The sequence below is a fragment of the Pantherophis guttatus genome, chromosome 4, assembly GCF_059756535.1.
Source record: "Pantherophis guttatus breed Tessera chromosome 4, ASM5975653v1, whole genome shotgun sequence".
In the NCBI taxonomy this organism is placed as follows: Eukaryota; Metazoa; Chordata; class Lepidosauria; order Squamata; family Colubridae; genus Pantherophis; species Pantherophis guttatus.
Window position 1 is genome coordinate 45,371,909 of NC_142066.1, and position 115,077 is coordinate 45,486,985.

The window sequence follows — 115,077 nt, forward strand, 5'->3', positions numbered from 1 at the left end:
CCCTGAGTTATTTGTAAAAATAAAAAGGTGGGATACAAATAAATAAAACAATTTAAAAATTAATCTTTTGAACTGCAGCTATCCAAAATGAAAATTACATGGAGAAGCTCAGAAAATTACATTCCAGTTTGTTCAGTGCTTCACCTACTAGATTAATAGCAATACGAGTATTATCTACCAACAAAAACAAAAACCTGATAGCACATTGAAATTTTAAAAATCCAGTTTGTGGATTTGTTCCTTGAGTTTTCACGCTGAACGAGGTCTCAAGTCAAATCTGCTGCATAGTGCACAAATTGAAATTAAAAGTTCCCTGCAGGTGACTAGGTACCCTCTGCTGGAATACATCCAGTAAAGGGAATCTACCACATTTCTAGATAATTTAGTTCATTAGTGAGTTCGTTAATTCTGAAGGCTTTTTAAAAACAGTACTCATTGAAATCAGCCTTACAATCAATATAAAACCATTAATTCATATTTTCCATTCTGGAGTAGCAGAGAATACCCTGCTAGAGTTGAACACTGCTATCATACTCTTCCTTCCATTTGTCTAAGGCTAAACATAGCAAGTTCATTAAACCCTGCTTCCAAAGACTCAACGTCACAACTCATTCTTGAATTATTTTTAATTTCTCTGATTGTTTCTTAAAACGTAGTATTTAACACTGAATAGAACAGCTTTACATTTGTCTCCCATTATTTTTTTTCTATGTTAGCTTGTTTCTCTATCTTGTCATTATTTTGGAATATATTTCTGTCATCTGAGGTTTCAGATATAATCCCACCTGCTTAATGACATCTGCAAGTGTGGAAAGTATTCCATCCACCTCAAGTAATTTATAAATCAAATCCTTTGTTACAGTTGATGACCAAGATACAGGTTCAACTCAGTAGAAGTATTGTAGAGGGAAGGAGATAAAGGTAGCCAATTTACATAAGAAAAAGGCAGAAAAGAGGAGAAAAGAAAGGCAAAAGCAGCAGGAAAGAACAGGTGTACCAGATCATATTTAAAATATGTAAGGCAAAAAAATGGGAGGAAATGTTTAACAAGTATTTACAAACCCATATTGTTGTGTGATAATCTAGTAGAGTAGTAATATAAATGTTTGAACATAGAGAACAAAGGATTGAACTAGTGGCCCCTTGCTCAATACCTCAGTTTAGTTTGATCAGAAAACAATAAAACCAGCTGTGTTTTCACTTAAGTATATGCACCAGCCCTCATTTAAATAGGTTCCTAATAAAATACCAAATGCTTTAATGAAATCAGAGGGAAAATCAGAGTTCACAAACGTGATTACAACTCACTGCAAAGTCATAATCACGAACTAGCCACCAAATACTCATATTGTGAAAATGTGACCATTGTGACAGCAGGAACTCCCAGGAGCCATGATAAATTCCTTTCATTCAGTATTGTAGTAATTTTGAGTGATTGTAGAATAAATGATTGCAACATGGGGACTGACTATATTAAAATGAGATAAAGTTAATCTAGCAAAATTTATTCCTGACAAATTCATGTTGAGTTCTAAAATTCACCACATCCTTTTCTGCATATCTACTTTTCCTAGATATTTAAAAAAGTCAGATCAGTGTTTTCATGACAGATTATTCTTTCAGAAAGTAGTTTTGCTGTATAATTGCAGATGGAATTTGCACCTCACACCAAAGTAAAATGTCTTCCTTGTTTTTACGGTGCCAAATACACCTGCAGAGAAACTGAATATTGTACGTATTAGAATACACTTTAAAAATTGGATTCAGTTTATCCAGAGATGGGCTTATCTCTAATTGTATTAGCAATGCTTTTTAAAAAATACACATATATCTAATTAATATCTGTCTGAATAATCTGACTTTATTAATTAAGTCAATTGATCATATCAAATAAAAAACTAATACAAAGAAATACGAAGAAAATAATAGGACATGTTTATAATATGTCGTCATTATTATGAGCGCGCAATAATTTGCTCATTATTGTGAGCAAATGTGAGTGTGCAGTCACATTTGCAAACCGGTAGCAAAGGTAAGTGAATACCATCCCTTTTATATATATATATATATAAGTATAGATAGGGCTTGACTTGATCTATGTTTCCAAATACAGGCTATGATAATAACTGGTACACTTTCTCCCAAAAACAGCTACCTTAATTTTGGATTTATTCATAAGAGAAATAAAGAGTTAGGAAAGACTTTAGAGGTCTTCTAATCCAACCTGCTACTCAGGCAGTATACCAAATGGTTGTTGGGTCTTCTCTTAAAAACCTCCAGTGTTCTGGAGCCAAGTTGTTCCACTGGTTAACTGTTCTCACTGTCAGGAAATTTCGCCTTAGTTCTAGGTTGGTTCTTTCCTTGATTAGTTTCCATCCATTGCTTCTTGTCCTCCCTTCAGGTGCTTTGGAGAATAGGTTGATCCCCTCTTCTTTGTGACAGCCCTTTAGATATTAGAACACTGCAGCCATGACATCCCTTGTCCTTTTTTTCGTTAAACAAGACATACCCAATTCCTGCAACCATTCATATGTTTTAGCCTCCAATCTCCTAATCATTTTCATTGCTCTTCTCTGAATCTGGGTTCAGTATTCCAAGTGTGGTCTTACCAAGGCATTATAAACAGTGGTGGGATTCAAGTAATTTAACAACCGGTTCTCTGCCCTAATGATTTCTTCCAACAACAAGTTTGCCAAACTGCTCAGAAAGTTAACAACCGGTTCTTCCGAAGTGGTGCGAACTGGCTGAATCCCACTACTGATTATAAAGTAGTTTAAAGATCACTTCAGGTAGTTGAGCACACAATATGTACTAAAGCAGCATAGCAGTCTCCTCATGCCTACTTGGTTGTATATCATCAATGCCAGGTTGTCTGGATAAAGCAGAATATTTACATTTTTATTCTTAACTTTAGGCATATACATTTCAGCAGAGTGAAGGAACTTTGTGATGTTAATATACAGGCTAAACAAAATGGGAGCCATTATACATCCTTGTCTGACTCCTTTATTGGTACTAATTTTTCCTGTTACGGAACTTTGTGCTGCTGCCAGTATCCTTAGGCATAAATTTAATATTTTGATTAAGAAGATTCTGGAATCCCATTTTCAAGTCCAGAGCAGGTCCCTGCTTATTGAATCAAATGCTGCACTGAGGCCTATAAAAGTTCTAGTCCTTTAACTATATTTTTCTGTTAGATGGCATAAAATGAAGTTATCAGTAGTAGAACCACCCGATGCAAAATTTTCACTTTTTCAGTTATCCTGAATCTTATATAAAAGATATTTGGTCTTCAGTTTTGCTATTATGTCAATTAGGCTAATTGTCTATAATTTGAAGAATCAGCCTTATCACCCTTTTTTTGTCAATGGGGACCACAATAGAGAGCTCCCAACCAGTTGGCAGGAATTATATTTGGCAGGAATTTATGTAGATAAAGAAACCTGCAGGTAACAGAGCCTACTAGTCAATGTGACATTTAAATAATTAAGGATAGAAGATCATATACAGGAGCCTTACTGGACTTCAGTGTCTGGATGAGTCCTCTAGTCTCCCATACTGATCCCCAGCCGATGGTTTGGGGACTCCTGCTGTAGTCCACTGTAACTTGAGACAGTGAATTATTAACTGTAATATTCCCCCCTTGTGGTGGCAGTTATAGGGGTGTCCAAGGAGAACCCACATTCCTGCAATAGTCCTGCAACTGAATGCCAGAAAAAGACTGGGTTTTTGGCTGCTAACTAACCAGAGAGAGGAGAAGTAATGAGGCATCTTGCACTTGATAGTTTTCCTGTACTCTTGTCTAAATGCTAGTATGGTAGCATGATTTTTATTTGATGCATAGTTCCATACTGAAACCATAGCTAGCCTTAATATTTTTCTCAGAGAGTGACATTTTTATTTGGGGTCTTCTAGGAGGGCATTTTCAGTTAGGAGTTTTCTTAATCCTACATTTAGATTTTCATAGGTTATAAGTACAGCGTTGACATCTGTGCCTAGTGAGGTAACTTTTTACCAGAATCAGGTCTTGCTTAGATTTCATGTACTCAGTCCAAGCTCTCACATCCACTCTGTTCCATTCTGCTGTAGGAATACCCATTTATCAATTATAGTGTAGGGTCTGAGGTCTGAGTGCTCATAGAAATTAACAACAGGTTGGTGGTCAATATCTTCTCTTACATAAACCTGGAAGTCTGAGAAAAGGGTCACATTACTGTTGGAGACATATACCTAATATAAAGTATTACATGATTTCTCTCAGTGGTAAGTAAAGGGATATACAAAACTTTAGTCTTTGCCCCCTAGGATTTGCAAGCTATACTTGCATACTAGGTTTAACAACTAGTATGCATCAGCATTTCCTTTCCATAAAGATAACGGGGTTAAATTCCTTGAGGATTTTCAGATTACTAATATCTTGTATAGAAGGCTCCAACCTCACATTAAAATCTCCCAAACAATTGTAACTTTCATGAGTTTCAAGATATAGTTCTATCAGAGTTTGCTCTGAATTCACCCATATGTCAGGGAAGTAAAATGTAAACGTTTATAGGGATATACAGTATATACATTTAACATCACAATGACAGAGGCCATATATTGGAATTTAATAGCTAAGCAAAAAGGTGAGGCATCTGTGGTCCTTCCATCCCAGTTCTGTGGTCACTGGTCAATATGGCCTGACCTGAAAGTAAAATCCTTTCTCTTTTACTTTCCGTGCCAGGGTGACCCAGGACTTAAAACCAGGTGTTGAGATTCGTTCATCGGCAGCTGTTGTCCATGTCTGTGATCAGACATCAAATTGGACAGAAATTCAGATAAATCACATAGTTTGTTCCTCCATCCTGCTAGATTCCATGTTAATATACAAATTGTATCATAAATCAGATATGTAGGAGAACAGGAAGGGGACTAATTGAGGGTGGATTGTTTCATGGCTAAGGCAGAACTTAAACTCTTGGGCTCATGAGCCTTAATCACTAGACCAAAGTCACTAGACCAAAATCAAAGTTCATCAGAGGTTTTGTAGATTGGTATAAATGTTCTTGCAATCCTTTTTGAGAGGATATTGTCACTAATCCAGTCCTAGGTTTTGCTGTCATACATGTTAATAGGGTTTGTTGTAAATTCCTTTTCTTGGTATTTTATCTTGCTCACTATTGGCAGTGCTCAAAATAAATGAATCAGCTGTGCTTCTAGAGTTTCATCAGAAACCTTCTCTCCTGACTTTGGGGGATTATCTAAATTGCTTCTTGTCAGTCCCAACTGGCTGACAAGGCTATTTGTGATGGGCAGCTTATAGTTCCTAGAATCTAGAGAGTGATCTTCATCTTGCTTAGAAGAATGGAAAAAGTGAGTATATTTTATTACCCTGAAACACACGTATAGGGAATATTTGAAATTTGCCAAGAAATGGTTTCATTATAAACACAATGCTAGGTATTGTAGAGCATTTGAATGTCAGCAGAATTCTTAGTTTCCCTTTTTAGAAGGTAACCATTGTTCTACTGCAGGTCTTTAAGATGAAGTTGACAGCAGAGGAATCAGTTGATTTAAGAATAAAATAGCTCTTTTTGTATTCCCAACAACCCCTGTTAACTCTATTAATATATTAATATATTAATTAATATATTAATGAAGGTTTGTTTGAAGGCTTCAGATATTCCCAATTCACTTCTCCCTCTTCTCACCACACAGTAATTGGTGATCATCTCTCCTATTGCTGTTATAATGGCTGATTAAGTGATTTTTGTTATTGAAATCAGGCAGCTCTCTCCTGATATTAGTTGGTTGCCCCATAAATGCAGTCAGTTTATTGAAATGTTTCTGAATAAAAAGCCTCAAAAGGCTTTTAAGAAAGCCACACTATTGTCTATTGCTGTTAAATAGTAAAAAATTATAGTCTGTGCTGTTAAAAGGCATTGATGTAAAGTGTGTGGCACTTTTTTGTGGAATGTTGTACCAACAACATAATATATGTTTAACTTTTAAAAAATCAAAATACCATGAAAAATACAAGTTGGTTTATCTACAGGTGGCATATTTTTCATAGTACATTGCTTTAAAATTTGAGGGTTTGTTTATTTATGGATGGGCTTATATGTGAGTAAATGTGGTACATTAATTTGTGGTTTAGTGTGAGTTATACACAATTGTATAACTATAGTTGGTGTAACTAAAACTGTAGTTGGCATGCATTGCAATGTTGACTTAGCATGGCTTGTGAATACACATGTTTTGAAGTTTGTTTCCTTGTTTGTTTCTGGTTAAATTTTTGTCTGTAATAACATATCTGCAAAGCAAGTATAGGTTTTTTTTTTAAGGAATTGACAAGTAAACTGCCGATTTGCTCCTATATTAGACCAGACGTATCAAACTCAATTTCATTGAGTGCCGCATCAGGGTTGTGTTTGACTTTGGGGAGCCAGGGTAGGTGTGGCCAGCTCGATGTCACTCGTGTTGGGGACACCTGTGGTGAACCAAGCACTCTCCAACGAAAACGGATTCTTGAGCTCCGTTTTTCACTGCAATGGCTTCCTCCAACCCTCTGCCAGTGAAAACGGAGCTGTGTATGTGTGTGTGTGCAGCCCACCCGAGTTCCATTTTTCCTGGCAGAGGCATCGCAGGCCAGTCCTTTGCTGTTTCCAGGGCAACCCCACGGTCCAAATCTAAGTACTCTGGGGGCCAGATCCATCCCCTGGGCCTTGCATTTGAACGCCTGTATTAGACTGATTCTGGCTAATTCGACAAATAATGATAAAACTTGGGATTTATATGTATCCCAAAGCTTTTTGGAAGTTCTTACCAGTGGCTCAGTACTATATGTGTCTGTGGAGATTTTCAGTCATCCAGATCATGGTTGCCCCAAAGGTGCTTTTTCAAAAGACAACTTTTCCTTGAAGATATTTTGCTTCTCATCCAAGAAGCTTCTTGGATGAGAAGCGAAGTGTCTTCAAGGTAAAACAAAGTCCAGTTGCCTTTTGAAAAAGCATCTTTGGTACAGTACTATACATGGTGTCCCAGTATTGGTGGGGCAGTGGGTAGAATGCAGTACTGCAGGCTAATTCTGCTGACTGCCAACAGTTTGATCCTCACTGGCTCAAGGTTGACTCAGCCTTCCATCCTTCCAAGGTCGGTAAAATGAGGACCCAGATTGTGGGGGCCATATGTGGACTCTGTAAACTGCTTAGAGAGGGCTGTAAAGCTCTGTGAAGTGGTATATTTGTCTAAGTGCTATTGCTATTGCTACTTTTATTTAGGATAACGATTGGATTCTTAAAGATATGTTGTTTTCACATTAGTGTGGTTTGATGAAAATTTGGCAAATATAAGCCCAAATGTCATTTTTCTATTCTTCTTCTAGAAAAATTATGAACCTAAAAGCTGGAGTAAAATTATTCTATCATATTGAGTAAGAACACTTTTTTAAAGTCTGAAAATGTGTAGCAAGCAAGTTTATTACAGGAATGCATAGCCAGCTGAGGAAAAACCAGAATTTCCCTTAAAAGAACATACTTTAAGCATTCTTCAAGTAATTTCTTAAAAGATCTATAACTTTTCTTCCCGGCAAAAATAGTCTTTGTAAAGTCCACACCCTGGACTTTAATGACTTGTTCCCCTTATCTCTTTGAACCATGTGGAACTGAATTATAAGGCTGTGCAAAACCAATGCTGCTAAACTGTCCACAAAATGCTAAGGTGGAGGCAGACTTGTTTAACATGCCAGTTTTTTATATAGAAGCCTATAATCCAATGTTTTTACAAAGAAGCCTATAATCTAATCTAATGTTCCATGTGGTAGACTTTGAAATCTATAGGTAGCCATTAGTGTTGCAATGTTTTTCAATTGTGGTAACCTTTTGAAGAACAAGCCTATTTTTGTTTGCTTGATTTTCACATTCTCCTTATGGAATGGGGTACTAAAAACTGGCTATCTAGCATGTATTCCAACTTTATTTTGGGGTGTGTGTCATAGGCTTGGATTGAATACTGTCAGAAGCAGATAAAGCCATTACTAAAAACTGAAGTTGCTTCAGTTTAATGTGTTAGTCCTTCAGTTAATATGGTCGATCCTTATTAATTGATTTTGTCACATTAAAAATATGCTTTCTGGCAACTCTTGAAAGGGCTTGGGGGCAAAATCCAAGACTTGATATTGGGTACATATTGTACATCTTTATAAGCTGCTTAATTTGAAATTTACCATTTTAAAAATGATCCTACACTAAGAAACATAGTAATTTCTACTCTTGATGTACTAATATGAAAATGTTATTAGATGGACAAACAGACGGATCTTTTGAAAGCTACTTTTCCATTGCTTTTGAACTGGAGTTGGAGTTGGGAGAACTAGCCTTGTTAAAACTACTCAAGGCATCTGAGATCCTACTTAATTTTGTAACCTGTAAAATAGGAGCCTGATGTGGTCTGGTGAGCTGGCATATTACACTGAGCTATTTATATTGACTTGGAATTCTATAAATCAATTTGTTTGCCTACAACCAAATCCTCAGGCAAAGTGTCCATCGTATTTATAGTTTCTTTCTGGGAGATTTGGAGTTGTATGGTAATAAAGACTTGAAGGATAAGTTGGTAAAAGAAAATGGAAAATTAAGGGGGGGAAGTAAATCTTTAGATCTTTAATGTCAATTCAGATTTTTAAAATGACAATACTCAGATTAAGTTTATTTATTTAATTGACAAATTTATATGCCACCCAATTCCCAACAACTTTTAGGAATTGGAGATTGTGTTTACTTAAGAAGATTTCATCTCTGATGTATTTCTAAATCATGAAACCGGCACAAATGTGGAAGCAGGATTGGCAGTGCTGGGGGAGGGGTTAAAAGAGGCATCTGTTTAGGATTGTTACATAGTCACAAACAAACAAAGTTCAACTCCCTTGAATATTGTTGACCCTTATCTAGTTTTAACCATGTACTAACTCTTAGTCGATTTCTTGATTTTAACAGTAAGTCAGTAAACTGGAACTTCTATGTGTGGATATGTTTTTTTTCTCACCTGACAACAACATATGATTATGGCCTTTAGATTACTGAGTTGATCAGTAGCATTTATGTACTGGGTTTACTTGCATGAGTTGGTTGATACTGAGTGAATTTTCCTGCCTTGTATTATGTTTCATAGGTTTGTTTTCCAGCAAAATGTGCACATAGTTGAAAACTTACACAGTGAAGAGAGAAAAGATACTACAATATTATATTTCTGTTTACTTTGATACTCCTAAACATTCCTTTGTTTAGGACATTGAACCTGATCATTCCTACAAGTTATTTTGGGGAAAAGGTCTTTTTCAGCCTCGCTTTCTTTTATTATGAATTGATAGTACTCAAAAATGAACCTCGGACTTCCGTATGCCTTCATCTGTGATTGTGACTTACCTATTGTTCCCATATCTTGTTCAGAAACTGGAAATATTCTGACACTTTCCAAAAATGGCATGATTTCTGTTATTTCCAGCAAAAGTTGGGCTCCAGTTTCAGGTTATACCTAATTCTGCTTTTCATAGTCTGGGTGGGATTGATTTGCGAAATGCTGAAACTTTTTCTGCACCAGTGTTTCCTAGCATCTCTATTGGGTCTTAAGAATCAACCTCTTTATGTATTTCTAAATGCAACACTATAGAACAAGGAGTAAAAAATTATCGAAATTCGTCACCTTTCCTGCATTCTGGGCTTTTCCTTTACTTCATCTGACTCTCCGGGGAAGGTCATTTACACAATTTAGAGTGTAGAAGAAATATATATGTGTAAGGGGAAGGAATTGTTTTATGGCGTTGAATAAGGCGTTGCAAAACTTAAGACTTAAGTTTTATCAGAAGGATCTACTAGTTTTTTGCTTGCGATTGCAAATAGCGGAGGTGGCTCAAGAAGTTCTTGCTTGTCCGGGTTGCTCCACAGAGAAAAGGATGGATCTGGGCGGACAGGCGACCTAGTTAGAACTTATTTGGAGTCTGGCAGCGCGTGGCTTTTTCGTCGGAATGGCGCAAGCACAGGTTGGTTTTCCTTCTTTCTCCTTCACACGGTTGCCCGCATTCCCCGTTTTCTTTGCAGGCGTTCCAGGCATGCGTGGCAGTAAATTTAGCTTTTTAATCTTTCGCGTGCATAAAAAGGTCTGAGGAAGAACTCGTTGTCCGCGGGACAAACTTCGGGGCAATTTCTGTTTCCGCGGTGGTCTCGAGATGCGCAGAGGCAGGGAGGGAGGGCAGCGCTAATGGATGCTCTTTCTCCGTCGCGATCTCCTCTTTTGATCTGTGACCACGAGCCGTTCCTATTGGCCGTTTCCCTTGTGACGTCTGGGGACTGCGGTTGTCCTATGTATCAGGCGCCGGGCTTAGTTTCCGTATCTTAAGAGAGACCGGAGATCGCGGGGTTTCTTGTATGCTGCAAGGAGAGGCAGAAGCCAAGAAGAGCCGGGCCTGCCTTCTCGCCACCCCCGCTCCGCCCCGGTCACCGGGGATGGGGACAGCTCTCCGCTAGACTCGCTGCCAAACTGGACAGGGAAAGGGGAAAGCTGTTCCCACCAGCCGAAGTCAGAACCATGCTGTGACCAAAGTTGGAGTCTGAAGCGAAAGTAGACCCCCCACCCCTCACTCCCTTTCACAAGCGGGATCCGATCTAAAAGAACACGTGAGTCTGCCGCACATGGGAGGAGGAGGGGGAGACTTCAGACTTGCCCAAGGGCAACGGGGACACCGTGGTCTGGATGGTCCCCAGCGCGAGGTGGCAGCGAGCGGCAAGAAACGATTGCAAGCAGTTGGCAGAAGCGGAAGGGGAGAGCAAGCTTTCCTAGTAGTTTTTATTACTATTGGGGGTTACGGTGGTCTAATAAGTAACTTAATTTGTGGGGTAGATGTAAGATTTTCCCATCTCTATTTTTCATTGCATTTGGGGGTGGGGGCTAAAGGATTGGCAATGATTAGGGGAATCAGAAGTGCAGAATTTAATGTTGACTTTAGGTGTCATAATCGTTTATCCTAAACTGGTCCAGTCATGTGTTGCAAGTTCATCTTCAAATCAGGAAGAAGTTTTCCCCCCTTGGAGGGACTTAAAGCAACAGTGACTAGACTTCAAAGGGTTGTTTCTGGTCAATAGAAGATGCAGATGTGTATATTTGGCACCAGTTTTCTAATAAAATTAATGTAGAAGTGGGTGTATGCCCAGAAGACCTGCCCAGGTTTTCCTTCCCTTATCCATTCCCAGAGACCATTAGTCAAACTCCAAACAGCCTCTCTTCAATTTCTCTCCCTTTTCTTCCCCTGCCTCTCTCTCACACACACTTACTTTCTCCTTTCTTCCTCTTCCTTCCTTCCTTCCTTCCTTCCTTCCTTCCTTCTTTCCTCCCTCCCTTCTTTCTTTCTTTCTTTCTTTCTTTCTTTCTTTCTTTCTTTCTTTCTTTCTTTCTTTCTTTCTTTCTTTCTTTTCTACAGTGTTTGCTTTTCATAGGCAGCTACAAGCTGGTTATTTTTTATATGTAACCTCCATTTCTGCCCAGTCCTTTTTTTCCATCCCCTTTTCAATTTATTTGATCCATGGTTTTTTGGGGGGTAGGGGTTCACAATGTAACCTTGACTGACTGTAGTAGGAAAATTGTTTAGGAGATTCCTAGCCTTTGACAATCCTAAAATTAGGTAGAGCAGAGCATGGTAGAAATATTGCAGTAATTCTGCCTTACAACTAGACAGAGATGGATTTCTCAGTGCCTGCATAGATAGATCCACCCTCCATATATTTTCCTCAGCTGTATGGGAAAAGATGCAAATGAAACATAAATAAAGTAACTGCCACTGGAGGTGGGGCAAGGACTAGTATCTAATCCACTCTGGGATAAAAAAGCAAAAAAACTTGAAAGGCTCTAAAGTAGGATTTGGAACTATTTACTCTGAGAGAGCAGTACTAGTACATTAAGGACCAATTGCTGATTATGACAGAAACCCAGGGTTTCAGGAGGCAGGCTCCAAGGAAACCAGGTTAGCAGGCTGACTGGACTGGGCAATTTCCTAGTCAACTCTTTAGGCTGGTAGAAAGTATTGTATGAATTTTGGTATTTGGTAAATGCAAGCTGCAGGTAAAGTGCTTTGGTAAAGTGCTAAACTGCAGGGTAGGAATACTCAAACTAAGAAAGCCTGATCCTCCTGGGTGGAAAGGAAAGAGGCAGGTAGCTAGGATTAACAAATACATACTCACAGATTTGCTGCCATTCAGCACCAAATCTGCATTAAGATGCTAGTGGTTTTCTTGCAGGATCGAGGGATGCTATTCAATAGGTTCCGACAGGTTCTGGAGAACCGGTAGCGGAGTTTTTGAGTAGTTCAGAGAACCGGCAAATACTACCTCTGGCTGGCCTCAGAGTGGGGTGGGGATGGAGATTTTGCAATATCCTTCCCCCAGCAGTGGGGTGGGAATGGAGATTTTTCAGTATCCTTCCCCTGCCACGCCCACAAGCCACGCCCACAGAACCGGTAACAAAAAAATTTGAATTCCACCACTGGCAGGATTCAATGTGAATTGGTCACTGGAATCAAATATTTATTTTTCCAAGCTTTTGGGCTCATGCTTGGGCTCATTCTCAGGGAATTCTCTCCAGAATATATGTGACATGTGACCAACTCAGAATGGATCCTGGGACTTGTGTATTTACCTTCATTCATGAGAGCTTTTTTTTTTTTTTTAGTTTACTTTAATCCCTACTGTTTTAAGGTATTCCATGTTGCAGAATACAAAAAAGGGTTTATTCAAGGCTACTAACTGTACAAAGCTTTGAAGCAAAGTTCATTTTGTAAAATATTAGGAGTTTCATTTACCCATATGCTCCAAAAATGGCATTAATGTCCGCAGAAATGATGACTAGAGGCCCTGATCAATAAGTAATTTTTTCAAAAGTCCATTGGAAAAGCAGATTATTCTAGACAAGTTTTGTTTTGTCTCTGTTAAAGAAAATTCTTTTATATTTTAATTTTCTGAATAAAATACAAGATAGAGATTTAAAAAAGGCAAATTTGATTATTTTATAAGCAATATTGTATATGCACTATAGTTATTCTTTACAAATCAAAATGTTGTGTCCCGCGCCCCCAGGCCCCCAGGAGTCATACTATGCAAATTAATCCAATGTACACTTTGGCTTTATTTTGTACAGTATATTCCATTCCAGGTCTGTTTCATGGACACATAGAACTTTACAATTGTTTTTTCTGAACAGATAGTTTAAAGTAGTCTTTTATTGGATTAGTACCAAATGCACATGACACAATTTGTTTAATACTTACTGTACCATATAGATGGGTACTGTTAGCCCATGTACTGCACCAGTCATCTACTCCCAATGTGCAGGATGATAGCTCCATTACCCCCAGTCTGTAAATAAAGTAGCTAGTTTCAGTATATCCAGATGGCACCAAATTGGAAAAGAACCTTGGCAATTTCAAGATATGTGGGTTTCAACACCCAGAATTCTCCCAGCCATTCTGAAGGTGAAGTCCATACATCTTGAAATTGCCAAGGTTGAGAAACAGTGTCCTAGAGCAAGAGTTGAATCTGATGGTAGTATTGGTAAATATGTTAACAAGCAATACTGGAATAGGAAAGTACGATTATGGAATGCTCTGTTGCTGCTGTCTTATACATATATATTTATCTAGGATGGGTGTCTGCAACCTGCGGCTCTGGAGCCACATGCGGTTCTTTCGTCCTCCTGCTGTGGCTCCCTATCAGCTGAACCAACCACTGGCTGGCCCCACTCCTCGCTCTTCCCTTCCAGTCACTCCTCGCCTGGCCTGAGAGAGATGAGAGAGAGAGAGACAGAGAGAAAGAGACAGAGACAGAGAAAGAGACACACACAGAGAGATACCTGTTTCCCACAGAAAAGAAAACACCAGGAGCCACAAAACTGGGTAGGTGTAGATGGGGGTGTCATATGACTGGGTGGGGTGACGTCGAGTTGGCCACACTCACCAGGTTTTGTGGCTCCCGGTGTTTTCTTTTCTGTAGGAAACAGGTCCAAATGGCTCTTTGAGTGTTTAAGATTGCAGACCCCTGATCTAGGAGTATGTTTCTCTGAGCTCAGTAGGGTTGGGTTGGTTTTAAGACGATGCACAAATTGCACTACAGAATTATATCTTGCACAAAGCCCTTGCTTTTTCTTGGGCAAGCCCAAATACCTACATGATCCCACACACCCCTCACTGGGTTTCCTAATCATAAGTGCATGTGGACAAGCATTGTTTTCCTTACACCTCTGCCAAATACCCATATCAACCTAATACTGTATTCGCCCAATTCTTACCACCCACATTTGCTTCTATTAATCTTTACAATATTTCAGCTTCTTTATTGTAATGCTGTAAACATCAGGCCTATTTTGTCATAATCTTATATGGCAGAAGAGAAAAGCAACATGGAATTTAAAGTATCTTTGTGATATGTATGTATCTTTAGTATATGGAGATCCATCTTAGACAAGCAAGCTATTTTTCTGCATGAAAGTGTTGGCAATGTAAATTAATTTGCAAAAAAAATCTTTTCATTTCTTTCTTTTTGGAACTTCTGTAGATTTCTGTATCCCCTTATTTATTTATTTTTCTTTTTGAGTTAGATTCTTTTCCATCTCTCTCTCTCTCTCTTCTGAGAGGGACTCTCACAGCCCAGTCACCAACAGAGAAATCATATGTTTATTTATTGGCAGAGGAAGGGGTTTCAGAGTACCTCAGCAATTTCAGGGAAAAATCCACAGTGAAAACTAAATTTAGAAACTACCAAAATACTTTCTCAAATCTCTCCATAATAATAATCAGTCCATTAAAAAGGAATCAAAATCAGACCTTGCACTATTTTCCTTGCTGGTTACAGAAAGTGACCAACATCCATTTCCATGTTAAAAATAGTCCTTGGAGCAGTCAAACTTCATATTGCAATCTATCACTTTGATGGCACAAATTTGCCTGTGAATTTGGCTCTTGTTTTCTCTCGCAAAGTTTTCAGAAGGATTGTGAATGATTTCCAAGTCGCTTTATATGCTGAGAAATGCTACAGTACAAGTAATGTTAGGTGTTAAATACATTTTCAGGTTTTTTTTATTTCTATAATGACCAAAAGCAGCTTTCCATGAAGATGGTAAAACAATGTTTGGGACATATTTTTGACTGCAGGAGAGAATCTTGCTTGCATGAATGACATCCTGTTCCATGCAAATATACTATGAGGAAAACTAGAAGTTTTGATTAAGGTTAATCCTAGCCTATTTTCCTCGACTTTCTCTGTGGAGTGGAAGCTTCGAACAGAAGGAAAATAATTCATGCAGACCCTCAGGTGTTTTTTTTTATGCAGCACACACAAAGAGAGGGAAAGAGATTGGAAAACTATTTGGAATAGCATCCTTTATTAGAAATGTTTCAAAGTATTTGCTTTCACCAGCAAATTTTTAAGATCCTTGTTGGAGAAACCTTTTCTTCATGGCTATTAATTTAAAATATAAGCAGTGCAAGGGGAGGACAGTGGAGTGAAACTGTTTTGGTGATTCTGGGAGAACTGGCTAAATTCTAAGCAAGTGTTTGAATCTGTAGGAATAGTTTTGGCTGGAGAATAAATCAGTTGACCCAGCATCTCTTATTCATCTGCCTGGGGCAAAAGCATTTGGGGGAGAGGAGATGGTGAATATGTTCTCCTTTTGTTCTGCTATTCAACTGCCTCTAACAAGTATCTGATACCTTCTGAAAGACTTCCTTAAAGCATTAGGTTCTTCCCCTCCCTTCCTTTGCTTTCGGGATAAGCCCAAATATTGGCATGACTCAGCAGAGCTATAGAGAATAACTCTGCTGACGTTTCCCTGTGTTTGGGCTGCAAGCTAAGAAGCTGCTTGGGGAAGGTTAATCAGGGACACAGATGGCACCCAGCCATTGTTGTTCTTCTCAACCCAACGTTGCCTCTCCACAATCTCTTGATAGGGAGGGGCTTTGAAAGTGCGTCGTGCGGCACTCCCCACCCTTTCATAAAAGCTGGCGGTCAGTACACAGAACAGCATGTGTTCCTCTGTGGGGGTTTTTTGCTCCTTTTCTTAAAATAGACAACAATGTCATATGTGTATAGGAATTCTGAAAGATAATCTTTTGGGGTTAGGGGAAGTCCTGCTGCTTCTGAGCTACTTTCATCCTGCCTAAAAAAAAAATCAACATTTCATGCCTTTCCACTACTTAGAACAAGCACATGGGTGCCACTTTGTTTAAATTTTTAAAATTTTAATTTTCATCAAATCCATATGTCAAAATTTGATTTCTCTCTATCTCCCACAAAAAGCCCCTAAAGGGCTTCCGATTGTACCGGTAGATGAATTTCTTCAGTGATTTTTCTCTCACGAGGGCTGTGAACCTTGGCCATTGTTGCCAGTTTTGTCATATTTATTTACCTTTCTTCTTTTGTGGACATCATAGGATCTTTCCAATGCTGACCATATAGAAATTGTGCTACTGTTATCATATATAGCAGTTAAATAGCATGTGAATTTTCCACTGTTTTATCCCTAAACCCAAACAAAAAAGTTTTTCAGTCTAAATTGTACATTAATTTTCAAAATATTTTGAATTATATCACTAATTTCAATCCAATATTGTTTAACTCTTTTGCAAGTCCACCAAAGATGATAAAAGGTTCCTATTTCAGTCTTGCATTTCCAGCAACTATTTGGGGATCCTTTATACCATTAGCCAATTTATCTGGAAATAAATACCATTTACACATCATTTTATAGAAATTTCAGTCCCTTTAGCCACATGTCCCAAAGGTGTTTTTTCAAGAGGCAACTGGACTGTCTGGTTTTTCGCTTCTCATCCAAGTAGCTTTTTCAGCTCATCACTCTGCTAAACAAATAATTCCCCCAACACTGTCAAACTATTTACTAAATCTGCACTACTATTAATCTTCTTATCGCTCCTATCTCCCATCTCCTCCCACCTATGACTGTATGACTGTCACCTTGTTGCTGGTATCCTTAAGATTTATATTGACTGTTTCCTAATATGATTTGATTGCTTATTTGTTCCCTATGATTATCATTAAGTGTTGTACCTTATGATTCTTGATGAATGTATCTTTTCTTTTATGTACACTGAGAGCGTATGCACCAAGACAAATTCCTTGTGTGTCCAATCACACTTGGCCAATAAAGAATTCTATTCTATTCTAAAAAAAGAAAAGAAAAGAAACGTCTTCAAAGAAAAACCAGAAAGTCCAGTTGCCTCTTGAAAAAGCACATTTGGGACAACCATGACCTGGATGACTGACAATCTCCATAGACCTTTAGCCACATATTTTTCCATTGATCAATTAGTACATTATATTGAATTTTTTTAATTTTTTTGCCCAACTTATTATACACTTTTTAATTGTCTTCTGTTTCCAATTTTAACAAACCTCTGCGCTTTACACAGAAATCGAAATTGGTCTTCTTTTCCCTGTCTTAGTAAATACGATTTAATCACTACCCTGTGTGAATTTAAAGAATTTAAAATTATTCTACATAGATCCATTCCACATAAAAACAGAGTGTGATCTGCTGTCAGTTAAGTAGCATTCATTCATGCATTCGATCTACCTCTTTCCTTGGGAGCTCAGAATTATATGTTTAATACACCCTCCTTCAAATGTGTCTTTATAAAAATAGCAACCTGTGAGATTTGGGATCAGTCACTATCTTCAGGCCAAAGAAATCTTGTCATCTCCCATAGAGACATATGAGTCTTGAAGTTGGGTTTTTCTGATCCTAAAGCTACACAACACTTGTTTTCTTGGAAAATGTATCTGCTAGAAGGAGCCTGAACCTTAGAGAAGCTGTTGCATTGCAATTCCTGCAAGTTCTTCCTTACCTGCTAGCTCATCAACTGAAGCGTCCTTGTTTCTTTTAGCATTTTTTGGTGCTTTTATTATCATGTGCTAATAAAATCATATGCTAATAAAAGCTAATAAAAAAAAAAAAAAACTACCAGCGAAACACTTAGGAACGGCTTCCTTCTTGTTCTTTCAGAATGCCTCCCTTAACATCTAGTGATTGGACATTAACTTTCCGTTGAAACCATTTTCTGGATTTGGAGTAGGATGACAATGGCATTGTGTGTCCCTGTGCTTGAGCAGCTAGGCAAGGCAGCAGGACCACCTCTGCTCTACCAAAGGATTGTGTGAAGGCCTGAGTTGCCAAAGCCATGATGGTGGCAAAGGTCAGCATTTCATCATATTAAACTTATGCCTTAAATTTCTTTAGGCTATCTCTGACTCCTTTTCTGGAGCTTGCATAATGTTGCTTAATCAGAAAGGAAATCATGTAATGGATGTATATGAATGTATGCAGTAAATGTTTTTGATCCCAAGACCTAGTTGGTGGATCAAGGATCATGTGAAACACCCATGAGTTTGGCTCCAATGAGACTATTGTTGCCTTGTTGCTAATGCCTTTAGTTTTTCCTCTCTGGCAATTTTAACCATAGCGTGAGAAACAGGCTGTGTTTCCTCCTTCCCAGGAGTGCTGATGAGGATTTTCTCCAAAAGGGAGAGTTCAGCGTTCATTCTCCTTGTGTTCCTGCACATTGAAATCCTCAGCCAGATGCTAGTCAGATGTGTGGTGAGTTGGTAAAACCTTGCATACCTGAGAACTTGATCCTGCTGTGGTGGGAGCACATGCACAACCTCACATAACACCCTTAACCAGCACAGTTTGGGGGTTGGCAGAAGTGGTGGTGATGGTAGTACAGGGAACAATTCATAACAAGCTACAGGAAGAAGCCTTCGAGGGACAGCTGCAATACATTTGCAGGAAATGCATTGCTGTCTACACCCAGGTACCATTTGTACCTTGACCACCTAGGGAAAGACTAAGAAGGAATTCCCTTATCTTATCAAAGCTGCTCTGCCTGTCTGCTGTTCCTAGGTTGTGAAGGCAATTCACTCTTAATAGGCACGTCCTTTTATGACATGCAGTGGTACCAAGGAATAAATAAATACAAATAAAGGCCAATGCAAAATAATTGCTGCTTCCCATTTATCTCTTCCTGATTGAAACAAGGACAAGCTTTTTACTTTCTGGGTCACAATGAATTCTAAAAGCAGTTTTCCTCGGGGGGGATCCTGGAATACCCGTGAACCAGTGGTGGGTTGCTCCTGGTTCGGTCCGGTTCTTGCGAACTGGTAGTAACGGTGGCAGGAGGCTCCGCCTCCCCCTCCCCAACCAAACGTCATCATGGACAATCTGTGCATGCACAGAAGTGCACGCTTGCTCCCTTTGCGAACCAGTAGTGGAGGTAAGTAGAACCCACTCCTGCTGTGAACTTCTTCATGCCGTAATATTGTCACCTTGCCATTATATTAAATGTATTCAGGTAAAGATCTAGAAATCAAAGACCTGCCAATTGCATTGCTCTTGGAATGGTGGCTTTGTCCAAAAGCTTCACTTTTCAAAGATCTTTCAATCCCATTTAAGGAATTGTAGCACACCTCTTACCCTCTTGTGACGTCACAATATTTTATCACACATTTTTATTCCCTCATAATTCAACCACAGCTTTTCACTTGCAGGTTTTGTTTGCCAATTCAAGAAAGTAAAATGCCCCCACTCAGCGTAGGGAACTATGGCAGGAAAGAGGTGACTTTGACTCACAATCAGCTATTCTGAGTTCTTTGGCAGCTCTAAAATGAAAAGAATGAAGCTTGTTTTAGCCCACAAAGGACATTTTTTTCATGTACAAAACTTTCATAGAATTGAATGCATGGGTGGATTCAAAGAAAAGGCTAGGGTTTAAATGGCAAAGGCAAAAACTGTAATATTCAACTAGAACGGAGTCCAGCCATCCAGAGATCATTAGCATCACTATGTCTGTGGATCCCTTCCTTGCCCACCAAATTCCTTCTTCTAGCTATTGTCATTAAAAACAAGAGTTGTTTTTTTTTAAAATGGAAACCAGCATAATGCAAAGTAATCACAAGTGCCTGATACCATCTCCCACCCCCCCAATAATGTCATTGCAACTAATATAAGCCACATAAGTTTTGTTGGAAAATGAAAACAGCAAGTGGCTGTGGTCCTGTGTTTTCTCTGGAAGCACATCCAGAAAAAAGGAACATTTGCTAAGCAGTAGAAATCTGCCAGAAGCTGCTTGATGCCAGGAAGAAAATTTCCTTTGGGAAAATGGGCATTATGTCCATTTTGCGATATGGAAACTTCCCTGTGCTTCCCATTTTGAAAGGATGCAAGGAACACACTTTTGAAAATCCAAATGTATCCTAAGGATGCAGTTGGACAACTGCAGATCAACAGTAGGGAATTTTCACAAGTTTAGGTAGTATAACTGATGGGTGAAATTTTGGCTCTCTAGACAGAGCGATGACCTTGGGTGTGAGTGATGGTAGAAAGGGAGAGATGCCTTGAATGTAGACAATAGCTGGAGGAGAGTGCTGACAGACCAGCAGTAAACTGGCATACCTGACTTGAATATATAAATTAAGCAAGCATTGGTGGTAAAATGTTTCCAAGTTGAATATTGCTTTCTGATGGATTGAATTCATGCAACAAATTTTTGGTACATTACTGTACATTGTATGAACCCGGCCAAGATGATTTATTTATGGTTTAGCATGTGTGAATGCAGTCCTCATTTGAGAGTTCTCTAAACATGACATAAGCCATGGCAGGAGACCAGTACTTTGCTCTATAACAAAAAGATACGGTCCAGGAATGGCGTCAGGGTTGGTGAGCGGAGCCTCCAGCTGGTTTTACTACCGGTTCTATAGAGCCAGTCCGAACCGGGAGCAACCCACCACTGATTCTGTAGCTACAAAATAGAGTCTGTGTTCAGTGAACTCTTTCAGGACATGCTTTCTACGTTTAGAGCGAGCTTTCTTAAAGTTTTCTTTTGTGCTTCTGCAAACCTAAGCCTGCTCTTGCCTTCCATTTGCTCAGGAGTGGTTTTCTTTAATTACCAACACTCCAAAATACTTTTTTTCTTAGCTCCTGCGTAAGTTGAGAGGTTTTGTCCTACTTTTATTTTCTGGTTTGCATAAAGCAGGAAGACAGTGAAGAAAACAACGCCTTGCATGTAAGAGGAAGAGGAAAGTTCTGCTTATGTCAACAGCTTTTGTTTCATCACTGCAGATCATTGGGATAACATCTTTGTGCTGAATGGCTGGTCCTGCAGCATTCTGGCCCTGCAGCATTCTGGCCCATAATTCTATTATATCCCAGTGTGAAATAAAACTCAAAACAGTGTCTGTGCCTTGGAAGAAATTGGGTTAGGCAAGTTGGAGCAAGGATGATTTCTAACGAGGGAAAGGTGACTACCAGGAAACCATGTTCCTCTGTTACAATAGGCTCACATTGCTAGCCTTTTCGATTTCTGTAGTAGAAATAAAGAGTAGATGTGCAAAAGCTTATGAGAAAGGTAGCATTAACAAAGATTGTGGTGGTAAGGTGGCCTTTATCTCATTAACTAGGATCTAACCCATACACCCACCTTTTTCACACGGTAGAGTGCATTTTTCTGGGATCCCAGTCATAGGTCCTGTGGCATTGTCCATGCATTGTGGTTGTCATCTGCCCAGGTTCCTGCAATATAGGTGAAATAATTGCAACTAGCTACTTTAACATATTGCCAAAATCACAAAATTAGTGTTGCTAATTTTAGGTGGGCCCAAAGTACCAATAACTCGTCTTTTTAAAGATAGAGAATGTGTGGCTAAGCCAATGCAATAAATCTGTTGGTGAATTTCTTGAAAAGCGGGGGTAGGGGTGGGATTCAGTCTGCCTGAACTCAGGAAGGCTGATCCACTCTCAGTGGCCTCCTTAGAGCCATATCTTTCCATTCATTTGTGTCATCATGAGTGGGATGTGAAGATAATTCACTGCCTTTGAGGTTTGTCTTCCTTGGGCTGGACTATAAATGCTGAATGCAAGTAGCTGTGTGTGGCAGGTTGTCCCCAGCACTAAAAATAAAACCCACAATTTGCTGGCCACATATTACTGAACTTAATTGCTGCCTCGGCATTGCATACATGTTCTACACAGTGCTTGCCAACCTGGGGGCAGTCTAGGACAGAGAATATCCTGTGGGAGAGCACAGTGGGAGAAAACCACACTGGCCTTCCTGATGCTAGAATTATGCCATCTGCTGGTGTAGATATTGTATTAGTGTGTTCCAAGAACAGATTTTATAAGAAAACTAGGGGAGCCATTCTGATTTCACTGCAAAAAGATTTGTTACCTTAGCACAAATTTAGGATTTCTCTCTGCATTGAGTATTGGTTTAAGCTTTCTAGCCAATCTCTTGATCAGAGCTGCTATTGCCATTTCAGATTTAATTCCTCTTTTAGTTAGCCTTTCCTTTTCCCAAATTAGAGTAATCATCAGTGCTGACAGCAGCCTGCGTCATGTATTTCATCAGTCCCTGTAGATCAGGGGTGTCAAACTCCCATCTTCACAGCAACATCACGTGATGTATCGGGGCTTTTTTCCTTTTCGCTAAACCGGGCATGGGCGTGGCCAGCATGTGACGCATCCGACCCGCAGGCCACAAGTTTGACAGCCCTGCTGTAGATCTTCCACAAGCTCAAGGCAGCACATGAGGAGGGAGTCTCTCTTTCTATCTTCATGCATACAACTTGGTGAGGTAGGCCAGGCTTACTAAGAGTAAATGGCTCAGTAGTAAGGCCCAAGCAGAAAGAACACTGAACCCGAGTCTCCCCTAGCTCCAGTACACTATCGTACTCAGTGCCCCACATTGTCCGTTCTTTAATCCAAAATGTGTGGAGAGTTTTGGTTTGTAGAAAACTGAATTAGCATTAAGCAATCTAGAGAATCCTGGCTGCAGAAGGAGGTCTTTGAAAGTGGGCCTCAGATTAAATGCTTAATGTGGCACGAAGAAAAAAAGAGTAAGTTTGTAAGAAGTAGAGTTGTTCACAGTATTTATATACATTCATTTCCAGTACATTGAAATGTATCTTGCATTAAACTGTCCTGGGGTTCTCTCTACTTTCTGAAAGGGGTTACCAAGCATGCCATTCAAAGGACAAAAGGAGTCTTCAACTCTCTCACCTCCCAAAGTTGCACCTCTTTATTTTAGGGTAACATATATGATAGAAGAATGTGAATTTTTCTTGATGTTCCCATGATAGAAATTTGGACAAATCACCTTACCCATGAGGCTCTTTTTGTATGTAAGTCAACATTGCTTTGTTTTGCATATTTGCTGGAAAATTTTTGTCAGAATTTCCCCAGCTTGAAATATAAACAGACAAGCTGTACATTGGCTGGCTGTCTTGAGCATTACAAAGGACAACTAGTGGGAATACACATGTTACATATGCGAACAGATGATTGTGGAAGCACGTTCTTTGTACTGTCCAAATACTTCTATACCTCATCAAGATCAAAGAAACTTTTTTGAGTCAGTTGATAGCAGAATCTGACTAGATATCTATGCACTGACTGGAGACTCTGTGAGACATCACCACTTTATCTTACTTCATCTTAATATTCAAACAATAAATGGATCCTTCGATGAATGTATATGGAGCTTTAAAAAAAAGACCACACCAATTGGGAGAACATCCTTAAATAGTGCAGGTGGCATACATGACTGCCTTTAATGCTTTAAAAGCAGGTATTGCCTTATTTAGATGAATCCTACAATCCCTGCTATATTCAAATAGATTCTTCAGGGGCAAATGGCAGGTGACAAAATATTTTTTTTCTGCACATAAGGGGTCAGTAGAGCACAAGAAATAAATAATGTCTCCTTTTCAATAGGTATAAATGCCAGCAATAACAGCAAGTTAGCAATGTATGCTAATTTATACAATTTATAATTAATTTATACAATTATCCAAATGTTGATGCCAGTCTGCATAATTTGTAGTTCTATAATATTCCTAGCTCCTGGAAGCTTCTAAACTTTCTAGATATGCCACCTGCTCTGATCCTGGTATGTATGTGTGGATAACTTTTGAATTGCAATTAGTACTAAGTTTGGTTGACTTGGATCTTTCTTCCAGTTTCTGGCTGCTGTGGTTCTTTCTTACCTGATAGAAAATATTTGAGGGGAAAAAGAAAAGTTGGAAAATGATTGATTGATTGATTGATTAGATTTGTATTTATTCTGAAAAATAAATATTTGCATGGACAAGGATCAAATCTTTATTTGGTCATAAATCAGCAAATAAAATACAAGAATCGCAATTAATTAATAAAAATATATATCTAAAATATCCAAAACAAGGTTAGAGTAAATGCTACGGCATTTTGTGCAATCTATAGTACCTGGCTGTGGTCAAGGAAATAAAATCAGATTGATCTGATAATAACATTTTGAGAAAAAATAAATCGGAATGACCAGGATATTTAGTAAGGAGTGAAAATAATAATTCCAGCCAAGCATTTGCATAGAGAGAGCAATAAAGAATAATATGTTCCATTGATTCAATTATTCTTCTACTTCACAGAAGAGTATCTGTTCAAAGGGGATTTTTTTTGGTATCTTCATTAAGTGACAGCTGTTTTGTGTGCATTAAAAGTGGCTAAGGATAAGGCCCATCGGAATGTTAGGATTGTTATGTGACTGAGATATCTACCTGATTGGAAATGTGCAGAATGGCTTAACATGTTTCTGGGCAGATGTGGGATTCACTTACCTTCCCTACTGGTTTGCAAATGTGAGCGTACATACGCCATCTTCTGCGCATGCTTGGCCTTCCATGCATGCTCTTTGCTTGCACACTTGCCAGTGGTGGGTTGCTACCAGTTCGCCCTGGATTGGGCGAACCGGCGGTAGCAGGAGGCTCTGTCCACCGGCCCGGATGCTTCTGCGCATGCAGAACATAGTAGGACATCATTACATCTAGTTTGGGGGGGGGGGGACCTACCGCAGTTGCCGCTACTGATTTGCCTGAACCAGACCAAACCGGCTGAATCTCACCACTATTTTGGGTAGAGATAGAAAGTCTGCTTGCAGCTCTACATAAGTGGCTCACTGTTTGAGATCAAGAAGCGTACATTCATAGACTATCAAGGTGATGGCTGGCCATGAATAACCATAGAGTTGCAATTTGGCATGTATTGCCTGGTTCCAGAAACATTGGAAGCTGTCATGGGGCCACACCAACTGGAAAGAAAGAGATCTAGTAAGAGAAGATGTAAATCCATGTAGAAGTTTCAATTTTAAGGAGGCTAGCTTCATGGCGAAGGACCAGGTTCAAGCAAGGTTCAAGAAAGATGCTTCTCAAAAACCTGGACTGAACTCTAGGGACTGAACTGAGCAACAAAAAGGAGGTGGGCTCAGATCTTAACTGAGAAGACTTTAATTGCTGCAGGTTTACAGTTACCAATAGCTTGCAATACAACTCCCAGATATTTAAAGGTCTTGACTTGCTCTATTAGGTGGTTATTTCGATGCCAGATATTCCTCTCATGGTATATCTTAGCAAGGTGATGACATTCCACAATTCTTAGAATGAGTAGTAGAGATTAGTTGGTTCCATGACTATATCATGGCTCGCTTCTTCTTTGCCTGTAATACTTGTTTACATTTCCTCTTAAATAAGAGCAGGTCTTTAGCTGAATAGGAGAGAGAATCCTTTTTGTATTTCTTAAAGCAGGAAATTAGTTGTTTCTTGGCTGGCTGGCAATTTCTATTGAATCGGGATTGGTTAAAGGAGCTCTGATTTCTATTAGTGCCAGATGGATGGATAGAGAGAATTGGCTGGAGAAGCTGAACTAGCTGAATAGCAAAGTCTGTTCAGGGGACTTGTCATCCAAAATAGCTACAGTATATGTAGGTGAAGTGCCTCATTGGCAGAGAACATTTGGGTTACTTTGTTTTTCATCTGACCTGTCCATTTTATTCTTATTTGTCCCTTGGGAATAGTTTTGGATGGAATAGGTTAGGTTTGCAAAAAAGGGCCAACAAAGGGCTTCAGAGTCAACCTGTTAGGACAGCCATCACTCTCAGAACAGTTGTCAATATGGAGTTGGAAAACTGAAGAAGATAAATTTCTTGATATGGCAGTATAGTCAATCAGGGAGGACCTTGTGCCTGCCCAATGTGAGAATTCTTCTAGGTAGTTGGTATTGTTGTGGTCTGCCAGCAGCTGCAGAGCTGGCAGCAGAGTCGGACAGCGATGAGGCTGAGGAAGAACATGGGCCAGTCCTGGAGGCTGGGGAAGGCCTGGATGATGGCTCTGTGTCGGAGGCAGAGATGGGGCCAGGGCCATCGAGGAATGATGTGCGGACTTCGGAGCCTCCAGAGGCTGACAGTAGAGAGGCAGAGGAACAGGAGGAGCCTGTTCCTAGTGCATGTATAAGAAGACCTGCCAGAAGGCAGGAGCAGCTAAAGCAGAGAAGACGACTCGGGAGGAGGGCCAAGAGATGATTGGCCCCTCCCATAAGGCTTAAAAGATCAGCAACGGCTCTTGGCCTCTTTGCCGGAAAACAACAATTGGGAGAATTGCTTCTTGTTTAGCTGTAGTTATTTCTTCTATTCCTGAACTGTCTTTGGCAGTTTGCCTAATTATCCCAAGGTCAGAGATAAATTAAAGACTGCTGTTTTAAGGGCTTTGTTTTCATTTCATTTAGAATACGCTGGGAATGAGTTAATTCTCAGCTGTTTTAATAAAATCTGTTTGTTTTTTGGAACTGTTTTGCATTTAATATCAACTACGTGGGCCTGGGTCACAATAGGTATTAGTGGTGCCATGCAGAATTTGCAAATCAATTCATAAAATGTTTGTAACATTTGTAAGCCCCGTCTTCAGTGCGGTTTTTAGATTCTCTAATTAAGAGTGAAGGGGAGGGAGGGACACAGTCTACAAATTAGGTGAAATTTTGAAAAAAAAATGGCAAAAGGTGATTATCATTTGGGTCTAGTTTGGCACTGCAGTGATGATGTGAGCAATAGTGTAATTGAATAGCACTGATGTAATTTTCCACTTTTCCCCAAATTTCCACCATACATGATTGAAGATGTTGGAAAGTATGTAGAAATTAATGGGAAGCAATTTCCAGAAAAGATTAGAATAGCTGTCTGTGCAAGGCTCTCAGATGACTCTAAAATAACATAATCTTAGTGTTTAGAGTGGCTGAAATATGAATGCTCAGATCAGCATGAAGTTTCGCCCCTCTTGATGCCAGGTTCTGCTGAGAGGGATCATGATTTATATCCCTCAAAAAAAGAGAGCATTTGTTGACCACGTCTCTTGGAACATAAGGATGTTCAATTGGCATACATAGCTTATAAAAGGTCTCTTATTTCTGGCTTCCCGTCCAGCACTGTTCCAAGAGAGCAAGGATAGCATTTCTGGTGCAGAATTTCCTTGCTTGCTGTCATAGGGGGTGACTGGGGATGTACTGAGGTCTATGAATGAATGATACGGCTCATGCAGTCACTCTAAAGATGAAATGAAACCCAAAGTTCCTTCAGTATGTGTTCCTTCAGACACATTGGTTGTAATTTGGGCTGCTTTTGCCATTCTAATGCTGCTGTATAGAGTCAGATAACGTTTGTACTTGGTAATCATTAGCAAATGATTGCTTCATGTCAATATAATTTGTCAGGGATATACTTTAAAAGCTGACCAGCTGCTGTGATGCTGTAATGCTGTAATGATAGTAGGAATGAATCAGCAGGATTATTTGACTGTTAGCACTTTAAGAGGCTGTATTATAAGTGAGGCCCTGTGAGGGTGTATCTGTGTGTGTGTGTGTGCTTCCATGCTGTAAACTGCTGATTGATTGTTTGACCTTTTCCTAGTGTTGTTGTTAGTTGCAAAGTCATGTATGACCCATCCCGACCCCATGGACAACTTTCCTACAGGCTGTCCTCTACTATTCCCCAGAGACCATTTAAGCTCATGCTGACTGCTTCAGTGATTCCATCCAGCCACCTCATTCTCTGCTGTCCCCTTCTCCTTTTGCCCTCAATCGTTCCCAGGATTAGGCTCTTCTCCAGTGACTCCTTCCTTCTCATTAAGTGGCCAAAGTATTTCAGTTTCATCTTTAGGATCTGGCCTTCTAAAGAGCAGTCAGGGTTGATCTCCTCTAGGACTGACCAGTTTGATTGCCCTGCAGTCCAAGGGACTCGCAGGAGTCTTCTCCAGCACCATAGTTCAAAGACCTCAATTCTTTGACGCTTAGCCTTCCTTATGGTCCAACTTTCACAGCCATACATTGCAACTGGGAAAACTATACCCTTGACTATTCGCACTTTTGTTGGCAGGGTGATGTCTCTGCTTTTTAGTATGCTGTCTAGACTTGCCATAGCTTTCCTCCCCAGGAGCAAGTGTCTTTTAATTTCTTGGCTGCAGTCCCCATGTGCGGTGATCTTGGAGCCCAGGAAAATAAAATCTGTCACTACCTCAATTTCTTCCCCATCTATTTGCCAGGAATTGAGAGGGCCGGGAGCCATGATCTTAGTTTTCTTAATGTTGAGTTTCAAGCCAACTTTTGCACTCTCCTTCTTCACCCCCCACATCAGAAGGTGCTTTAGTTCCTCTTCACTTTCTGCCATTAGAGTGGTATTATCTGCATATCATCATAATTTGCCTAGTACATATATGTATATTCTTTTGTAGAGATAAACCACTATTTATTATTACAAACATCTGCGTGATGTATTTGTTTCTGGGTAATCTTATATAGTCACATTGTGCGCACTCTGACATAATTCATTGGAGTGGTTGGTTCTGTCCCAACAATGTTCTTCCTGCCATTGTCATGATTTCATGTGATACCTGGGGCAAAAGTTTGCCTGGAAAATTAGAATGTGTAGCAGTTATTGGGTATGTTAAACTGCAAAAACCCATGTCATGTTCTTGGTGCCGCCACCACCTGACTCAGGTTGTAGTTCCCAGAGATTTAGGCAATCAAAACCTTCCTGTTAACTGTCAGCAGCATCCAGCTTTTTATTCTGTGAAGTTTCTACCGTAGATGTTGTGCTACTTCAATAGGGGGCAGGGTAGAAGGATTTGGACCTGCTCCAGGAGCCCTATGTTGATATCTGCCTATCTAGATTCCATAGGACAGAGGAGGGGACCAACAGGTCTTCTCTCATAGTGATGGCAACTGTCTTGAGTAGTTGGTAAAACCAGATCAATAAGAGGTCTGGCTATTTTGTTTATTGCTGCTGAATTTCTCTAAAATCATCCAGCCTTTTAATATCAGTGTTTTCCAAATCTGGCATGGCACTAAAAGAGTTAATAAGATTTTTTTCCCCAGAAAGTCACCTGTGCACTGTCTTGCTTTAGATAAAGAAGACTTTTTGCGTGGGCAGCCATCTCTCAGGACAGAATTGGTAAAGTGTCCTTGAGATTAAATGAAGTTGAGTGGTCACATTTATTCTTTAAAGTGGTAATACTCTCATGGCCAGATTGGTTTAGGAGTGGGATGAGTTCCTCTGAGCAGAAAACACATTGTAGAAGATTGGAAACAAAGCCGAAAAGTCTTCATTTTAAACAACATACTGGGAACCGTAAGTAAAAATTGTTCTCTGCTTCTACTAGATGGAAACCACTCAGCCTGTTGTAAATCAATCAGCTGTTTTTCACAGCATAGTAATTGGCTTAAGGATAAGATAATTGTTCTTTTTGATCCACATCATCCTTTATTTGCTATTATTTAATATTTATAAGGTGATTTGTTTAGACTACATAGATGGTACTTACAATTTAAATGTGTCTCTCCTTTGGTTACATGCCCACTGGAGGCTTGTTGCTCACCCTTTTCCAGGGGAATGGTCAGCTCTCTTGGGTTGTTGCTCTTTCTTTTCCTAGGTGTAAAGGTAAGCTTGCCCATTGGCTTCCCTTCTGGTTGCTTTTGTGGCAAACTTTATACAGGAGATCCATGCTTTGGCTCAGGGGTATCAAACTAGCAGCCTACGGGCCGGATGTCTCACACTCAGGCCATTCCCACCCCAGCTCCGCGAAGGGAAAAATGTCGCAAAACGCCATGTTGACGGCAACGTGATGGCGCAAGTTTGACACCCGTGCTTTAGCTAGTTGTCATTTGGCTGGTTTTACAAAGACCTCTTTCAAGGAGTCCACTTTGATTTTAAGTGTTAACCAACAAGTCAAAGATAGAACTGTTTGAGCTGCCAGAAGACTTTGTTTGGTTAGAAAACCAGTTACATTTTTGTTCTTTTAGTTTATCAGGTAGGTATTCACACCCTCATCCTGTAATAACTATGCAGCTGCAGAGCAGATTGCATCAGTGTGTTTGGTGGGCAAGAGGTCTCTTCCACTGAAGAGGAGAGGTCTGTAAACTGATGACTTTCAATCTCTGCTTCTAAAGCATTATATCCAATGGAGGAATTTGAGGGAGTAAGAATACCTAGAGGAGTTGGCTGCCTGCTCATTAAGTAACTATCGACTTTCAACTGTTTTGTCAGCTTGGCTCTAGCTTGCCTTGCAGAATGTGTACAATATCTCTTCCTTCTTTTTCCCATGAGGATTAGTAGAGTCTCAGCTCTTTTTAAATGTTGAGGCTTCCCATAAGGAAGCAGAAGTGTAGCATTTATAACACTATATTAAAAATACGGTGATAAAGAGATACTTTTCCAGAAGAGGTCTCTGCCGTCTTAGCTTCTCTCCTCATGGGTAAGGAGTGATCCAGCCCTAGAGTCAAAAGAGTGAAAGAAACACTTGAGGTTGACAAGAGATGGCAAGCTGGCTGGAGATTGTTGCATTCAGAATGCATCACATCTGAGAAGTGCTAAGTTGGAGGAAGTTGTTCTAGCATCTGATGGCTACCCAGGCACTGAGAGTTCATCTCTGTTTAAAAAGTCAAAATATTTCGCCGTTTTTATTGTGAATAGAAAAATTCAACTCCTCCTGCTGCACATGTTTTTTATTAGGATTTGGCAAGTCAGTTTCAATGAATAGAGGCAGATGGGTCCTTCTTTTTGCTGTGATGATTTTCTTAGGCACAAGAAGCTGCATTTCCAGGTTGATGGGGGAAGTTAAAATATTTATTTCTTCAGCTCTGCAGCTAATTGAACCGAGCTAAGGAGAGGCTAGTATGCAGTCTTGTACTTGGTGAGGAATTTCTGTTGTGAAACAGGCAATACGGGTAGTCCTCGACTAGAACCACAATTGAGTCCAAAATTTCTGTTGCTAAGCAAGACAGTTGTTAAGTGAGTTTTGCCCCTTTTTATGACTTTCTTGCCACAGTTGTTAAGTGAATCATTGTAGTTGCAAAATTAGCAATATGGTTGTTAAGTGAATCTGGCTTCCCCATTGACTTTGCTTGTCAGAAGGTCACAAAAGTCGATCACATGACCATCATAAATACATACAAGTTACTTAGTACCCAAATTTTGATCATATGACCATGGGGAATGCTGCAACAGTTGTAATTGTGAAAAACTGTCATGTTACTTTTTTCAGTGCTGTTCTAACTTTGAACGGTCACTAAACGAATGGTTGTAAGTCAAGGGCTACCTATAATTATCAGTCATTTTGGAAGACAGGCTATGGAGTTTATTTTCAATATGGGGCAAAATCTAAAGTGAGCAGAACAAGCTGAACAAAGTTGGCATTTATAAAATCAGTGACTTCTGGTTTCTTCAGCAGCAAAGGGAGTGTATACATTGGGGGATGCATCACGTTGGAAACTAAAGTACTGAAGAAGATGAAAAGGTGTTTTGAAGGTATCGGGCTGCAATGCTTTCTTAAGGTGAGCTCTATTCTCAGAAAACTTGGGGTAGAAAAGGAAAGCCTCAGAATCATCGGTTACTGTATTGACGTACTGTGAAATAACACTGTGGATCAGGGTGGCCACAGGCTCTGTGGTTCAGTTTAACTACATACCCCTGCAACTCAAAAGCTATAGGTCACTCCGCTTCATTGATTAGACCTCATCAACCAATGGGAAGCAGCAGAAGTAAGAAAATCAAGAGGGACGTGTTTGGAGGTGATGTGGAAGGCTCAGCCCATCTGGCGAGTCATAAAAATTCCACCTACATCAGGCAGAAAACTTTTGTTAAATAATTGCAAATGCAAAACTTTCTTCTAAAATTAAATTGAAACTTCAAAATCTCAGGCAATCCATATTCAATATCAGTGCAAATAACTGCTTAAAGCTGCCCATTATCTTAACCCCCTTTCCTCCAATCCTTCATGTATTCCAAAATTCACTGGTATCCTATCTCTGCCTCTTTGTTATAAGCAAGAATTCCAAGGACGTAAATTGCCTTGATCAGGAAAGGATGTGACCAGGATTAAAAGAAACTTAAACACTGATCCCCTGTGTTGAGTACTTAAACCTCTTAAGGTCAAGAACTGAAGGTACGTGAGGAGAAAACATGATGTCCCACTTGAATTTAGAGTGGGCACAAAACAGTAATAGGCAATGATGAAGTAGTTCACTTGGAATTATTTGAAATCTCAATTTTATTACAACAGAGCTAAGCGACTTCATCATAAATGTGAAAATCATTAATAATTACAGACCTTAATGCCATTGGACAGGGAGATAAAATCACATCTTCAAGAAGTTGTAAGGCACAACTTCTGAGGTGAATGCAATCACCTCAAAGCATTCTAACCCTTTCAAGGAGTAAAGGTTATAAAATAGAATGTATAAGTAGTAAATTCCATAATTTGTCACCATTCCTTCTTTTTTCCTCCATGAACCAAGGCTAAAAATAAGGGCATATCAAAGATAGAATTTCAGAGTTTTTTAAAACATAGTCATACATTTTTTGCTTTGGTTAGGGCCAAATAGAAGTATCATCTATTTGTGCATGAAAAGGATCTTCTGCTATCGATGCACTTATGTACTCAACATCTCATCCTTTGCCTGCTGTTTGTGGCACCTCAGAACATCTGCAGATAGTTCATGGTTCAGGTAGGAAGGGGAGGGTTCCCCAAAGTTGGAGCCAAAAATATGCAGAAATATTTTTGAACATTTGCCATCAAGGGGAAAGCATTCAGTTCTTATGTTTGCTGAAAGTGGCATTGTAACAGTCATCGCAGCCAGGGAGATGTGTTGATGTTAATATCCAGAATTCTCAGGAATTCTGAATGGTTGACTGGGAAATTCTGGGAGTTGTCAAGATAAGGAAGGCAATCAGGTTGGGCATGGGCTGCATTGTCAGAAGGGCAAAGCAACATAAACACTGTAGTTGGCTTTCCATTAACCAAACCTCCTTTTGTTGCAGGATGGGCCAATGGCGGCCACACAAAGCCAAAAGTACCTCCTGGTCTTTGACTTTGATGAGACCATTGTAAATGAGAATAGTGATGATTCTGTCGTCCAGGCTGCTCCTGAGAAAAAGCTGCCAGAGTCCATACGCCAAACCTTCCGGGAAGGCTTCTACAATGAGTACATGCAGCGGGTTTTGAAATATCTGGGTGATCAAGGGGTAAAGATGGCCGATTTCAAAGCAGTCTATGAAAAGATTCCCTTCTCCCCTGGCATGCAGGAGCTCTTCCAGTTCCTCTCTAAGCACCAGAACCGCTTTGAGATTATCCTCATCTCTGATGCCAACATGTTCGGCATTGAAAGTTCTTTGAAGGCCGCAGGGGTTTACTCCCTCTTCCGTAAAATATTCAGTAACCCTTCTAGTTTTGACAAGACAGGTTACTTCATCTTGGGCCCTTACCATTCACACAATTGCCCACGGTGCCCTTCAAATATGTGCAAACAGAAGATCCTGACTGAATACCTGGAAGAAAGAGCTCGGGAGGGAAACAAATTTGAGAGAATCTTCTATGTGGGAGATGGAGCCAATGACTTCTGCCCTTCCATGGCAATGAAGTCCAGTGATGTTGCCTTCCCAAGGAAGGGCTATCCCATGCATCAGCTCATCCAGGAAATAGAGAAAAATCAACATGGGGCTTACCGGGCTACTGTAGTCCCTTGGGTCTCTGCCATAGAGGTTTGTTCCCACCTTCAAGAAGTTCTCAAGGAAACATCCTGAGGGAAAGACTTGGCAGAAGCAGCAATTCTCCTTGATTTACTTGGCATACAGCGTGGAAAGATCTCACAATTAACCTTGCACTGCCTCATGCTTGGCTTCTGCTCTGTTTCCCCCTCCCCCTCCCTTTCTCTCATTGTGCACAGTCTCTCTCTGGATCTCCCCTTCTTTTGATCTCGAGATAAGGGCTCTCTATGCAGTTTGGCAGTCCATTCCAGGAAGGGTGGGTGGGTGCCTGCCGCCTCATATGCTTTGCTTGCCTATGAAGAAAATGCTGCTGCATTTCTTAAAAATTGCTTATCCATTTTGGGGATACAGAAAAGGCTTATCTCTGCTACCAAAGCATATAGAAGCAGTTATGGGTCCTGCCTCATTGAAGATGACAATAAAATCATCTGCTGTAGATCTAAATGGGGCAGAATTATGTGTCTGCTAGATCAGGTTTTGCTTAATCTATGATTTACCTACTCAGCCAGGTTCGGCTGAGTTCAAAGACTATTAAGCCATAAATCACAGTTCACAAACCACAGTGGCTGAATTCACACATCAAAACAAAGGAAGTATTGTGTAATGTAAAATAAACTGTTATCTGTATCTTCGAAAACTATGCCCAAAAGGGGAAAAAATGCTACAAGATAATTTCAATGTATCGTTGTTGCTGGGTAGGACATAATCATCTAATTGAGCCCAAAATATTGATTTCTTTAAGGGCTCATTTTATTGCTGAGATCAATGCTCAATGGGTATACTTCCTCAACTTGCTACTCTCAAAATGTTTGGCTTCCATCATTCTCAATCAACATAGCCAATAACTAGGGATTTCAAGAGCTAAGCATGGGCTGGACATTGCAGTTCCTTTATAAGGTGCCAGATTGGCATGGCGACTTTTAGCCAAGCAAATTGTAAGAGAAAACAAGAGAAAACTCTTGCCATAGGAGCATGTTGATCAGTCACCTAGAACACAGGTCCCCGACCCTCAGCTGCAGCCTACTACCAGGCCTTGAGCCTTTCAGAACTGGGCTGCGGAAGTAGTGGGTGAGTATGGAATCCTCCCCTCTCCCTCTCCCTCCACTGCCACTCAGCAAAGCTGAAAAGGTTGGGGAACTCTGATCTAGAAGAGCCTCAAGGAAGCATATGAGCTCTTCCAAAAGAAACTGCTACCTAAATGAGGCATGTGGTACTGCCTATTTGATGTATAGAAGCAAGAAAACGAAGTTCCTCGAGGGAGGAATTCTGGGAGTTAAAGTTCACAAGTTGCAAAGTTGCTAAGGTTGGAGACCCCTGATGTAGGGAACATGTTAAAAACAATTATTGCTGATGATAATCGATGTACAGCATGGCCCCTCAAATGTTGCTATGCTACACCTTGTAATGGGCTTGTTAATTGGGGTTATTTGTAGTTATAATTCAGCAGTAACTGGATAACCACAATTCCTGGCCCCTGACTTTAGAAATGTAGAAAGTACGAGACTACAAGTAACTACATGAAAAAATCTGCTATTTCTGTATGTATTTCCCATTCATCCATAATTATCCTGTCATTTCAGATCTAACTTTGGACTTTTTTTCTCTGTTCTATTCAAATAATACTGCATATACTCCCTGATAAATTGGAGGCAGAGGGATAAAGAGAAATGGTCTTATGGAGAAAATAATTCATACACTTTCCAGCTTGCTAACAAGATGTCCAGGCTGAATGATGGTGCTGCATCATGGCTTTCTAAAAATGATTCAGGGAGCTTTATAAGAGTGAATATGCTAACTATGCTAAACTCTATATTTTATGTTTTGCTCAGGAAAAGGAATACAATCAATATGAGATTAGTGACATTACGGAGCTATGGGATCAAGATTAGAAAGAGAAATCAGTGGAACATGTTCATCCAGACATAACACTGCCACAACAGATACACAATAATTATGCACTAAATTTCAACAGTTGACACAACCATAAGACACCTAGATTATGCCTTTTCTCTGTGCAGCACTGAAACAGGTTTCCATTGAATTTGTTACTGTAGATACACATGTATTGCTGCCAGAATAATTTCCATTTATTAAAATTGAGCATTTGACTTTTCTCTCCCAAGGTGTTGTACCCCAAAACTCCAGCATGGACTTCTTCTTGGCTTGAAATGTACTTGCCATCTCGGATTCCATAACCAAACCAGCAGACTGCCCATATCTTCTTTTAAAATGTTTATTTGTAATCCTCTCTTGGTCTGTATTCTCTGCAAATATCCCATATTCTTTTGTGTTGTACTCCCTTCTGCTTGTTATTTTTGGAATTTAAAGCCATGGCAACTCTTTTATAAGCACACACACACATCATACAAAAAATACCTAGCAAATATTTAAATGTTAAGTTATCTTTTGTATACTCAGCTGATACAAATTGCTTATAAAGTATATTCAAATATCTATTTCATGATTCCGGTGTTTCTAGAGTCTTTAATGTGTGAAATCTCTATGATGGGGAAGGCTACTTTCTTCTCTTCCACCTAAAATCCTACCAGTGAGCTGCTGTTTTTCCTCATAAATTAGCTTTATTCTCTCCTTTGATCTGAGAATAGCAGGTGGTTGTTCCTCTCAGATATCCCTCAGCTCTTTCCCCCTTGATGTGATTTCCTCTTATGCCAAAATGAAAGGAAATAAAAGGTGAGTCTAAGTTGGAGATTTGAGGGTGCACATAACCACCCATCTTGGCAAACCAGGAGGCATGTGGAGTGTAATTAAAGTGGGATGCAATATTCAGACTGTGACCACTCAGAGTTTGGTTTAAGGGGAGAGAAAAAACTGTCTGTGTTGACCATCAGCTCTGCTTGAACTTTCCAGTTTGTTGTGACAAACATTTGTAATGGCTGAACAGGAGACAAAATATATTTACACAACAAAGCACCAACTTTGGAGAAACCAATTATATAATTCCAATTGGAAAAACAGGATTTCAACACTTCTTCCCTTTTGTTCTTCTCAGTCACAAATTAGGAAGTGCTTTATAGTCACATTCACCTCACCCTCCTAATATTCTACACATTTCCCAGTATATAAACATTTTTTTTATAACAAGAAAGCAAAAACGCAGCTAAAGGCAGGATGATAATATCCTGATGGTGACGACTTGAAATGGTTGGCAACATTGATAAACTATTTGAAGCATAATAACTTGGTATTCAATTTTTGTCTATTTCAAAAGAAGATGGCAGTGCTTAGGTTGAGCCTGCTTAGTCCTTTTGTGGGAAATCACCAGGTCTAGACTGTATTGGGACGTCAAAAGACATGGAAGGCAGCAGTTGCAAGAAATCTCCATAACTATATCCACAAAGCTATAAGGAGTTGCACTTAACTCAGAGAATTTTACCTTTTATTTCTTTTCTGACTGCCCCTCCCTTCCCAAAAAACTGTAGGTGATCATGCTGTCTCTGCTCAATTGTTTGCTGCTGAAATAGGTGGTATAATTTTGGGATGCAAATAAGATTTCAGGAGTGGACAGAGGGGCAGTTGCTGCTATGCAGTTAAACTACAAAATAGCACCACCTGCTGACATATTGAAAAACCACACAAAACCTTGAAGGATATTTTATTGCATGTTTATTTTCTATATAATAGTAGACATTTGTTGCTAGATTCATTTATTTATCACATTTGTCAAACATGGGCAAACCCAACCTCAGAATTCTAATCAATCACTGTTTTTGTAAGGATAGAAATTAGCCCTGATGGGCTCTTTATTAACTGCTGGGCAAGATTTTAGGCTTTGTGAAGCACTACAGAGAAAGAGGAACCATAAATCCTGTGTTTATATTGCAATGGATTTAGGAAAATTTCCAAAGTACTCTTGACACCTTCCTTTCACTAGCTTGATTTTAGCCAAGCTTAAGTAAGTCAGGGAAATACTGATTTCCTGGCAACTTAAACTAGGATATACATAAATTTATTCGTTAAATTTATTTGCAGCCTATCTCCCTGTGGGACTACTCCATGCTCTCCATAAAACTTGTGCTAGGATCCTGTCTTTTTTCCTGTTTCATTCTGCCTCATTCATTGCAAAGGTTCAGTGTAGTTCCCTGGGAACAACCCTTCTGCATCACTCGTCACACCCTTACACCAGCCATTTGAGTATTTTTGTGTCACGTAAATAATGACCCCTTCTGTGAATGAGAGTTCATCCTCCTTCTTCTGAACATAAGGGTAAAGAGTCACAACTGAAAACAAGAGAAGGAGAAATAGTGTCAGAAACAATGGAACAAATAAAAGGTCAACTAGCTACATCCTTAGATAACCCAGGGATGCTAAAGAGATAGAATACAAGATGAGGGGGAATACAATCAGGTTGACACCTTATGCCACTCATTGCTACAGCCAAATTCACTGAGGCAAATGGGATAGAAGTGCATAGATTGGCTGCTATTGAAAAAGGCTGGATGGAAATGATTGTTTATGCTAATTAAGATGGAAGATAATCCTACCTATCTCTTCCCCAATATTTACTATAGTTAATAAAGAGTTTTGGAAAAAGTATTATTTCATTCTCAGCTGAGCTGAGAAGTTCTCCATTGGATCCACAGGAGAATCCAGATTGGGTTACTCTAGTCTCGTAGCTCTATTGACTGAGTTGAAATTCTGAGGACACTGCTAACGGTCCCCAGTTTTTCAACTCAGTCTCAGCTCTTTGGACGCTTATTTAAGCTCTGAGAGCTTCTGAGGAAAATTTTGGATTAAACTCCCTGGAGAAGTTCTCTTTTAATGTGTGGATTTGACTTTGTCCTGTGTATAATGAACCATTATGAACTATTACTGGCTAGGAATACAAAGCAACAAGAGTGCCTCCTAATGTTTTTGGTGCCTTAGCATTTCAAAATCTTATGGTTAGGAGACAGAAATCATGCAGAGTTGAAACAGTTTTCAGCAATTCTCATATATTTACTAAGATACCTTTCTCCAGATAGGTGTCTGGAGCCCACGAGAATTTCTTTGGGGGTGGTGGAGGTGGCAGAAGAGGTGGCTTCAGGTGACCACAGTTGGAATTGTCCAGGGATGGTGGTAGAGGAAAAGTTGGAAAATCAAGATCTGCAAACAAATATGGTGCCTGCTTCAAAAATAAGTGAGTCAAATGTCTCATCTGCTTGGTGTTCTCTAATTGAGCCCTTATACCAAGTCATGGTTTGCTAAATAAGACCTAATTGATTGGGTCACATAAGTCAATCAAACAAAACACTTCTAGCATGGTGTAATTTATGAACTCAGGCACTATATGCTAAGCCATTCCATTCCCAAGATCACTGGATACTGTTCCCATGCTTCCTAGCTGGCATTTATTAATGGGTTGTATATGCCAACTCATTAAGGGCTTGAGACACTTTGATTTATTTTACTAGTGCTTTAAAAAGCTTTTACCTGTCTCAGGGTAAGGCAGAGGAAGAACATCTTCTGCTTGAACAGGAGGAGGTGGCAAAAAATCTGTTTGAGAAGGGAGAAGAAAATCATCTGCTTCCTGTGGTGGTGGTGGTGGATCTGGTTCAGAAGGCACTTTCATACTTGTGATGTTCAAAGCTTCTGGAAGGTTACTATGACATTTAAACAAGGACAGGTTTCAGAAGAACATTTGTTGAAAAGGCAGTGGAAAAGGAAGGAAAGTATCCATGCCCCTTGTGTGAAAATAATAATAGATTTGTAATTCTGGAATGGGATAGCTTCAGTTCCTGTAATCCATCATCACTGGCTTGCTATCACAGCTGATGAGAATTGGAACCCAACAACATCTAGAGGGACACATTTTGTCCATCTCTATACATAGAAAAACACCATACAGGAAACAGTCTGAGCTAGCACATTACCTCATATTCTTGCTTGGTGATACTGTTTTTTCCCTTTCAGCCTACTTGTTACATAAAGGGAAGCATTTAAGGACAATGTGTACAATCAAAGTAAATAGATTTGTCTATCCTTAATAAAGGAAGAGGTAATAGTTTCTGTAGAGCACCTCTAAATTGTAAAAAAGGTACAGTTTAAAGTGCTATGTAATAACTGTTATCTAGCACCGTTATCTAGGGAATTTGGGAAGAAATCCAAAATAATGAAATGACAATAATTGTCATGTGTGGTGCAAAACTTATCACATGCTTTAGAACAATTCTTTGCAATTTTCGCGTGAAATAAAAGATGTTTGATACTACAATTTGTCTTAATGTTCCTGGATCATGAAATCTTGCTTTTCAGTTATGTTTAATCACTTGTAATAGTAATTACTTTTCCCACGAGGTTGTTCATTACATCTCTCTACTCTGTGCTGGGAAGAAGGGGGTGGGGAGGTCTCCTAAAGGTACCTTATGGACGACAAAGATGAAGCTGATGAGAGTTGGCCTTCAGGGATGAGCGGTGGTGGAATTGCTTCTAGGACCTTCTGGCTCCTTCTAAAATTAAAAAAAAAGAGTCATATCTGGACTATTTCCCACACCTGCATCAATACAACTTTCCTTTAAGAATTACTTCTCAGATAGGAGATATTTTATTTTTAAAGTAAGCTTTAAAGGTTATTCACATATTAACACCCTAATTGTCCACATCCCAGCCCCCAAAAGCATGTTTTATTTCTAACATCATCATCCCACCCCATGTGACTCTTGGAAGCCACTTTATAAAGAATCTCTTCCCCTAAAATCCTAATTTGCAAAAAACAAAAAACCCAAAAACAACAGCAACAAAAAAACACCACCCTGTCTGCCTGAACCCAGAGACTTGAGAAATTCTTGCATTTTGACTGAGTGGTTTATGTAACAGAAACAGATGAGTCATTTAATACCCACAGCCAACCACATCAATTCATTCCACGATCAGAATGAACAGCAAAGACTCAAGCGATGTCCTGTAGATCATTTTATTATCAAATCTGTTTTCACAGATTTCAACTGGTGTTTCCATGGAAGTTTTAATTCTGTACAAATAACTGGTACTTTGAGTAAATAATAGAATATCATACCCATCCATTCCAATGCCTAAGATTCTAACTACTAAGAAAGGGTCTGATAAGAAAGAATATAACATCAGTATTTCTAACCATATCATTTTGGACAAGTAACAACATCTTAAAGAAAATTATTCTACTTCTGAATAAACCAACCCATTTTATGCAAAGCATCGTTTGGCCTGTGGATGCCTATTAAACGTAATTTAATTGTTTTTTTAAATCGTATGTAATTAATTGTCAAACTAATTTAAGTGATTAATCTGAATTATAAATGGATTAAATTATATTATTATAATTGAAATAATATATATATGTCCTTTGAACTGGTGGGGACACCAATGCAGCCCAGTCTTTTAAGAAATATTCTTGACTGACCCACAGTATAGTTGTTCATTGTGTTGATAAGGCATACATTTACATTATAGTTCTACGAGTTCTCATTTATGTACTAATTTGGAAGGAATGATTAGAGAGCAGAATGGCTACCCATTGTAAAGAAGGATGTTAAGATGTTTATCTGCAACAGATATCTTCAGGCAAGGGTTGAAAATTGGCTGGATGGAGGATGGAGCAGCGTTATACAAGTCCCGCCCCTTGTGATCCACATGTTAAAAAGGGGCGGGACTTGCATCATCTTGCTGAGCTTCACTTCTCCTTGCGGATGTTGCTGGAATCCACTGCAAGGCTGCTTACTTCAAAGTCCTATGATTACTTTGCCTTTAAATCAGATACAATATTTTTTTTCAAATAAAACAGGGTTAGATGCCTCCATTGCTGAGGTAACTATTCTTATCTTCTTTGTGTAGAGTTTTTATATTTGTATTTATAATTTTTTTAAAAAAAAAATTCTATTTGTTGTTTTGTCCATTTGCTGTACACTGCCCAGACCTGCTTTTGGTGAGATGGGCTGCTATACAAATTTGATCAATAAATAAAATAAATTATCAACAATAAAATATCATTGATTAGATTATTATCCTGCACAAGTAATATAGATGGCCATAGCAGCCTTAACTCAGTGCTATTGCTCCTGCTATTAGCTTATCCATTCTCACCCAAGGGTTCCAGGTGACAGCCCAGCCGAGGACTTGATTGATCGCCTTGATAGAGTCCCCGTTTTGGCCAGCTGTGTGCTTTGATCCTAAAGGAGAGAGATTACAAGTACAAGATGAAAAATCTGCAAGAACAAGTTGGTGTAGTACATAGAAATCTTCCAAGCAATGGCTGCTTTATCACTTGGATTCTGTTCTTCTTTTTTTTGCCGCTAGCTTGCCATGGTATCCTGAATTTCACACTAAAAGATGTATCTGAGCACTTCACATAGTAATGAGCCCCTGCTGCTCGAAAAAGGGAGACAGTCTAAAGCAGGGGTGTCAAACTCACGTTATTACGGCATCGTCATGTAACGTGTCATGGCTTTTTTCCCGCTCACTAAACTGGGCGTGGGCATGGCCAGTGCGTGATGCATCCAGCCCACGGGCCGCAAGTTTGACATCCCTGGTCTAAAGCAAGCAGATGATAGGCTTCTTTGTGACAAATACTAAATTTTCAGAATTTCTAGACAGAAAGAGTGATATTATTAAACTGCCAGGAAGCAACTAGAAACCTGCAGAGCTTCTGTAAGGAAGTGTTAAAAGCCAGGAGGCATTTGGCACTATTAAGATGAGGTTCTTATGCTTATGAAAGAGAAAAATCCTCCAACCATTTCTTCAATTCCATCATAGTGCCAGGATAAGGGCCTCCCTCCCTCCCTCCCTCCCTCTCCCCCCCTCTCTCCCTACATCACTATGACATTCAGTCAAGGAAACTAGAAGCTGTGGCTGCTGAAAAAGCTATAGAGAGCCTGTGCTATGAAACTCCCACTGGCTTTGAAGACAGGTGCCACCAAAACTGATTGAAAACTGTGAGTAGAATGACAGAGTAACACCCATGGCTTTTATAACAATGGACTTCCAGTGCCCCTGTTGTGCTAGAGTCTGCCCTTTCAGACTGGGATTCCAAACCATCTCTATGTCCACAGATGTACTGCACAACAGTTCAAAGGACTACCTACATAACTCAAAATGAGAAGTGGTAGGACAAAGTATTTATTATCATTCACTGTCTCCTACTCTCTTCATGCCTATGTCTGGTAAATAGGCTTGTACAAAGCTTTGAAACAGTTAGGATCAAATCACCCTGTTGAAGTAAATCTGCAATTCTAAGCAACTTTGAAGTGACAAATCAAGTCAATTGGCTTCAGAGCACTTTGTAAACTTTTGATACACATTGTAGAATTAATGTCTTTTATGCTTCTTCTGAGGTTATTACAGTCAATAGTTATTTTTGCAAGGTTACTTCCATATATGGAGGATGCTGGGAAGGGCAGCTGAATGGTGTAAAGCAGTCATAGATACAGATAGCCAGCAGCAAATACAATTTGTCACTTCATTAAACTCAGTGCTAGGATTTTTTTTAATTTTTTTGTGGGGGTGGGCAGTGATAAGGCTAACATTGCTTTTGGTTTCATTTATTTTCTCAGTTCTCAAGTCCTAAGTCTGCTTTTTTTTGTATGCAGTATCCTGACCTTGACAACACAAGTCAACATTAAAATTCAGCTCTTAGCACTTACAATGTTGTCTCAAGACTGATTGTTCAGGACATATATTTATGTCACATCTTAGATTTAACTTTTGAATGATTTACATATATACAACTCAAGAATGAGAGAACAGGTACCAAGCTAGGACTTAAAGGCACTGCTCTATATGTTTTTTGTTTTAAAAACCAAGAAGTGGCAAGTCTACGGATACCAATTTTTTGTGTGCCAGCCTCTTTCTTCTTGGCTGCCTATTTCTGTGGCATTTTCTTTCACTGTGTCAGCCTGCCCTTGCTGCCTCTGCCAACATAGAGCATTGCCAGCAAGCCACACAACCAAGTCAAACATACGGATCAGGGCTTATTCCTAGGAGGGGCCAAGCTGGCTATCTTACTATGCCATCTCTCTTGATACTCCACAAAGTCCAGTAAACAGAGGTTGCAAATCTATACCAATCCACAAAGACAAGCCGGTGATCATACTTCAATGTTAACCGAACCTGAACTCCAGAAAACTAAAAAGGCTTTACGTTTTGAACATGTTTAAAGGTATTTTATTTAGTGGAATAGTTTCTGCATTAATTCAGCACAACATAAGGCTCATCCAGGCTGCTGCTTCAGTGTTCTTTCTTCCCAACCTTGACTCAGCAGAAAATTGCGCTGACATCAATTGCGTTGTGGCAGGATGTTCTTTTTCACAACAATATCTCTTTTAGGAATGTGTTTTTTCATGGGTACATCAATCTGTTTTGTAGTGCAGATCACTCAAGTGGCTGAAATTACCATGGGGGGGGGGCACAGGAAGCAAGTAGGTATTTTCTTTGTCAGACCAAGTTACAATGGACACAAAGGTGCAGTGTCTAATGACTGAATGAGGGGGAGGGGCAGAAGCAGTCATTGACTATATAATTCCCAGACTCATCACTAAGGTATTCCAGAGACTCCATGTGGCAAGGTTTGTTCTGGGATAAGAAGGAATGTCCTCCTTCCACACTAGAAGTTCTCAAAAGACCTGGAAAACACTAGAAGACCTGGATATTTACGAGACCGCCTTCTGCCTCCCACCGGCCAGTACGCTCCCACAGAGAGGGGCTCCTCCGGGTGCCGTTGGCCAAACAATGTCAACTGGCGACCCCCAGGGGGAGAGCTTTCTCTATGGGAGCACCTGCCCTCTGGAATGAGCTCACCCTGGAGATACGGACGATTCCAGATCTACGTACTTTCCATCAGGCCCTCAAAACTTTTTTATTTCATCAAGCTGGGCTGGACTAACTCTCCAATGGTGTAATTTTAATTTGAATTTTAAATGGGGGACTTTAACTGTCGGCCAAATTGTTTAATATATTTTTTAATTGTTTTTACATTTTGTATTCTATGTTTTTTACCTATGGCTGTTCACCGCCCTGAGTCCTTCGGGAGAAGGGCGGTATATAAATTTAAATATTAAATTTAATTAATTAAATTAAATTAAATTAAATTAACTCTAATTTGCCTGAGAATGAGATGAAAGCAATATTATGTGATTAGGTCCCTTAAAAACCTGTTAGCAAGACGTCCTCTGATTGTAGTAACTGAGATGAGAGGATAAGCCTTTAGACCCTTTATGGGCAATTTGGATGAAGATATGTTTCTCATCAATACTATCTCTTAAAACAGTCCAAGTCAAATTGGTTTGCTTTCAAACCTTGAACTACAAATGCAAATAGCATCTTGCCTTATCTGAATCTCAAGTCTCCAATTAAAATTAAATTAGGCCTGCTGGTGAATGCCATTTTTTTTTATAAATGTCACAAATAAAATAAATATTTCTGTCCTATTTTAAAGCATAAAGTTATTTGCTAAAATGTAGTCCTCTGCTTTTCTGAAATTGGCTCCAGTTAATGTAAATACATCATCAATGGTTAGCTACATGAATATGGCAAAGAGGAAGAATGTAGCCTGCAACTTAACCACAGCATTTAAAACTGGTTTCTCTCTATCTCAGGTGCATTTTTCTTCATGCTAAGTTAGAGTCTTTGCCCTTTCTTTAAGATTTCATTAGTCTACCTACCCATAGGAGTTGCCATTATCTGCTGAGCCACTGACTTGATTGCATCTGTTTTAATGGTCCTTTCCTTCTTTCCAACAGTGATGTGCAATTGCTAAGTTAGCAGCTTTCTTTCCATATAGATGATTTTTTTTGTCTTTCTCCAGCTGCTCTGCTAGCAGCATTGAAGCATTGCTTATCATCAGGGCAAGTTAAAATGCCACAAAGCCTTTGAGTGGAAGCAGAGTTTCAAATGACGAGAATGCTACTGGGAAATGAGAGAGAAGCGTGGCAGAAAGAGGTTGTGCTCTGCTTCCTCTCTGTTCAAAATGTCTCTGTCTCATCGGTTTCAGGCACATGTGGTTTCCAGTTCAGTCTCAATGCCTAACCCCAGTTACCAGCACAGACCCACTTTTTTCCTTCAAACTAGTTTGCAAAATGGGGAGGAAGAAAGGACAGTTTATTTTGCAACTTGGATATCTATTCGGGCCATGATATTTGAGAGTCCAATGATTCTGATTTAGAACTGTAGTCCAACTTGGGGGAGGAGAAAAGAGAAGAAATGTTTGAAATATGTAGAAATATATATGGAGGATTAATAGGTTATGAGGAGTTAATCATAGTCTTTAAAATTTCATGACTAAAATCAGTCCCTTGCTCCTTATTTTAAGAAATCATTACTTACTGATAATCCTATATGGAAATCTTAAACAACAAACTGGTGCAAATTTTTATGATGATAAAACATTTTAAAAACTTCTTCCATATCAAGATCATCCAACAAATTCCACAAGCATGATTATGATTATTATTTGTAAACTGCCCAGAGTCATACATTTTTGATAGGCAACATAGAAATTTGATAGGAAGGAGGGAGGGGGGAGGGAGGGAGGGAGAGGAGAGGTAATGGATAATGGATGGAGAGAGAGAGTAGATCTTCTCCGTTCTTTTTTACTTACGGAAAATTATCTAGAGGAGAATGGCTTCCTGAGGGTACAATCGCTCTTTACAAAGGAGAATGAATTTAGTACATTCAGTGTCTGTAGTTTTTGATGGAAGAGGCAGCATGATGCCTATGGACACCAATGCACCTGCAGATATGCTCCTGGATGCCTACTAAGTTTTTTCTCTCATGATTTAAATTTATAGAAACCTAACCTTTTATCTTCCAAAAAATGCTTTTGGGCTTCATAAGAGCTCCAAAGGCCTACTTTAAAAACAAACTGATGTCTGGCTACAACTATGTGGTGCATTTGGAAGTGTGTCCATCTGCCAAAGTAAAAGACAAATTAGAATGGTAGAGAATATTTGGTTGGAGGAATTGGTGAGGAATTACTTCATTAATGGGTGTTTTTAACTTGTCTGTGCCCATAAGAGCAGCCATTTTAGAAAATGGATGCCCTCCAATAGTAGCCATTTTGTGCCCGCATCCATGACATGGATTCAAACTCTTCTTGTACTGAGTGTCTCAATAAGTTGCCTAGCCCTGTTCTACATTTTTATGCTTTTACTTGTTACGCATAAGGTTTTTTTTTCTTTTGTGTTGAAGGAGGAAGAGAGTAATGGCTTAGTAGCACATACGTTTTTCCACAGAGGAAGTGCTTGGAGACACACTGTCTCTTGTTTAATTTTTATGTCTATGTAAGTCATCAAATTCTTGGGTGGGGAAAGAATCTTCTTCTTTACAAGAGCAAAGCTGCACCACATGGTCAGCACACCCAAATTTATTAATAAGAAGACCTAGATACATGCCTTACTTCTGCTGATGCTTAGCAGATCTGATGCTAAATCAGGCATACATTTTCAAAGTCTTCTTCTGTGGACAACTGCCAAATTTCTTTAATATTCTGAAAGCCACATATTTGTTGGTGGTCACATATATGTTTTTCCTCCACAGTTTCCTCTGGGAGGAAATCTCACTAAATTGGATAAAGCAGGTCTGTCTTCTACAGCTTGCAGAGTAAGAGAAGCAGATTGCTTTTTCATGGTGTATTCTTCTTCCCATTTAAAGGATTCAGAAAATAAACTTGACAGAAACCAATATTTTGCTATAATACAGTCCATAAAAGTTCTACAAAGCTAATTGAGCCTAGCACTGATACTGTAAGTTCAGCCTTAAAGGAAGGACAGAGTATCCTTCAAGTGAATATGTAGAAAGAACTTAGAAAAATGTGTCAGGATCAGAATCCTCCCAAAGAGGTACCAAAATTAGAAGGAAAGACTACAAGACTGGTTGGGTCACCATATATATGAGAGCGTGTTTTTTCAAACTTGGAAACTTCAACTCCCAGAATTCACCAATCAGCATGGGGGAACTAAAAAGCCCAGTGAAAAGAATTCACATTAAAACATTATCATGGTAGAAAAGAAGAGACAAATAACTGACATCTGTGGAATTAGTCCCTTCTTCAGTACAGATTTCCAGGTGTCTTTGATGTTATTACTTTACAGATGCAATATCTGTTTATTTATCAGTTATGATTTTTCATGACTCAGCAGCCCACGGTATGAGCACAACTTTCAAAACTGTTTGACTATTATTCCCACAATCCTTTGCACTGGCTGTACTAATTAGAGTCAATAGGATGTTCCAAATCTGGGAGTCTTGTCTTTCTTAACAGAGTGGAGGACTAAAGCATCTCGTTTTTAAATTGGAGAGTGTCCCTTTCTTACCTTGATCCCATGGCCAATGTCATCCAGAGTGCTGAAGTCCAGTGGTTTCCTGTAATAGGGCTGCAAAGGCTCAAGTTTCTTTGGGTAAATGATTTTCTGATAGGGAGGAAATGTCTTGCAAACAGTAAGCGTCCCAATTTCACGACGGGACACTTTCTCCTTATGCATTTCTATCACCTGCAACAGAAAGATATCATGAGAAAGGAGAGAGATGTCTGGCAGGACATAATGGGAAGCATCAGCAGCTGATTTCCCAAGAGAGTTAACAAGCAACACTAAACAACAGAGCTGGCCGAAATGTAACAGGAAGAACAAAGTTCACATCATTAGATCAGATGGAATTCACTGCTATACTGGTGCTACTCTTCCAGGATTTCTTCATCTCATAATTAGTGAATACATTTGGCAAGTGTAGATCAGGGGTGAAATGCTCCTGGATCAGACCGGATCACCCTATCTGGTAGTGATTTTTCCCTGTCGTTCGGCGATCCAGTAGCGATCGCCGCCCAGGTGTCATTATGTTTTTTTACTTTCTGTGATGCGCAGGTTTTACACATGCGCAGGTGTGCATGCACACATGATGTGCATGGTGTGTGTGCTTCTGAACTGGTAAGGAAGGTAAGTAGATTTCACCCCTGGTATAGATAGAGAAATATGCAATATGGACTAACTAGGGAGAACCCAAAAATTTGCAAAAATCTACAACAAAATAAAATTCAGCCTTCCCTGCTTGAAATTCAAATGATATCTGTGCACTTCAACATAGTCTACAGTGCTCCACAGATGCCTCATGTTGGCTGTTCACAACTTTGGTGTAGACAGTAAACACCAACATGTCAGCCTATCCCAAATAATTCTCAAATAATATTTTTATGGGAGGAAAAAAGGGCAGAGCCTGTGGTGGAAAGATTACAACTGGAGGATGACCTTGTTTGATTTACTGTGAAATTCCATGAGCAAAGCAAAATTACTTCAAGAGCAGCAGCCAGAGAATGGATTCTTGCATTTGATTGTTTCCCTCCCATTCCTTATTCCTTTTCTACTGTTAGATCAGCCTTTCCATCCTGATCAATTCCAGTTGTAATAAAAGCTATAACTCTCAGAAGACCAGTCTGCCTGGGAACTCTAGGGATTGTGTCCCATCATATTTGGAAAGTTTGAGAAGACTTGACTGCGCGCTGGAAGATCCATTGTTTTGTTTAAAACTCAATGGAGCATGCAGAAATTATTAGTATAATAATATTACAATTATAAGCTATATTGAGAGCCAGTTTGGTGTAATAGGAGTTTTAGTCCCAATTTGGACACAAGCTGGGTAATCTTGAGCCAGTCTCTATTTCTCAGCCCTTGAAAGAAAGTAATGCAAACCACTTCTGAAATATTGTCAAGAAAACTGCAGGGCCATGTTGGAAATGATTCAAAAAGACAGAGAGAGATCCATTAATAATCTGATGAATGCTCAATCATTTTCAGAGCAAAACTGCACTTAGCTTTGGGAGTAAGTCAAACAAATAAAGGATGCAGAGCCAAAGTTTATATTTGATTTAATTTACATTAACATTGATACAATGTAGTTCCTATGATACTTGCCCTGAATTTAATTATTCCCCCCATTCCTTTCATACTACATATTCCAATTCAGCAGTTGAAGGTTACTGAGAGTCAGGCCACTCAATACATAGGAGAGGCAAAGGTTGGCTATCTCAGTGATTTCCAACCCCGATGGAACATATAGTCCTTCATCTTATAAAATAGGCTATACCAGAAGGAATATTGACCTGTTTTTCATCCAGCAAAACATTCCTTATATTCCTGAGTAAGAATGTACATTCATCATCAGTTTGAGTTCATGAATGTGAGCTATTGCTTGTAAAAAAAAAAGAGAGAAAATTCTATTAATAACAAAACAGGATTATAGCACCTAGGACTGAAATCTGGCCATTATTTCATGATTTGAGGCTAAATAATAATGAGATTGCATCAAACTGCAAACCAAGGAAATTGGGAAGCAGTGAGAACAACTTAGGGGCTGATTTAAATATCTCTGAGGAAGGCAGAGAAAGGAGCCCTCTAGGTAGGGTCTCAAGCATATTCTCACTTTGCAATAACCAATATGCCATTTGTTTGGTTAAGCATATTGTGTGAGTCTCACCCTTGTTATTTGTAACAAAGGCTTATGGCTTGATGTGTTATGCAAAATGTGGTTCAGTGCAATATGTGAACTCAGCTACTTGTTGATTGTCAATGCAAACAATACTGTGAGGGATGGATCAGGTCTCATTTGGTAGAAATAAACTTCTCTTTTCTGCTGTTTAAATTGATTTGAACCAGAGATGACTGGTCCGTAGTTCCTCTCCTACCACCAGCTTCCCATCTCTCAGGGGGTGGGGGCATCTAAATTGTTCTATCATTACACACCACATTATTTGGCTAGCACAAATGATAGCATTGTGTCTAGTTCTGCTTGAAACGCCATCTGAATAAGGAAGTGAACTTTCAGGTTGGAAAAGAAGGAAAGAGCCCTACACTGGGTTGAACCTCAACCTTGATTTTTTTTCAACATTTCACTTACTTTCTATCTGCTGAACTGAAAGAAAATATTTGTGGCTACCAAATCATCACCTAAATGCACAATCCTCAGATATGAGCATCAAAATCTGGGAGAAACAATGTAAGTCTAGAAGAGCCAAAAACCAGTGTCTTGCTTTATGAACACAAATTTATTCTAAAATCAGGGTGTGGGGGAGAGGCTTGTCCAAGAGAGACCTGCAGGCAAAATCATATCTGATTTATGCACAATTTTTACAAAGCAAAATTTGAGATCCAGCTTCAACAAACTACACACACACACACACACACACATACACACAAAATGCACACAACTCCCTTGGTTATATAAAAGTATAAATGTTTTGGAAATATAAAGCAAGTGAAATAATACAGATGATTAATCCATTCCACTTACGCTTCCTGATCATGTGTTCTATTTTATTTTGTTTTTGTTCTTACTCTTAGGAAACAGGAAAACCATCAAGCAGGTTTCTAGTCTCAGTCCAGTAACAGGAAGAGGGATCTGATATCTACTGGGAACAGGCATACATCTTCACTCACTTTCAGTAAGAAGTGGAGGGAGAAGGAGAGAAAGGAATCCTTTGGTTCGAAAAATCCAGGGATGTGTCTGCTTTGTGAGCTTAGCAGTGACTCAGAGGGCAAGGAAATTCCCTGAAAGAAATGGACAATGCAGCTTCTGTTCTCCATATATTCACCAACTTCCCATCTCTCCAGGTGTGGCAGTCACACCTCTTACAATCCCCCAGTCACTAAACTTGTGAATGATGGGATTGTAATCTGAGACATTTGGAGGGGCACTATGTAAGGGAAGATTTGTATTTAATTTAATTGATTTATTTGATGACTTTATTGATCTTCTTAGGCCAAAGCAAGTTTAATATAGACAATATAATTTTAAAAATAGATAAAACATAAATCCAACAGAAAGCAATCCAACAATAGGAAACACATCACTTATATTGGGGAAATAATCATACAATTAAATGGCAAGCAAATAAATATCACAAGGCGAAACACAAAATAACTTGTCCTACTGATATTAATCTTAAAATTGCCTGTCATCTACATTACATATGACCTGAAGATCCATTGGGCATTCAGGCTTACTATATATATTTACAATATTCAAGTGTAATTATTTAAGGATTTGAACTCTTTCTTTTGCTAAGATAACTTTTGTTTACTCTCTTGCAAGCATATTAGGCAGATATCTGGATGGAAAAAATGAGAACTCTGAAAATACCAGATTGAAGATACCAGACTGAACTCGGAAGATACTGAAGTAGTGAACAGCCTGTCAAAGCCTCCAGCTGTGGTATTTTCCAACAATGCCAAGATACTTACAAAAAGAGAGATTGGAGATTTACCTTGGATACTGCAGGCTTGGATATTACAAAGCTAACAATATAGGAAGCAGTTGCAGGAGGAATCAATAAATGTGAACAAGACTTCTCATGCCAACCATATAAACTATCAACATGATCAGAATTTCAAAAAAATGATCCAACCCCAAATTTATCTTCCACATAGTATCTTCAGAGTGTCTGCTGAAGCAGGATTCTTGCTCACCTGTTCAATGGAACAAACGTTGGCTTCCACTTGTTGGAGATGGGTAGTCTGCAAATCAAATATTTTGAGGATGTTTCTGGCTAGGTTATTGATTTGATAGGTCACGCTGGCTAATGACTGAACTGTGAAAGTCATGGTTTCCTCTAGGGCTTTTCGTTTATCTTGAGCCTTTAAGTTAGAAAAGAACATGAAGGGGATGAAAGACAATTATGCAAGATAATAGAACAATAGAAGCATATGAAACTGAATTCCTGCTGATTATTCCTCAAGTGTGACATGTATCAGGAAGGGAGGGCAGAACTTTAGCTGGATGACCCAGTTTATAACTGATATTAAGCCATGAAGAATATAAAGTTATGTATCCAACATATCCCAGCCCAGTGATCTTAGATGGGCTGGAGTAGGGTTCTTATAGTCCCAAAGTGCAGGTCCAATCAGTTATGTCGGATAGAAAGTATGACAGTTGCACTCCATTTGGAAGTCACACAAAGTTGGAAGAGACTTTAAACCATAATCATCATTATAAAGTGTTCTCATTGGTATAATACCATTCATTATTTAATGACTCCCAGTCTTCAATCAACATGTATTCTCCTACCTATCAAAAACATTACATTGTCATATTGCCTGGAAAAATAAAACAATAAGTGTTTGTCCTATTCTGTGTGATAGCACTCCTAATCTGAAGAGAGCAATTATTTCCAACCACTACTATAGAGTAGCTGGCTCACACAAACACTAACTTCTAAATTCTAACCTGACTTAATAAAATATAATTCCTATGTTCATATGACATGCTGTACATGTTTTCTGTACAGCAGAAAACATGTATAGCTGTTTGCTGTACATTATTTGTATTATTATAAATAAGGATTATTAGGGATTTGCATGATCATCTGATTCCACAATATGTCCAGTCTCCACAGAGGGGTCAAGTAGAGGGGGGAGTGATGAATGATGCCGACTCCTTATCTTTCATACTTGCATTTCATCCATTGCATTATCTGTGATATTGCAATGGAATATGAAAGGCTTGTGTGATGACATCACAACACACAGTGCAATATTTTGGCATCATTGTGACTAACTGTAGATGCAATAGAATGTAGTATGGTCTCACATATATTCCAGCAAATATAGTATTGCACTATATATTTAGTAGACCGAAGATCGGTTCGCTCCTATCTGGGATGATTGCCTTCTTCTACAGGAGGGACACATAGGGAGTGGTGGTGAAGGAAAGAGATACCCATCTAGCCAGCCAGATCAGCCAAATCAACCCTGGCAATCAATGTGATGATAGCTATTTCAGCCATTAGTTACATATCATGGCCAGGGCATGTTTTCTTTGTATCATCATCTCTCTGTCAGTTTGCAGGCCTTCCCGTATTTCAATTAAATCTGAAGGGAAGACATTAAGAGACAACTGCTCCAATGGAAACTTGCAGTATCAATGTTACTATTAGTGCTAAGAGAAAGAATCCTGTTCTTGAAAAATGCTTGGGAAATTTCTCTTCCCCTCCTGCTCTCATATACAATTTCATTGGCTACAAACAGGTAGAGAATTTCAAAAGACCATTTATGCTCAGCAATACTTTATGGATTTATAAACCATAGGAAATTCCTTTCTAGCAGGCCTTGAGCAAACTATTTCAATATTATCTATAACATCTTTCTCCAACTTGGCATCCATTCGCTTGGGCAAGACATCCAGGAATCAAAATATTTTAATTCTGAGAATAATGGCAATAATACAGTGATATTACCGAAAGAGGCAATGCCAAAAATTTTATCTAGTTTTGGGATGAGATAGGAAAAGGCAAAATAGTCACACAAAAATGCTCATTTCAATCTTTATTTTTGATTTTTTATAAAATAAAAATGTTGCATTGCTGAAATTTGTGATTTGTCACCAAAGTTGGCAGTGCATCTTTGAGTCACAATTCTGGAAACTATATCAGCCACAGAAAGAAGGTGGTAAAAACTAAAATTTTCCCACACTTGCTTTAGGTGTTTTCAGTTCCTCCTTCATTGCCACCAGGCTCCCCAATTTATATTAGCAGTAGAGAGCACTGAAAGTCTCAACTCCACATTGACCACTTCCCATGTAGATTCAAGATGTTCATCAGCATATTTTGCAATGTTATAGTTAATGCAGGTGCTACCTTGCTCATTTACCTTGCGCGCATCTTCAGCTGCCTGAAAACCTAGCCCAGATACAGCATTGCCCCAGCCAGGGTACTCCAGAGTTTCTCTCTAAGCTAGTCTGTCCTTGACTTCTCTCCCACTGTAACTCACCTGCTCATAATTGCTGTCACAATAATCTGCCACTTTGAGAAGGTTGCTATAGTTCTCCTGTAGAACATCTCTTGCAGACGGTATGAAGTCCTGAATCAGCTGCTGAAACTCAGACATGTCGCCACTTAGCTGTACTGGATTCACCACTTCCTTCTTATAGCAGACAGTTTCAGCAGAGAAGTTTCAAACAGTCTGGCTGGAAACTATTTTATACTTGATTTGGCTCCAGTGACAATGCTGATCCCTCCCCTTTTGTTCACCAAGAGAATATCCTGCTGATATCTGGAGATTTATTGTAAAAGGTGCCCAAAAAACGGTGCCACTTATTCATCTCTGAATTACAACTACTTTCCTTCTTGAGATTTTGAAAATCTACTCACTTACTGAGTAGAAAAGTGATAATAATGAACTTGGGAAATGTTGGGAGGGAAGAACTGGCAGAATTGTTAAGAGAGGAAATCAGTATTTTTAGACCCATGGTTATTCTACTGACTTCTCTTACAACAGGCCCTGAAAGGTCAACTCTGTCCATATTATTTACAATATATATTTCAAATTATCTTGGGAATACTACTGAACCCAAGCTGAAGCAAATTCAGAAAGTCCATTGTTGGTTTATTTACTGTATTTTTCGGAGTATAAGATGCACCTTTTTTCCCCCCTAAAAGGGGGTGAAAATATAGGTGCGTATTATACCCTGAATGTAGCCCCGCCCACTCACTGGACCCCACCCTTTGGCCTCTGCCTCACAGCAGTTACCTCCTTGCAAGCAAACAGCAAGAAAAAAACAGCTCCTTTCAGCTTCAGCACAACCTAATTAGCACAAGTTGATTGGATCGGCCTCCCGACTCTCAGCTGATTTGCTCTCAGCTGTTTTGCGCAGGGCTCTGCGCAAAACAGCTACTCTTTGCTTGCTGCAAAGAGGTAAATTGCTGGAGCAGATTTTTTTTTTCCTTGTGCTAATCAAGCTATGCTAAAAACAAAAATGAAAGTAAAGCAGGCTGTTTGCTGTTCGCTGCAAAGAGGCAAAATTGCTTAGAGGCAGAGGAAGATTTCTTTTTCTTCTTTTCCTCACCAAAAAAGGTAGGTGCATCTTATACTCTGGTGTGTCTTATACTCCGAAAAATACGATATAATTGAAAGTTGCTGATAGTTCATAGCAAGTCTTCCCTCTTTGTCACCCATGATCTAGGTCACTCTTTTGGACATTCTTAAGCTTTCCCATACTTTTAAGAACCGTAGTTTCTTTCAGTGGCTCCATCTAAGAGTAAGGATCCAATACAGGTAGTTCTCGATTTACAAGAGTCCATTTAGTGACCATTCAAAGTTACAACAACACTAAAAGTTGACATGTCCATTTTTCACACTTATGACCATTGTAGCATTTCATGGTCATGTGATCAAAGTTCAGAGGCTCAGCAACTGACTCATATTTATGACAGTTGCAGTATCCTGGGATCATGTGATCACCTTTTGTGACCTTCTGGCAAGCAAATATTCACTTAACAACCCCATTACTAAATTAACAACTGAAGTGATTCACTTAATAAATGTGGCAAGAAAGTACATAAAATGGAGCAAAATTCACTTAGCAACCAGAAATTTTGCACTCAATTGTGGTTGTAAATCAAGGACTATCTGTATAAACATTTTTGGTCTTTAGAACCATGCAATGCAAGACTCCATTTTACCTTTTCTTATATCCTTTTTCTTAGTTCCATGTTCCTTGGGTAAGTTAGGCAACCTCAGTTATTTGGGGCCATGTTATCTACTCCCTTAATCTCTTCAGTTTAAAAAGCTTTTTGGGATGTGGTCACCAAAATGTGAAAAGAGTAACCTAACAATGTTTAATATATTTTTAAAAGGTTTAAAAATGTATCAGTCCAGGTATAATGAAAAAAAGGAACCATGGCTGAGTGAAGCTGTAAAATATATCCTTAGCAAAGACCATGTTTTATATTTGCATATTGTTTTATGGGTTTTTAGCTAATTGAATTTCTCCTTTAGCAATTTTCTAGGGGACAGGATGGCACTTTTAAATTGGTCTTGGTGTTCTGGTGGCTGTAAATTCATTTTTAATATGTTGTTATAATTTGTGATTCTATTGTGTAAAGATTTGGACATTGTCTTTGAATTCTGCTTTTTAAATTGTGTTTAATTGGTTGTTATGCACTAGGCTACAAATGAACACTGTTATTGCAATTATTGTTTTTTCTGTTGTTGACATTTACAAATCATTGGGTAATATAATGTTTCTATATTCTAAGATCAATGACTAATAAGTCAAAATTCTTTATCTTACCACCATGATAAATCTGGAAGGATGATTTTAAAAAGAGGCCATTGTATTTAAATTTAGTTAGTGTAGACTTGGTAAAATAGATACATATTCTGGTAAGGTCATTAAAGTCAATGAAATTTAAATTAGACATATTTAAATCCTACTGATTTCATTGCAGAGACATACAGTGTAAGGTTTTAATTGTATGGTGTCAACTGCCATCTTGACTTTTTAATGCATACCATCACCATACAGACGCTTCTACTGTTTCAGTGGCTCTGGCCTAAGTATAAACAGCAAAGTTATGAAGGGAGAGAATTCATAATTTGTTTTTGACAAGGTACCTCAAAATACCTTTGGCAAGAGTCAATCAGGTCTATTAACTATAGCTTCTGAGAGAAGGAATGATGTCTGAATGATTAAAAAAGCATCTTTTGCAAACTGAAAGGAGGAGGAATCTTGGTCAGACTTCTTATTAGGCATTGCTATAAATATCTCTAGAAACTCCCTCTCCCCACATTCGGTAACAGCAGAACCTTTACAGACTTAGGATGGCTAGATGGGTTTATTTACTGTAGACAAAAATAAATGCAGCAAGGCTGACAACTGCACAAATACAAGAATATACACACAATATATATTTGGTTGGATTCTTGGTTTCCCACAATGTGTATACACAGACTTCATACATACATACACACTACAGTGCACAAGTATATACATGCAGGATTTGCGCTGTAATCTCTCTAAATGTGTATCTTTGTTCTGTCATTATGTCTAGCTTGAGATGCCTATAGCTCCCAGATTTAAATTTTGGGGTTTATCTGTTCCACATTTATACAGTATATCTTGACTGGTAATCATTGGTTCTTGCTTTGTAGTTTCAGTCCTCATACTTACTGTCCTGCTCAGATTATTTCTCTTTCATGTTAGCCGAACCAATCAGTCACGTTTGAAGGTGAAAAGTTTGAATTGATTACACTGAAGGTATCACTAGTTCTTGAATTATGATTGGTCACTTAATTACCATTCTAAGTTGCAACACTTTTTTAAAAATATCTATTTAAGACCTGTTCTTATAATTACAACTGGCATGCATACAGGGACCCATGATCATGTGATAGCATTTTGGGTGCTTGGCAACTGGTTCACCTTTGCAGCATCCAATAGTCACATGATTGTGATTTGCAATGTTTTCATCTGTTTCTGGTGTTTTTGTTGGCTTCTGAAAGAAAATGCCAATTGGATATTTTGGATTTGCTTAACAACTATCTGATTTACTTAAAGATTGCAGTGACTCATTTTATACCTATGAATCTAAAAATGGTTGTAAAACTGAGTCCGTGGTATCTCAATTTATGAGCACAATGAAATATAACAAAATTTTTGGGGACCATCGTGGTTATGAGTCGAGGACTATCTGTAGCATCAATGAAGATTTCCTTTGAAGAAACTCTGTATGTTTACTTCCTGGAAACATACCATATTGTACTCACACATGGGAAGGATGCAGACTTAGGTTAGTCTAGGTTGCATAGAATAGTATGAACAATCTTGAGTTAAAACCAGGGTCTTGTTACAGTTTTGACATGTTCCACTGAATGGAAGTGTCCTTTTCATTGACAGGAAATGTTGCATGTGACACATTTATAATTAATCTTAGTAATTTAAGATACATCTCCTTTATTTTATTAAAAGCATTATGTGAAGCCTTGACTGACCAAAGCTATGATGGCAACAGAAGTCAATATCTAATGGTCTACAAGATCTGACTATGACCACAGCATATGGAAGGTTGGACTATGAAAGGAATAAGTAGTAAATTACAGAAGTTAACTCTATAAACGAAAGAAGGATATGCTCTATTTGTGAATCTGAGACAAAATAGAAGATACAGTGTTTCTGAATAAAGGTGTTCTGATCTGGTGGAGTGGATCAGTGGTGGGTTGCCCCCAGTTCAGACCGGTTCGCAAGAGCTGGTAGTAAAACCGGTGGGAGGCTCCACCCACTGACCCGGATATTATCAGGAAGTTTCTGAGCATGCGCAGAAGCTTCTGCACATCGCAGATGCGTGAATGGTCCCGCTGCGAACTGGTAGTAAAGGTTAGTAGAACCCACCCCTGGAGTGGATGCAGGAAAGCGAATGTGTAGGTTTAATTATAAAACAGAATATAATAGGGTTGGAAGGGACGTTGGAGGTTTGCTAGTCCAACCTTCTGCTTAAATAGGAAACCATAACCATTTCAGATAAATGGCTGTCCAATCTCTTCTTAAAATCTTCTAGTGACAGAGCACCTACAATTTTGGGAGACAAACCATTCCACTGATTAATTATTCTCACTGTTTGGAAATTTCTCCTTAATTCTAGAAAGAGTTAAAATATATGCTATAAAGCAGGGCATCAGCATTAATTAAATGTGGTTTTTCTTTGGGTAACAATACTCAAGCCCTTTCCTCAAGCAAACAGAAACATTTAAATTTGACCTTTCCAATAAACGGTTTTGACTAATGAAGGAAAAGGTTTGGGAAGCACTTTTATAAAGTACTAATTGTATAATCTGTGTGCATATGAAAGTAAGAAATCACAATGTGATGATAGTTGCAAATCCAGTGAATAATGTAGAAGTATGGATGAGAGTGATTATTTGATGACCAAAAAGGAGACAAAATTATGCTGAAATGAAGGAGACAGTAAATCAAAGAGTGGAATGGAAATGATTAGTTTATACCTTAGTGTCCAAGGAAGAATGGATGAAAAGTATGCTAGAAAATTGTGAGATTTTGGCAATAGGTATTAAGTGGAAAAGTTTAGAAATATTAAGCTGGGTTGTTTATGGTGTGGCTATGTGACTTGTTTAACATAAGTGTGAAGTTTTTATGTATCTGACCAGTGAATGCAAAAGCTACATAAAAATTAGACTGTTAACTGTACCTGGGAAGGTCTTTGAAACACTTCTCATTCAAAAGGTAAACAATGAGTACATTTTGGGAAGTGTAGTAGGGTCAGGGATATATAGGCCAACTTTTGACTCTTACTTGAAAGTAAGAAAGAAAATGTGTTGATTTATATAAAATGTATATGTTTTAATTATAAAATATTTTGCACAAATACAGAGTTGGTGGTTAGTTGCTGAATGTAGTAACAGGAAGATATGGCAGAAGTAACACTTATGAAAATGAATGGAATGCTTAGCAAGTTTTTCGAGAGTGAGCAGTTACCCTAAAAGTGATGTCCTGTTGGAGACACTAAGAAGGCTTATAGTGACATTAAAAATGTGTTAGTTGGGGACCTGAATGCACATGTATACAGCCGATACCTGCCTTTTTGTTGATTAAGAACCCATATAATCTGTGGTCAATGTTGGATAGATTTTATGATGACACAAAGGATATGGAAAGATATTGTAAATAGTGATGGTGCATAGCATTAATCTCCTCCTCTTCCTCTTCCTGCCCCCTCCTCCTGCTTTTAACTTCTCTGGCTTATTATATTTCTTCCCCTTTTCTGTGCTTTGCATAATACAGCTGTCTTGAAAGAGAATATTAGCAGAATTTGTATTCTGCTAAGATCCCAGATTCAACAACGTTAGCAAGCTATCACTTTCCTCTAGCAAAACCATATCTAAAGCATGGTCTTCATTTTGTGGTGCTGGCTGTAAAATTGAATCAAAGAGTCCATTGACTAAATGGGGAAATATTTGAAAAAGGATGAAACAAAATAGAGGTACTAAATTATGCCTTCTGGTAATGTTGTTATGTACATCATCATAATAAATTAACTTCTTTGTGCTTAGCATCCATTTTAATTAGCATCAGTCAGATTTGAGAACTTACATGCTAGCCTGTATTTTAAAGGTGTTGATGTCTCTGGACAAGTTTCTAGGATTCAGATCTCCATTTAGAGAGAAAAGCTATGGCTGTCTTAAAAGAGCAATGGAGATTTACTGCATTTTGTTGGAAACTATAAACACTCCCAACTAAAAATAGGCTCCATCCACTCATAAAAGCAGTAAGTCCAGCATCAGAAGCTGCTGAGTATGCAGGAGAACTACACTTTCTTTGTAACAAATAAGAAGTCACGTTTCATGAAACGTATATGATTGAATTAGCCATTGAATATCACTGCTGAGATAAACTGAGACTGTGGTTTTGCCCAGGTTCTAATAATATAGATTTATTATGTGCTGTAATCTCCTGTCATTAAGTAAGGAATTAGTGTCCATGTAAAGATTTAATTTCAGTAAAAAAATGTTAAGATACTTTGGATATTATATTGCTGATAAAATAGAAGTATATGTTTGGGTCAAAACATGAGGAATGCATTGTGCGTCCTGATACCTATTTAGCTCTCTTCACATTAAGCCACTAAGTACCTTTAGAAGACTAATGCTGGAGAGAAGCTATGTCACAAATTTAACCTGAATTTGACCTTCATCCAACTAGGACACAGGAATAGCTTTCTCTCACTTGCTCTTCCCCCATACACACACATTCCTTATACACACAAGTATACACAATGACTGGAAGCATTCCCTCCTAAACGTAATTATGTTGTAACATTGTATGATAATTGAATTGGTAATATAAATGCAGTATTCATGGCTGAAAGGACACTTTCTAATGATTCAATGTATTCCAAGAGTCAATCCTGGCAATAGATTTGGGGTATATAAACAATCTCTATCATACCAGATAGTAGCACCTAGCTGAGCATGGTTAATCTAAGTAGGGTCAGATTGGCTAACTATTTGAATGGAAGATCATCACTAAATTGTAGAGCTATAGATTAAATTGGAAAGCCATAAACCATTGCCAAAGAAGGCAAGAATAAATAATTTATGTATTGCTAGCAAGAAACCCACAAGGGAGCATCCACTCAAGCTTATAAGAATTGAACTTGAGTTGATGGATGCTTCATTCTCAGACTGTACATTGATATAGTGAATCACTAATTTTCCTAGAGGAAACAGGATGAATGTCTAAAAAAAGATGTGTAAACTCATCGGTCAATCTCATTCAATGGCCATGGAACCTCTCAGGGAATCAAACTTGCCATCTAATTTTTCATTATTTAGATCATATGCTTGTTTATTCTTCTGATGAGTACTGATCAACTTTCCCAAATATGCCATCTGTCTGAGCTTACTTTGGACTTTGAGGTTAATTCTGAACACCTGACCTGTTCCAATATGCTGAGCCTATTACCAGATTAAGGACAGAATACAATCAGTACCAAAATGAGCTCCTATCTAAATACAAAGACATTTTTGAGCAGAACAGTGGAGGTGGAGGAAGATCTTGTCTCACCAGCTAAGGCAAATGTATATCTAAGGCACCCTGATTATTTGGAAGAAAAACCACTTCAGAAGAGGTAAGTTTAATTTTCTTTCATAGAATGGAAAAGCTCATTCAAACTTATAGCAGTTTATTCTGTACACATTTATTGGCTAGAAGCCAAATTTATTTCAAAAGAAATTTGCCAATAAATAAGTGTTATGTCATTAAGTGTTGTACCTTATGATTCTTGATGAACGTATCTTTTCTTTTATGTACACTGAGAGCATATGCACCAAGACGAATTCCTTGTGTGTCCAATCACACTTGGCCAATAAAAAATTCTATTCTATTCTATTCTTTGTGGGAATACATCTTTTTGCTGCAAATTCATACAATGCAATATGTATACCAAAACATTTTTATATTCAGATTTGGCGATGGAAAAACAAAATCCTTTTACAGAAACATGAAAGGAACATGATAGTAGTAGATTACAGATATATACTGATATGTGCCTGCCACCTGCATTATCAAGATGAGTGTGTATCAAAGGTACCAAAACTTCATCCCAACATAACACAAAAGTCAAATCACAACTTGTACTGTCAAGGGAAAAAGTTCACAATGTAACACAGAACACCTGAATTTAAATTTTCAGTCAGTTCTAGTGTACCTTATGAAATCCACTTAGTCTGGATTCAACATTATGAAAGGAATGTGATACTGGCCTTCTGTATTAAGGAACGTATTCCTCAAATAATTGATGTAATAGATTTGCACAAACATTAGCATCTGGGCAGAGCTTGGTGCTACTTTTATGATTTCCTAGGATTTGTTAAGAATGGTTAAATCTTTATTCCTTTATATGTGGTGATCAGTATGTTGATGATAATCCCACATAATAAGTATGAATTTTGAAAAGCAATGCTCCACTGGGATGATTTGTCAAATATTATTCAATCAATCTTGCTGTCGGTTACCCTTGTTGTAAATGTTGTTGGCATTGGCACAAGGAACACTGGCTGATTTAGTTGGTTCAGGCAGACTGCGATCAGTATTGGTGTCCAAATGGTAAAATTCACTAAAGAAAAACAGCATGTTATGGATGCAGCACATAACAGCAACAATTCTTAGCAGGAGGAGTGAAAACAATGTAAATGGTTCCCTCTTATCTACCTTCCAGATTGAAATTCAATTCAATACCCACCTTTCACTTCTTGGGTGTTCATTCTGCCTTTGTTTTTCTAGTTGTTTAGTTCAAGAAGTGCTTTTCATGTTGACTTATCAGAAATCCCTTTGTCATAACTCACAAGAACTCTGCCACTCCCTGGATTCAAAACTTGGAATATTTTGTCTGCTGCCAGGGCATACCGGTAATTCTGGGACATATGAAGACATTGTAGCTAAATTTAGCCATGGGTTACTTTTGCTGCCAAGAAAGTTCAGGGTGCTTATCAACAGAGAAGGGGACAACCAGAGATTGTTTTGTATCGAGACTTTCGTTGACATGGAGCTCAATCTTTGCTGCAAAGGATTCTGGGAAATATTGTGATATCCCAATGTAATCTGCTAGTTGTAAAGATGAGGGAAAGAAAATTGTGCATATTGCTCTGAAATCTTGGGAAGATGGAATGAAATAAAAATATTAATCAGCAGCAAACATAGTTATACTTAGGGAAAAATCACTGAAATTAGTGGAACAAATTAATCATGGCTAATATTCCCACTGATTTCTGGGATTCTTTAAACACAGATCTGGGCATTTTATGGCCCCAGGCCACAGCTGGCCCTTTGGCTGGCCCTGTCCAGCCATATCAGGTCAATCTGAAATTAGAAATCAAATATAAATAAGCACATTGCAGGGAGCAGATGAAATTGAGTCAGCTCCCTCAATCAACTAGTGACTGTGGGAGGGCGAGGAGAGAAAGCACTCTCTGTGCCTGCACAATGTTCCCTCCTCACCTGGAAGAGCCTGATGAGTTTGTAGAGTTTAAGGACACTGACCTATCTAGCACCAATTTAGTGCTGAACATTAGTTGATCAGATTCTTGTGTGCAAGGCAAGCTTTAATAAATCATTTAGGTTAGCCCTAGCACAAGCCTAGAAAACAGATCAATTGCCAACGGAGCAGCAAATAATTCAAAAAAATTATATATGTGCAGAAATGGATAGACTTGAAATTAAAAGACAAGGAAGACTCACAGTATTTTAAGGTATGGGATAGTTGGTATGAGTGGATAAACCAATGGAAAAGAAGGTAAAGTTAAAATTTAGTAAGAAATTAAAAATTATAATTATACACATCATTAAGATAAAAGAGGAAATAAGTCATTGTGTATATTTGTGCTTGTATATATTACACATATTTAGTTTGTTTGTTGTGATTAGCATTGCTGATTGTAATTTTAAGGTTGTGAATGTTTTATATAATTTTATCTTTTTAAATTTAATATTGTTTTTTAAAATCAAATAAATAAATAAATCATTTATGCTGCAACCTATATGAATGGTCCTGATTTTCTGAGCCTGATAATTCCCACGATGGAGACCCTATTCCTAGAATACAATTTGAAAGCCAATGCTCTAAGATAGGTGTCTAACACAAAAGCTCTAACACATATTCTAGCAACTAAACTCTTGAAAACCTTACAGAGGCTATGAGTTACAGGATGGTTTAATAACCATCTCCATACAGAATGCAAGAGTTTCTGCAAAACTGTCATCATATAATTATATGCTGTACTGAGTTCAACCAAAATCTAGACATCAGAGCAGAATTCACCTCTGGCTGTGCACTCACAAAGAGAAACAAAAGGGATAGAAAATGTCTATGGAGATTATTAGCCATCCAGGTCATAGTTAGTTGAAAGGTGCTTTTTCAAAAAGCAACAGGACTTGTTTTTGCCTAGAGGAAGATGCTTCATTTCTCATCCAATAACTGAAGAAGCTTTTTGGATGAGAAGCAAAATGACTTCCACAATGAAAAAACAAATCCATTGACTTTTGAAAAAGCACAATTCAGAAAACGGATAGAAAGAGTTAAAAACAGCTGATTTGTACTTGAAACAATTTGGGTCTAAAATTGAGACACACTGAATCCCAAAGTCTAACTTCATTTTGTTTGATGACCTTGAAGAAAGTCTGCTTTACCTTCCTTGTCATTCTCAGTCTTCAAAATACTGATAAGGCTTACCTTCCATCCAGGCTGGAGAGGCTTAATTCATTAGCAAAATAAATCGCTTTGGATCTTATGGATGGAAAAAGTCTCGTGAAGGGCAACTTGTCACCTACCTCCAAATAGCAAAAAGATTATAAAAATGTTACACCTGATTTGTTTTGCAAAAACAGGTCAATGTTCCTTGTAGTTAAAAATATACCTGTGTGTATACTTGTGTATTCCAATTCCCCTGCTTAAGAAAGTAACAAATAACATATGTTCACCCCTACACGTATAAAGCCGTAAAGCATCCTTCCCCAACCTGGAACTTCTGAAATTTGTGGGATTTTGACCACTATTTTTATTTCTGTCTACCACAGTCAGTTTGTTTGGCTGACAATTGGTGTCTAACATATATTGCACGTACTAGATTGGTGACAATTGAAACAAACAAAAAATGTCTTCCTAATATCTGCACATAAAAAAAATTCAAGCATTTCCCTAAAGGGGTAAAATCTCTTTAAAAACTCAAGCTCAACTTTCTGCCTTAAGGGTCATATGCTTTTTATAAACAGTATTGAACTTATTTGCCATTGTTTTCTTTCAGAAAGTTTTTCTTTTTCACTACAGTGGTGGGATTTCTTGATAGGTTTGAACCAGTTTGCAGATTTATTAAACTGGCAAATAGCTTTTTTAATAAACTTTATTAAAATTCTATATATAAAGAAACATTTAAAAATACAAGAACATGTTCAAAAAGATAAATTTGCAAATACGAAACTAAAGAACTTTAAAAAGCATACAGTCTACTTCTACCTTTTGCTTTTCTCAGGGATCAGTAATCATTTCTTATTCTTTTATACCATCATAGTTTTTTTAAATTTTCCATTATCTTCCTTTATTTAATCTAAATACTACTTTAACAGTAGTTTAGTCCACTGCACCACCAGGCTCCTAATATAACTCTCTATAACTTTAACTCTCATCTTTCATTTGGGAGTTCATGGCTTTGTTTATGATGTCCCCATTCTCTATTTTTGCTCACAACACCCATAGTATATTGGTTGAAAAAGTCACTGGCTCAAGGTTACTCTGTACCTTTCGCCATGCCCTTAAGACTCTTTTGTTCCACCAGGTCGGGCTGGCTTAGCAAATGAATTTTAAATCGGGTGTTTGTAGTTTTTTAACATAAGGGCCAAATTATTTATTTATTTATTTATATATATATATATATATATATATATATATATATATATATATATATATAATATATATATATATATATATAATTGTTTTTAATTTTTTGGGTATATGTTTGTTTTAATATGGCTGTACACCTCTCTGAGTCCTTCGGGAAAAGGGCGGTATAGAAATTTAATAAACTAACTAAACTAAATTTACTCAATGCGGAGTAACTAAAAGGGACTAGAATCTGGATTTCTCTTGTCCGAAGCCAATATTTGAGTATTTCTGAGATCAATCTTGAAAAAAACTCCTTAGGATTCTTAAGAGATTCTGAACTCTGCTGGATGGTTCAGACAATTCCCTAAAGTGAAGAATTAAATATTAAATTATTTTAAATCTTAGATTAGGACTACAAGTAAGCCATATGATGATTTGTTGGGTTTTGGCTCATTATAGTGTCCAAACATATCACACTGATGAAATGAAATGCCCAAAATCCTAACTCTTTCATTGACCCTACCACATTATTATCACATAACTCTGTTACTCTCAGAGGCTACAAAATTACATTTTGAAAGTACGATGATTAGACACAAAACATCAGCCAGTCCATGTTAATCAGAGTAGCATATGGCAGTAACAGGACTTTGGATAAGCCTCTTAACTATAGAGCCTTGATAGTACAGTGGTTTAGTGCACCCTGTTATTAACACAGCTGCCTGCAATTTCTGCTGGTTCGAATCTCTCCAAGGCTCAAGGTTGACTCAGCCTTCCATCCTTTCTAAGGTAGGTGAAATGAGGACCCAGTTTGTGGGGGCAATAAGCTGACTTTGTATAAAATATACAAAAGAATGAAGGCTATTGCTTAACGCATTGTAAGCCGCCCTGAGTCTCCGGAGAAGGGCGGCATATAAATCAATTTTTTTTTTAAAAAAAACTGATTTAATACAGATTTCTTTTAATAAGATTGAAAATCTTAACTGTCAAGATTGCATTATGGTTGTGAAACAAACACATATTGCTCCTGGGCTGAGGCCCAAATTATACCAGGTAGTAATTAGATGCAAGTTACCAGATTATTAAAAGTGAAATGAAACACTATTGACCTCTTTTCACCTTTGCCACTCCTAGGAAGAATACAGTAATTTAATTTAATTTATCGCATTTTATTTATCGCAATAAGTTTTCTTGCCTCTTTTATCTTCTAGTTCTGTCACTGGGTTCCTCCTCCTCTTCTTCCTCAGTGCTGCCAAATTAAGCTCTAATGCTATCAGTTAGAACTCAGTGTGCAACAATTCATTTCCCCCCCTCCTTAATAAGATTTATTTAGAAGTTAAAAAGATTGAAGAAGCAGCAGGAAAATACCTTAAACTTAAAACTGGGAGCAGTCTTAGTCTTGACTTTCTCAAATAACTTCATGAAAATAGCTAGATATTCAAGAATGAAAGATACGAGCCATCACTCTGTCCTCTTAGGGTTTTGTGTTGTTTTTTTTGATCATATGAAAAAGAAAACAAAGGATATTTACAAGCAGAACACTACAATCTTGGAACTGCAAAATGGACATCTCTCCTGGAATTAATCCTAGACACTATTTTTGTTTCTGAGGGTCAGTAGCTCATGATTCCTTGTGGAAGGATTGGATCTTGGGGCTGATATCCTTTGGCTCTGAAGGATCATCCAGAATCAGCAAATGATAAAACTATTGGCCAAGAAGCTCAACATCAAAAAACAGAAGTGGACATGTTGATCACTTCACTGCTTTTGCTTTAAACATGTATTATTCTTTCCTCCAGAATTATTCCTCCCATAAGACACACATGGTGGGCTGAAGTAAGAGGTCAACCAGGTTTACCTCTGGTTGTTTAACTGTGATCAATTTAATAAGCATAATTGTGTTTGTAGTTGATTGACAGATGGCTTATTTCTGCCTGGAGAGCTAATATGGATTGATATTTGTATTACAGGGCATAATGGCTCAGGATATGACTGAGAAGGAGCTAAAGCAAATGGAATTAGATCAACTGAAGAAGGAAGTGAAGCTTGAAAGACAAATGGTAATGGGTTTACTACAAAAATCAGTGCTTCTGCTTCAACAGTCCTTCAGAAGTGTTAGTCTACATAGCTTTATGTTATGCCAACTAAAAGTTATAGCAACCGATGGGCTGATTTTCTCTTGTTCAGCCAGTTGGTGTCAGTATAGTAATACTTTCTGAAATGCAGAATATTAAATTGTCAGAGGGAAAGAATAAAATCAAATAAATAAAATATAAAAGAGACAAGTGACTAGAAAGTTAACTTGCAGAAGGCAAGTTGAAATAATTAACAGTGGTGCAGGAATATCATGCAATTTGTAGTTTCCATGTTTCAATTGTGTCTTCATGGGGCATTGTATGAAATATTGCTTATCATTCCAATGATTTTTCCTCTAAATAACTATGCTAAATTTTCATGTCTAAAACATGTTTAAAAGACAAAAGTGCATTAAGACAACATAAATATCTTTGCCAACAAATGGAATCCCCAACAAACGGAGTCCCCAACAGTTTTAGTCACAGGGCATATCTAGAAAGTTCTATGCTACCAACTACTCTGGATTGGTTAGGACAGTCAAGTTTCAGAGAGAGGAACCAGCTTATCTGAATCAGGCTGGGATACAGACTTGATATATACCAGGGGTCCTCAAACTACGGCGCGTGGGATGGATACTGCCTGCCAAAGCCATTAATCTGGCCAACCTCCCCATCTTCTAAATGGAAGCCATCCTGTGACAAAATGAGGAAAAATATCATTAGCACAGAGCAGGAAAAAAAATGAAATTCACATTGTTCCACAGTTTCAAAAATCTTCCTACCTTCCTTTGTTCCTGTTGTGACTCTGACCCCCGAGCCCGTCTTATCGGAGAGAGAAGACTTCAAAAGTGAAGGAGAGGAGTTGGCAAGGCCTCCCTCTCCAGGACCCTCCTTTCTGGCAATGCGTCAGATGTCTTCCGAAGGAGAAGAGATAGGCCAGGAGCCAGGCATTTCCGAGCAGCCGCAGTTAGACAGCAACGGAGATAAGTCTTGGCTGGCTCCCTGACAGCGTCAGAAAGACAAGCGTGCGCAGCAGAGAAGGAGGTGTGCCAGAGATTAAGCTGAGTCACTGGACCACACCCCACAGGGGATAAAAGGGGGTGTGGTGGCCATTCAGGCTTTGTGACGGACAAAACTGAAAGCTAGCAAGTCATTCTGCATTTCTGGAACTTTGTTATATGCTCTGCTTGGACTGATTTTTTGGACTGGACTTGACTATTCTTTGGCTTTTGTGGACTTTGATATTTTTGGTCGGAGAAGATAAACCTCCCTTTGTAAGTAAAGACTGTTGGCAAGCAACCACTGGGTTGCTGCCAATTCTGTTATCAAAGGAAATTCTTGTCTGCTGGTTTATTTTAACTCTTGGTCGACTGCTGGTGTGCGTGTGTGAGATGGGGACAGAACATCTTGATTAAATTTCTGGTGACAGACAAGATGTTCAGTCCCTGTCTCACACACGCACAGCAGCAGTCAACCAAGAGTTAAATCCTAAATAAATAAATCCTTCTCCCTCCCTCCCTCCTGTTGTGGTCGGAGTCACAACAGTTCCTCAGTTCTAAGGAAGATAGGAAGACTAACTTCTAAGGAAGAACTGAGGAACAGTTCCTCAGGAACAGGATAAGTTATGGCATCAACTGTATGGCATCAACAGTTTCTGTTCTTCAGGAACAGGATAAATTATGGCATCAGCTAGTCAGACTGAAAGGTTAAGTTACTGTGCAGAAATAATTTGCAAATTTTATATTAGTCAATCCACTTAGTAATGTTTTCTGTGAAGATATTTTTAGGACATAAATATACAATCTATGTTAAAAGCTATTTAGGAGAATCAACAAAAAAAAACATGCTATAAACAGCATAGCAGAATGTACAGTTATTAAAAATTTGCCATCAAGAAATACAATTGTATTGAATGATCACTGATCAAAATTCACGTATGAAACTTGAGGACAAAAAAAAACCTGGCTTCTTAAGAGGTTAGGAAGACTAGTCATAGAAAAGTTTTGGTCTCAAGGAAGATTGTTCCCATTGTACCAAATGCCTCCATTATTAAGATTTTATTTTGAATGTATATGTTTAGAACTTGAGAAACAGAATGAAATGTAGTAGTAGCAAAAAGAAGCAAAATAATTACTCGGAATTAATCATTTTGAGTTTACAAAAAGCTGAAACAGTGAAAGTGATACATTTGAGAATCACTTTCTTATACAATCTTGTGATTTTTATTTAGAATTACAACTCTGTAGAAAGAATGAAAGAAAGCCTTCCAAAAATATTCTTCCTTAATTCTCTTGCAGGAAGGGTCTCTATTAATTCCCTAGGACCATCATACTATTTAGAGGTTGTAAATTAGAAATCAAAAGTTCAGGAAATGAAACACTTTTTTTCTCACATAGATCTCCCAGACAGCAAAAGAACTCAGAACCTTTATAGAATCTATGGCTGAAGAAGATCCTCTCTTAAAAGGGATTCCAGAAGAGAAGAATCCATTCAAGGAGAAGGGAGGTTGTACAATAAGCTGACTCTGGCCCCACCCAAGAGAAGATCTTTGTGTAGCTCTCTTTATATACTACTTAGTACTGTATGAAATATGCTTACCCTATACAATGAATCTAAATCAAGATTGGGGAACCTTTGGACCCAAAGGGTGCTGGGGGGCTGGTAGTCCATTAGAAGGTCCACAGGATCCCCATCCTTAGAAATTTTCTGCAGGAGGGAATTTAATCATGCCTCAAAAAAAAGGAACCAGAACAAATTTATGACCTATATATATGTATTTCTCTTTAGCCAGGTTCTTCCTATGTAAACCAAGATTTTTATGTAGCCCTAGTTCAGTGAAATCACAATCCACTAATTTTTAGGCTTTTTTCTTTTCCTGGCAGCCAGCAAACACTCTGCTGCCCATTGGAAGACTAAGGAGGAAAAAAAAAAGCCTAGAAACTAATGGATTGTGATTTCACTGAACTAGGGCTACATAAAAATCTTGGTTTACGTAGGAAGAACCTGGCTAAAGAGAAATACACATAAAGCCTACGAAAAGGAAAGAATATATATATATATATATATATATATATATATATATATATATATATATATATATATATATATTCTTTCCTATATGTATGTATGTATGTATGTATGTATGTATGTATGTATGTATGTATGTATTTCTCTTTAGCCAGGTTCTGCCTACGTAAACCAAGATTTTTATGCAGCCCTAGTTCAGTGAAATCCCAACTAGGGCTGCATAAAAATCTTGGTTTACGTAGGAAGAACCTGGCTAAAGAGAAATACATATAAAGGCCTACAAAAAGAAAAGAAAACACACACACACACATATATATATATATATATATATATATATATATATATATATATATATATATGTATATATATATATGTGTGGGTCTTTGATTATTTGGGTTTTCTCTTTCTCCCGCGTAAAATTGGAAGTGTCTTGGCGACGTTTCGATGAAGTCTCATTCGTCATCTTCAGGCTGGTGTTCTCGGCTTCTAGGAGACTTCGTCGAAACATTGCCAAGGCACTTCCAATTTTACGCGGGAAAAAACCCGAATAACCAAAGACCTACATACAAACACCTGCGAAAACCTCAGAAAACATATATATAGAGAAAGAGGGGGGAAGGGAGGGAGGGAGGGAGACAGAAAGAAGACATCTCTTTTAGGACTTAAATTTAATTGTTATTTTTGTAAGTAGGTAGTCTTTATAAAGTATATATTTCCTGAAGCAGTCTAGGCAGAGGTGGACTAGATGATCTCCAAAAATATATTATTCTTCTATATTCCCTATTCCATGATTTATTTATTTTTTAATTGGATGGTTTGTTTTTTGCAGGAAAAATGATGCAGGCTTGAAAAAGAAACAGAATAGAAAAAACATTATTATTAAAGATTTCTCTCTCCTTCCATTCTGCCAAGTGGCTACCTGGAAGGCTTTAGAAATATGATTTATTTGGTTATTCACTTGTATTACACTGTTTTGGTTTTTGTTGTTTTTAGAAACATTTGTAACTTAACCTAGTTTTCCCATTTGCACCAACTGATTAAGTAGTACTTTACTGTCAAATGTTAAAAACTAGAATCTCTCAAGCAATGTATCTTTAAGATTGCAGAATGCAGGTCCCTAACATGAGGTTAAGGAATTCTGACGTGCACACATCTGAAAGTTGCTAAGGTTGAGAAACACTGGTCTAAACTACAGTCTTCGTATGCAAGAAAGTCTCACCACAAAGGAAGTTGGGCTAAGAAAAGCAGACTCTCCATAACAGAAACACAATATACAAAATGATATTATGGTGAAAAAATCCAGATCGATGGATAGTGAGATGGCAGCATATAAATTTAATTAAATAAATTAAATTAAAATAATGGAATGATTCTTGGCTTTCTTTTATTACCATAACTAACTACTTCTCAAAATATACTGGGAACTATATCACCTGTTCTGAATGCTTAGTTATTCATATTTGTGTAGCAAAATCTCAATTCTGATGTTTACTACAGAAAATTAGCTTTGAGAAGAAGCTATTTGAAAAGGCTAAACTGCAAATGGAAATCATCTGCTATTCTCCAAGTTGAGTTTTGCCATGTTCCTACCAACTTAACATTTCATCTGATTGTTACTTTTACTTCTCAGATCTTACTGCAGATAGGATATTCATCTACTCCTGAGACAAAAGAATTGCAAAGCATTTGGAAAAGTAATGATAGATAGATAGATAGATAGATAGATAGATAGATAGATAGATAGATAATTAGATAGACACAGACAGAGAGACAGACAGATAGATAGATAGAGATGATAGATAGATAGATAGATAGATAGATAGATAGATAGATAGCTCTGTACTATTATCAACAGCAGATATTTATGTCACTACATATTATACAATAAATGTTTAATTCCATATCTAGCTTTTGCAAATTGTATGAACTACAGAGATGTCTCTCTAATAGTTTTAAATTTAAAAAATGCACATTTTTCCATGCAGCACTGAAATAGCCTGTTTTATTATTATTCATTTGATGGAAACTCATACAAGCATTGTAGAAGGCATGCATATAAGGCATGAAGAGTACAAAGAAAGAGAGAAATTCTGAGCTGGTTTTGACAAGAAAATCATGCTGCCACTTTCAAAATTTACTTATTTCACTTAAGAAGCAGAATGGCTAAGTAAATCTATTTAATTCCATATTTTAAAGTTTGATTTGACCACCTGAGCATTAATCCAAAAAGTTCAATCCTACACACAACCTCTATGAAGTGTGAACACCCCAGAAGCATTTCAAGGGTATAGAAAAGTCAGTGCCAGGAAACACACATTTCTTCTTATATTCAATTTGTCTTACCTTATTGATTTATTTATAATACTTAGACAAACAGATTATAAACACTTCCCTAAGATATATCATGACAGCAGCTCCAAAGTCCAGACTTGCTGTTAAACAAGATATAACAATTAGCTCAGGAAGCAGATACTGGCAAGAGGAAGCCAGGCAGCAAACAAGAAAAAAAGAGTGGTATTACAATTGAGTGGTATTGGCTGCCATCTTGACTTTTTTGAATCCTTGTGGTTGCATCTGAAAGAGGCAATTGTTTACTTCTTCACGTCAATTCCCCTCCTTAAAGGGCATAGTGTTCACCTTATAAACAACCCTTCTACTCTTTTACCAGTGTCAAAACAAGTTTGAGAAAGTCATCTTCTGAGGATGCCATTTTGCTTTTCTCCTTTGACAGCCACATATTTTGGATCAGCTTTGAGGCTGCAAAATATTTAGTCCATGTACATTGTAAGCCCTTCGATGTAGGTCAAGTCAAGAAATAAGACTGCACAGGAAGGCTACTTTATTGTCAGTAGAAGGTGGGGCTGTTCTGAATCTCTTGCTTGCCCTTTCTACTTTTCAGGACTGAGCAACCATTTCACCACTTCTATCTCTTTCTTGAAGCCAGAGCTAAATTCAATAGTATGATAGAGCTGGCCTACACGAGCTTGGGAGATCCAATTATAAAAGTTTCTGCAAGTTGCCATGAGAGCAAAGCTGAGCTTCTATACCAGTGGTGGGTTGCTCCCAGTTCGCACCAGTTCCATAGAACTGGTAGTAAAACTGGCGGGAGGCTCCGCCCACTGACCCTTATGCGCAAGCGAAGCAAGCGCGCGCACGGCCCCATTGCAAACTGGTAGTAAAGTTAAGTAGTTAAGTAGAACCCACCCCTGTTCTATACCACTGGTTTTTTTTTCAAACTTGGCAATTTTAAAATATGTGGACTTCAACTCCCAGAATTTCCCAACCACCTAGGATCTATACATCTTAAAAGTTGCCAAGTTTGAAAAAACACTGGTCTGCACTTAGTGCTCCCATCAGCTGTTCTGCAGCATGGATCAATCACCACACAGATCTCTGAAATCTCTTCTTAGCCAAATATATTCTACCCAGAATCTTTGGGATTCAGGCAACTTATAAATTTAATACATTTTAATTAAATATTAATATATACATTCTTGTAAAAAAAAAATCATTCATAATTGCTCTAGTTCTGCATACAAAGTTCAATTTTAATTGAACCCCACTTCAGTTTTGCTTCACTTTTAACTTCATAACTTTGAATAGTCACCAAAAAAATGGTTGTAAATTGAGGACTACTTGAACTACATACAAAATGAAATCTCTGCTGCTCTAATGTTAGGATTGTGTAACCAAGTGCGTGTAACCTAGTCTCCATTATGGCATCCACTTTTAACTATGTCTCAGAATTACTAAAAAGAAAATTCTCAAAATCCCCAATCAACCAAGAATAGTAGCCATTCATTTCTTGAAGGGGAAGGGGAAGACAGCCCTCTAGTTCTGAAAAACAGCAGACTTGGTTACAGGCAGTTCACACTTCGTGATTGCCTTGGACAACAGCCATTCAGTTATAATATTGATAAAAAAATGCTGACATTTATAATCTTTGCAGTAGTTCTCTTTTGCTGTCCTATATTTGTCATTACAGCCAGTTAGTACAGTCAGTTTTTCACTTAACGACTGCTTTATTTAATAACCAATTTGCCAGTTTTGCCTTTGGCCTGGAAGACAGATATGTCTTCCAGGCCAAAGTACTCTGGCAGAATTGAATAAACACTTTTATAGAGCTGAGTTTCCCAGCCTTTCTAGTTTCATCTTCAATACAACCTTTGTTGACAAAGCAGAAACAGATATCACAAGGAGAACTTTTTAGTGATTGTAATTAGATAGAATTGGATGATCAGAAAGTGAACAAATTATGATGTGTTTTTAAATAAACTTTCAAAATTGAAAAGCAGATTAGGGTATGGATGGCAAAGTGGTTGAATCCAGAAAATTGGTGTATTTTCCATAAATGCAAACCCAGTCTTTCAAATTATTTTGTTATATTATCAGGGGTGAAATGTAAAAATGTTTGCTATCGGTTCTGTGGGCGTGGCTTGATGGATGTGGCTTGATGGTCATGTGACCTGGTGGGTGTGGCCAACTTGATGACACTCACTGTTAGAGCCAGGAGCTGCACATTTTGAAGGACATTCTGCCCTTCTGAAGCCCCCAACGCTTTGAGTTTCCCTCCGCCACCCAAGCGAACATCGGAGCCTTCTCTTGTCCCACTCTCTTGCCCCACTCTCCGGAGAGCCGTGCATCCCCCCCACCAATCCTCTGTATAAACTGGCTGCCCCGTTTCTGCAAAGGCAGAGCCTCCGCCTCCCGGTAGGGCAATCTAAAGAGGGGAGGGGGATGCTGCAGAAAAGGCAGCCTTCCACCCGTGCCTCCCATGCTGGCTCCGCGGGACTTGGGGCTCCAAAGCAGCCCACTGGTTCCCACCCAGCCACCTACCTACTGGCGCTTCTTGGGATCTCGGCCCATGGAGTCCGGTGCTCCGAGGGAAAGAGGTTCAGCCACGGTGCATTTGAGAGGGGTGGAAGCTGCCGGCAGGGGGGCAGCCCCCCGCACAGGTAGTGGGCCAGGCCCAGCCACGCCACCGTGGAGCCTGCAGCACTTTTCCTTCAGCCTGGGCAGTGGCATGGGCAGATGCAGCCCCAGCCAAGGCTGCCCTGGTTGAGCGATCACCGTGCCTCCGCAGCAACAGGCATGCCGAAGCCACCTTGCCAGCCTTCATTGCCTCCATGCGCTGCGTGTGGAAGCGGCCATTACTACCACTCTCGCCACCATCCCATCCCACCTGACTGCAGAGTGCAGACATCCACCTACCCAAAGCAACCCCGCCATTTGCTTTCATTTCGCGGCAGAAGAAGGAAGAAAGCAAAATGCTGCTGTCTTTCTCCTGCCGCGAGAAGGTAGGTGGTAGGTAAACATCTGCACTCTACAGCCACACGGGATGGGATGGTGGCGAGAGCGGTGGTGACGGCCCTTTCCATATGCAGTGCATGGAAGCAATGAAGGCTGGCAAGGTGGACTCGGCAATCCTGTTGCTGCGGAGGCGCAGTGATTGCTCAACCAGGGCAGCCTTGGCTGGGGCTGCATCCGCCCGTGCTGCACCCTAGGCCAAAGGGAAAGCACAGTGGGCTGTGTGGTAGCGCGACTGGACCTGGCGAAGGTAGGCAGCAATGGCGGTGGGGGGGGGGGCAGAGCTTGCTTGGGCTCTCCCGCCATCCTGGAACTGCGCCACACCAGAGAGATCTCCTATACGGCCATAGTGCGACAGGGGAGTGTGTGTATGTGTGTGAGGAAAAGAGGCAGCGATGAAGCCCTGTCACCTGGGAGAGGACCGCAAAGGGACACGATCATCAGAATCTGATGATTGTGTGGCTCAGCTGGGCATGGTGGAGGGATGCAGGGATTTTTGCTACTGGTTCTCCGAACCACCTGTTGCCATCGCTACGGGATCGGGCAATCCGGTCCGAACCAGGAGCATTTCACCCCTGTATATTATTCAAATTATTCAAATTTCAAATTATTTTGGGTGACCTAAATGAAAGCAGACTTAAGGAAAGAGCTACCAAAATATTTTCAGCATATCAATTGTCTTACAAGAGGCAAGAATAATTTAGACCGGGGTCCCCAACCTTTCGGACCTCAGGGATCACTAAATTCATAATTTTAAATCCTGTGGACCACTAATGTGATCTGCCTAATGACCAGCTGGGTGGGCATGGCTAGGTGGTCATGTGACTGGGTGGGCATGGCCAACTCCTTGCCTCCCCACCCAGGCTCCTTAGGGCCCCAACAGGAAACAGTTGTTGAAGCTAAGCAGCCACCACGAGAAAGAGTTGGCAAAACAGTTGGCTCAGTTTAAATTGGATCTGACGGAGAAGGAAGCTCAGCAGAAGCACCTCACTGAGGACTACAAGCATAGGCTTTCCAAGCAGAGAGAAGACCTGCAGGAGTGCAAGGCCAGGTACCAGCGCCTGGAGGCTCAGCGGGCTGAGATGGTCAGCCAGTTCCAGGCCATGATGCAGTCCCAATAGAACAAGGCCCTCTGGCTCTTCGCCACCAGTGGCACTTCCTTCTAGCCTTTGGCCAAAGTCCTGCACCAGGAGGCTGAAGCAGACCTCAAGGCGGAATCTCTGCCCTTCTCCAACCCACACAAAAAGACCCCGAAGGAGGAGACTCTCTGCAGCAACACAAGCATTCATTGCACATATTTGGCCCAAGGGCCGTACTTTGAGGACCCCTGATTTAGTGCAATATAAAAAATGTAAATAATTTTTCTGCAGATCACCAAAATTTTCTCACGGACCACCAGTGGTCCACAGACCACCAGTTGGTGACCACTGCTTTAGACCATTGCTAAACAACATTAAAAGATGCTTATTGGTCTTTACCATGAGCAGCTGTTGGACACTCTGATCACTGCATGATTTACCTTGTACCTGCTTACAGACAAAGACTAAAAACCATTAACCAACAATTAAATCAGTGAGGACTTTGACTCAGGAAACAAAGCTAAAAATACAAGCATGCCTTAATTGCACTAACTGGAATGTTTTTGAAGATATCTCTGCAGACTTGGAAAAACTCACAGATACTGTAACATCATATGTCAGTTTTTGTGAAGACCTATGTGTGCCAACCAGAAACCTGAGAATATACAATAACAATAAAACTTGGTTCACAGCTAAACTTAAGCAGCTATGTCGTTCCAAAGAGGAAACTACAGAAAAGGCGAGAGAATCCTGTACAATCAGGCCAGAAATGTATTAACAAGGGAAATCAGAGCAGCAAAAAGAAGCTACTCTGAAAAGCTAAGGAATCAGTTCTCAACAAATGAACTAGCAAACATGTGAAAAACTCTTTAAAATATCATCGGTTACAACAAATCTTCTTCCCAAACTGAAGGAAATCAACAACTGGCAGATGACCTTAATGTGTTTTACTGCAGGTTTGAGAGAAAACTACTACCACTTATCTCCACAATCCCCATCTCAGACACACCAACAACAGTTAAGCCTCCTACAACCTACCCTATCCCATTGGGCCCACCACCCTTGGTGATTACAGAGAATGAGGTGCAAAGCCTATTTCACAGACAAAAGCCAGGAAAAGCACCAGGTCCAGACAAGATAACTTCTTCTTGCTTAAAAACTTGTGCTGACCAACTGGCCCCCATCTTCATCAGCATCTTTAATAAATCACTAGAAATGTGCTATGTTCCTTCCTGCTTCAAATGCTCCACTATCATATCAGGACTGAAGAAACCCTCCATGAAGGAACTGAATGACTTCAGACCGGTTTCTCTAAAATCTGTAGTTATGAAGACCTTTGAAAGACTAGTGGTTGGCCATCTGAGAACAATCACGGATCCACTGTTAGACCCCTTGCAATTTGCCTACCGAGCAAATAGATCGACAGATAATACTGTTAATATGACTCTGCACTATATTCTACAACATCTTAATCTCCAAAGACCTATGCAAGGGTCCTCTTTGTAGACTTCAGTTCAGCATTCAATACCGTCATTCCAGATATTCTTCTAACTAAACTAAATCAGCTAGCTGTACCTAACCACACTTGTAAATGGATCATAAGCTTCCTAACAGCCAGGATTTTGCCTAGGTGAAGCTAGGCAAAATCACTTCAGATACCTGCACAATTAGCACAGGAATCCTCCAGGGCATGTGCTCTCTCAACTTCTCTTCTCTCTAAGCACCAATGACTGCATCTCAAAAGATCCCTCATTGAAATCCCTCATTGAGTAATGTCTGTGTGTGCCTGGGGTTGTGTTATAAGTTGAGAGATACAGGTCTTTCTGTCATCCACAACTAAGCTAAAAATAAAACCCATTGTTATCTCTCAGGTAACTGAAATGGTAAACCCAAGTAAAAAACCACCCAAATCTTGTATTTGGAGACCAAATCCATCTAAAGCAGTATTTTTCAAACTTGGCATCTTTAAGATATGTGAACTTCAATTCCCAGCATTCCCCAGCCAGCATGCTTGGAACTGCAGTCCATACATCTTAAGTTGCCAAGTTTGAAAAACACTGATTTAAATCAGATGAAAATGCAGTCACGTACCATTATAGGCACTCAAACTCGAACAGTACATAACTTCCCTTCCTTTTTATAAACTGCATCCAAGTACCACAGGATAACAATGTTTCTTAAAAAAAAGTTGAAGTAGCTACCTGAGAAGGTCATCCGTCCAAAAGTGATAACCATAAAAGTTAATCCTTTAGAAAAAGTCCTTCCCATTCAGAAATGTTCCATTCATATGAAAATATTTACAGACCCCTCGCATCCTGGACATAAATTATTTCAACTCCTACCCTCAAAACGACACTTATACTCCACATCAGAAAAACTAGACACAAGAACAGTTTTTCCCCAAACTGAACAAATAATTCCCTCAACACTGTCAAACTATTCACTATTAATCTTCTCATCATTCTTATCACACATCTTTTCCCACTATAACTATGTTGCTTGTATTTTTATAATTAATCTTTACAATTGTTTTGTTTCCTAGTATGAGTTCATTGCTTATTAGTAACCTATGACTATCACTAAGTATTGTATCTTATGATTCTTGATTAATTGTATTTTCTTTATGTACACTGAGAGCATATGCACCAAAGACAAATTCCTTGTGTGTCCAATCACACTTGGCCAATAAAGAATTCTATTCTTTAGTAAACCAAATCTGATGTTTAAAAAGACCAGATACTACCGAACGGGAATGACCAGAGTGAGGGGAATGGAGGCTAAAGCCAACAGCATGATGTCTCGACACTTAAGGACTTAAGTAAAATTGTAGTTTTAAGGAAGCTGATACTTCCAAATTTCCCGTTTTGCCCCAATCCTGACATTGCTGCAGAAGAAAAAAAAAAAAAATCAAATATCTGCATTTTAATTCACCAGTTCAGTTACATACGGTAAAAGAGATTGAGTTTAAATTGTCCTTTTTTTAATGCATCATCGAAGGTAAGATAATGAGAGGATAGGAGGGGAAAAAATAAAAATTGTAGACAGAGATGCACGTGTCCAAAATATGTAAAAGCAGGAACTGCAGACTAAAACAGGATGTTTTTTTTTCCTTCACTGTTGAAACTCAAATTGCATTTCCCATTTTAGCCAATAGTTGAACGCAGCTGCGCGCTGACCAATGAGAATCAGAAAAGTCTTTCGGCAGGTCTCCGATTTAGACCGCACCCCCGCCCATTCCACCACTAGGCGAATGAAGTATTCATGCGCAATAGCCACTTAGGTTGGTCGCGGGCACAAAACGCGCTCTCTTCGCTGCTGTTCTACGGGGGGAGGGAGGGGACACATTTTTGCAATTGACAGGTTTTTCCAAAGAGTCTCTCAAAGTTTGAACTCCTAACAAAAATGCCACGCGAGGTCCCACCGAGACTTGAACTCGGATCGCTGGATTCAAAGTCCAGAGTGCTAACCATTACACCATGGGACCTGTTAATTTAGAGGTGAAACGGGAAGCTTTCTGAGTCCTTTCTAGCAGTTGTATTTTTGATTACCGACATTGTATTTTTAGGTGCAATCTACCAAGTAACAAAAAGCATCTGCGGGAACAGGCAGCAAAACGCGGACGTGGTTGCCATAGCAGCCGGACAAACAGAAGCTAACTTTCTCGCGCGCAGACCTGCGACCTTGGCTGTTCAGCTGCATCAGTGTTGAGACCACAAACTCTCATAATACCCCGGAGCACATGCCGGCTTGAAGCTAATCTGGTAGAGAGCGGTGACTGGAAGAAAAGCGAGGAGGGAGATGGAAGCTGCCTTCCAGTTTATTGAAAAAGGCACATTTCTGGGGATACAGTTCTCATCATGGCGAGACCGATCAGCCTTAAACTAGGAGGAAGGGCAGCACACACGGACGCACAATTGTTAGCCAAGCTGGAGGATCAGCGCAGGACTTGATAGTTTTCCATATATCTCGTCGGAAAAAAAGCTGACTTTTGCTACTGAATCTCTCTTAAATTCCAATAAACTGCTGAAAACTCTTGTAGCTGGAGGTATACCGTAAAATATCCAATTGTAGGCTACTTACATAGATAACATATATTAAAAAGCAGTGAGCATGATCCAATGACGAATGAGAACACATATAACAAAATTAACTTTAAAGTATTATTTAAAAAAAGATGAATACAGATAATGGTACAATGTCTTGACTTTTAACCATTTGTTTAGTAACCACTTGAAATTGCAGTGATACTAAAAAATGTGATTTAAAATCAGTCCTTCCACTTAATGACTGTTGCAGCATCCCCTTGGTCACATGATAAAAATTCTGGTGTTTGGCTACTGTCATGTATTTATGACAATTGCTATGTCCCTGGCTTGTGTGTGACTGACACTTGCAAACTTCCCAGACAGCCTGCATTTACAACAAGTAAAGTCAATGGAAGAAGCTGGATTCACTTAATGACTGCATGATTCCCTTAACAACTGCAATAATTTGCTTTTAAAAGATTGTAAAATTGGGCACAATGCACTTAGTAATCGCCCTGCTTAGCAAAAGAATTTCTGGTCCCAATTCTGGTTGTAAATTAAGGATTACCTATAATGTGCCGATGGTAGCAGAAAATGGCAAATGGGAGACTATTTTGAGTCCTTGCCCAAAAGAAGTAACAGTAAATAGAAATCCCACTCCCCACCCAAAAATTTCTTCAAGATTGGATAAATGAAGATCTGCTACAATCCTTACATTGGGAGCAGCATAATAGCATATGGCTTAGAGTTTCTGGTGAGCCAACACCAACGCATCACATGGACATAACCAGAGAGACATAGGATTACACTTAAAATGCCCAAGTGGTTTCTCATGAAGACCTGTGACTCAGGCCACACAAGTTTCAATATGGTGGTGCTGGATACACTGACCATAATTCCAGTTGTTCATGCTGGAGCTGCTGGAAATGGTACCCAGTTACTTTTGGAGAACACCAGTTTGGGCTAGCAAGTTAATTTATAAAGTTCAGTTAAAGCTTTCTATTGGTGTTTTTGGGCAGAAAAAGGTATTAATATTCTAGAGCTGTTTATGTTTTATCAGTCTTTAAAAACATTTGATCTCTTACAAATAGAATTTGGATTATTCGAAAGAATAGAATAGCACTATGTTCAATTAAAAATATTTTACTTCATAATACAGAGCATGTGCTAACAGCTTCTGAAACACATAAATATAGCTGTATAGGGAAGTGTTTTGGAAGATTCCAAACCTAGTTTGTTTATTTCCTTAGTCACTTGGAGAGCATTAATAAGACCAATATTAATAATTAATGTTAAGAGTTGACATTTCCTAATTAAATAAATCAATAGTCTCATGATTTAGAAAATAAATAAAAGAATGCAATTAATTTTTCCAAGATTATCTTCCAAGTTTACTGTGAATGTTTACTAGGTGTCAGCTTTTTAGAAATGTAATTTAATTTAAAATTCTTTGACACATACTATTTAAATCTGGGTTGCCTAGTCCATTTCAATCTAATTTTTAAAATATTAATTGTATTTTGGCTAGTAAAATAAGGCTTAAAGATGTATTGAATTAGATATCAAAAATTTGACATCAATTTATGAAGAATTTTGTATTTATTAAAATGCTTTGCTGGAACAATTCAGCAAGTCTGAACTTTAAATCCTGGACTGATTTTGTATTCAAGCTTTGTGTTTACTCTGTGCCTTTGAATTTCCTTGAAACCCACCACTGAATTTCTGACTGGGAAATTCTGGGAGTCAAAGTCCATACTTTATTTACTGTTTGCAGTGCAGTGTTCGCCAGCCGGAATAAGGAAATGGTGCAAGTGGGGTGGGGGTGACAGTGCAGGTGGGCCGCAGCAACCCGTGGCGGCAACCCCGGACTGTTTCTTCCCCCTGCTGTAGCTTCCTGTCGGCTGAACCCACCAGTGGCTGTCCCCACTGGATTAGTTACAGTCCTATAACGCCTGGCCTGAGAAGGGAGGGCAGGGATGGAGATTCGCTCAATGTTGCAGAGCGGGAGCGAAGCTTCGTCTCTTGCTGGATCTCGCAGGTGTTTCTTCTGATCCTTGGTGCTCTGTGCACCTCGGTCTCTCAGGGAGATGCTTGACTTCCTCTCAGCCCCAAGACACTGGCTGGCCCATGAGATAAGAGAGAGAATGAGAATGAGAGAGAGAGAAACAGAGACAGAAACAGAGAGCGAGAGAGAGAGAATGAGAGAGAGAGAATGAAAGAAAGAGAGAGAATGAGAAAGAGTGGAAGAGAGAGAGAGAGAGAAAGGGGAGAGGGAGAATGAGACAGAGACAGAATGAAAGAAAGAATGAGAGAGAGAGAGAGAGAAAGAGAAAGAGACGGAGAGAATCAGAGAGAGAATGAGAGAAAGAGACAATGAAAGAGAAAGACAGAATGAAAGAGGGAGAGAGAAAAAAAGAAAAGAGAGAGAGACAGGGAATCAGAGAGAGAATGGGAGAGAGAAAGAGAGAGGGGGAGAGAAAGAGACAGAAAGAGACAGAAAATCTGAATGAGAGAGAAAGAGAATGAAAGAGAGAAAGACAGAATGAAAGAGAGAAAGAAAGAGAAAGAAAGAAAGAGACAGAGGGAATCAGAGAATGGGAGAGAGAGAGAAAGAGAGAGGGAGAGAGAGAGAAAGAAAGGGAGAGGAAGGAGAGTGCCTGAAGGACCCTATCCCGTCACTGGGAGTCCAGACACTTCAGCAAGCGGTGCGCTGGATTCGTATTAGATTTGCGGGCCCTGATGTAGAGGACATTGCAGTAATTATCTGAGAGATAATTAGGACATGAGTTACTATCTGGAGAGCCTCTCTGTTCAGAAATGGGTGCAGATTTATAGCATAACACATAAATCTGTGCAAAACATTCTTGGCCAGAGTTGTCATATCTACTTCAAGAAAACCCTGAAACTGTGCAAGCCTCTCAAATGGGAAAATGTTATCCTACTCAGGACCAAAGATGAAACATTCACGAGTTTAGGGTCCTCAAATATCCATACAACTATTTGGTCTTGTTATAATTGCACCTGAATCTGTTCCTCCATTCTGCAAGCAGGGATAGTAGGTTCAAAGCTATAAAACATTTCTGAAGCGAAAGCAACTATTTTAAATTATGGTTAAAAACTAATCTTCAAACATCAAATCATATAAAAAGGAGTGTTGTGTAGACCAGATTGTAAATTTCTGCAACCTTTCCAAGTATGCTACTATTTAAAGGTAAAGGTAAAGGATCCCCTCGCACATATGTGCTAGTTGTTCCTGACTCTAGGGGGCAGTGCTCATCTTCATTTCAAAGCCGAAGAGCTAGTGCTGTCCGAAGATGTCTCCATGGTCATGTGGCCAGCATGAGTAAACACCAAAGGTGGTGGTCTTTATTTTTCTACTTGCATTTTTTAGGTGCTTTTGAACTGCTAGGTTGGCAGAAGCTGGCACAAGTACCAGGGGCTCACCCCATTACACGGCACTAGGGATTTGAACCGCTGAACTGCCGACCTTTCAATCGATAAGCTCAGCATCTTACCCACTAAGCCACCACGTCCATTCTTCCAAGTATGCCATTATTTACAAAGACTCAAAGATCAAACTATTAGTTCTAAATCTACTTTCTCATTCATGAGTTAAGAGAGCAATTTCTCTAAAATATATAAACCAAAGAAGAGACTAGCCGAGGATATAGATTTTAACATCTAAATGGTTGAGGGAACTGTTCATCTTTAGGAAATGATTTGCTATTCCAGACTGGGTGGGGCTGTTGGACGTCAATGACTATTTGGTTGTGGGATGTGGCATTTTATTCTGTAAGAATAAATGTTTAAATATACCTGTAAAAGGAGCAGATATATACATATTAATCACACGCCTAACTGCCTTTGACTGGTCACAAGTTTCTAAGAATGAAAATCCAAAAATTTTGGAGGTGAGTAGATCTTCACATCTTTATGCTGGTGTCTAGAATCCAGTACTGTATAATAAAATTAGAGGCAGGAATATAGGAAAGTATTCAGAATTGCTTGAGCTAAATTTTAATCAGCATGACATGACAAACAGATTCAAATGTGCTGTAGAGGGAAAATATTACGATCAAAGAAAAAGAGGTCAATTGTATCACGTTGTAATAGAAGAATTAAGAATTAGTGTATGAGCCTCTTTAGCATATTCATTTTTTGCTACTTGCAAGGCTGTTGACTTCTATTCTAGCAAAGAATAAATAAAAGTGCTATGTCCTCTTTATTCAAACATTAAAATTCAATTTATTTTTATTCTGCTTTAATTATTTTGATAAAGTTGTAATCACCAGCTTTTATTTTATTATTTTATTTTTTAAAATATACATCCATATTGTATATGGACAGTGTTGATTCTTGGCATTGTTCATATTAATTCAAATTACAATAACAATATTAGTAATCTTTATCACAGTTATCAAACTTAAGTGATCCTCATAATATTATTTAAACATAATATTATCCTCTCCTTTTGCTTGCCAGTTGTCTGATCTTTCTCATCATCGAGCTTTTGCTTCATTTGCTGGCTTTTCTGTTCCCTGTTTTTTCCCTGTTCATAGTCAATTTTCTGGTTTAAGTAGTCCATTTCACCCGAACTTTCTATTATTTCCACCAATTCCTGGGCAGTTTGGTCTTTATTCATTGTTCTTTGCAGAATATTTTCCATTTTCTCGTCTATACCATCCATTGATATTTTGATACTTTGGAACAACAAAGTCATCACATTAAAAAGTCCTCCCCACAGCTGTTCCTTCAACTCCAGTCATGATAGCAATATAAATACATTAAACACTTAAAAGTCTCAATCTATTTCAAGGAGAGTTCAAAATTATACGTTTCCAATCATCACCAATCACATTAATCCAAATTACAATAACAATATTAGTAATCTTTATCACATTTAACAAACTTAGGTGTTCCTCATAATATTATTTAAACAGCAGGAAAAAAAATGCCTAACATCTATAAACCTCTAATCTATCTATTATTTTTGTTTATTCTATTAAAATATACGTTCTAATATTTCCCCTATCGAGGAGTGAAATCCAGCAGGTTCTGACAGGCTACCAGTTCTCCAGAACTGGTAGCGGAAAATTTGAGTAGCAAATGCCACGTCTGGCTGGCCCCAGAGTGGGGTGGGAATGGAAATTTTGCAATATCCTTCCCCTGCCAAGCCCACCAAACCACACTCACCAAGCCAGACCACGCCCACCAAGCCACGCTCACAGAACTGGTAGTAAAAAATTAGGATTTCACCACTGCCCCTATCTAATTTTATTTCTGCCTCTATCAGCTTACAACAAGCTCCCTTAATGTTTAAGAGGAAATTCTTTCTATCTATCATCTCTTCTCCTCTTTAGTGTTTCAATTTTTATTCATTTTTTTTACTTGCCTCCCACACTCCTCATCTTTATCTCTATCTTTATCTCTATCTTTCTTGTTCAGTCTAAGCATTTCTTCCAGGACAAACTTATTGTCATGGCTGGAAGCCATATTACCTGTGTGCCTTGAGGAGCCAGGTCTGCCACAATCATACCGTGGGAAGTTGGGAGGGGAGATTGCATGATCTGTATTTTATCGCGGTCCTCGCCTCTGACGCCACTGGAAGCACTCCACCAGCTTTTATTGATATCTACTTATCTATCTATCTATCTATCTATCTATCTATCTATCTATCTATCTATCTATCTATCTATCTATCTCATAGTTCCTGCTTTTCTAGCTATAGATGCAGTGGTTATGGCACTACGTTAGAAACCAGGAGACTGTCTGAATAACCTTTGGCTAGTTGCTCTCTCTCAACCCAACTTGTCTCACAGTCTTGTTGTTCTGTCCCCACTACACGTTAGTCTGTGTGCAGCTCGACATGCAGCTAAACCAGTGGTTCTCAACCTTCCTAATGCTGCAAGCCTTTAATACAGTTCCTCATGTTGTGGTGACCCCCAACCAGGGATGGGTTCTAAATTTTTTTACTACCGGTTCTGTGGGCGTGGCTTAGAGGTCATGTGACTGGGTGGGTGTGGCTATGTGTATAGGGACTACTCAGAGGACTGAAAAAAGTCATTTCTGACAGGTCCTTGCACTTTTGACTGGTCCTCACACTTATGACCATCCTCATATTTATGCCCGCGCAGCATTCTTAACAACCATGTCACTCATTTCACAACTGCTTCTTTTCACCATGTTGATAAGATAGGGCAAAAAATGTAAAATGTGAGGATAGTCGTAAATTCGAGATCTGGTCAAAAGTGCGAGGACCAGTCAAAAGTAACTTTTTCAGCCCTCTGAGTAGTCCATATGCACAAAAGGACTAACCAGAGGGCTGAAAAAAGTGGTTTCTGACAGGTCCTCACACTTTTGACCGGTCTTCACACTTATGACTGGTCATCATTTATGCCCATTGTAGCATTTTTAACAACCATGTCACTCATTTCACAACTGCTTCTCTTCACCATGGTGACAAGATAGGGCAAAAACATAAAATGTGAGGATCGTCGTAAGTTCAAGGACTGGTCAAAAGTGCGAGGACCAGTCAGAAATAACTTTTTCAGCCCTCTGAGTAGTCCATATGCATAAAAGGATACAGCAATAGAGAGGGATGAAGGAAGGGAAGGGAAATTAGAGTAGGAGTGAGGGTAAGAGAGGGAGGAAGAGAGGAGGAGAAGGAGAAAGGAAGAGGAAGTAGGGAGGAGAAGAAGAGGGGGAGGAAGAGAAAGTAAGAAGGAAAGAAAAGAGAGAGGTGGTAGGTTTGAGGAAAAAGATTGCTGTACAATAAAAAAGATGAAAGGGAAGAAAGCCAACCCCAAACAAATATAAAGATATTAAGATAAAGAATGAATTGTTAAACTTTAAAGAATAAAAGAGAACAAATATGAATAAATAACAATAATTAGAAACACACATACAAACATACAATGTATTTTCTTTGAACAGAGTATTTGGCCGGTTCACAAATTTAAACAGTGTTTAGTCATTTCAATTAAATTTACAATTTCTATATTTCCTTTTTGCCATATTTATTCCTCATCTATTTTTGTAAAAAACCAATATTACCCTTCCTCCTCAACTCTAATCTTAATCAAATTCAATTTTCCCTTCTATTCTATATTATACCCCTTCCCATTGTCATCTATTTTTATATCCATCCTCACATTGGTTAATTATGTAATATTACAGTTGTTTAATATAAATTCAACATTTTAATATAAATCAATTAGTTATATAACTATCGTTTTTGTATATTAATCAATATGAACATGAATATTCCAATTATTTCCATGCAATCCAATTTCTTACAAATCAATTAATTATATTTACCAATAATAATAAACCAAATAATTTCCTCCATATATTCCTTTCATACCACAACTTAACCATTTCTGCTTTCAACACAATATACAATTAATAGTATCTCAATTATTACAATTCCCTAGTTAAATAGTGCTTTTTTTCTTTTGTGTTTTAAAATCTTGAACTCTCCTCTTTTCCCCTAAATTTCCCATTGTTTGCACCTACCTTTTTTGGTGAGGAAAAAGAAAAGAAATCTGCCTGCCTAATTTTCCATCGTTGCAGCAACAGCAAAGCCAACAGCCTCCTTTACTTTAAGTTTCCTTTTTCAGCATAGCTAGGGGGGAAAAATTTGTTCCAGCACTCTTTGCAAACAAGCAGCAGAGCCCTGAGCAAAACAGCTGAGAGCAAATCAGCTGAGAGTCGGGAGCCGATCTAATCAAGTGCTAATTAGCCTATGCTGAAGCTCCGCGGGCCAATAAAATTACAAAAAAACACCGAACCATTTGTTAAATTGCTGGCTCGCCCGCCCCTCGCCGACCACTATTTATTGGCAATAAATAGTGGTGTGGAGGGGCAGGGCAAGGGGTGGGGCGAGCCAGCAATTTAACAAACTGCTCGGCCGAAACCCCTAGAACCAGCAGAATCCCACTACTGGCTATAGGCAACCCTTTGAAGCCCCGCGGCAAGAATTTAAACAGTTTTTTTTTCCTCTAGCCATCAGCTGGGACTCAGGAGGCAGCAATATTTTATTTTATTTTATTTTATTTTATTTTATTTTATTTTATTTTATTTTATTTTATTTTATTTATTTATTTGTTTGTTTGTTTGTTTATTTGTTTATTTGTTCCTATTTCTATACTGCCCTTCTCCAAATAGGACTCAGGGCAGTGAACAGCCAAAGTAAAAAACAGAACATACAAAATTTAAAAACAGTTTAAAATAATTAAATATTTTGGCCGTAAATTAAAACAACCCAATTTAAAATCAATTTAAAATTTAACTCAAGCCTTTACAGAATTTATAAAAGAAGCCATGAATAATCATACTGCAGCTATAAGTAATCAAATAGCAATTCTTAAAGGGATAACGACAGAAATGACTGAGGAGACAAAAGCAAGTATGGAGCATGATGACAATTCAGGAGACATTTTGATTGAAGCAGAGAAGGTGGAAGAATCTTCTCAAGAATTTTCGAGCTTATTCTCTGCTCTTTTTGGAAAAATTGATAGAATCTTTCAAAATTACGACTTGGTTTGGAAGAAAGTAGTAAATGATCAGACTTCCGAAGTTTCAGAAGATGAAGGAGATTTGCCAGTGGTTATACATTTAATAGAAAAGAAACAACTGAACTTTTTTTCACAAACTCTTGACAATCTTTGGTCTTACAGACGAAGGAATGAACTGATTTATATAAGCAAGAAGAGGCAATATGGGGGCTCTAAATCAGAGGAAATCTTCTCAAAAAGGGGACAATCTTTGCAGTTACATCAACCTCAAACTAAAATGAAAAACCTCCTTAAAATAGAAGTAGGAGGGATGCAGAAAGACTGGAAAAAATATAAAAAGAAAGCAAGAATGGAAGATTAACCTTTCTTTTTGGTTTTGCAGTTGTTATACTCATGGTTAAAAATGATTATGTTTTAGGTGTTATAATTACTGAGGGGGGAAAAGTATAAATCTAAATAATGATTTTTAAATACGATGCATTAATGGTTAATTAAAATGATTATGTTTTTGTTTTTTTTTTAAATGTAGAAACCTAAATAATGATAATGGCTAAAAAAGATTATATTTTAGGTTAAAAGTTGGAGGGAAGAGGGGGTAAACATACAGATTATGATTAATTAAGGTCTCGGCCAGTCCACCCAACTGCACTGGAAACAAGCCAACACCAGAATGGAATAAAGCAGTTGCAATCCTTTAATTAGGTTCAGCACAGCAAACACAGGCAGGAGAAAGGCACAAGCCGGAAACAAGGTTTAAAGTTAGTGCTACACGCAATCGCAGTGTAGCGCCTTTTATATATGCAGCAATAAATCAAGTGGCAATTAAACAGTTAACATCACCCCTCCTTCCTCTAGCAGGCCTGTGGAGGAGCACCATAAATCAATTAGCAATCAAACAGTCAACCTCATCCCTCCTTCCCCTAGCTGGCCTGTAGGAGGAGCGCGCCTCTGTTACATCACAAGGCAGCGTCATCTGCAAACTCCATGCCCCCCCATCTCCAATGAAAGAGTTTGCTTCGTTTTGTGCGTGAGTGGTAAAGACGTCTCAGACAGCTGATGACACGCCCCCGGAGAGTCCAGCAGCTTGCCCCCTCCTCGTCGTCCTCCCCAGTGATGGCGAGACCCAACCAAGGCTCGACAGGCGGCTCCTCTCTACCAGGAGTCCACCTGCAGGAATAAAATAAAGATGTTAGCATAGCAACCGTTCTACCCACTGGGACCTGGTTTATTTGGATATTTACGATGATACTGACGGAGCAACTGGTTGGCATGAACGTCTGGAGCTGCCACCCAAGATGCTTGTGCTAGTGGATAACCCTTCCACCGTACTAAGTACTGTAACCTGCCTCTACGAAGACGTGAATCCAATACTTTATCTATCTCATATTGATCTGAATGACTCGGTCCCGGGGAAACAGGCTGATGTGTGGGCCTTTCCTCTTTGACAGGTTTAAGGAGGCTGCTATGAAAAACAGGATGTATTTTTCCTAACAGTGAAGGTAGCTTAAGCATGACAGTGACAGGGTTGATCACACGTGTTATAGGAAAAGGACCTATGTATTTGGGACCTAGTTTCCTACTAGGTATTCGTAATTTCAAGTATTTTGTAGATAGATACACGTGATCCCCTACCGAAAATGGTTTTGGGTCAGCTCTTTTTTTATCAACATAAAGTTTGTATTCATTTGCTGCTTTTTGAAGCGCCGTTTTTACCGCTGGCCACGTTTGTCGGATCTTGTCGGCCCAACCGGAATGCGTAGATACTCCTGTAGCTGGAGGTTCTACCTCGGGTATGGCAGGGAATTCTCTTCCATAGATGAATTGGAAAGGAGAAAATCCCGTGCTACGGGGGCTGATATTGTTGTACGCGACTTCAACGAACGGGAGTAAGGCAGACCAATCAGTTTGCTGATACGAAACGTAGCAATGTAGATATCGTTCCACAGCGGCATTAGCTCGTTCGGCTGCTCCATTTGTACTGGGATGGAAGGCTGAACTTAATCCTTGAGTAGACCCTATCCTATGAACGAAAGACCTCCAAAACTGGGCGGTGAACTGGACACCCCGATCTGATATAATACGTTTTGGGACCCCGTGAAGGCGGTAGATATGTTGTATAAACATGTCTGTCAATCGTCGGGCAGATGGTAAACCCCGACAGAGTATAAAATGTGCCTGCTTTGAAAATAGGTCTACTACTGTCCAAATAATGGTATGTCCATTGCTGGGCGGAAGGTCCACTATAAAATCCATCGCCACCTCCTCCCACGGACGACTAGGATCAGCCACCGATTGTAATCGACCGAGTGGTTTCCCTGACCATGGTTTTGCTGCCGCGCATGTTGGGCACATTTTTACGTAACGTTCAATTTCACCACGCATACGTGGCCACCAAAATTGACATCTAATCAGGTGAAGTGTTTTAAGGAAACCATAGTGACGTGCTGGTTTGGCATCATGGCACCGTCTTAAAACTGTAGCTCGAAGCGGTTCTGGAATGTATAAATGATCCCCATTCCACCCTAATCCATCTCGTAGGATTACTGACATTTGGTTTTGATTTACCCACGTATCCTGGCTGACGGCTATCCGAAGATTCGTTAAGAAAGACGCTTCTTTCCGTAACACTGCCGCAACCGCATGCCCACTCTCAGTAGGTGGTATAAGAGATTCCACTACTTCCTCGCACTTACTGTTAAATTGTGGCATACGAGAAAGTGCATCGGTGAGGAAGTTCTTCCCTGCTGGCACATATTTGAGTCTGAAATTGAATCTTCGAAAATATTGTGCCCAGCGTAGTTGCTTTGGGGACAGACGTCTAGGTGTTTGTAATGCCTCTAAATTTTTATAGTCTGTCCATACCTCAAACGGGATAGTAGCCCCTTCCAGGATGTGATGCCACGTAAGTAGAGCCCAGCGGACAGCGAAGGCCTCCTTTTCCCAGATCGCCCACCCTCCTCTGTGGTGTTTAATTTGCATGAGGTATAAGCATAAGGGCGTATCCTATCCTGTTCATCTTTTTGCAGCAACACAGCTCCCACAGCAACGTCACTAGCATCGGCTTGAACGATGAATTCACGAGACAGATCAGGGTGTTTAAGTACCGGTTCTCTGGTGAAAAGATATTTCAACTGTTCAAACGCACTTTGACATTGAGCTGTCCATTGCAATAACTTGGTTTTATCACAGGGGATTTAGTGCGTAACAGGTCTGTTAACGGCAGTGCTATAGCGGCAAATGCGGGGACGAATTGGCGATAGAAATTCGCGAAACCAAGGAAACTTTGGAGTTGTTTCCTGGTTTTCGGTGCTTGCCACTCAACTATAGCTTGGACTTTACGTGGATCCATTTCTATCCCATCGCTTGAGATCCTGTACCCGAGGTAATCTATTTTTGACTTATGGAACTCACATTTCAAAAGTTTTATAAATAGTTTAGCAGCTAACAACTTCTCCAGAACCTGACGGACTAACACAACGTGTTCTTCCAATGTGCACGTATATATTAGAATGTCGTCTAAATAAACAAGAACTCCTCTATACAAATGTTCATGCAAAACTTCGTTGATAAGCTGCATGAACACCGCTGGAGCGCCTTGAAGTCCAAACGGCATAACTCTATATTGGTAGCTACCAAGAGGGCAGTTGAAAGTGGTCTTCCATTCATCGCCCTGTTTGATACGTACTCGGTAGTACGCTTCCCGTAAATCGAGTTTTGTAAATACCCGTCCTGTAGATAGCGCAGCTAACAAATCCTTCATAAGCGGAAGGGGGTAGAGATGTTCTATACATACTCCATTCAAATCTCGGAAGTCAACACATAACTGAACCCCACCATCCTTCTTCTCCCTGAAGAAGACTGGGGCAGCCATCCTAGATCTACTAGGGACAATGAAACCTCTAGCTAAACTTTTGTCGATATATTGTCGTAACTCGGATAATTCTTGTTGGGTCATGGAATACATTCGAGGTTTCGGTAACTTAGCCCCAGGCACCAACTCGATAGCACAATCCGTAGTCCGATGGGGGGGTAGTACTTCGCATTCCTCTTCACTAAACACGGCTGAAAGGTCTTGGTAAACAACAGGAAAGTCCGGTGTAAGCAACACCTCTGTGGAAGCACAGCTATTGTCCTGTCCCTCACTCGACTGTCCCACTGAAGAAGCAGGGGATGGGACAGCAGGTCCCAAAGGGATTCTAAGCTTACGATAACCTCCCTCCCACCAGATGTGAGGTTGCCATTTATCTAACCATGTGAGACCCAGAATAACTGGCTCTATCATTTTTTCAACCACAATAAACTGGATGGACTCTTTTTTTTTTTTTTTTTTTTTATTGAAAAGGTTTTCAAATACAAATTTTTCCCCCTTTCCCCCCCCTCCCCCCCCTCCCTAACCCCCCCTCCCCACCCTTCCCCCCCTGTGACTTCTTCGTAACAAAAAAAAACCCTAATTCATAACAGATTACTTACTCCCTCCTCAAAATACTGACCTTTACTTACTAAAAGTATTATAAATCCCCCTTTATCCATACATTTCAGAAAAGAAGAAGAGAAAAAAAAAAACAACAAAAAAAAACAAACACATTATACTATAACTATTATAAAATAACTCTAATTTAGCATAATAGTGTTTTATATCTATGCATTATTGCAACAATTCAAAACCACCTTCCACTTTAAAACTATACAATAAGTCCTACTTTAATAACATTTCAAAGCGGGCTCCCCATAAAATCTAATTTAACATTTATTCCACTCTATCCATTTCCTCCACTCCCCTAAATGTATCACTTAAAAATCCCTTTTCTTAAACTAATCAGTCTGTAGCTAGCTTATTCACCCACTGTCTTACAAATTTACCATACACAACAATTCTTGATATCTTTAATTCACTGCCCACACTACTTAAAAATATATATATATATATATTCCATTATATCTAAATAAAAAAAGAAAAGACAATAACTTTAAATTTATAGTCCATATAATATCTTCTTGAAGTCTTTCCACTGGATTGTTAAAACCAGCATCCATAATAGGGTGACATAGCTTGCGGATGCAACAGTTTATTCAAGATCTCCAATCATATCTGCCCCCATCAGTAGTAAACATCTTCTTATATATATAAAAGTAAAAACAACCACCCGAGTGACATTATAATTGTATTCCATATAATAATAATTGTGGGTTTCATCAGGATTATTAATTTCCATCATCGTATTGGGTAACAACCCGATCTTCTGCATGTCCCAATGTGATTCTCTTGCCTTATAATTCAAAATAATTATAATATATTTATCAACACAAAAAGAAGTTTCAAAGTAGATAATTCAAAACCATCAATTTGAGGCTCTTTCCATGTCCCAAAATTACGGCAATGCAGAGATCTGCCACTATCCTCAGGATGATATTGACCAATATGTCGCCTCCTCTATGTTTTCACATAATCATTCATATTTTAAAATCACTGGCTTCACTGTTGCTTGGGTTAGAAATTTCTATTTTTGTACAACCTATTTCTTTTTTTGTTTTCTTTTTGTGGGTTTGACCTCCATCCTAATTTTTTGTGTCTCGCATTTCTTTTTTATCCCTTGTATATCCTCTAATTGGTTTCCATGCTTGTCCTTGCCTTGATAAGTCATCACATTAAAATCAGATGGCACTTCTCTCAAATTTGTAGATAATCCAGCTGGGGTATCCGATAAATCCAAAGGCAATTTATCTGGTACAGTCTCTGTCTTTAGTTCCAGCTCCTTCTGCTTATCCTGTATTATATCTGAAGACGTTAAATTCATTTTCAACCTATTTTGATAAAATTCTTCCGCCCTTTCAACAGTATTTAACTGGTATCTTTCTCCTTGATATCTCAATATAATACCAACTGGGACGTCCCACCGGAATTGAATATTTCTCCTTTTTAACTCAGACACCAGAAAGCCAAATTTCTTCCTTTCCATTAGTATCTTAGGTGGGAGTTCCTTGTAAATCCAAATCTTTCTTCCATACAATTGCAAATTAGAATTGAAGGAATTTTGCACAATTTTATTCCTAATTTCTTTATCTGAAAAATAGATTACCACATCTCTAGGCAATTGCCTTTGCTTGGCAGTCCAAGAGTTTATTCGATAAGCTCTGTCAATCCTACAAAACACTTCCTCAGGTTGAATCTTTAAAATCCCAGCTAGAAATTCAGAAGATATTTTCCTTAAGTCATCTCTGTTATTTTCCTGCAAACCTCTAAGTCTTATTGCATATTCTGTGAAATTATATTGTATCTTTAGAACCTCTTTTTGAATCCTCTGTTCCAGATATTCTACATTACCAGACTTTTGGTCAGCATCCATTTTAAATTTTTCTTCTGAACTATAATCCTGAATATTTAACAAATCATTTTCAATTTTTTGAATTCTATTGTCCAATTTATCTTGAATTTCATCCATTTTTGACTCTAGTAAATTAGTATTTGTATCCAACCGAATCATGAATTCTGACAATTTTAAAATTTTTTGCTGCAAAAAGTCAAACTTGGATTTCACCAATTCCTTAGTTTCCTGCTTAAATTTTTCAAGTTGCTGATTCACAATCTCATCCCTTCTTTCAATCTCCTCTAAGAGAAATTCTATTATATTAAAATCAGGTTTCTGGGACTGAAGAGTTAAAACCTGTTCCTTTAAATTCTTAGTGGGGGAATCCCCCCCACCTATTTGTTTGTCTGACTTCACAAGCCTCAGTGCCATGTTTCCGCCTAAGCAGGCTTTGTTAGAAGAAGAAAAAAAAAAAAAAAAACAAGACAAAAACTTCCAGCCAGCAACACTCAAGCCTCCAGGGAAAAAAGAGAAAAACAAAAACAGGAGCGGAGTTTTGTCTACAAATGTAGCCAGTGGTATTTATTCCGCTACATTGTAATAATAAAAAACGGAAGAACTTTCCCTCTCAAACTCTTCTCCAGCCGCGGCAGACGCCATTTTAAAAAGAAACTTTTTTCCTCTTTCTCTTCCTCTATTCTCTTAAGTAATTTTTAAAAGATAAGTAAAATACTTGCGCTTCAGTATTACAGGTCCAGCTCACATTTTCTTTGAGTAATCTGTCAAATTCGCAGGCTTGCTTTTGACGCCTGGCTCTGCATTAGCAGAGGTCTCCCAAAGCCCGGAGCAGCGGCTGGGGATATGGGGCATCTCATCCGCTCCATCCCAAAAGTAAAAGAAAAACTTTTGGGACTCTGCAGAGAGTTCTACCCACCCCTGCCGGCTCTATCTCCGTTTCCTCATGGGAACGGAGTTTTTTCGAGCCGCCGTTCCGTTGTGAAGGCGGCTCTGACAGGCAGTGGAAGCTGACGATCCCAAAGGAACGTCTGGCGGCGGCCAGCAGCAAACAGGAAGTCAAACTGGATGGACTCTTGATGTTCACCTATCGTCAACAACACTTGTTCAGTTACGTGGTTAGCAGGTGCCCCCCCACCCAATAACGACCCGTCCATCTGTTCGAACTTCACAGGAACCTTTAGCTTTTTTATCTGTAGGCCCAGAGCATCCCCCACACTTCTCCGCACCAGACAACGGGTACATCCAGTGTCTATTAAAGCCCCATACTGAAAACCCATCGTGCTTCGGGGATTCCTCAGCACCACAGGTATGACAAAAGGGAACACAGTTTTGCTCACCATAGGGTCCTCTGGCTCATCGTCATCACTGTCCCCTGACACCACCGGGAATCTCCCCGCCACAGTGGTTGGTGTAATATCACGAGCCTGATGGTCTACGGCGGACTTTGGTCCTTGAAGTGCTTGGGTACGTTCTTGTGGCTGCTGTGGTCGGCCTCTGGTTGCTACCCCCGTAGCGGGCTTTTGGGCCTTTACTCGTAACAGAGGTACAGGGCATTCAGCCGCTCTGTGTCCTATCTGATTGCAGCGAAAATAACGAAATGCCGGTCGCTGAGACCTTTCAGGTGGGACGCTGCTGGGCAGAGGTACTTGAACCCGTGTGATTGGCAGCTTTTCTGAGGCCCTCTCCGTAGGAAACCGTCTCTGTCCCACATTAACTTCCGACCGAGGCCTAAACTCCCAGAGTGTAATGTCCAGTTCAATAGCGGCTTTAAACCAAACAGCCAGGCGCGGAGCCAGGCCTCGGTAGGCACAGGCTTGACGTAACTCACGATCCAGCCCCATCCGAAATTGCTGGACTAGCATCCGTTCGGGCCAGTCCCTTAAGCGACTAGCAATTTTCCGGAAATCACGTACATAGTCCTTTGCAGGAACACCCCGCTGTTTGAGGGCTACAAGATCTCCTTCCGCGATTTGTACACTGGAGTCATCCTCAAAAGCAGACCGGAGAGCTTCCAAGAACCTACCCATGTCCACCAGTTCTCTAGCATGGTTGCGATGTAATCCCGTCACCCAGTCTGCTGCATTGCCGGTTAACACAGCCGTAATGGCTACCACCATGGCCCATTGTGATGGATACCAGCGACCATACTGGTCTAGATGACTAACCACCTGGCTTAAGAACAACGCCACACGGTCTGGGCTCCCGTCAAAGGTGGCTTGCAGTGCAGGAGGGCCCCAGATTGGAGGTGGTGCCCACATCCCAGGAACCGGGATCCATGCTGGGGGTGGTACAGGAGGTCTGTTCTCCCCATCTCTCCTCAGGTCTCCAATGGGCCTCCGTTCCCCCACAGGACGTTGTGCCCACCTTCCAGCTCCTACCTCTCTTCTGGTCGATGGTTGTTCAGAGCCCCTGGTGCTATCCTCCCTCTTAGGCAGGTGGTAGTCCCGGTCTTCGATTTGGCCCTTTCCTTTTCCTGTTTCCTGTTCCCTTCGGAATTTGGGGCTAGCGATGCGAAACCGAGCCTCTGGCCTGGAAAGGCCCTCATCCTGCCAAGACGTGCCTTGTAACGGCTCCGTCCCCGTGGCCCAGGGTTGCCAAGACAGGGCATCCCGGAAACTCCCTTCTCCAAACCGATCTCTTATGGCATCCATAGCACTGGGTTCAGGCCCTGTAGTATCATAGCCCCAGTCCGCCTCTTCGTCATCTGTCCAACGTCTTTCCCGCCAACCTCTAAATGACGGACCCAACGGGGGGGGAGATGGCCATTGGGGCCCGGTATGAGTAAAACTAGGCCACCAGCCCCCACCAGAAACCTGTCCCGAAGGGTCTAGCCCTTGACTCTGCGCACCAGCCGTCTCCAAACAGTCCTCCTCACGTGGTTGGCACAGCTTGGGTCTGACCACCGGTTGGTGAGGGGTTGCTATTTGTAGCTTCTCCTCTTCCACAACCACCTCCTCCACGTCAGCCTCTGGAGGGACCTCCAACTCCAAATCACCTAGCGCCGTCCCTTCTGCCATCACTGACAGCCTTTCTCACTGGACCGCAGCTGGGGAACATAGGCAGTTGAAATTGGTGGGTGGGGGAGCGCTAACTTTCTCTCGGCCAGTCCACCCAACTGCACTGGAAACAAGCCAACACCAGAATGGAATAAAGCAGTTGCAATCCTTTAATTAGGTTCAGCACAGCAAACACAGGCAGGAGAAAGGCACAAGCCGGAAACAAGGTTTAAAGTTAGTGCTACACGCAATCGCAGTGTAGCGCCTTTTATATACGCAGCAATAAATCAAGTGGCAATTAAACAGTTAACATCACCCCTCCTTCCTCTAGCAGGCCTGTGGAGGAGCACCATAAATCAATTAGCAATCAAACAGTCAACCTCATCCCTCCTTCCCCTAGCTGGCCTGTAGGAGGAGCGCGCCTCTGTTACATCACAAGGCAGCGTCATCTGCAAACTCCATGCCCCCCCATCTCCAATGAAAGAGTTTGCTTCGTTTTGTGCGTGAGTGGTAAAGACGTCTCAGACAGCTGATGACACGCCCCCGGAGAGTCCAGCAGCTTGCCCCCTCCTCGTCGTCCTCCCCAGTGATGGCGAGACCCAACCGAGGCTCGACATTAAGGTTTATTTTTTGTTTTAAGATTTTTCAAGAGTAAGAATGTATGAATAATTTTTTGTTGGTTTTCTAGTTTATGTATTAATGGTTAATTAAAATGTTGATGATTATGTTTTAAAATTTTAAAAGTTGGAGGGAGGAATAATGAAGGGGGAAAATTTAGAAACTTAGAAAATGTAGAAATTTAACTATTGAATATCTAAGGTTTATTTTTTGTCATAAGATTTCAAAATATTTGAACTTTGAGAAAAGTAGGAGGGGGAAAAATGTTTTTGCAAATGAATTGAATACTTTATTGATATATTAAGAGAATTTTTAAGGTTTGAATGCTTAATATTTGTTAATGGTTTTAAAATTCTTAGAGTTATTGGATTATACGCTATTTTGAGTCTATAGAAAGGCAGGTTGATGAAATTGTAAAAGGGGAGTTAAGGGGTCTTGGGAGCTATTAAATCTTGAAGTTAGCTAGTTTACTTTAGCGAATGTTTGGTGAAATCTATGCCCTGTTTTTGTTCTGGGAAGTCGGGGGTGGTGGGTGGTGGGGAGGGGTTGAAGATTGAATTTAGTGATGGATTATGGATTGATTTTTTTTCTTCTTTCTTGATGATAGTTTGAATGATTGTTTATATTGTATACTATTTTGATCAGAAAATAAAAACTTTAAAAAAAAAAATTAACTCAAGCCAGCCCAGCTAGTTGAAATAAATGGGTTTTCAGGGCCCAACGAAAAATCCGGAGGTCTGTTATTGTACGTATCTCTGGGGGGAGGTTGTTCCAGAGGGTGAGCACCGCCACAGAGAAGGCTCTCCCCCTGGGAGTCGCCAGCCGACATTGTCTGGCGGACGGCACCCTGAGGAGGCCCACTCTGTGCGAGCATACTGGCCGGTGGGAGGCTATTGGTGGCAGAAGGCGATCTCGTAAGTACCCGGCCCTAAGCCATGGAGCGCTTTAAAGGTGGTCAACAACACCTTGAAGCGCACCCGGAAGACCACCGGGAGCCAGTGCAGCTCGCGCAGGAGAGGTGTCACTTGGGAGCGCCTCGTCGCCCCCATAATCCCCCGTGCGGCCGCGTTCTGGACCAGCTGGAGCCTCCGGGTGCACCCCAGGGGGAGCCCCATGTAGAGAGCGATAGATTGGGAGTGGGCGGGGTAAGCGAACAGCCGGCAATCCAACAGAGGCAGAGGGTGAGGGTGAGTGAAGGCGTGGGGGGGCGAGAGAGGGCTTTGGCGACCCCTGTGAAATGGCCATTCGACCCCCAAAGGGGTCGCGACCCCCAGGTTGAGAACCGCTGAGCTAAACCAACCTATTCTTCAATAAAACAGACAGTGTGCATAGATGTGAATGGGAAAACAGGATATGGTGAAACTGAGGAAAACAGGGATATGTCTAGTGAGAATAAAATATAAAATAGACAGTATTAAGTTACTGCTGAACCTAACAATTAATAAATACAAGCAGTTTGAATCTCACTAGCAATGCTCTTTGTGTGGGATATGAGTTTGTTCTTCGATGACTATGGGCCACAGATTAAAATGGCTGCTTCTTCCTTCTCCAAATGCTAAAGGAAATGGAGTCTGGCTTTCCAGCGTTCACTTGGTTTGAGAGTGCAGGCTGATGTACAAATGGATGAGGTCAGCTTCAAATAATATAGTTGAGGCATATTTGTTTCTCCACCCACTAGATGGGGCTAAAGAGCAATAACACCATATAAAGTTGTTTATATTAAAGTTGGTATTCCCTGCCTAGTATCAGCAGATACCATTTGAGTTCTGAGGTGAGCTGCCATTGCTTTTGCTATTATGGTTGTCACTAAAGTAGTGTCACTGAAGTTTCCAATGAGGCTTCTGGGAATTTGACAGTGATCTAAGTCTGGAATATAACATCTCATTGCTAACTTCACCTTAGGCTTGCTGAGGTCCTTTCAGTGGTGGATTGCTACCAGTTCGGCCCGGTTCTACCGAATAGGTAGTAACTTTAGAAACTAGTTCTCTGAACTGGTAGTAATGGCAGTCTGGCCACGCCCATGAACAGGTCCCCCGGTCACTGCTTGCTCACCCACCTGATGTGTCCATCGGATGGTAAGCTGACTGGAGCAAAGAAACCTTTCAGCCGCCTGGCCACAGGGTGCCAAAAAGTCTTTCAGCTGGTGAGAAAAAAGCTGTGCATGCACGAAGATGGTGGCAGCAACCAGAGGTCTTTCTGGTGCTGTGCGCCAGTGGCTGGGTGGAAAAGAAGCCTCTCAGCTTCCAAATTCAGCAGTAGGCTCAGTCTCTTCACAGGGTCGCTTTTCTCCGCATCTGAGAAAGATCAAAAGGTGTGGAGCAGCCTTTAATGACAAAGTCAGTGTAACCACCTAGATGAGGTAAAGAAAATGAACCACTGAGGGAAGGAGCCAAAGCTGCCGGTGTTGCAGCCACCCCCACCCTCCCCGCAGCTTGGAGCTTCAAGCGGAATAAGTCTTCATGCAAACAAGGTGCAAAGCAGCTCTCAAAGAGAGTGAAATGGGCGTGGCGCATGTTATGTCCTTATAAGGACATCCGCTGGGGATTGGCTAATCCACCGGTGGGAAATTTGAAATGCTGTCTCTGGGCAGTGTGATTTGCCGGAGCGCTTAAAAGGAGAGCTCCGGCAGTGCAGCCGCCAGTCTTTTCCTGTGCTTAATAAAGTGCTGAATGGACCAACGCTGGTCGCCTCTTCTTTCCCTGAGCCTGATTTAACACTGGCAGCGAAGGACACAAGAACCATAGCAATGAACCTCATGGCACATTGCCGAGTGACCAACTGAGCTGAAGTCACAAGAACCGAAGCCACCAGAATCATGGCAACACCGCAAGCCCTGCTAGTTTTGTTGCCGCTTTCAACCCCGGAAAGGAAAAATGGAGATCGTACATAATCCGATTTTGCCAATTCCTGAGGGGCAGCAACTTCCAGGACTTAACAGATGACCACAAAAGAGCCCTGTTCCTGGCCCGCTGCAGCTCCGAAGTCTTGGAAATGGCCATCGACTTCATGGCCCTGAGAGACATCGAAGAAATGTCATGGGCCAACCTCCAAGAAGTGCTACAAGAGCACTATGCTCCAACGGGTACTCCGATCGCCAACCGCTTCACCTTCCAACAGAGGAATCAGCTGGAAGGAGAGTCAATCAAGGACTTTGTGGCAGCTCTGCGCCAAATCGCAGCCAACTGCGAATTCAACACTGTGGAAAATGCCCTCAGAGACTGCATTGTTTTTGGCATGAGGGACATGGCGCTCCAAAAGAAGTAGGAAAAGGATCGCACTTAAGGACGTCGTGGAAGAAGCCATGGCTGCGGAAACATCTGAGAAAGCAGCAGCCACAATGATGAAAGCCAAGGCGGTGCACAAGATACAAAAGGCACCCCAAAGCTCCACCGATGAATCCACCGCTGAATCTGAGTCAGAGGAGGAAATGGCCATCCACAAGGTCTCCAGACCCCCAAGGCTGGAAACCGCTCAAAATGGCGACCGGGGGGAGTGCTGTGGCAGCTGCAGAGGAGACCATGCGCGGGCCAATTGCCGGTGGAGAGATGCGACCTGCAGACGTTGTCTGAAAAGGGGTCACATCGCTGAAGCCTGCAGAGCTGCGGATCCAGCCCCAGAACCGCCCAAGCACCGGAATCGCAAAAATCGCAAAGATAACCAGAGGTCATCTAGACGGTCCTCTTTTCAACCCAGACGCGGGGAAGATGATTTTCCCAGGAGCGGGGCAGTCCATCAGACCACCATTGCCCATACCGACCACAACAGCGCCACCAAGTACCACGTGACAGTGCACGTGGAAGGGACACCATGCTCCATGGAAGTAGATTCGGGATCAATCTACTCCATCATGGATTGGCATCAGCTGAAGCACTTAAAGCCGGGCTTCAGTAAAAAGGACCTGAAACCCCTACGGTCAAGGCTGATCGACTTCGGGGGAAACCCAATTGGAGTCCTTGGAAGAACCTCACTCCTGGTCACCTATCACAACTTCCATGGCGACCTCCCCATCACCATCGTCGAGCACAGCCGCCCGAACCTCTTGGGAGTGGAGTGGTTCAAGCCATTAGGGCTCTCAATTGGAGAGATTCATCAAATTCGTCAGGACGAACTCGACAAACTCATCAAAGAGTTCAAGGAAGTCTTCGATGGTAAGCTGGGTAAATATTTGGGGAAACCCATTTCCTTCAATTTAGATAAGTCAATTACATGAATTAGGCTCAAGCCTTGCAGGGTTCCATTCGCCTTGCGGCCCAAAGTAAATGCCCAACTGAACAAATTAATTGCCCAGGGCGTTTTGGAACTGATCGATCATGCAACATGGGAGACCCCCATTGTGACCCAAATGAAGCATGATGGATCTGTGCGCATCTGCCCTGACTATAAATGTTCAATTAATAAGGCATTACAGCAGAGCGCATACCCAGTTCCAGTGGTACAACATCTGCTGCATTCACTTGGGAGTGGGTCAATATTCGCGAAACTGGACCTGGTCCAGGCTTACCAGCAACTGCCAGTGGATGAAAAAACAGCAGAGGCTCAAACAATTGTCACTCATAGGGGCGCATTTAAATGCAACCGCCTCCAATTCAGAGTCAGCGCAGCCCCAGGCATCTTCCAATCTATGATGGAATGCCTTCTCCAAGGCATTCCAGGGGTGGTGCCGTACTTTGATGATGTCTAAATCTCCAGGCACTCCAAAACCCAATTAATTGAGCGACTCAGGCTTGTCCTGTAGCGGTTCAAGGCGAAGGATTTAAGAGTCAGGAGAGATAAGTGCATCATTGGAGTCCAGGAGGTTGAGTTCCTGGCCTATCTCATTGATGGCACAGGCATCCACCCCACCAAAAACAAGGTCAAAGCCATTCATGAAGCTCCAAGCCCCAAAAACAAAGCGGAGCTTCAGGCTTTCTTAGCTTACTGAATTTTTATAGTGTTTTCCTAAAGCAGAAAGCTTTAGCCACTCCACAACTGCTGAGCCACTCCATCACCTATTGGGGAAAGCGGTGCCCTGGAAATGGGAGGAGGAAGAGGAAGCAGCATTGAAAGCCATCAAAGGACTGCTCTCTTCAGACAGCGTGCTCATCCAATACCTCGAGATGCTTCCCCTAATGTTGACTTGTGACGCTTCACCCTATGGAGTCAGAGCGGTGCTTAGCCATGAACTTCCAAATGGCACAGAAGCACCCATTGCTTATTTTTCTAAAACAATGTCCAGCGCTGAACGCAATTACAGCCAGCTGGACAAGGAAGCCTTGGCCATCGTCGCGGGCATCAAGCACTTCCACGAATATCTATACGGCAGGAGATTCATCATCATCACAGATCACAAGCTGCTGCTAGGACTACTTGCGGGGGATAAACCGACACCAACTTACATGACCCCCAAGATGACGCGATGGGCAATTTTCCTAGCTGGGTACTCATACAGACTGATCCATAGACCCGGCAAAACCATAGGAAACGTGGATGCCCTGAGCAGATGCCCTTCCAAAGAGCCAGTGGAAGACCCAGCCCCCACACTCAGGCTCTTCCACATAGACGACGACCAAGCGTGCCTGGTAAACTCTGCAGACGTGGCAGCCCATACACAGAAAGATAAGACCCTCAAACAAGTAAAATCATGGGTCCTGCGGGGCTGGCCCATGGGGAAGACAGCAGAAGAGTTCAGCCCATTCACCAGGAAGCAGAAAGAGCTATCTACCATGAAGGGCTACCTCCTCTGGGGTGACAGAGTGGTCATACCCAGCGCCCTGCAGCGGAAGACATTGGAGACTCTCTACAGCGGGCACTCGGACATAGTGAGGATGAAGGGGTTGGCACAAAGTTACGTCTGGTGGCCAACCCTGGACAAGGACATCAAGGAATGGGTCTCCAGATGCGACCCATCCCAGGAGGTGGGACCCGCGCCTCCCCATGCCCAGCCGTCAGAGTGGGAGGCGCCCAGCAGCCCATGGTCAAGAGTCCACATTGATTTTGCGGGTCTGATGCAAGGGAAATACCTCCTAATAGTTGTGGATGCCTTCTCGAAGTGGCTGCAGGTAATCCCCATGGCATCCACCACGACAGAGGCAACAGTCAGGGCACTCCGGAGACTCTTCGCAATCCATGGGCTACCGGATGTGCTAGTCTCTGACAACAGTCCTCAACTTACGTCTAAGCCCATGGAAACGTTTCTGGCAGAATTGGGCATCCTTCATGCCCTGATAGCACCATACAGGCCGGCTGGAAACGGGCAATCAGAGAGAATGGTGAGGCTCACCAAGGAGGCACTCACCAAGATGGGCACGGGCGACTGGCAAGAGAGGATCGACAAATTTCTCCTCACCCAGCACATCACGCCACACGCCACCACTCACAAGAGCCCAGCGGAACTGTTGATGGGCAGAAGACTGAGGTAAACTCTGGATCGATTGCACCCCCAATACAATCCAGAGGTGCCAATAAACACCAGCCGCCCGCTCGCGCCTTCACCATAGGAGATTCATATTTGCACTAAATCTCCACGGGTCTCCGAAATGGCTGAAGGGGAAGATCACGAGCACTACTGGCTCTAAGTCCTACAGAGTGGAACTGGAAGACGGACAGGTCTGGAGACATCACATCGACCAGCTCCGGAAAAGGTGGAGGGAAGTAGGACGGAACCAACCCAACGAGGTGGGCTTGCAACACCCTGATGAGGTAGGCCTGCAACACCCCAACGAGGTAGGCCTGCAACACCCCAACGAGGTAGGCCTATACCACCCCAGCGAAGCGGGCCATCAGCGTTCCACGGGGGTAGACCGGCGACATCCTGAGGGGGAGGAACCGCAACACCCCAGCGAGGCTGGCATGCACCTGCCCGGTAAGGAAGACCTTTTCTGCTACAAGGGAGTAGATCGGGGACGTCCACAGAAGGTAGACCTGCAACCCCCCGGCAAGACTGGCCTACGCCATCCCAGCGAGGGAGACTACACCACCACACGGCAGTAGACTGGGGACAGCAGGAAAAGGGAGGCCTGCAACACTCCGGTGAGGTCAACCTGCACCACCCCGGTGAGGGAGACCTCCACCACCACACGGCAGTAGACCGGGGACATCAGGAGAAGGGAGGCTCGAAACGCTCTGGCGGGGTCAACCTGTGCCACCACGGCGAGGGAGACCTCTGCCACTCCGTTGAGGCAGACCAACAACACCTCGGCGAAGGCAGTCACCACCACCCAGGTGAGGGAGGCCTCCACCACCCTGGCAAGGGAGACCTGCACCACCCCGGCAAGGGGGGCATCCACCACCCCGGCGAGGGGGGCCTGCGCCAGCCCGGCAAGGGGGAGGTACGACCCCCCGGCAGAGTCAGCCAACAACAACAACAGCAACAGCAACAACAACAAACACAACAACAACAGCAGCAACGGGAACCGGGAAACCAACCAGACTCCTCCACCTCGCAAGTCACCAAGCCAAGAGGAAAAACCAGGGTCTTTCCAGGTTTCAGCCATTCCCCACCGATCAGCAGCGATGGCCATCCGCGAGACACCCGACATCCAGGACAGGGAGAAGACCAGCGTCACCAGCAAGGCAAAGTTTGAGACCCAGCCGGAGGTGCTGGAACAGAACCCGCACACTCGACGGCCGAACCCTGGCTGTCTCCCAGGTGGGAACTGGAGGAAACAGGAGCTCCGCCTGCTCGGGTAGGCGGCGAAGCTCAAATGGGACTGCGCAGGTCAAACAGAACCATCAGACGTCCCGCGTACCTGCGCGAGTACGTAACCTTCATTGATTGTGATGGACAGACTACAGACTAGGAGGGGAGGGGTGTTATGTCCTTATAAGGACATCTGCTGGGGATTGGCTAATCCACTGGCGGGAAATTTGAAATGCTGTCTCTGGGCGGTGCGACTTGCCGGAGCGCTTAAAAGGAGAGCTCCGGCAGCGCAGCCGCGAGTTTTTTCCTGTATTTAATAAAGTGCTGAATGGACCAACGCTGGTCGCGTCTTCTTTCCCTGCGCCTGATCTAACAGCGCACCCAGAGCTGCCACTTTTTCACAACAACTGAGGACGGAAGAGTTTGCTCAGGAACGACGCCGGCAAGGAAGGCTGCTGGGTCAGAGGGAGGCATAGCCCGAGCTCTCTGGGATGGGTAAACAAGTGTGGGGAGGCGAAGCAGAGTGGACTCGCCCTCCTTCATGTTGCACCCGACTCCCAGCCTTTGCCCGTACCTCTGTGCCGCCAGCATCTCCCGAAGCCACTGCTCTTGGAGCTACGACAGGGACTGGGGCAGCCCAGTAGCAGCCATGAGCCATGTTTTCCTCTAAGCACTGTGGGCGACAGAGGGAAACAGGTGCTTCTCTCTGTACAGAGCTTTCCGGATGAGACTTGGAGGAAAGAGCAGCTCATGGCTGCTAAATTTCACTGTGCTACGCCAAATGCTTTCCCATAAAGAGCAACAAAGGAGAGAAACAGTTGCTGACCTGGAGAACATGTGGACTGGAGCAGCTCTGTGTGCTCTCCACTGGCTATTTCTTCCCCTTCACTAGTACAGCACAGCAAAATGTAGCAGCCATGACTTGCGCTTTCCTCCAAGTCTCATCCGGAAAGCTCTGTGCAGAAAGGAGCACTTGTTTCCTTCTGCTGCTGACAGCACTTCCTCTAAGCGCTGCCACCCACAGCGCTTAGAGGAAAGCACAGTTCATGGCTGCTAAACCACCTCAATCAGCTACAGCCCAGACGAGCTGAGGAACTGTAGGGAGCCTCCTGTGTGTTCACCCCCCCTCCCAGCCTTTGCCTATGCCTCCATGCCGCCAGCATCTCCTGAAGCAGCTGCCATTGAAGCCGCGACAGAAATGGGGGCAGCCCAGTAAGCTGGGTGCCCGAAAATGGTGTGGAGGCACGGGGGGAAGGCTGGGACGGGGGTTCAACATGCGGAGGCTCCTCACAGTTCCTTGGCTCATCTGGACTGCAGCTGAATCCGCTGCCCTGAGCTGGCAGAGTGGGTTGCTATGGCTGCAACCACGAGGAAGGTCCGTCAGAGGTGAGAAGGGGCACTTTTCAGCCAGGAAGGGCAATGGCGGGAAAGCCGAGACGACCACCACCAGCCCACTGCATCCCAACCTGCATATGGGGCCTTAGTGTCAAAAAAAAAAGTTTCAAAAAGTCCAGATGCAGATCAGGAGATTTGCCCCTCTGTGAAGTGCTCTTTCTTTCTCTGTGTTTGATTTGGACAGATGAAACTTAATCTTTGGCATACTTGCTGGGGAACCAGTCTCTGAAATGAGGAAACCAGTTTGTTCTGAGGATGCAACAGTCTCTGATGTATTTGTTAAACACCTTGTGTCATGATCCGCTTGTGACTGACTGAATAGAAGTTGCTTTTGAAATGGAAGACACTGCAGAAGACTGCAGAAGGTCCAGTTGCTCTTTGACCTTTGCTGATGCTTGTGGTAGGAAGCATGCTACAGTTTATTCTGTATTGTTAGGTTGGAGTCACCTCTGTGGTCTGAAGAGGGGTGACTCGGCTGTCACTATCCTCTTTGACTAATCCCTGCCCTGTCTTTTCTAAAGGGAGATTGTCCTCAGTAGATGCTGCCACCTGATTACAATCTTTTGGAAGACTGTGTGCCTCAAGTGACCTTGGTTCACTGCCACAGGTGAGGTTGTCACTAAAGGATCCTGTGAAGGGACAAAGCAAATGAGTAATGTGCAGTGGTTCCTTTAAGAGGAATTGGTTGTGGCATGGCTGAAAGATAGAAGGACATCTATTCTCTAATGTGCTTGTCAGCATGCTGCTAACAGAGGTTGGTTTGTGCATGCTTCCTAAACAGACATCTTCTAATTTCTGAGTGTAGGGACATTGTGCGGACCATTGATCTGAGTTCTCACCTTGTGGATTCATAAAATATTTCTCCTAGGAGCAAGACTATCTGAGCCTGAAGATTGAGCTCTGGTATCAGATGCGCTATGTGGTTCAAATGTGGGTGATGAATTGCTGCATCTGGTGTAGGGATTTCAGATCTGTGGTCAGAGATCTGGTTGCATTCAATAAGAGTTGGTAAAGTCAGGCATATTTTCCCATCTACCGACTCGACTTGGTAGCCGGATGCCGGAATATGGAGTGCTGGGGCCTTTAATAACAAAGACATCAAAGAAGGCTGAACTGGCTAAAGACCTGTTAACTTTGGTCGTCTAGAATAGCATAAAGCTTAATGTCTTTGACTCTGACTAAACAGATTTTGGAGCAGGACTTGCTGTCTGCAATCTCTTTGCAGACTTCTGTGCATTTCATATTGATTCTGCTGTGGTTGTAGTAGTGTGTTCGTCCTCCCTGCCATGCTCGCTGCCACTGTAAGTGTGTTATAAAGTCCATGGTGCTGGCCCTGGGTGTAAAGCTATGCTGTCACATTCAATGCATTTTACACTGACCTTACAATCATTAGCAAGATGGGAGACTGATGAGCAGTACTTGTAGCAGATATTGTTCACTTTCAAGAAAGCTTTGCGATCTTCTATGGACTTCTCCCTGAAGGCTGTGCATTTTAGGAGAGGATGTGGTTTCTGGTGTAGAAAACACTTCTTACCAGGATCTCTGATCTCCGTTTCTATGTGAGAGGAGCTGGCAGACCGATGAAGAGAATCTGGAGGAGTCACCTTAGTTTTGTGGACTGCTACTGGAGGCTTGTGAAGATTACATTCCGAAGGAGCAGCCCATGACAATGTGAAGTGAATGCTAGGATCATTTTTTGTTTTAGCTTGTTGGCACACAAAGTCCACAAAAACTTTTTTTTAAAAAAAAGTTTGTTTGTTTTTATACACAAACACACATACAAACATACAATGTATTTTTTCTAGACAGAGTATTTGGCCGATTCACAAATTTAAACAGTTTTTAGTCATTTCAACTAAATTTACAATTTCTGTACTTCCTTTTTGCCACGATATTTATTCTCATCTATTTTTTTAAACCAATATTACCGTTCATTCTCATATCTAATCTTAACAAAATTCAATTTCTCCCTTCTATGTTATACCCTTTCAATTTAAGATCTCACCTAATATGATTCCTAATATTTCCTTATTTTCCTTTATTATGCTTACTGATATTTCCCATTGCCATCTATTTTTATATCCATCATCAAATTAATTATAAAATTAATTAATTATGTGGTGTTACAATCATTGATTTCTTATAGGAATAATAAACCCAATTATTTTATAACATACGTTTCCTTAGGTAATACAATCCAACATTTTGGTATAAATCAGTTAGTTATATAACTATCTTTTTTCTTTGTATATTAATCATAAACCAAATAATTTTCCCCATATGTTTCTTTATATAAATTCCAAAAATATGAACATGAATATTCTCATTATTTAACCATCTTTTCTCTTTACATGATAATAATAAACCAAATAGTTTTCCCCATATGTTCCTCCAAACCACAACTTAATCATTTCTGCTTTCACCACAATATACAATTAAAAATATTTCAATTATTACAATTTCCCTAGTTAAATTTAAAAATGTTCTAGCTGTTATCCTCTAATCATATAGCTTTCCCCATATATTTCTCAAAACCACAACTTAGTCATTTCTACTTTCACCACGTATACCATTAATGGTATTTCAATTATTACAGCTTAAACTTATTCATATTTCTAAAAACTTATCATTATCTAAGTTTTTAAAATGCAGATTAAAAATGTTCCAATTATTATTCAATTCATTTTTACAATCATATAATTTTCCATTCTTTCTTGCTACAATTCATATTTCAATTCTAAGCATATATAGCATATTCCTCTTTCATTTCTTTCTCCTTTTCTCCCTTTTCCTTTTCGCCTTTTTCTTTCACCTTTTTTTCTTTTGAGCTTTAAAATCTTGAACTCTCCTGTATTGCCCTATATTGCCCTATATTTCCCAATGTTTCCCATCTCTTTTCTCTTTTTCTTGTTTCCCCACTGCTTCTGTATGATTACAGAATGTAATCATTCTGTATTTCAAAGTCCTGGACTCTTCTATTTTGCCCTGTATTTCCTGCTGTTTTCCACCCTTTTTCTCTCTTTTTTATCTTTTCACTGTTAATCCCAGGGTAATAATTTAAGTTTTTTGTATTCTTTCTATTCCACCCTTCTTTCCTTCTTTGTCTCTTTACACCCTCTCTGTTTTTTCCATTGTTAATCCCAATGTAATCCCTAAAAGCCTCCTTTTTATTGTTACTATCCACCTATTCAATTAATTTTCCATAATTAATCTCATTGTCCATAATTAAACTTCTTCTTTATTTTCAATCTCTGTGTCTTGCTTCTCCGTCTTTGTTTCCTTGTCAGTTTGAGCATGCTCTATCTCAGTATTTGGGTCCTCAGGTTTCGATTCTCCATGTAACATTGTAATTGTTTCCCTTATTTCTGTTTTCCATGACGAGTACATCATTTTCATCATTTCTCTAATTTCCTGCACCATTTTATTCTTTCTGGGTTGGTATTATTCCAATTTTAAAAGTTTTGTTGTATTCCTTTTTTTCCCCCCAAAATCAAGCCGCTTACAGACAAAGAAATCCTCCTCAAAAGTTCTCATGGCTGTTATCACTAATGACCTTACTGAAAATGATGGAAGCGCCCATCAGCAACGGGGATTTCATCGCAAAATTCCAAGGCCTCCTAGAAAACCATGGAACAGCGATGAGTGCCCAGGAACAAACCCAAGAAACCACTAGTCTGGTAAAGGAAAGGCATTCCCTCACAGAGGTACCGAACATAGACGAATTCACTTTCATGCCACTTTCCCGGTGGCCATCTTGGAATGGCCAGCAAGCAATAGAAAGCCGGGATTTGAACTTAATGGCACAAACCAGCCAGGGCCCTGAAACAAACGAGGGACACCCCAAAAATGACTACGAGGAAAAAATCCAATGTAACAGGAGCTCGCCTACCGAGCTCGAAGTAGAAAGAACCATCGAGACTCTAGCGGCAGCGTTTGGCTCCGCGTTCAAGCCTCCCACGCCAGCCAAAAGCCGCAAAGAAAACCCTGGAAGCCAGAGGGACACCAGAACAACCACCGACAACGAAGCACCTAACCTACCACTACCCAGAGAGGCGACACACTTCTGCGACAAACAAAGAACACTGACCAACTATAGACTAACTACGCGGCAGGACTCGAATTCACCACCCCACCTACTACCGGAGCGAAACCCAAGAAAAGGAAACCAAGCCAGCTACTTACCCGTCCTACGACCACCACCGGGCTTCTCCACACATCCAGGGGCCATCATCCATGGACCAGAACCCACCGCCTCCATCATCGCTACCACCACTGCAGGACTGCCGGGTTCCAAAAGTCCTCAATCTATGACGGCTATGCCGCCACGACTCCTGCCAATCTTCGGCAGGGACCCAGCCACCCAGCAATGACTTCCGACATCCAGCGCTGATTCCAGATGCACCAGGGGTGAGTCCAACGTTCCCCTGGCAGGCCTGGGCCTAGGCCTGGGAACTGCAGCCGCGAGCTCCTCACCCAATGACTTCCAGCACCAAATGAGCTTCGCGCATGCCCAGTCTTCACCTACAGAGAGAGGAAAAAAAATTGACTGACAGTTTCTTTTGCATTAGCTCAAGCATCCCATTGCCTTACTGTGAGTTTACACACATCCTGGACCATGGACAGCTACCCTCAGTAAGTAATTATTCAGACAATTCTGGGACAATACCTGTTAATTTCCCAAAATTACAAATAGATGGAGGAAATCTTTTAGAATGGAGCCAGCAGCTACAGATTATTTTCTTTATGAAAGAAAATGTACTCTTTTTAATTTCCAAACCTCCAAAAAGGCCTTGGTCATTTGAGATTGACTGTATCAATCACAAGGCATTTTATCTATTGTTAACCAGTATTCCACCCACTATGTATCCTAGCATAGGTAACAATTTAACTGTGTATGAGGTCATGCAAAAATTATATGGTTTATTCTATAGCCAGTTGAGAAAGAAGGGAGAAAAGATATCCAAGAGGTTAAAGTTCATGGGGTATGAACCAGGAACGAAAGGTTTCAGGTTCGTAGACTGCAACAACAAGTTTGTCGTATCCAGATCTGCGGACTTCCATGAACATTCAAACTGGTCAAGGCTTCACTTTAACAACATTCTCATTGGCAGGGACACACACGCACGTAACCAAAGAGATGAGGAAATGATCACAGAAAAGGCAAAGGAAGCCAAAACACACAAACCCGAACATCACGAAATAAAGGCCAAGGAATGGAAGGAAGGACATCCCACCTTGAACTTGGACAGCCTTACAAACAAAAAAGCTGAGTACATGCATGAAACAGATACACTCCCAGACAGGCCAGTCAGGGCAAGTAGGAATAGATTGCCAAAGAGACTCGAAGATTACGTTATGCCTATACATTCCAACAACCCCACACCAAATTACTATGAAGAGATACTCAAGCTTCCCCAGGAAGAGAGAGAAAAGTGGGAACAAGCCATGGAAAGAGAAATGGAGAGCCTCAGGGACCTACATGTATACTCACCAGCTCAAGCACCAGAAAACAAAAAACCAATAGGAACCAGATGGGTGTTCAGAATCAAGACACTGGAAAACAACAAA

General features: G+C 40.3%; 3 protein-coding genes, 1 long non-coding RNA gene and 1 other non-coding gene across 24 annotated transcripts; 3 read left to right on the forward strand and 2 right to left on the reverse strand.

Annotated features, from left to right (window-relative positions):
* Window positions 1–9,860: 9,860 nt before the first annotated feature.
* On the forward strand, window positions 9,861–34,024 carry PHOSPHO1 (phosphoethanolamine/phosphocholine phosphatase 1). Of its 18 annotated transcripts, none has more exons than XM_087892047.1 (5): window positions 10,208–10,649; window positions 13,661–13,912; window positions 31,602–31,707; window positions 32,748–32,880; window positions 33,194–34,024. In XM_087892047.1, exons 4-5 carry the CDS (start codon window positions 32,872–32,874, stop codon window positions 33,953–33,955), a joined length of 771 nt encoding a protein of 256 aa, XP_087748173.1. In that variant the 5' UTR covers window positions 10,208–10,649; window positions 13,661–13,912; window positions 31,602–31,707; window positions 32,748–32,871; the 3' UTR covers window positions 33,956–34,024. The 18 variants fall into 18 exon arrangements, with proteins under 18 accessions (XP_034271392.1, XP_087748169.1, XP_034271389.1 ...); XM_087892049.1 differs by lacking the exon at window positions 13,661–13,912 and adding an exon at window positions 32,200–32,318; XM_087892048.1 differs by lacking the exon at window positions 13,661–13,912 and adding an exon at window positions 32,200–32,318 and having other exon boundaries at window positions 31,605–31,707.
* A 3,502-nt stretch (window positions 34,025–37,526) lies between these two features.
* ABI3 (ABI family member 3) lies at window positions 37,527–63,490 on the reverse strand. Of its 3 annotated transcripts, none has more exons than XM_034415486.3 (8): window positions 63,399–63,490; window positions 52,336–52,503; window positions 48,196–48,372; window positions 41,975–42,060; window positions 40,279–40,365; window positions 39,350–39,519; window positions 38,888–39,022; window positions 37,527–38,157 (listed from the first exon to the last, which is right to left on the reverse strand). In XM_034415486.3, exons 2-8 carry the CDS (start codon window positions 52,468–52,470, stop codon window positions 37,994–37,996), a joined length of 954 nt encoding a protein of 317 aa, XP_034271377.1. In that variant the 5' UTR covers window positions 52,471–52,503; window positions 63,399–63,490; the 3' UTR covers window positions 37,527–37,993. The 3 variants fall into 3 exon arrangements, with proteins under 3 accessions (XP_034271377.1, XP_034271378.1, XP_034271375.1); XM_034415487.3 differs by lacking the exon at window positions 63,399–63,490 and adding an exon at window positions 54,634–54,905 and having other exon boundaries at window positions 38,888–38,957; XM_034415484.3 differs by lacking the exon at window positions 63,399–63,490 and adding an exon at window positions 54,634–54,886.
* On the forward strand, window positions 51,166–52,992 carry LOC148114077 (uncharacterized). Its single transcript, XR_015733783.1, has 2 exons — window positions 51,166–51,311; window positions 51,962–52,992. It is a non-coding gene; the product is annotated as an uncharacterized LOC148114077 (long non-coding RNA).
* GNGT2 (G protein subunit gamma transducin 2) lies at window positions 62,146–71,552 on the forward strand. Its single transcript, XM_034415504.3, has 3 exons — window positions 62,146–62,285; window positions 68,501–68,590; window positions 71,002–71,552. Exons 2-3 carry the CDS (start codon window positions 68,507–68,509, stop codon window positions 71,125–71,127), a joined length of 210 nt encoding a protein of 69 aa, XP_034271395.1. The 5' UTR covers window positions 62,146–62,285; window positions 68,501–68,506; the 3' UTR covers window positions 71,128–71,552.
* Window positions 71,553–81,430: 9,878 nt separating this feature from the next.
* Window positions 81,431–81,502, reverse strand: TRNAQ-UUG (transfer RNA glutamine (anticodon UUG)). The gene has a single exon. It is a non-coding gene; the product is annotated as a tRNA-Gln (tRNA).
* Window positions 81,503–115,077: the final 33,575 nt, after the last annotated feature.

Coding starts and splice junctions, on each gene's coding strand:
- GNGT2 (XM_034415504.3), top strand. CDS start 68,507: ATGGCTCAGGATATGACTGAGAAGGAGCTAAAGCAAATGGAATTAGAT. Junction 68,591..71,001: donor TGAAGCTTGAAAGACAAATG/GTAATGGGTTTA, acceptor TTTCTCACATAG/ATCTCCCAGACAGCAAAAGA.
- ABI3 (XM_034415484.3), bottom strand. CDS start 54,750: ATGTCTGAGTTTCAGCAGCTGATTCAGGACTTCATACCGTCTGCAAGA. Junction 42,061..48,195: donor ACATTGGCCATGGGATCAAG/GTAAGAAAGGGA, acceptor TCTCTCCTTTAG/GATCAAAGCACACAGCTGGC. Junction 40,366..41,974: donor CTGTCACCTGGAACCCTTGG/GTGAGAATGGAT, acceptor TTTTAATTTTAG/AAGGAGCCAGAAGGTCCTAG.
- PHOSPHO1 (XM_087892043.1), top strand. CDS start 31,663: ATGAAAAGGTGTTTTGAAGGTATCGGGCTGCAATGCTTTCTTAAG. Junction 31,708..33,193: donor GGCTGCAATGCTTTCTTAAG/GTGAGCTCTATT, acceptor CTTTTGTTGCAG/GATGGGCCAATGGCGGCCAC.